Below are 144,179 nucleotides of genomic sequence, written 5' to 3'. Positions count from 1 at the left end.
ATGATCTGGTGCACACTGGCAGATGGTTTAATGGATGGATGGATTTGCAGTTGGATGGAGGATGGACACAAACAGTAGATGATTAAATTGATGGATGGATGGATCACAGTGCACCTACAGAACAATACAGTAAAAGTGTACGTTGTGTTAACTTATCACAAAAACACACGTGAGTCTCAGGGGTCAAACAGCGGCTACATTGGCTGTGTGACGTGTGGTTGTTCTGCACTGACTGGGCTTTTAGCGATGGTTAATGTAACTAAGTACATTTACTCAAGTACGATCCTTAAATTTAAAGTCGAGGCACTTGTTCTTTACTCGCGTCTTTTCTTCTCATGCCACCTTTTTCTTCTATTCCGCTTAATTTCAGAGGGAAATCTGATCTTTTTACTTTGCGACATTAAAGGTGCTCTTTAACAATCTGTACCAACATAGAAAAATAAGACCTTCCCTGCCCCTTTAATGCGGCATTAGTTACTAGTTACTTTTCACATTAAGATTTTTGCACACAAAACACGTGAAAAGCCTTTTAAATATAATGTTGTACTATAAGTGAAACTACTCAACAGTTAATGAGTATACCTGAAACAAGACGTAAGTTAATCAGTTAGTTGCATGGCAGAAAATTAATCAGCAACTATTTTAATAACTCACAAATGTGAGGCTTTGCTGCTTTTCTTTTTTAATTATGTAAATTTGTACAAATTAAACAATCAGTAGTTTAATGGAGAAAATAATCTGCAGATTAATCCAAATGAAAATAATCAGTAGTAGCAGTCCAGAACAAAATAATTCAAGAGTTTTTACTTTAATGCATGAGTCATAATAATTTAATGATACACAAGTATGACAGTATTAGTATTTTACTGCAATAAAGGGCCTGAATACTTCCTCCATCATTGGTTTCTATTTCTTGGGGGCAGAAACCTCTTACTGGTTGAGTTCAAACTTAAGTGAGAGCAGCCAGCAACCACAGATTACATTTTTTCTGACAAATGTGGAGCTTCAGACGGACTGGCATCCTCCCGAACTCTCAACAAGAAAGGAAATAAGCATATTTTCCAAATGGTCAAACTATTCCTTTAATCTGACTTTAAAGGAGACATATTATGCTTATTTACTGGTTTATGATTTTATTTTGGGTCACTATTAGAATAGGTTTACATGCTTTAATGCTCAAAAAGTTTTCTCATACTGTCCAATACACTGGACAGTTGGTTCAAAAGCTCTTTTACATTCACATATGCTAGCTTGGCTTGAGTCTGTTTTCTCTCTGAAACAGTTGTTTGTTTCCCTCCTGTCCCTGTTGAACTTATCCTCAATACCCCCTCTCATAACTGAACAAATGTGATATTACTGGCAACATACCAGCTATTTTCCCCTTGTTTTTCCTCTGAGGAAACAAAGAAGATAATCAGTCAGTCAACACTAATGCCTTTACTGATATAATGTTGTTTGTGTTAATGGGGGCAAAGTGTGTCTGTCTCCAGAGACACACTATGCCCCCATTGACACAAACAACATTATATTAATAAAGGCATTAGTGGTTCAGTGAGTCAGTTTTTAAAAAAAACCAAAATGTATTCCCTTCAGTTTATTCTGCACCTTAAAGTTAATTTGAGGTGAAACAGGAGGTTGGAGACGTTCCTGAGGATTCTCCAGAAAAATCACCAAATCCATCAATGTACTGCAAATAATGTGGAATGGAAATAATATACATCAGTCGGACTAAATATATTTGAATTAAGTAGTGGGGCATAAAACATGATAAAGAGCATGATGTAAACGTCCAGTCAGTCCGGACTCTCACCATCACGTCTCTGTAGTTTTGTTTACTCAGACATTTAATGGATCGAGTAAAAACAGGCACGGAGCCAGTTTGTTCGCTTTAGTGTTTTTGAGATACGAGTTCAGTCTGAGGCCAACATGTGTTCAACATCACACTTCTTTACACTACTGACACAAAACTGAAGCTAATTTGAAATTAACTGCCAGCACACTTCGTTAACTGATTATTTTATAGCTAAACAAACTAAATAAACAAACTATCTGTTTTCATGACTGAATAATCAGAATAAACAAACTGACCTTAAAGAACAACACGATTTCATACTGTTTTACTTTGTTCATATGTGGCGGACCCTGCCTCCTTTCTAGCTTCAAACAGTGTTCTGGGGACCTTATTGTCCTCTAAGTGAAGTTAAATTGGCTGGGACAGTTTTTATTCAGTCTTGTAGATATCCGGATATTCAATCAAATGAATCTATAAAAATGATATTACACAGCGAACCAGTCAAAAGGCCCGGACTGATGCCTTGAATGCTGGGAAACAGTGGCGGCCCTAGCTTGCATGATGCCCTGGGCGAACCTCACCTTCATGCTAACTGGGCAATTTTCATACTCATATTTATTATTTATTAATAACAATACACTGCCCACACTGTCTATAATTACACTGTTTATATTTGTACATAATACAATTCTATTTCTATTTCTTACCTTTTTATTATATTGTTTATTTTTTACTATTATTATTGTTTATTGTTATATTGAACTGTCCTTTGACTGCTGTGAAGCACAAATTTCCTCGTTTGCGGGACTAATAAAGGAATTCTGATTCTGATTCTGAACCCCCTGCTTCACCGCTCCAGCACCAGTAGGAGAGCTGAGGTCCAGAGGTGAAACTATCCCCTCTCCTTCTTCCACAACCTCTGTATATGAGACTTTCTCAGCAGCAGCAGACGCACCTTTACAAAACAGAGGGCCACTCCCCACACGGCAACATGACGTCATTGACTTGACGTGTAAATGAGCAATACAAACACCAGTTGAAATGAATGCAAACAAATCTAAGGCAGCCGGTACGGGTCGGCACCGGGGGCGATCCGCCGAGATAAGCCCAGAGGCGGCTGCTTCAGAGCCGGTTACTGTGGGCGACTGTCCGCTCTCATGCCGCCCCTCCACAGATGCCGCCCTGGGCAGCTGCCCATACTGCCATGAGAAGCCGCCCCTGCTGGGACAGGTGGGTCATCCTGTGACGTGTTATCATGGCGGCTTCGACACGTTTTCAGGCAACAAAAAACAAACAAATCGAGGAACGTGAAATGGACACGAGATAAACACCAGTACAGATTTGATTTGTGAAAAAGAAGACGAGCAGAAGACAAACTCATTTAATATTTAATAACGTGATGTGGCGACACCCGCTTCAAAAAGCGGATTTCATGAGCTGATATTGTTGCTGCAAAGATGGCTATGTGCACCAACTCACCACGAAAGGTAAGTGTAAATCATTTTATGGATTCACTTCAGGCTGTTGCATGTTTCTGACTGTAAACGATGCTGACCGCTTGTTGCTGACGTCTTGATCCTATGCTTGCTGTGTGTTGGATGGTGGGTGGTACACCTGTTGCTGTGGTTCACCTGCAGTCACCGTGCTGCTGTCTCCCTCTGCGGTTTATTTATTTCCACAAGTTAGAATCAAAACGAAAAAATGCATTTGAGATAGGAATTTTAGTGTGCGGTCTGTCTTTTATGTATTATTCCTTTAATTATTTATCATACTGGACTGATACTACTATTATTTTTATTATTATTTTAGGCTTAGAGGTCTGTTGATCTCTGATATGATTAAAATGACTGCAGGATGTTTTTATTTTGGGATGTTGATGCAGCTATACGTTTGCAAGTCACAGCACCTCATGATGAGTGTTAAAAACAAACAAACAAAAAAAAAACCTTGAAAGTAATGTGCAGCCGCTGCAGCGAGAGGGAAAAAGGCTTATTTCTTACTTAAACAATAAGACTGTAATCTAACAGAGATAAACAAAGAACAATTGTAAAACATAAAGTTAAAGTTTGGTTCTATGACATAAAATACATCAGTAAACACCTCATGTTTGAACTATAAAGCATTTACATGTCTTACAAAAGTTGGTTGCTAACAAGTGTCTAAATGAGACTACAGACATCGTCTTCACATTGAGCACAGAGACGCATCTACTCGGTCTTTACTTGGTCTTTACAGGCCGACTTCACAACTCGTAGATCAATATAAGAAATGTGTGTATAGTATAAGGCAGACCTGTTGAACTGGAGGCCCGGGGGCCAAATGTGGCCCTTTTACAGCCTTGTTCTGGCCCTTTAATCATTTTGTTAGATGTCTAATAAGCCCATTCATTAGTTATGTCTGTTGCTAAGCAAAAAAAATATTGTTTTTTCTTAAAAAAGGTTTAACCAAGGCTGTTTAAGCAGAGGGAATACATACAAAAATCAAGCTGACAACCTACGTCTAAGATATAGGGAATGTAAAAGTCCGGCCCTGTCCTTCACTTTTTTCAGATCTGGCCCCTCTACAAAATAAGTTGAATAGTCCTGGTGTAAGTTAATAATGTGATTGAAAGTAATTTAAGTGGCTGTGTTCGTCTTTCCAACATTACAATCTCCTTCTATTTCCTTCTCTTCCCTCCTGCAGTCACACGTCAGTAACAACAATGACACGTTTTCAGTCTTCCTGGCACCAAACTCAGCATATTCATGATCCTGAGCCGCACCGAATCAACTGTATGTGTTAATCAGAGGTTTGGAAAACTATGAAGGTGTTCTCCAGTAAATCCTGGAAACCCTGAAATGAAAAGCTTTGAAATGTAATCATATTGGCCAGTCGACAAACTCGCTAACATTGTGCATAGATTCAGATACACATGTACAGTCTTGCGTTCAACCTACTGTACGTACATGCATACAGTATGAACACATGGCAACACACGTGATTACTCCATGCTTGCTAAAATAGTCACAAAAACAAGCTCTGAATATGCACACACACACTCACACACATGCCTCCTCCCCGCGCTGTACACTTCTGCCGTGCTAATTGAGAAAATCACTCATGTGTGGGGAAATGGCTGAGGTGTTTCTGATCTGTTATCCGTCAGCGCGCTAAGCCGTGAAGCGCTGTCGAACAGTAAAATTCAGCGGCGCTATTTTCCCCGCTCCCATTAGCAGCATGCTGCATTATCCCTAATCACAACCCTGAGATGAATTCAAGAGGCGGTGAATTTAATTAAAAGCTAAAATTAGAGCTCGTCTACCAACTGTGTGTGTGTGTGTGTGTGTGTGTGTGTGTGTGTGTGTGTGTGTGTGTGTGTGTTGATGTGTTGTGTGTGTTGTAAGTGGAGGCCCTTGTTCATCTGATTTTTAACGCGGGAATCTTTCCAGGGAGCCATCAGCTGAAATGCCTGTTTGGAAAAGTGTGTTGAACCTACAGGGAACCGGCTGATCTACAGCCCTCCATCGGAACAGTGGATTGTTATTACGATTATTAAGTTATTTTGATGGTTGGGTGAGCAGCTTACAGCCACACTCTGCCTCCTGTGTGCGGGGAGAAAGTCAGTGTAATGATTACATCAAATACTTTCATATGGAATGACTCACAGGGAATTAAACCCCCAACCTTGGAATTACCAGTCTTTGATAAGCTGGGAATGAGACCCAAAAATCAACTGCCTCACAAAGCGCACTTTTAACATTCATACAGGTGAGTGTCCTTCAGCAAGAAACTGAACTCCTGAAAGGGCAAAGCTGAGCTGTGACTAAAGTCTGATTCTGAGTCGCATTATTAAGTTACTGAAGGGGAAATGAAACAATAGCTGCTAATAATTGTCCTCCGTGTGTGTGTGTTGTACAGCATTATCTCAGCACCTCTCTCAGAGTACTCGGTTAGAAAGCGTCACTAATGTGCTGGCAAAGTCATTACAGTAACAACGCAGTGACTCTGGCTGCCTGCCTCAGTGAATTCACAGTAGATTATGGTAATGAGGAGGTGAATATTGGTGTGGAAGGTCACAGTCACGCTCTGAACAGGATGAACCCACTCATTTTAGGAGTATTTTGAAATGTATTTTGAGTCACATTCAATCAACTAGGTAGATGGGAAATGGAAACCTCGTAAAAACAGTGTTTCTCATAGCCTGAATCCATTCAGTGCAGAGTTTACACGATCAAGAATATTAATAGACTCCTAATAACTTTTACAGCACAGGGTGTACGCATGACAATGCCTATGGTTGGCCAGCCCCCTCTCCTCATTCTTTACAGGTGCAATATATAAGATTTAGCCACCTGTTGTATTCATACTCCCAACTAAAAGGGGCAGCATATCACTAAAGTAACTGATGACAGCTGCCAACTGTATTCTGTTTATACATACATGACTTAAGCTACTGTTAGCTTGTTAGCTCAGTTAGCCATGCAGCTAGCCAGACTTCTGGGGTAGTGTTGGTGTTCATGCCGCTAGCACAAAGAGGTTTTCAGGCCCGGGCTAGGTGGTTAGCATGCTTACTGCAGTTGATATCAATACACGTCAAGACTGTTATTCCTTCATAATATGTTGATAATTTTAGTTCATTTTTGAATGTTTTAAACTAAAAATTTCACATATTTAAAGGTAATGTTATAAGACTAGTGTTGCTTCTGAATAGGGCAGTGTGTGTGTGTGTGTGTGTGTGTGTGTGTGTGTGTGTGTGTGTATGAGCTAATGTGAGAGTGTAAGCTGCAGAAAAGTGACGGTGAATTTGTCAATCTGGCACTAAATGTACAGTATATGTTATATATAGTGACTGGGGTTAGCCCTAGGAAAAATCTCCTCGCTGTGCTTCTGACTATAACCTGGAAGCTGAGCAGGAAAGGCTAACGGTATGTTCACTGTGGCTGCTATCCAACGTTAGCTAAAGTTGTAGAAAGTAGCCTTAAGTAATTCCGTGACTTAGCTGTATGTCATTACGAGTTACCTACGTCTCCAGTGTCTTCTGGAGAAACTTTGGACAAAAGTTTGTATGGACAGAACGACACAGTTACTCTCCCAAAACTGTTCTTGTGTTATGTCCATAAACAGGGTTTGTTCTTGTTACTCCTTGGTTAGCTACTGAACTGGCCTTTTTCTCGTCCATGAAGTTCGGGAGAATCACAGCTGAACCTTACAACATTAATGAATTCGCCTGTGTAGGAACTTTATTTTATTGAAATATGTGCTTTTCCCACAATGACAACAATAAGATCCTTTAGTTTATACCAGATAACAGTGCATTTCATTTGGTCACATGTTGCTATAACTTCTGGGTGAATGCCAGATGGTACGTCAGAGAGTGAGGAAGGAATTTCCAATGAATGGATTTTGTGTCATGCCGCTTCAGTGACTTCAAGTTGCGATAAGCAGCTATGGACAGCCTGTTAACCATGAATTCCCATGAAAGCAGAGGGCAGGTTCACACCACTCAGTGAGGCTTACCCCAGTATGGCTGACCTCTGACCTTTAGGTGTTGATACGCCCAGTGCCCTATGAGAGAATGTAAGTCAGATTTTCAGTCATGTAAGAAGCAGCATAAGCTTAAGTGACAGTTAAAGTTAATACATTAAAATGCTATCTAATTCTAGGGCTGAAGGAGATTCAGAAAAAGGCAATTATTTGTACGGATAATGCGGTTGTGTCATGAGTCATGATTTTGAGTCTGGTTATTTTTGCATTGAATTTTCACAGAAAAAAAATATGAAGATGTGACTCTTGCTGGGGTCTTTACCAAACGAGCATGTTTGCTTATGTATGGAGAACATGATCTGTAGGCCTGGGCATCTCTGTAGACCACAGTGATTCATCTATTATAGTACGGTATGACACATTTGACCAAAAACTTGCATTTGGATATTGCACTTTTTATTTTTTATTTTGATAATATTTCAATTAATTGTTTCAGGCCTATCAGAGTTGTATTTGAATCAATTCAAACTAATTTGTTGTTACTTCTGTAAAAATTGTTTAATGCCATCACTGTGTATTTCATGTCTGTGTGTTAAGTTTTTCACTGAGTTATGACTCTGAGAAGTCATACAGTAACTTGGCAAGACATTTTGTTTATGTGCTGTGGACTGTCGATGTCTGTTACAGGCCATATCTTTCAATTTTGTTGAAACGCTGTCCGGAACAATGGATTGAATTACTGACGAGTACAGTAAATAGTATGAAATTCCTCAGCTCTCCCTGTATTGTCAGAATGGACTTTTGTTCTCACTCTGACACACAACCCTGTCAATCTGGTTTGTAGTTGAGTTTACTAATGAGCCATGAGTTTGGTGTGTAATCTCATTTTAAAGCTTTTTTAAACAATGAAATAGGTCAGATTCTATTTTTAACAGCAATAACTGCTATAACAGTCCTATGAAACTTGAAGGAAGACTGGAGACGATTCGTTTACTGCTGCTGCACGTTGCTTCATGTTAAACATCAGTGGTGACCTGTGCTCTGACTGTGCCTGCCTTATGCCTCTTTGTACAGCTGAACCACAAGCAGGCAAATAAAAGGCTGCAAGCAACAGCCATATAAATCAATAGCAGATTCAATAAGAGACAATAACAGGGACTGAAAAAGACATCAGAAACAAGCAGTGCTGGAAGAAGTATTCAGATCCATGCATTCAAAACGTAAGTATTTTCAGCTTAGTGCACTCAGCAAACCATGCAGGATTTGTTGGTAGCTGTTTGTAAACACACCCTTGTCCCAATTATTTGCTCTAGCCTTAGTATCTTTTTTATTTAATAATTCATATTAACCAAAACTAACCATTGCGCAAAACCCAAAATGCGAGTCTTATTTTAGATTACCTGCATGTACGTGGGAAGTATTTGATAAAAAATATAATAATAGTCTCGCAGCAGAGAAAGAAAGAGAGTGCTCATGTGGATGAGGGAGCTTGGGAATATTAACAGAGGTGTCCACATGATACAAAAACTTTTCACACTCCACACCCTGGTTTATCAGTCAAAACTTATACTGCAGCTGTTAACACTGACAAACAGGCAGATCTGTGTCATATACGCTGGTCTTCTCTCAGAAAAGACTGTATCCTCACCATCCTATCTTTTATAAATGATGTGGCTCTTTATCCCTGGCATTAACATGTGTCTCGACATTTGTCTTGAGTGACCAGTGTTGATTGGGTCTCTTGTCTCCGCTCTATATGGAGATAAACACATACATCGCTGGAACCAATTGACACCAGGTTTTTTACACAAGGAAAATAAATCACTTAATGTATAACATTTGCTGAATTTCCAAGAAGGCCCAAATAATCAAGAATTTGTCGTAGTCAGCATTTCACAAACATTATTATGTTTCTCCGAACTCAACATCTCACAAAATTGAGCCATTTTATAATGGAGTCTGGTGAACTTGTCTCCCTCTTCGTCTCCTTGCTGTTGTTCACTCTGTGGCCGCTGTGGCTGTTTTGATCTACAGTACAGTATGTGGTGTTCACGCTTGCTGTCTGCTGTAGTGCAAAACATTTAAAAAATTGTTGTTAATAACTATTATATATGAGTTATCATGGCCTATCAAATCAATCAATACAACAAACGTACATGAATGTCACGCACTATTTACTATGATGTCACTATAGAGACTGGCCTCTCGGCATCATCAACTGTGACTGAGTTCCAGCGTGTCTGATTACCTGAATGCTTGTCTTTGACCAAAACATGTTATAAAAGCAAAGGCGAATACCGTACAAATGAGTGGCAGCATTGGATCATGTGTGGAGCTTCTGAGACTGGACATCCTGTTCAGGACTTAAAGGAAAGCAGGAGAGTACAGTAACAGATTTGGAGAACAGATGAAAGTGACTTTGTGTCCCCCCCCTCCTGTTGTAGCGTCATCTGTCAATGTGACGTGTTTTCTCTGTGTTCTGACACTAATAGGCTGCATCCTCCTGTTACTGTTTGTTGTGCGTCCTTGGCCTGTGTTTGTGCGTCTGGTGACAGGGAGGACACAATATTGGCCGTGCAGACTCACCCCGTAAAACCTAATTGCCTTTGGCACCAAGCTGGCCTCCCCTAATGAACCATGTGCCTGAGGTTAATTTAATTTGGACAGGAGCTGTACAGCAGGTCACAGCGTTTCTCGCGGGAAAAAAAAAACGGTAGAGGGCAGAAAATGGGGCAAAGATACTCATGAGTGAATTTATGACATCATGAATAATGTATGAGTACATGAATTATATATGAACTTGTTGGGTCGTGAACAGTGCAGAATAAAATCGACCAATAGTCAGAACGTCCCTTGGGATTTCAGACTGAAATTTTACTTTAAAGGAACAATCTGCGATGTAAATGTAAACAGGAGACACACAAACAAATACAGCTCAGCTGTTTATTCATGTTTTCTGATGCTGTTACAGGTTTGCTTTAATGCTAATCACTTAAAATACTTGCCTCTGATTGGCTAATTAATTTCTATTCTACAGCAAATCAGCATGATTTAGATTTAGATTATTTTGGCGAGGCTTTAATTAAGCTTTTCGGATGGATCATATGTAAAATAACAATCCTTTCTCCTTGAAGTAGACAAGGTTTTCATATGGACTGGACATAAACATTTTATGATATACACCTTAGGGATGTCCCAATCAAGTTGTTTTGGCCCCAGTAGAAGTGTGCAAATTTCTGATGAAGGTTAAAATGAGTGAAAAAAAACTGCTTTATAATGAAGTGATGTAGGGTCCTGGCCTACAAGTATTATTCTGTAGATGTAAGAAACATGTTTGTTTGGTACAAGCTGCAACAAATGCCACATCGTCATGATTTTAATAACTTTTTTAGTGAAAAAGGAAAATTGTGATGCAAACATGACCATTCCCACTAATCGTGAATTATATTGCAATTCCAATTTCAGTCCAGTCTGATCCTTAATAGTTCCTATTTACATGTATTACAAGTGCTACAACATGAGGATGAGAGAAAATTTCTAGATAATTTATCCTGAAATGTAAAAATGATTATATAAATAGCAACAGAAGAAATGCTGATTGACATTCAGTGTCTTTCTTGTGGTTACACAGTTTACACATATTATTTTTAAAATTAATAATTATTTATTGATATTTTATATGTAATCTTTCCAGGTTTACTAGCCCAAATGTTTTAGACGAAGCAAAAATGATGATAAAGTATTGTACATCAAACTATATTTCTACCAGATGCACAGCGATTTTCAGCTTCACATGTGACAGTGGATAGACTGATTAAATGTGTTCAGGTCATTCCAAGTCGTGAAGGATAAAATGTGTTTATTCTCGATAGAGATGAAGTGTTACAACAGAACAGTTGTTACATACTTCATGACAGTTGATGATCATGCCTTGCCCCCAAAGCAACGACCCTTTGATGTTTACTGGACCATAAATGTCAGCCTATCTAAGTTTCTGTTAATACTTTATGCAGAGAGGAGAATTGCCTCTCATATGAATTCCTGACAACTCCCCACACCTCAGACGAAGAGGATCTCCCGTCCTCTCACATCCTGATATGTTCTAATCCAAACATTGATTTCTGAATCTAAAACAGTTTAATTTCCACATTAGTTTTTGTTTTCTGTATTTTTTTTGCTTTGCTGTTAGTGGTGGGGGTCATTGTTTTGTTGTTGCGCAGTGTATGTGATATAGATTAAAAAGGGAACTGATGTGTACCCTTTCCATCTTACATTATTCTTTACTAATAAAAAGATTTGATAAGTTCATTTCATTTTATGAACTGAACTGAACTGAACTGAAGATTTGATAAAAGATTTATTAGCATTGGTGCTATGAAAGCTAATATACTAATTTGTATATACTGTATGCAGAGTGAGTAACTGTCAAGTGATTGGATACCACTTTGACACATTGTACCCTGTCCTCTTAGTACGTAAGTGCGATGAAAGGTTTGCTGTTACATAAGATGTTCTGTACTTTTTTCTCTATATTTATTGGGTAGCATAACCCGAGTCTCCCTTGAAACATGTAATACATCTCTAATGTGGGTTAAAAAACCTTGAAGGCTAAATATAAAAATGACTGGAAACATTTACTGTGTTGCACAAAAGGCTGATTCTCAGCCTATAAATCATTTTTAGTTGTTGCTGGAGATAATTTATATTTAATTGCTTTTCATAAAGTCTTAACACGGTCATCCTTCAAACTCATAATGAAAGAAGAGAGAAAGAAGGACTCCTTTTAGCTCCTTTTCTGCAGTTATTCAGGTTTTCAGTCTGCTTTGTAACAGACTTCGCTGTAGGGTTCGACTGTTAGGACTTTCAGATCTTGCCCGCTGGGACTCAGACTACAGCATCACAAGCTCTCCTTTACAAATATTCGATCACAAGGTGTCTTTCCCCGCAAGCCTGCCTGCTGTTTACTCAAAGCGGAGCGTGGACTTGGGAACATGACGGAGGTGCTGATGTCTGCGTTCATGTTAACATGTCTTACAAGATGTCAGACAACTGGCTGCTTGTTAAAACCGCCTCGATGTTCGGCCTCATAACTCGGACAGATGTGGCACCTCTGACCCTTGACCCCAGAAAATAAAAGCAAAAACAGACGCGTAAACATGGCAGCTAATGGCCTTCCTACCCACCTCAGCGTTACCATATGGTAACCAAAAAAACAAACAGTGTCTGAATGGCGTCTGTGTTCTCCGCCGACAGTTGGCCTGGAAGGGAATGACGTTCTCGCAGTGACCCCTCTGGTTGCCTCTGAACCAGATATCACAGGAGATGCTTTGGCTTGATGTGGCGAATCAGCAGACAACACAGTGGGGTGATGACGCAGGCTGTTAAAGAAGCTGATGCTCTATTTGTTGTTTTGGTGTTTCAATTTGATGGTCTCATGTAGATAGGCTGAGCTTCAGTGGGATATGAGACGCAACAGAAAAGAAACAGAGAAAAGAGACAATCTCTTCCTAGAAACCGTGTCCGTGTATAAGAGACCGCATGCTCACGTACTCACTGCATCAGTGCCTTGTCCTTCACATGGACAGATGGATGTTTTTTTGCATCATTGTCTATTGATGTATTTTTACTGATTGTTTGTTTTTTGTTGATATTTGGCACTTTGGCACCATTTTTCCAAATGATGTTAGATACATTTGTATTACATTCTTCTGTTGTTTTGTATCTGTAAGGGAGACAGGGTCCTTCCTATAAGCCTGATGGCTTCTTGACCTCTCCTGACACAACTGTTATTGTTCTCTGGGCTCTGACCTCATCAGTACAAAGTGGTTTCAATGACACTGGGCGGCTGTAGCTCAGGAGGTAGAGCAGGTCGTCCAGTAATCGGAAGGTGGCCGGTTCAAATCCTTGGCTTTCCCGGCTGCATGTCGAGCATCCTTGAGCTCCTGATGAGCAGCTTCCGCCATCAGTGTATGAATGTATGTGTGAATGTGACAAGTGTTGTAAAGTGCTTTGAGTGTCCATTTACATTTCACAGTGAGATCGGAGGTTTTTCCAGAGTAGAATGATTTTAGCAATGTTTTGATTTTTAACATTTTTCAATATCATTTAGATATTGTTATTTGTTATTGGTGTGAGCTGAACCTTTAATAGTTACATTTTTACTCTTCGCCTACGCCTGTGGCTGATCCTTCTGCATTTTAACGAGCAGCAGGTGAGCTCTGTGTGTGTGTGTGTGTGTGTGTGTGTGTGTGTGTGTGTGTGTGTGAGATCGCAGAAAAAGAAATGTACATCTTCTTCCACTCTCGTCCTCCCTGTCACACCTTTACCGTCTCAACTCTCGCTCCTCTCTCCTCCATCCTTTATCTTCCTTCCATCTTTTCATTCGTTTCTCCTTTCAGTGGACGCTGCAGGAATTCTCCTCTCCTAATCAAAAGATTACAGACGTGTATGAACATCCCCCACTGTGCCTCTGAGCACGTGTGTGTGTTGCCGTGTCATTGCATTTGCACGGGTACACTTCGTATGTGAGGGAAGCCTGCCAGGGAGGGTGTGTGTGTGCGCACGTGGGTGGGCGTGAATAGTCTCTGTGGAGATGTAAACCTGCTCGCTGCTCATTGGCTGACAGATGTGGAGGGGGGGCATGGCTTTCTTCGAGGAGCTGTGAGAGGGAACACGAAGACGAGGTTGGAGGGATGTAGAGACGTGGGGGGGGAGACGTACAGTTACAGTAACAGTGAGGAAGAAGCTGAAGAAGCTAGAGAGGGAAGAAAAGGATCTTAAACATGCAAACATGGGTCTGACCTACATCTCTACAGAACATTTACTGAATCTACTGATTGAGGAAAAATGGTGGTGTGATGAAACATTATTTCCAAAATGAGATAATAAAATGTTAAATTTTAGCTGCAATCAGTTTAATCCATCTTTCAGAATCAGCTTCATTGGCCGAGTATGTGTACAAATACATGGAATTAGTTTTTTGTTGCTCTCAATGTAATTTTATTCAACTTGCTTTTGTAAGGTGTCCCTGAGCGCTTTCAAAGTGCCGCTAAATAAAATGTGTTATTACTATTATTAGTACAAGGAGCAATTTTCAGGGAGATACAAATTAGAGGTAGACCGGTTATCACTCTGGCCGATTATCAGGGCCAATATTCAACATTTTTGCACTAATCGGTGTCTGTTTTTATGTGTGTGTCTGATTGCCGATAAAATAAAAAACTTTAAAAATGCAGTGCTTTGGCTCTGATAGGTCTGGTAGGTCAGCCTGCATAGAGGAGAAATTGAAGGGATAACACAAGTTGTAGTAGGCAGACAAAAACTCCACAAGGCAACTGAAAACAAACAAAACAAAGAAAAAAAAGAGAGGAAAATGTGGGAACACGTTCGGAAATACGTTTAGTTGATTAAATTGGAAAATTTCAGGAAATGGTATGTGTAGTCATTTTTGAAGGGCTACAAACCAGCTTTCTATAGTGTTTCTGTTGTGATCTTTGTACAGTGGAAATACAGCGATGGTAAAAAAAGGTAAAAGAGTGAGAGATGGAGGAGGGAGGAAGAAAAGAGAAGAGTCAGAATGAGTGTGTGAAGGAGAAAAGGCAAAGGCTGGACTAGAGGGAGCGAGGAAAATTCGTGTGTGAGAAAGAAAGAGGAGGGGAGGGAACACCAGTGTGTGTGCGTGCGTGCGTGTGTGTGTGTGTGTGAGAGAGAGAGAGAGAGAGAGAGAGAGAGAGAGCAAGCAGCAGGGGGAGGAGAGCAAAGCAGCAGTGGCAGCGCTGCATCATCATTACTGCCACCACAGCAGCGAGGAGAGGCAGTTTACAGGCTGCCTCCCTGATATCTCCCTCTGTCTCTCTCATGCACACACACATTCATGGATGCACACTCGCTCACTTTACACACAGTGGAAGACAGCCGCCGGCCTGAGCCTCACTAGAAGCTTTACAGTGAGGAGATCCTGGTTACACTATCCATCACCTCTGGATGTTTGCCTGCCTGCCTGCGCTCGTCCGTCTCTAGGACTCCTCCTGCTCCAGACGCTGTGGGTGTCTGTCACAGGACCATGGACGAGGCTGCCACTTCAAGATCCGATGCTGCTTGTTTGGACTCTCCTTCTTTTGTTTGCTGAGACAGCTGTAGCTGTCGGCATGGAGGAGTGTTAACATCGAATCTGCTGGGAATTTCGGCATTGTTTTTTCCTCCCTTTTTTCTTTGCTGGCACTCAAAGAGCAGAAGTGGATGCCTGAATTTTTTGGTGGCTGCGTGCCGGAGCAGAGTGCTTACCTCAGGTTTTGCAGTCAAGGGGGGGTATGGTAAACAGCTGCAAGGGGAGGACGGTTTGCACTGCAGCATCAGACTGGCATCTCCTGTTCAGCATTGGGGATCCTTTTTGACTCGAGGTTGCACACATGCACATATTTCACACCCAGCAGCAGCAGCAGCAGCAGCAGCAGCAGCAGTAGTTGTACAGCCTGGCTGCGTTTTGCATACACTGATGAATTACTGCTACTTTAAGACAGGTTCCCTGAGGGAGAAAAGATGCTGATTTAAGAAGAAGAGGAGGCACACTTTTGTTTTTGGATCAGAAGACGCGATGGGCAACTTCATGATTAAGATAGAGACTTGGGTGACAGGATGACCACTGCGTTGAGCTGAAACTGCCCCCGTCCCTCCTCCAGTCCAAACATGAACTCTTCCTCTGATGTGAACCAAAGCGGTTCTCCCCCGTTCTGCCTGCTGGGCACCGTGGGTTACTCCCATAGGCTGGATACCTGTGTGCTAGAGGTGGTCGTCATCCTCTTCCTCACTGTGCTCATTATCGCCGGCAACCTGGTGGTGATCTTCGTATTCCACTGTGCCCCACTGCTGCACCACCACACCACCAGCCACTTCATCCAGACTATGGCCTATGCCGACCTGCTGGTGGGCGTCAGCTGCCTGGTGCCCTCGCTGTCCCTCCTCCACTATCTTCGGGGCCTGAATGAGGAGCTCACCTGCAAGGTGTTTGGCTATATGGTTTCTGTGCTGAAGAGCGTCTCCATGGCCTCGCTGGCGTGCATCAGCGTGGACCGCTACATCGCCATCACGCGCCCGCTGTCGTATGCCACGCTGGTGACGCCATGTCGGCTTAGGGTGTGCATCGTCCTCATCTGGGTTTACTCTGCTTTGATCTTCCTGCCGTCCTTCTTTGGCTGGGGGAAGCCTTGTTACCACGGGGACATATTTCAGTGGTGCGCAGACTCGTGGAAGACCAACCCGGGGTTCAGCACCTTCATTGTGGGGCTGCTCTACGCACCAGCAGCGCTCACCGTCTGCTTCACCTACGGGAGTATATTCAGGATCTGCCGTCAGCACACGAGGGAGATCACCCAGCGCCACGCCCGCTTCAGCTCGCAGACCGAGGGCGATAAAGGTGAACAGCGGTGCGAGGGCTGCCCAGACAAACGCTACGCCATGGTGCTGTTCCGCATCACCAGTGTGTTCTACGTGCTGTGGATGCCGTACATTCTCTACTTCCTCCTGGAGAGCGCTGGGCTGTATCAGCACAAGGTGGCATCCTTCCTCACAACATGGTTGGCAATCAGCAACAGCTTCTGTAACTGTCTCATCTACAGCCTCTCCAACAGCGTCTTCCGGAAAGGTCTAGGCCGTCTCTTTAGCCCGTTGTTTCCTTCCTGTCTCGGCTGCACGGATGCCAAGAAGGCTCCAGCTCCAGTCAGCCCACGACCAGACCCTTGATGCCAAGTATCAGTCCCCATGATGATGATGGACTTGGCTCAGTCACTTTGGCAGCATCGGCCCTCTGTGTGTGCTTTGCTCTCAGCTGCGTAGCATGACACAGGTCTTTTTGGTCCCGCAGTGAAATGTGTTGAGGACCCCCCCCCCCCCGTACGGAGCACAGAAAGGTGCCCGTGCAGATGCCTGTCGGTCGTCTCAAAGGCTGATTTTGTGGAAAAGAAGGCTGTAAAACTCCTTCTGGGTCTTTCTCGAATGCTCCTCAGTGTGATGCTGCTCTTTCAAGTATCGCAAGCTGGCGGCACGGAGTAAAGAAGTTTGATATTGATGAAGAAAGTTGGACTGCGGAGATAAGATTCATGTGCGTCAGTTCAGAGGATTTAACGAACACTCTTGCCTGCTCTGACTTTACAACTCCCAGATGCAAAAAAGGAAAGCACAATGCGACTTGTGTTGTGTGATCCACTGAAATGCAAATAATATTTTAAATCTTTTCAAGCCTGACTGAAAAAATCTGCAAATTGTCTTGGTTATTTCAGGGTAGAATTAGCAAAAAAATGTTAAACACTTGAAACACACTACTGATCTGTGTCCCTCGGGGGAACTCCAGATGCTAACGAGTTCAATGTGTTGTGTGGAAAATAATTTACCGAGAAAATCATCTGATAATCAGCCTGTTTGTGTGTGTGTGTGTGTGTGTGTGTGTGTGTGTGTGTGTGTGTGTGTGTGTGTGTGTGTGAGTTCAAAATGTGTATCGGATGGACTTGAATCTCATTTCCCAGAGAAAAGATTGAGGTTTAGGCTGGAGCTCGTGTGTGTTTTCTTCTCTATTGAAGTTAGGTGTTAGTAGGAAGCTCCAAGTATGTTTACACAGTCTCCGGTTTCACACAGAAATGTTGATTTAAGATTTAGCTTTACTTTCTAAAATGGCTGCTGGCACTTTTCCAGCAGATAGTGTATCCTCATCACAGAGACACTCAGTTTTATTTATTTGGAGAGTTTTATTCTCTGTTTGCATTTCTTCCTCAGGTCGATCAGCAGTTCTTTTTTAAGCCTCTGGGCTGTTTGCCTTTGATCTCAGCCAAAACAGTACATGACTCTTAAATCACAAGCCACGTAGCGACCTTAGATAATCACCTCCTGACTTGTTTTACTGGCGGTGTCTGCATTGATAACGAATCTGCTGTCTGCCAGGATCCATGCGACCTGCAGTGCGAAGACTAACTTCATTGTAATCTGTAACTTTCCTGCTTGTCTCTCTCTGTAGTCCTTCAGCAGATTAGTGCAAAGTGGAAGAGAAGTGCTAACGCCGTGCAAACCTCAGAGAGGAAGAGGGTCAGAGCGCTTTTCTGAGAGCCAGTGACAGCTTGTAGCTTTTTTGCTTCATGTAAATATACTTCAGAATTAAAATATTTAAACAGTGGCTAACTGGACCCATTGGGGGATTTTGGCTGCCCCTGATGTAAAGTATCCTTCGAGGATTACAAATGATTTTGTGGATAAAGTGTGATGTTTTATAAGGTAACTTATTTGTCACAGCCAAGTGGTCTGTCATGCTGCACTCCAGACTGGACCTGTATTTTTTCTACAGTGTCTAAAGAAAGTGTTTCTTTTTATACTGCAGGAAGATAAAAGGCCTTTGGATTTCAGATAGTTTGGTTTTAAAGTCACAATGTAATGGCATTTTTGAGAGCGTCTTGCTCCTAAGTCTGACATGTTAGTAGTTGAAAACGAAGAGGAAACAAAAACAAAAAAAACTGTACAGGATGGTTGTTCAGAAAAATTCATAATAAAACTGTACAGCTGAAACTAGACCACATTTTAAATGAGTTTGTCTGGATTCCTTAGATTCAGTGAAGGGAAATTTTAATGCCGCAGCATACATCAGTATTTTCCGAGGCAGAACAGCATTTTTGTATAAGAACAGAGTTTATATCATACATACCACAGAAATGTGTGAAGTCAGCATGCAAAATATACACTGAACCAATGGAACTGGCCTAAAAAACAAACCATTAAACAGGGAACAATTAATAGGTTATATTAATAAACATGGTGGTATATGAGCCAGAATTAGCCAAAAGGCTAAAGAACTTGATGTCATATTTATTTACTGCACTCTTATCAGCCAAATAAGCATGAAAGCTATATCAATTTTAACAAGCTGCTTTTAGCTAGCTTTAGCTTAAGCTACATTTTTTTCCCCCCTTTTTTATGTGGAAATGCCAAATGACATTTTTGATGAACAGACATTTTTTCATTTCATCATCTGCTTATTTAGACTTGCTTAAAGTTGACTAGCCTAGCTTAGCAGAGTAGCATAACTGCCATCTCAGCCTCTGACTGTCGTGGAATTCACATTATTTATTGTGGTCAAGCTACTTTTAAATCATCCATGTAATGATATTAAATGAAGTATTAAAGTATTATGCCCATTTCAAGGCGACTGTTGTTACTGTATCTGTTTCACAGTTTCCCGGCCGGCCTTTTCTAAAGGGTACCCACACACATTTGGTCATACAGTGTAATACATATGATTTAAAACATAGTCCAGATATACAATTTAGATATAAATTTAGATATATATTCACTTTTAAACATGTGTACTATCACAAGCTATATCACCATAAGGTCCATTTAGTAGCTGATTTGGAGCTTTTGTTTGTATCACGCGATCTTCCTCAGTAGGTGGAGTTCTGTAGTTGTCATTTGCAATTAACATCTACAATTTTTTAATTTTTTAAAAACTCGTTTTTTATTTCATTGTGACTTTAAAAGCAGCTATTGCTAAAGAATGGAGAGGAATTGTTTTACACTTTCCCTCTAGAGACACCACATGTCATCGCAGGGGTTAAGGGTTAGAGCTCAGACTACGGTCAGGGTTTAGACTTTTAACTGTAGGACATTTCCGGTGCATCAGGGGGTACACCAGCTGCTGTCAGGGGGATTGAAAGTCCCACTGACCCTGCTGCCCCCAGTATGTTCTATTTATACAGTATCTGCTATGAAAATGTAATTTCCTGCAAAGTATTGACACGTTTGATCCCTGCTTGATTCGTTGTAAAAGATGCTCCTCCGACAGATTTTAACTGCATGATTCTGGATCAATGTTCCTGTCTCATGATGCTACTGAAAGCAGTTTACTGACTGTACTCTTTGTCTTAGTATCCTTACTACTGTTATGTAACACAGATGGCTTATCATGTTTTTTACGAGGGCCAAGAGTCCCTGGTTGCTACGGAACATTTTAGAAAACAAGAATGACCTGCAGAAAACCTTCTGGCATGTCTTTTGTCTTCACCTGATGCTGCTGACAGGACAAAATGATGCAAATCTTCAAAAAAGTTTTGTAAGAAACTTTAAACAAAAAAAAACATTTGAAATTATACAGTCAGTTTGACCAACAGCTGAGGCATCAAAGATTTCCAGTCACATTTTTTGCAGTTTTGTGTTATTTTCCTCGCCAGCAGAGCGATGCTGCTCAACAAAACATGGGAGTCAGTGCAATACAGCCTGCTGGTGTTTCCTTAAATAACAACAAACCAATAATAGAAGAAGAAAAATCTGAATGAAAGGGCTTTAATCATCTTAACACTAGATGGGCTGTTTGTTATTCAGCAGCATGTGATCTGAGCAAGTTGAAAATCTGCCGCAGATTATTGTAATTACAGAGGTGTAATCATGTGATTAAACTGAGATACTCTGATTAGTGTCTTTTGGATTGATTTGATATCAAAATCCAATTTTTCACAGCACAGTTGGGATGGCCTCTTTGAAAATCGAATCTAATTGCGATGAATTATCACTTCCTTAATTCCTCAACAACAGAACAATCCTTCTTATTCTTGCTGTTATAAGAGCTGGTGTTACTGGCCCTTTATTCTTAACTTTTGATAGTAAATCCAAAAAGCAGCCTAAAGACAACAGGTGCATTACACTGTCTTTGAATGCTGACCTGTGGACAGGTAGACGGTGCTCGTTAAGAGGTGAAATAAGCAAATGCACAGAGTAAAATCAGTCATTTCCTGGATTATAAAATTTCAGACAACATTCATTCTGAATACAAGAATCTACAGTAATTCAGCAGTCCAGAACTGCATTCTGATTACTGTCATGTGTTTTTAAATTGATTGTACAGTGTCAGTTTAAATTAAACTCCCCCAAAAATGTGAAATCTAACATGTCATAAAGTTTGGTAATGTGATGATGGTAATCCCTCCAGCTGTAATGCATTCCTCCGGCTGTCTCCAGTGTGTCCCTCTGCATAGAGTCCTGCTTTATTTGGTTCACATGACTGTTCTGTTTCACATGACGTGACTCTTTGCGTTTGATGCCATTGATTAGACTCACATGAAAGTTATTGATTTGGTGAGAGAACATTGTACAGCATTCTACTTTGACATATCTGAGAGATGTTGTGGTTTATATGGATCTTGCATCAGAAATGCTGTGATGATGTAACCAGGTTTTGATCAATAAGGTTTGATAAAGACCAACACTAATATGTCTCAGATTAAGTGGATTGCTGATTTTTTTTCCGCAGCGGATTGATGATTTGACAATTTTCATACAGAAACAAAAGTCTGAGACAGCCGTCTCTGACTTGGGTTAGCAACAAAAACCAGACTAATAAAATTATTTTTGGGTCAGCTGCTTGTTACGAAAGGTTGAATCATAATTGTGCTTCAAAGATACACTTCCTGATGTGATTATGTGTCCTCAAATATGGCTGGATTGACCTGCTAGGTGGCCCTGGGCAAAACTGAGCTGCAGGGCCCTGTTAACCCCCCTTTTCCTCCCACTCCTCTGTACCATGTGTACAGTTTTTCTTTGCTATACTTCCTGGCCACTGATTTTCAGTGTGGTAAATTGATTCAACACAGTAATTCATGAATATATGTATAAAACAATATGAGCAGTATCAGCTTTAAGTTCTCAAAGTATCAAAAGTGAAAGTAGTCTCTTTGCAGTGCAATGTCCATGTCAGTGTATTACTATTGTATATGATGTTTTTGAATTAATATTACTGCCACATTTATGTGTATGAGTCATTTTACTGCTGTAGGTGTTTATGGTTGAGCTCATATTAACTCCTTTATACACTGATGGATAGTTAAATCTACAGCAATGCATCATAATCTATTAAATCGTCATATGTTTGTGGCGTCACTGTCCTGTGACAATCACATACTGTATTACTAAAGTCAACTTTCACATGCTCAGAAAAACAGCCTTGTGATGGCGTTTTTTTCTCCAGCTGATTCAAGGGTTTTTTAAATAGTTTATTCAGCTTAAGAAGTAGGGGTGTGTCCTTGACGTATAAAGGAACACTTAAGTTTAGCACAAACGTTCACATTCACAATTACAACCTTTGGAGACACGTGGTGTTTCATGGAAACATCTGAAAAGTAACTAAATCTGTGGTGTAACGCCGTAAAAAAATACAGTAAGTAGCTGCCTCTGAAATGTTGTTTACATTATTACATTTAATCTGTGATTTAGTGGCGTATAATACCAAATCAAAAATAGAATCAGCACAAACCATGATATGGATGAAATCCTCTAATGCGCCATGCGTAATTTCATCTTGAGATATTGATATATCATGGTATTGTAAAATTCCTGTAAATTCAATCTATCTCAGCTTCTCCCAAAACAACATATGGCTTAGTGGCTGTTGCAGCGTCACACTGAAACACTTTGTTTTGCAAAGAAAAGTATGCGAGATAATTTCTTGGTTAGGTTTAGAAATTAACATCATGGTTAGGGTTTCAGTCCATACGTTACTTCTGTAACTTTCGTAACTAACGTACCTATGTTGGCTACATATCTTACGTCAGGTTATGTACATGACATTACTTCACTACATCAGTAAGTAAAAATAACTCACCATTGACTGTCGTTTCACACTGAACATGAGCAGCTGTCTTCTTAATTCAAGTCCTCTGCTTGTTTAGTCCGTCCACCCTCCCTGACCTCTTCCCTATTCGGACTTGTTGCTCATTATAGTGCTTCTTCTTACTTCCTCCTTGACAACTGTTATAACTACTACAACCTGTAGAGGGCCCCGCATAACAAAAATGTAAATATCGGTCGTAATGACCCGGTTGCATATTTTTCAAGTCATATGATGGTTTTACTGAGTAGGACGGGCTCTGGAAATTAAGGAACTGTTGATGGATAAAATAACCATCCAATTAGGACGTCATCACATTAAGGCTAAAATCTTAATGACATAAAGGCAACATTGCCACAAAACAGTTCTAATCACTGTATTTGCAACAGTGAAAAAAAGTCAAAATAGTTTCTGACAATTGACTTACTGATTAATCAAAAAATATCGATGTATATCAGCCTAATTTATATTTGTCTGAGCCAGTTTGTCTACTGCACGTCCTCTGAAATGTGTAGAAATCAGGTTTTTTAATTAATTGAAAAACAATGTCAATTAATGTTATGTTTCCCAATCAGGTCCCTTGTTACTTGATATTGGACTGCCTCACAGTGTTGTGACTTGATGTTCTGAGTATGTGATTTTTGCTCTGATTACTTTCTGACCACTTAATGGAAACTGCTTCCTGCGTTTCATTTGGTTTGTTGTCTGGCACAGATGGATCCCACGAAGCTTCTCCTCTCACAGCTTTGATCTGCTGATTCAAAAACATGTTATGTCAAAGTTTATGTTTTTATTTTCCTGTGGGAAAATCATGATGTTGTCAGACTCGGACTGCAGTCAGGAGTTACACAGAGCCTTGATCCCCCGGGGGAAATGCTTTTTCACAGAGGCCAACAGTGCCAAATTTGGACCAGGACTGAGAGCAGTAAGGGGGGTTGAGCTTTAGAAGTGGGTGATATTTCATGTATTTAGCTTGGAACAGTCCAGATCAGCTCTCTTACACCCACACACTATAATTTCCAATGTGTGAGCTGATAAATGTGATGTCTGCTGGCATGAAAGCAAAACTCACTGTTGGATATTCTTGAACTTATTTAAGTTTAAAGCTGTATTCATTACATGGTCTGTATTTTGGGAGTATTGAGCAATGGAAAATCCAGTGGAATAAAACCCAGTTCACTTGTCTGTATTAACCGGAATACATTTTTTTTGTTTCTGATGCATTTTTAAATTAAGGTAATGCAGGTAATGTATCTGTATTCTGCAAGGTTTATAGCTCATGTTGATAATATCTTGTCCTGTAAACCAATCTGGAGTTGTGTTTCAAGATGAGATACAGTATTTTCCAATTTTTCATCCATTGTAGGTTTCGCAGATACGTTATTACTGCTGTAGAAGCTCAAACTAGTGCCATCATGAAGGTGTAATTGTCTGAGTGTTGGTAAATGAACAGAATTTTAACAAACAAGCCAAGAACAGCGAAGAAAGGCAAATTTGTTCTGCAGTTTCGTTTCTCTAAATTAGAACAAGTGGAGCTCAGTTTATCAGGAAAAACTCAGGAAATCGAACGCCAGAAAATCCAAAAAAATTTTTGCTAATCGGTCAATTGTTTCAAGCATTAACATGTACCAAGTAGAAATGTGCAAATATTTAGTGATCAAATCTCCTTGAGTTTGAGGATTTTCTGCTCTTCTTGCTTTATATATTGTAGGGTGCAACTATTTTAGATGCAAATACGTCTAAAAATCTGTCAAGTGCAATTCATATTTTCATTCATTCATTCATTTCAATGTGTTAAGAAATTTTATTAAAATGAATTATTAGTCAATTATGTGCTGGTGCATCTACAGGAAAAAGTTCTGCACACCAGTGAAACCATTGTGAAAAGTTAGTCTGAGCCTTGTTTTATATTGAACATCTTTGGGTTTTAGACTATTGGTTGACAAGAAATGTCAGTCTGGCCTGTGGAAAAAACTGAAACTGGAATAATCTTCTTTTATCAACACACAATGAACCGCTAACTAGTTGAGTGATAGATATAAAACACAATTAAGTAAAGATCCAAAATACTTGTGTAGAATTTCAGTTAGTTTAATTACATACCATTGATTAGATGTGAGGGTAGAATAACAGTGGGTAACAGTAAGGTAACACTGCTACTTGATATGTTAGCTATTTTGCTAATCACATGAGACATAGTTGCGTTAAAATAACAAATACATGAACAATGAGATGACCAGCTCCTAGTGAGCTACATCTGATAAGGCTCAGATCAGAACTCCAGGAGGACCTCCAATAAGACTGCTTATAATTCAATATGTTGCATCAAACCTGGTGTGTTAAAGGAGATTTTTTAATTGTTTACAGTAAAGTTTTGGTTTATTCTAGATGAAGCGATCAAAACAGATATGCTGATCTCTGTGTGATAGAGATACAGTATGATGATTGATGAGTGATTCTGTTTCTCTAATATGGATACAAAAAATGTTTAATTTGCGTAACAACAATTTAATTATTGTTATACTTACCCAGTTGTAGCCATACAGTGTCAGCCTGTTGACTGCAACAACAACCATTGAACGCTCATTGACCCATTTTTCCATCCTTGTTTCGCTCATGCTGCTGTGTTAATAGCACGGATGTGAATGCTGCTCTGTTGTAACAAAATGTGTGGAGCAAAACAGGCAGTCAACTCATCAATCAATCATAGTAGAGTTAATTGATTTTGTGATATTTTAAGGCACAAGAAAGCCTGACTTTCTCTACTTTCTTCCTTCTCCAAAGAAGTAGCCTATATTGCCTACTTTACTAGATTTGCAAATTGTAACTTGTTTACTGTGTAATTTGGTGTGAATGGTGACACAATGTGTTCAAATAGTTGCTGGGCGGTACAGCGTGCTTCAGACACGGAATCAGACATGATGCACTTTAAACACGAAAAAACAGGCTTTTACATCGATGCCGTGACAAACTGCTTTACAAGGAGAGAAACATCCTAATGTTTTGTATTTAATGCTGAATTTACAAGAAGGCACCAAAGATTTAAAATCTGCCGTAGCTGTATCACAAAGTTTGTTAAGCTTCGCCTCATGCGGCAAGTCTTAAAATCACAGAATTTGTTAAGGGAGCCTGGCAATATTGCCGTTACTAGTGATGTAGGTCCACTGGAAAACATGTTTCTTTTAACCTATTTATATCATTAATGTATGAAATACTTATTTTAATCACAAATAATGTATTTTTCAATGTAACAATGGTTGTTTGTAATGTATTATTGACCCCAGCAGATGTATGATTTTATTGCTTTCATGGGACCTCAGACCCTACCTTATAAGAGCTCAGCTCCCACTGGCTCCCACACAAGTCAAACCCTGTATACATCATCTTCACAGTAATTTCTTTCCATTTTGGAAATAAGATGATTCATCAATCCCCTTTACTTTAACCTAATGAATGTTAATATTTGTATTGAATTATTTTCTAAACTTGTGTTGTTGGTATGATATACAAACAACATGGTAGCAGCATTTTTTAAATATCTTGTATGCAGTGTAAGCATGGAAACAAGGTTAAAATAACTGACTGGTAACATTTTATTGCAATGCGGTACTGTGAGTGGCTGCATTGTTGGTGTTTGGGAACTTGAGCGATAAGAAGGTGGAGGTCCTATCTTTAATCAGAGGGAAGGAGGGGGAGTGAAAACAGCCTGTTCATGTAGCTGGTTATTCTTAGAGCCGAGGAAATGAGCCTGGAGCCACGACGACTCACCTGACTGCAATCTCACATGCACACACACACACACACACACCACACACACACACACCACACACACACAGACACACACACACGCAGACGTAGGGAGACCCAGAACGATATAAATGTACAGACATACACCACAGACATAAAGACCACAGTTATGAACTGTACACAGTTCTGAGAAGCAGAAATAATGAGTGTTAACCTTAAGCTCAGTAGGGGGAACCATGTTTACTGGTTCTCTTGGAAGTTTCCATGGTGAAATCAGTCCTCCATCAATTCAAAGATTTGAAGGCATGTAAAAGCTAGCTGAGCAAAGACAACTTTACCTAATTTTCCCATACATCCAGAACCTCTAAAAAGTCAGGGGTGGGAAAAATTCCATTCTCTTAAATATCATGATTATTTTTTATGATCCCTGCATTGATTCTTTGTTTACTGAATCGATTCACTATAACTAGTGCTTAGTCCGTTAGCTATATGCTAACACATAATGGGATTTATTATTAATATCATCTTAACAAACGACCCATCTAACCCATCTAAGTATCCAACATAAAAGGACATGTGCTCATACTTGCAGTCATATACTGTAGAAACAAACTAATAGCGGCTGACTTCACATTGATAATAAAATAGGTCAAAAAATTCAGCCGCAACCAGGTGTAGACATTTCATACTAGGAGAGGGCATCACTTCAGTGTATAACTTTGTGTTTCTTTTTTTTTTTTTTTTTTTAAATATTATTCTTAAGCACTAGCAGGGACAGCTAAAATAGCAGTTTACTTCAAAAAGTATTTTATTGCCCATTTTTATATGCAGTATAGCAATGTTGCTGCTGAAATAAAGCCCAGACTAACTGACATTTGACCTTCATCCTTTTTGAAATGGCTCATGATTTACAGTCTCTAGAAGTGTTTGGTTTAACTTCTTCCCATGGTCTAGAATTAAAAAGGCAAAAAAATTACTGTCGTCGTTTTAGCCAAAGTGGGCAAGGATACCAGAAAATGTATTTTCTTTTACTGCATGAGCAGGAGGAGGAGAGACGTGGGCTAATGACTAAAAACGTTATAACAGTGATTACTGATGGAATATAAAGCTTAAATAAACACTTTTTAAAATAAACATATATCATTTACAGCAGCTTTATGAATTGCAATAGGTATCGAATCGGCACCCAAATATTTTGATAATATCGAACTGGGAGATACACATTTTGTCCCCCCGCCCAACTAGAAACAGGTCCCCACAAGTGATGATTACAAAGGTAGTCCCCATTCCACATATAAACCTAGTTGTGTGTGTGTTTTTGTGAGTGAGTGTGTGTGTGTGGCTTCGGTGAAATGTTTCAAAATACCATGCCATCACATTTCTTGGTAGCACAGCATTCACACAGAGAGAGCCACAAACACATGGACAGAGAGAGAGGGAGAGAGAGAGGGAGAGAGAGAGGGAGAGGGAGAGGGAGAGAGAAGCAGTGTAAACGACAAATGTGCAAATGTTCTCAAATGTGCAGTGTACAGAGATAATAATCTGGAACGTGTATTAATGTAACACTTTGAGTCAGATGTGGACTTTATGTTGATGTAACATATAGTGTCTTTGGGGAAGGATAAGAATCAGTGTCAGTGGGGTCAGCTGCAGTTGTTTTTTATTACTTTACACATGACAGGAAGCTTGCCTAACCTCCGTTAATGAAGCAGTTATTTTAATCCAAACCATGATCTTTTCCTAAACCTAATTGTGCCTAAATCTAATCAAATCAAAAGATCAGATGACAGAAGATTAGTAAAAAGGTGATTGTAAACAGTTTTGGTCTGGCCAATAAGGGCATCACATTTAAAGCTCAAAAAGCTTAGTTTTCGGTGGAGGACTTCTTGCTACACCTCTAACACTGATATTTTCACAGAACTCTGGTTACATACTCTGCTTAAATCCTCTTGTTCAATGCTGTCAAGTTTGTAAGCAGTTATGTGCAGTGGTTAATGTACCTTAGAGTGCCCGCCTCCTGTGCTACGTGTCAAAAGGATGTATTGACGTCCAAACTGAACTGCCATCCTACTTTTTAATGTGTACTGTGGCTTCTCCTTGTAAACAAACACAATTTCATTCAACCAAAATGCATTGCCTGTATCCTTGAGGTCAACCAGATGTGTTGAATACTTTTCCTAAACTACTTGCAAAGGGGATTTTGCTGAAAAATGTGCATTCTTTACCTCAATGTTGACTATATTGTAGTCTTCTTCTTCTTCTCCTTCTATTCCTTTGCTTTGCAAATTGCTGCTTTCTTGGCACGTTATTGCCACCTGTTGATCAATAAGATAGTATGCAATCATAAAGACATTTATCCACTGTGTTACTAGTGGTCAAAAGCTCCATAGGGTACCCTCACCTTTATACCTAATGAGGTTGCGTTTTACTAAATTACATATTTTACATAAAGCATTTTACTTTGAATGAACCATTATTCAATTTGACAAAATCAGAGTTACAGAGTGTGTTCAGTTTGATATATGACTTCTTTAAAGGGAGTTTCTGCATGAAAGGAAAACAACCGCTGCCTTGAAGGAAGGACATCACTTATTTGTATTTTTGCAGTGTAGAGAAAGATATATGCAGATGATCATCTTCATGCACACAAATTTAGAATTCACTTTCTATACTTACTGTATGATGCCTCAGACTGACATTGTCAGAACCCTTAACCCAAACATAACCACTAAACTTAGTCTAAATGCTGTAAAACATTTCTCCACTTTCAGGTCTATGAGTCAACTTGGTCCCCACAAAAGACAGAAGTACAAGCGTGCCCACATACATGTCTTTTTCTTACCTTTTGCAGTATTTGTGTGGTGTACAAAAATAGAAAACATTAATAGCAGCATGATGTAATCTGAGTCCTTGAGTTTATATGAGTGTGTGTGACCGTGATAGCCAGAAATAGGCAATATAAACACTGATGATAATCATGGCCAAGGAACACTGCGCTGTAAAAAATACCCACCACTAAAATTTAATGTAGCTCCTTAACATCCATAAATCATTACCATATAAATACATTCACTAACAACACTGACCAGACTAAAATCACAGTTTGTTTGTACTTTGTACTACACTTTTCTATTGCGGTATACATATTAGTTGTAGGCATTCTGTGTAATTTAATATAATTTGCCTCATAGTACCAGCAGATAAATTAACTTCAGAAGATTGACACTTTGAGCAGTGTATGGTCCGGAGCTCCACAGGTCTGTGGTGGGAACCTCTGATACAGAAAGCTGAAATTCCTCGGCTTCCCTCTGTGTTCATTATCCTCACTTCCTGTCATTCTTCTCCACTCACTCACATACACACTCTGTATGTTTCTCAGTGGTCAAGCATTTTCTTAAAGTAAGGTTGATAATTTTATTACGGTCAGCTGGCAATTTACAGTACTGTCCTCGAAGGAAAGGTTGACAATTTTCCAATTAGATGGCAAACTGTGAAACAGAGAGGTTGTAACACTTTGATTTAAAGTCATGTCAGCATGAACTCAGTAAATAGACCTGAGACATAATAGAATTAATCCCTTTACTGTAGAGGGACTTTCTGAGGTATATTACATTACCGGACAATTTACTCTGACTTAAAGGAATCCACGTAAACACACACACACACACACACACACACACACACACACACACACACACACACACACACACACACACACACACACGTTTACACTGTACTTCTATACCCACAGGACCCACAGCACTGAAACAGTCGAGGCACAGGAATCAACCAAAATTTGTAGCGCTTAACAGGCCTTATTTCTGTCAGTAGTGTTGCCATCAGCTCTTAGAAATGTCCTCAACTGCTGTTAGTCGCTCCCATGTTGTTTTTCTGTGTTTTCTAACTCAGAAAAAAAGAAAAGAAAATGTATTTTGGCCAATTATACATTGCTGCAAACCATGGAATTGTTACATTTGTAGGCTACCTGCAATTTGTTTGTTTGAATATGTTGAAACTTTACCTTTCTTTACATTTCAGCTTTCAATTTAATGTTAAAACATGTTAAAACACGTTAAAACACTGTGGATAAAGTCAACAGGCCCCAGGTTAACAATATCCAGTGGTTTAGCACTTTCAAGTGAAACGCAGTTATGAAAAGTGGTGTCTTGCTTGGCAGCTATCTGTTGTCACACTACCATCATCCCTGCCTCCTCCGGACATAAAAGACAGCTCACATACATGTAATCTGGATGGGATATGAGACATATTGTCAACATGTTGAAGTAGGAAATATTTTCCTTGGTGTCTGGGCGAATCTTATCTTCAACATGTAAAATACAAGTTGGTTCTCATAAAGATAGAACAACATAATTACACACAAACTTATCAGTACCGTCGGAGCAGATTATTGGGCCCAATGTTGCCCCGGACCTAACAGACAAACTGCTGTTATGATTTTAATAAAAACTTCTCTTTTATATGAGAATCTGATTTATTCAACAAGTTTCAAGTGTGCGTGAAATCTGCACCGAATCCTGTCAGAGGGAGTTACAAATCAGGAGAAAGATAATACAAGTGAGGTTTGAATCAAAAAGGCAAAGTGTTATTTTAAAGCAGTTTCCTTGAAGTGCCTTGTTAGCATTCTTCACATTCAGACTGTAGCAGCAGCTGGCTCTGGCCCTCAGTTTAAATGAGGCGTGCTAACAAGCCATTTTAGGAAAAATAAAGGAAGAATGTAGAAACTTTAATGTTAATGTGTCACAAAAAATATTCCAAACATCTGAGTGGTGTTTGATTTGTAGTTTGTATGGAGGCTGTTAACCACGTCACAGCGTCTCTGCTCGAGTGCACATGATTGCAGCTTCAAAGGGCCGAGACACATTGTTTCTCCCTCACTTTGCCCTGACAGCTTTCCAGTCACACAGCTGTTTATTATCAAACACGTATCTCCAACATTTCGCCTATCCAGGAACAAACAAACAATTCTTGGTTCTAGCTTGACGGCGATGCATTTTTCATCGTATCCTCCAGGGTTACAAGAGTTCGTAGAATCTTATCAACTCATGGGAGAGTGTGTTACTGAAACAACAATATGAAAAAACAAGTACAAATATGAGGTTTTTAGCTGGGGGGATGAGATGTGAGAGATGCAGTGAAAGGACACTTTCTTCTACAGATTGAAAAAGCCGGTCATTTGGTTAGTTATGTAACAGTAGTGACATTATGCTGTTTTTCTATTACATCTGCGGGCCTGGCTCTACTGGGTTTGACTCAGTACGGCCGAGATTTGCATTTCCACCACAAATGGGCTACCTGCTTGAAGCTTTGTCTTAAACCAATGACACGTTTGTCTTGATCCCTGCAGTACAATTGAAGAATCGCCGACAACAAAGTGGCTCCACTAACTCAGTTACAAACACATTTAATTTCCTGTATCTTCTTCACAATAAAAGCCTTGCATCATTTAGTCATTTTAAAGCTTTAATTATGAAGCAGCATTACAGGAAATGTTGTGTTTTCACCAGCAGTAACTAAACATGACTCCTGAAACAGCTGAGAGTCAGCACGACCTAACAGTAAAACACAGCTGAAGAGATTCAGTTAGAAGTTGCAAAAGTACTGAGAGCTGAACACACTGACTTTTAAAAACATCTTTCTCTCGGGTTTCCTGCACAGACCTGAGTTGAGTATCAATTTGCTACACATACTTGTTTGAGGGGGAGATGGGTGCTTTTTAGGGATTGGCCGCAGTCGTGAGACGTCACCGCAGCCCGCTTGGAGGCTCAGCTCAGCGCAGTAAAACTGGTGATGGAAAAGCAAATCGGCGCGGCTCGGTTTGACTCTGCGTGTTTCATGATGCGTACGTCATTCGTTGGAATTGCTTGGAGGAGAAATTAAAATCAATGTTGAAAAAATGTGAGAAAATTGCCAGTGGTGGAAGGAGATCTTTCACCAAGTAAACGTACCAATATCACAGGTAAAGAATACTCATTAGAAAGTCAAGTGGTCAGTATTATATTAATGTTAAAGTATTAAGTTCATTTATACATTAAGTATAAAAGTGAAAGTACTCTCAGGCAAAATGGGCTCAGTGTGATAGCCGTGTGATAGTGTATATTACATTGTTGTATTACTGATTCATTAACATTGTAGCATCTTAATGACGTAGCTGGCCGCATTGGATCTATTTTATACATTTAATGTTTAATACTTGGTAGGTTTAATTTACTGTATAACAATGCACTGTATGATATGCTTTTTAAAATCCTAATCTGCAAAGCAACTAGTAGAACACATCCTCATCCTCATAAGTGACTGAATGGTCAATTGGCAGTGATGCTATATGAGTCAGCCTATATGGGAATTTACAGCAATTATTCAACCATATTTCTCAACATTGCAATGAAATAAACCCCTTGATTGTACAGCAAAATAAATTGTAAATGGCACTTTAAAGTATTTTAGTAGACATAAACCCTACATTTCTTAACAGGGCTTGTGAAACATTTGCAGGGATGTGTTGTAGAAAACTGCTTTTGTCTGTTTTGTCTAGTTTCACTCGACTGAAGTCTTATGTTATTTATTATTTTGATATTAAACTTGTGTCACAGTCGACATGATGGACTGTAGGGCTGGGCTTTCATTATGTTCCTCTTGGGATCGGTTGAGTCACGTGTAACGGCTAGTTGTGAAATTCGGTATTGTGCAGTATTTAGCCTCATGTCAAACTAGTTTTACATTTTTGTTTTTCAAATCGGCCCAACTCCCAAAACGACATATATCACTGTTCCCAAAACAACATGACCGTTGCAGTGTACCAGCGACAGCCGTAAAGGGCCTTCATAGTACAGTCGCAGTTTGGTTAGGTTTAGGCAACAAAACTACTTGGTTAATGTTAGACTTACTACTTGGAAAAAATCCACGCTTATCCTTTAAACATAATTAATGTGTCGGCTCACTGCAGCATGGACGCAAGTGCACACAAACTCAATCTGGCCTCAGAACAGCTACATGCGGGAGCCTGATAAACAATTAGTGAGCTGATGGGGTAACAATGTGCCAAGATACAAACACTGCAAATGAATAACCAGCGTAAGAGCCAAAGATGGCTGGGACAACTTCCCTTTAAGGGTTTCTCCACAGTTAATAATGAGAGTCTTTTCATCACTGTTAAACTCACATTCCTCCTGCCAAGCTGGACAAATTAGATAGTTGTGCAGCTTTGGCAGAAGCGGACCACAGCTGTCACGTTAACAAAGCTGTTTTCACTTTGAATTGATTTGAATTAATCCTGTAATAACATTCGACACCATCCAAGTTCACACCACCGTGCTGCTCTGCACTGAAACCACATTAACAACTCCGCTGTTTGTTTTGCTTTTCTGACTTGAGCTGAGAGTGTAATGAGGATATAATGTTGATTTTTGGATGTCGAAACCCTCACTCTTCACAAATATCTGACAACCGAGCATGTTCAACACCTTGGTTTCATTTACAGCAACACTTCATTGTGTTTTCCCCCCTATCATTCAAACACTCAGCTGTCTGTTTGTAGCAGCACCACACATATTGTAAAAATAAACCCATATCCAACTGAAATATTTGGATTTTAATCTTATTATATATTAAAAACATTAACACTTGAATAGCCTCGATCATAACAATTCACGTTGATTATAAAGCACTCAAAGCAACACTTAAGCTGCACCACGTTTCCCTGGTATTGCCTCATTTGTCTTTAGTGTAGCAAAAGCATAACGTTAGTAGAACTGCAGCAGCTTCAGTCCTCCATCATGATGCGTTTAGTCACTGTGTTCAGTGTCAGTCAACTGCATTTTGGCAGAACTTAGTGCAATTGCTGTAATTGTGAAAAGTGGAGGAAAATAGACAAGAAGCTTAAAAATACACAGCACAAATGAAATGTGAAAGTATAGACAGCTGTGTTCATAAAATAGACATGTATTGTATCTGTTCTGTGCATGTAAAACAGATGATGCTGCCTTACTAGACGCTCTGCTTGAGCTAAATGCTAATGCCACCATGCAAAGTCCCACAATGTCAATATTAACATGCTGATTTTAAGCAGATGGGCTTAAAGCTAAAGGCTTAAGATTGTTTTCCATGTTGACCATCTTAGTTCATCATGTAAGTGTATAAATTATGAAGTATTTATTAGCCATGCTAGTCTGTTAGTCGTTCTGTTGGTCAATCCAACCCTCAGATGGATTTACATAGAATTTTTGTACAGACATTCATGTTCCCCAGAGGATGAACCCTAATGAATTTGGTGATCTTTTGACTTTTGAAAGGAGTATATCTCCAGCCTAAGATGGTGAAGATGAAAAGCATTATACCTGCTTGTTAGCATGCTGATGTTAGCATTCAACTCACAACACCCCCAAGTACAGCCTCACAGAGCTGCTGGCATAGCTGTGAATTCGTCTTGTTGAATATATTCATGGAAAACAATAAGAGGAGATGATATTACTAGATTCAGATCCACCCGAGTTTTGATTTTAGCTTGCAATCTTTTTTTGCATCTACATATTTTGTTCATGTATGTTTTGCATTTACAAAATACTGTTTCTCTTACAGAAATAAAATTGTCCCCAGATCATGTTTTTCTTTCCCTTGTGCTGGTGCTTCTGTCATACAGAACGTCCTCTTGTAGACCCCTGAAGGGATGGTCCATGCTTCAAAGTAGGCCTATAGAAATACATAGAAAGTAAAAAGTTCAGGATTGTGCTAACATATTTCAGAGAACTACCCCCATCCCCAGGGTACGTTTTAATTCTCAATGAGATCAGATACAATCAGTGACATTAACCTCTGGAGGTCTTGTGCTTTCTATGATCTGTTGCTGTTGATATTTAAGAATGGTTCATTATTGAAAGTGAAGAAAGAGCCTTTGTGCCTTGTAAAACCGTTATGGTACTCCGAGTGACTACAGTATATATTACCTGAGGCTAGTAGATGTATAACTCACACAGACCGTAGTCTACTACTACAGGCCATTCTGTAGTTAGTAAACAGATGGTAAATTGATGCACAACTAATTCACAGAAAGAAAAGCAGGATATGTGGCGTAGCCCGGCCGTCAAGTGCACATGAGCACATTAAACACACAATAAATCTGCTGCTATCGGTCACTAAAACCCAAACAAAAAAAATGATGTGCAGAGCCAAAACTTCTGGAGGAATAAACACCCAGAGTCACATCGGATGTGGATCATACCAATGTGAGGAGAGCTCAGAGAAAAAAAACAAAACTTTTGGGATTAAAAAGTTTATTGATATTTCTTGGCTTTATTTGTATATGTTTGGTATTGTGGTAATTGAAAAGTAATGGAAAGTAATCAAGTTACATTACTTTAATATTGTGATAACACCATTGCTGTGAAAATCTATATGACACAACTCGGGCACAAATGTTTTAGTGTCATTCACATTTCATTTAGTCACATTCACAGACTTCCTTCCTCACTCTCTCCTGGAAGTTATAGTGACAGGTGATCAAATTGAATGCACTGTTACTGTTGTTTTTAGACATTTAAATGCAGAATATATCTTTAAGTTAAAACCCACAGACTTACTTGTTTTGCTGATACAATCCTCTGTTATCGTTCACAAATAATCATTCACATCCATACTGACAGAAAAAGATTCTGTTTTAACAACTTGAATTAAGATTTTTCAGCATATTTGTCCCTTGAAAATAAATTTAAGCCCAGTGGAAAGTAAAAATGTTTCTTTTTTTGTGGTTTTCAGATTTGCCCAATGCTTCTCATCAAGACAACAAAACACACCTGTTGTTTCTTAAACAACTTCAGGAATAGGAACAGCAGACGTGATGTAAATAGCGAAGTGTGCAATCAGTTAATACCTTTTTTAAACTGCCATGCTTACTTGAAATGGCAACGTGTAGAAATTGGTGATTAAAAATGACCTCAGTTTAAGATCAGAATCAATGATATACCTTTTTTCCCACCAGATTTGTATCTTGGGATCTCATTTTCAGAACACCCTGAACCAAAATCACAGCACAATAATGTTTAACAAACCTGCACAAATCTGAGATTCACAGAAGGATTTAGTGGTAACATGAGGAAGAAAGAGGGGGAACTCACAAGGCATAGAAAAAAGCTTTAAAACACAACATTTCTAATAATTAAAACAAAAATTCAGTTCATTCTCACATCGAGTGCAGAGTATAGAGGATCACGACCTCTTCCCATGACCTCTCCTTTCTCTTTTCCTGGCATCCTAATTTGTTTCCTACCTTCCTTGCTCCCTTCCTCTCCACCTCCTGAATCTATTTTTCAGCAAGGTTTCTCTGCTGCTCACAAACATGCCATCAATAATGGAAACAGCAGCTAATTAATCATTGAAAACAGCAGGAGTGTGATCTGTGGACCACGATGGAGAATTTGCAGTGTGTGTGTGTATGTGTGGTTAAGACACTGAGTGTGTATGAAGGGTGGGGATGGTTGGGTTTGCGTGGGGGGCAGGTAGTCGGCTTTGTTTCCTGCTGCTATAACTGTCACAGCAGCATCTTCCCTCCTCTGTCTGCTGATGGAGGGAGCCTCGCCAGGAGACTCCACAGTAGACCCTCCTCGTAGTTACGCCCCCTACAGGACGGGTCGCGATGCTATTCAGCCGGTCAGTGACTCTTTATTAATTCATTTCAAATCCATTTGGGTTATTATGAAAAATGTAGTGGCAACAGCAGCCTGGTCAGTGGTCCTGTGCTCATAAGTTTGACGCTGTCCCACTTCCCCCACTTGGCCCTACCCCTACATTTTGCGCGTTAACAACTTTTGGGTTGGGTGTCCCGATTCTCGTTGGGATAGAGGGGTAGGGTAAAGTGTGAGGGCTGCATGGCCCTCCACATGGAGGTTTTTCCAGAGGCACTTCAAGCCGAGGTTAATGAGAGCTCTCAAGGTTTCAAGCGTCCATCAGATAAATGGCAGATTACCCTAAAGTGTGTCTGGTTGAAATGTAAACACCATCGTCGTTACCTGATGACGTGTGAGGGGTTTTTCTATTTCGACCATTACTACCATTCGAAAGCGACAGGTGGGAGTAAAACTTGGAAATGGGATTGGGCCTTTGACCTGGAAATGATCTCTAGCAGAGTCTAGATTTAGTCCACTGAATAATGTGTTGCCCGGCTTCGGTCTTCGGTTTCATCGACCATTGCCAAAAAGTTCAGAATGAACTAACTCTCTGGATCATGAAAAGTTAAGTTTAAGATGATGTTGCCAACTCTTTCCTGTGTCTGTATGCTCTGTTAAATGATTCAAATCCAACGGCAAACAAGCGACTAAATCAATGTTCTTTTCCCTTTAGCTCTTTCTCCTCCTTTACCTGAATGATGGATATTTCCATACAGATGACTCATTTTAATTAAAACTGATACCTCTTTGTCTACCAGGGCCCTCTGTTGACTTCAATTCTCTTTTTGTCATTTTTGCGATTAATCTCAGAGAGACAGAGTAAGTGGAGCAGAAGACTGTATAGAGTACATAGAGGCTGCATGAATATTTCAGACAGTTGAAGCCTTCCTGCTGCTGGAGAGGAAACGGTGGTGGAATAGTGTGAAATGTATATTTAATGTGGTTAATTTTGTCTCTGTACACACAGAGACTTTAGACTTTAGCTGTGAGGCTTTGATTCCCCAGTAATGACTCACACGAGCTGTAGCCTTCATATAAAAACCCTGGACAGTTTACCAGCAGTTCTGATCAAAACATGAATGCAGGGTTTATTTTTGAATGCGGTGTTGATGGACTGTCTGGACTGAGCAGGATATAAAGGAAACACTTTTACAGCTTCTAGAAAGTGAAATTATCAAGTATTTCGGTGGATATTTGCTAAATTCTAAAACTCTTTCTGGTTTCCAGCAGAACCAACAAAAGTCACGCTGTTAAACAGTCACACTGTTCGTTTTTGTATTAAATAATTGTTTTTCGAATCACTGCAGACAATATAATAGATACTGTCTTGTTTCCACTCCTGTGGGGATTCTCGGGGGTGGGCAGGATGATTTTGGGCCCGGGTGGATCGATTAGCCTCGGGCTGCTTCACTACAATGCAGCTCAGTGTTGAGGAGAGAGACAGCTGCTCTGTTATCAGTCCGTCTCATGATCTGCAGGTGCAGCAGCAGCAAAACACCAACCAGAACCACATTGAGGCTGCAGCTCTCATGCTGATCTTCACCCTCACATGTGACCTGATCCTCTATGTTGATTACAGTTAGGGCTGCAGCTCTTTGTTATACTGTGTTCATTAATTGATTAATCAGTCTAAACTGGTGGAAAATGCCCATCACAACAGCCCAGAGCTCATAATGACATGTGTAAGTTGTTTGTTTAGCTGCTTAAAACCCGAAGAGATTGAATTTACGATTACATAATGTAAAATAACGACGAAAAATTGTCCTGGAACCAGCTACTTTTTGGACATTTTTGCGAGAAAAAGAACTTGAAACATTTGTTTTTCAAATGTTTTCTCAGTGTCCTTGAATGCATTTATACATTGTCCTTGGCGCAGGTATTAAAAACAATAATAAAAACAAAAAATACAACCAGTTATGTAAAACAGTCAAACCTAAAATCAGTGAAATCTCAAACCACATTTGCAACTAAAGTCGAGACAAAGATTTTTGCATCCCAGAGGCAGATACATTCAGTTTAAATGCATTCAAATTAAAACATGTCACTGTTGCATGGCACTGCTGAAGTCCAATCATCTGTCTCTCTTACAGAACAGATTCCGACTGAGGCTTCACTTTTAAGCGCAATCATAACAACAACTGTTCAAATCACACAAATCTCCTGATGTTTCTCCACCGAAAACACTTCTAAAAGCTCATTTTATTGTTTTTAAAAGTGTCTTTGCCATGACAGATGTTGAAAAAGGGGAAAATGTGACTTTGCTGGATTGTAAAAACTTGATGTTGATGAAGACGCAGCTTTTGTCTACTGCAGATGGTTAAAACACTCAGAGCAGCCTCTCGAGTTCGGCGGTTCACTGCGGCTGTGATCAAAATAAAATAAAAACACCGTGTGATAACGGCCCACATGAAGTCAAATCTTTGGCAGAAACAAGAAGATGTTTTGTTCATTTCAGTGTTCAAGCAGACAAAGCAGCCAGTGTCTCTGCTGCGGCTGATCTCAGGTCAGACTGTCAGAGAGGCTTGCTGCCATCTAGTGGTTTAATTGACCATCTGCTGAAATGATATATGATGTTTCTCCAGTTTTCATTTTTTGTCATACAACTCTTTCATTATCTTTGTTTTCTTTCCCTCTTCCTTCTATCTCTTCCATCTTTATCTACACTCTCTCCTTTCCTTCCATATTGATCTTCCTTTTCCTTCTTTTTCTTTCACGTACCTTCTTTCCCTTCTTCGCTGGCTCTATACTCCATGTTGTATCTCTTTTCTTTCCCGTCTTTCAGTCATTTTGCTCTGCTGCTTTCCCAACTTCCCCTCACACCTCCTTTCATTGTTTCTTCCTCCTGTATTTTCCTCCTTTTTTTGCTTTCCTTCCTCATCTGCCCTCGTATCAGTTTTCTGTATTTTTTGCACTATGCACTTATTTATCCTCATCATTCCCCCTTTCGCTTAAGATTTTGCTTTAACTAGACCTCCAGAAAAATAATAAATACACACCGGGGTGAGAGGGGGTAGAGGAGAAGCGGAGGAGGAGGTAGAGGGAAGACGAATTTGATGCAAATGAGGAAAGGAAATGAGCAGCTACACCTTGGAGATATGAGCTGTCAAGAAAACCCTGAGCTTTGCAGACAAATGCTGAGTGTGCTTAGAGGAAACTCCACCAGCAGAGGACGCTGTGGTCACACTTTAACACCTGATGTCAGTCTGCATTTTCATATGAGGTGTTTGAGGATTTGTTAAAGCTCTAAAGGAAGGATGAGAGGATCAGTTATCTGCAGCGAGAGCTAAAACCTCTGAGCAGCCTCTGTTCTCACCACAGTCCTGATCGTTGTCTCTTATTAGGCCAGAGGGCAAAGTGTCTGACTGTGATATAGACTATCATACCTTATAATTTCTGATATCACCAACCTGTTACTGTACAGCATCAAGTCGTAGTCTCTGCCTTTTAATATGCCTTTTATTTACTAGTGAGTGTTTGTCAATCCAGATGTTTTACACTGACGCTGCAAAGCACGTTAACTTCCACTATTATATTCCTGTTCATGATGAGTTCATCAATGGTTCTTTTGTAACTACTCGGTAATTTATACACCTTATTGTAATGAGTCACTGATATAAGACAACACACTACATGTACACTTCAACGTAAAGACATACTTGTTTTCTATCATGAAAATAAGTCCACAAATGCAGAAGCCTAAAAGCCTTATTTTATTTAAATTTTAGTTAAATGTTGGGAAAACAAAAACAAGTCTGTTCGGTGAAGAGAGAAACAGAAAAATGAGTTTCTCCAACACATGAATGGATATGTGAGGAAAGATCTTTCAGAGAAGAGTTTAAATTAGTACATTATGCTGCCAGTGATGTTGACAAGTATCTGAAATATCAACAGTTGAGATTAAATGTGATTAAATGACAGATCAGTAAACCAATCTTGATAAAAACTGTCGGCCCAAGCCTTAGATATAAGGGGATAACATTGGATCTGCTCACTTTAATAACCAAAAAGAAGTGATTGACAAACAAAAGAAAAAAAAAACATGTTTATTAAAAAGAAGAAAAGGGCAACGTTAAAGGATAATTTCACCCAAAAATGAAAATTCAGTCATAATCTACTCACCCTCATGCTGATGGAAAGTCTGGTGAGATTTCATAGTCCACAAAACATTTCTGGAGCTTCACAGCAAAACAGCGTCGCAGATTTCTCCTAAACATCTAAAGTAGATGAGGTCATGTTTTAAAATGTAAAAAAAGACTGAAAAAAAGACTGAAAATGGCTCCATACAGCTCAAACCCTGTGTTCCAATACCCATACAACCATACAGCCACACTATTTAGTATACCAGAAGAAGAGTTTGTATGTGTCACTATGAAATATGTGAAATGCAGTATGCCAACAGTACCAGGATGTCCTACTACATCTGGTCGCATTTTGCCGTACACAAGCCAGCATACTTTTCTGGCTGTTCTGACCCACAATCCTCTGTGCCACGGAAGATATGTCATGCCGTGTTGCTCGAATATAAACAAAGCCAAAAGAGCTCAAACATTTGACAGCTCATTTAAGTTTAAGTACTACATTTGTTTTGTGACTCGTTTACATCAATATATTAATATACTATCGCTGCACAAAGCTAAGTGGATAAATAACATCTTTGCAAATCAATTTGGGATATCAGGGCCTCCTGAGTTCTTGGCTTATGTTGGACGAGCTGTATGGAGAAATGTTTTTTCAGTAGTTTTTCTTTTTACGTTTTAAAACATCATAAAAACCCATCTGCTGTAATGCTGTTTTGCATTGAAGTTCCGGAAATGTTTTGTAGACTATGAAACAGAAAATTGTCAGTAAAATATCAAAAATTTAAATTAAAGCACATATAATCTTATAAAAACATATTTCTATATATCATAACACAATAAAAACTAATTGAATTGCTTCTTATAATGATCAAGTCAAACCAGCTCAAACTTAAAATATTTTTTTTTAGTAATGCTTTTGCTCCACCTCCACGGTGTGATTGTCCTTCGTCCTCTGACTCGATGTCAGTCGTGTGAGAAGGTGAATAAACTGCAGCTGAAGTGCGTCGACGCTGCATTGCACCATGGTCCTGAGTGCTGATATAAGATGACAAACTGCCATCAGTGAAGGCGGCATGTGCCCATGTTGCGTAATCCAACACCTTCTGGCTCCTCTCTCACCGCTAAAAATACCAGCGGGATCTGGACCTCCATCTGATACCATCCTCGCTGCCTCACAAAACACAAACACAGAACATCCTTACCGCTGATTTCATCTCACGCAGAGGCGTCGTAATGTCTCGGTTATTTCCAAAACATGAGAGAACAACTCTACAAACGGGGGATGAGAGAAGTTCGTTTGTCTGTGATACTCAGACAGGGTCGCCAAAACATTCACTTGATCAAGAAGATGCTGCCTGAGATTTGGAAACAGCTGGAACAGAAGACTTATCTCTCTGCTCTCACAGTTTTTTGTTTCCTTCTGCCCAAGTTTGTTGTGAAGAGATCATGTCGGTTCACATTCCACAGGCTCAGCGAGGTCTGATGCTGCCGAGCTGCGGGGTGTCATCGTGGGTCGGCAGTTCGTCATGTCGTGAAATGCGCTTATTTTCTGTCTTGCTGCAATCTATGTGAGAAGATCATCCGGCTGCTACTGTACACCAAACATGAAGCTACCACCAGCAGGTGAAAAGGTTAGTTTAGCACTGAGACAGGAAACAGGCTAGATTAGCCTAGCTTGGCTCTGTTAAAAGAAAGAGTAAAACAAGAAATCTTTGTTTGGATTGAACAAATCTAATACAACATGTGAATTAGTGAACTTCAGAAGTGCTTGGCCACAGGTTTGAAGATAGGTCTACATAATGCAACATCAAACGTGTGAACGGAGTCTGTAGAGCGCATTTCATTTGCAGTATTGTTACAGTTGCCCCTACACGTGGTGTTAGATGTAACATTTAACTTCTTGTGACTCTAACGTTGCTTGTAGAAACATTTGATGACTGTTTCACGAGTTCACAATTCTCCACAGGTGTTTTTGTACAAATGAAGCAAAAAAGATGTAAGGTTTTAATTTGTGAGTTTAAGAGGTGCTGGTAGGTGTCATGCATGAGTAACGTGATTAAATCACTGAAAAAAAAAAAAAGAAAGACTCAGCCTGAACGAGTCACTGCTGTAGAAGTGAAAGTTTATTTAATAGATGTAAAATATTAAAGTCATAAACCAACAGGGAGAAACATCAACACTTTGACTGATGGAGTGTCTGCTGTGTGGTGAACATTAAACTGGGTGTTAACCTGGACAACAAGTGGTCGTTTTGAGCCAGTGGAAAAGGAAAATGTGTTAAGTGTGTTTGTAGTCTCCTGTGTTGTACTGTACGTGCTGCTGTGCGTGTCATGTAGGACCGAGGTGAGGTTCGGGGAACATCAGTGGGATACTGGACACCAAACAAGCTTCCTGCAGAGTTACAAACTGCCTTCACACACATTTTTTCTCATTAATACCACAGCTTTTCATATACACAGCTGGTATAAATGTCTTGTTTTGGGCTGTTATTTGATTCTCGCAGTGTGTAATCGGACATTTCTCTCACTCTCTTTGTGTTCACTCTGATGCAATTAGCTCCGCGGTAGCAGAGCGTGACTGGAGGAACGCTCGCCCTGATGAAGAAGAGCTTAGGAATAAACACCACACACATTTCTCCGGCTTCTTTCATGCTGCTTCTGTTCCTGTCGCGCAATTTGTTTTAATTTTCCAAGTTTTGCACGACTGTTAAAAATCAGATAAGCACTTCTGGTTTTGTTGCAAGAACTTAACTCATAGACAGAACAGATCAGAAAACTGCCGTAAGTATGGAAGTTCAGAAATGACATTAAGTGATACCAAAAGCGGTGACGAGATTCAGGAGAACGCAAAGGCAGCACAAGTTTTGAGGATGAATGTGAAATGAGACGTATTGTAGAAATGTTAATATGGAAATATGCATGTGTCCTTGCAGAAATGTTCACTGCCAACACTTTCTTCTAGTGAGTCTGCTGGTTAGCACCGCTCTGTAGCATCGCTTCCGTATAGTCATGCTTGTATCCTTTCCTATTTCATCTGCCTCAAACCAGAAGACCAGAAGAGTGAGACAGTGCAGCTGTTCTTGAGTATTGAAATTATTTAAAGGAAACATATTAAGCTCATTTTCAAGTTCATAATTTTATTTTGGGTTACCACTGGAATAGGTTTACATGCTTTAATGCTCAAAAAACACATCTGTTCTCTCATACTGTCCAGTGCTGCAGCACTGTATTCCCCCTCTGTCTGAAACGCTCCTGTCTCTTTAAGGCCCCCCTCCTGAATAGCTACTCCCCTCTGATTGGTCAGCTCACGAACGCCTGACCCAACACCGATAACAACAACAGAGCAGCTGTGCTGAATCAATTCTTACGTGGCAAAATAGCTGCAAGGCATAAATTATGCAAATGTGTGACATGATTACGTAGTGTGATGTCACAAAGTCACGGAATTAAAGGCGGGACTACTGACGAGGTGTTTCAGGAGCAGTGTTATCTTTGGGAGAAAAGAGCTTCTGTTGGTGTGGATTTTGACCACACATGCACAAGAATCAATATAAAACACTGGAGGAAAGGAAAATAATGAAAAAGCGAAATAGGTCTCCTTGAAATTATTTAGAATATTCAGAATTGATATGTATCAACATAGTAACACATTAATATTACAAGTTATTGAGTCAAACCATGAGATGATAAAATATTTCTATGCCGGCAGATATTTTTCCAACATTCGACATTCTTAAATTCAGATAAACTGTCTGCTGAGAAGTTAGTGAGAGCAGATTAAAAACAAAAATGAAATGGACAATGAATTTGTCTTTGTGTCTTCTATTAGATAAATTAAAGCAGAAATTTAAATTATACTTGTCTTTAATGAACTTCCATACAGTCAGACACCAGGATTGTAATTCCACTTTAACCATATAAAGGACTTAGATCTAGGATCTATATTTTTGATATTCTTTGCATCTCAATTTTTGCAACCAAATCTACGGTACAAACAGCATTTAGACCTTATAATATTTTTGAATTAAGTTCTTAAACGAAATTTAAAATAAAGAAAACATACTGTATCTTGCTTTAAACCAACACTCTCGCTCACTAAAGCTTCTGGCCCTGGTTCATCATCTGCAGAAGTAACAGGATTTTGTTTTACATTCAACCAGAGACATCCGTCAACACTAAAACAGTGCAGGATAATACAGAAACATTTAAAATATCCACAGTGGTGTTCCGATTCTCCCAAAGCATCAAGCCGTCTACAGAACAGAAGCTTTGTGGACAGTTTCCTTCCATTTGTTTCTGTGTTTGCGTCACATAATCAGATTAAGTTTGCATTCCTGTGGTTTTTTATGGTTTGAATGTTCCTGAGTTGAGTATTGCTTCAGACACTTGTGCTTTCCAGTCAGGCTGCAGCGAGGAATAATGCACCGAAAACATCATAGCATTGAACTTTATCATCGCCTCGGATCAAATCAATTTTTTCTCAGTGTCAGTGCACTCTTGTCAGCAGCGGCTGCACAGGGTTGTATGCTAACGGGACTGGTGTTGGGGCTCACTTTAGTAAAAGGTTTTTCACATTTTCACAAATCATTTGATGAATGCGCAACATTTTTTCCAGACAGGAATCGGGTGCCAACAACAATTCTAATAATAATAAATAGCAAAAACCTGGAGAATCTTAAAACTATTAAACATTGTACTAACTTGTGAGAAGTTAAAGCTGCAATATGTAAGAATTTTGGTTGTGGAGGAATAACAGTTTCGATGTTATGACTTCTATATATTGTGTTGCAAAGAATGTTAAGCATGCTAACCAGCTAGCCCCATCCCAGACCAGTGCTCGCAGCAGTCCACACTGCTAGCTGCACAGCTAACTGAGCTAACTAGCTAATGGCACCTACATCTGGCAGCAGTTAGCAGTTCCTCTGGTGATATGCTGCCCCTTATTTTATTAAGTATTATTATTAGTATAAAGTCAAAAGGTGGACAATTCTTACACATTACACCTTTAAGCCAAACAGACTGCTCCATGAGCATCTGTTGCTCGATGTATTTTTAGTAAAGAGGGATTCTGTATTTAGTCTGTCTGTATGACTGAAACACGACACTGAGGTTTTCTGTATATATTAGAAAATAAATGAGTATCTACTCCTATACACAATGGCGAAGTCAGAGCACCTTGTCATTTCAACCAAGATATAATTATGATATTGTTGTCTTTCAATGGTAGCTCAGATTAGAATCAGACCATATTCACATGGCGGCCATTTTCCTCTGACATCATGCTCAGGGTGGGAAACTAAAAGGTCTAAAAAGTAAAAAGAGCTTTCAAATTGAAAAGGATCTGCAAAGACAATTTACAGTGAAGCCAGGAGGAACATTGGGTCATATTTTCAAGGTAGGCCTTAAATAGCACATTTAATAACCCATTAGCTAATGTTAGCACTCAAATGTCTTAAACAGGTTTTACAGGGGAATTAAAGTCCACTGATTGACTACTGACATCCAGTTTAAACAGAGATATCAGTCCTTTTAATCTCTCTTTGTGTTCGACCTTCGTGGCCAGTGATTCTGCTCTGTGACAATATTAGATTTTCAGGATTTTTGTTGGATGACTTGTCGGGTAATTAATTGGAATAGCCAAAAAACAGACATTCATAAACAGTTTCTCAATTTATTCTCTATAATATTTACTATAGTGCAATATGTATAGATATTGTGATATAAAATTACATATGTCATGAGAAAGGCTATGAGAGAAGTTATAATATTCCTTGATGAGCATAGAGGATGACGAGACTTTTGGCTTGAGAGCCTTTAAAACAAAGAACTTGTGAGCCCTCGTTACTGGTTAAATATTCTGAAAAACATATTTATGTGTAGAAATTTGTTTTGTTTTTTTTTCCTTTATCGTTCTTTTAATCATCTTGTGACACCTATGATTTGACCTCAGACCCCTTGCCCCTGCCTGCGGGTTGGGATCCATTGATTTAAATCAAAAACCCAATGAATGTGTAACAGCAGGAGGGTTTAAAACAGATACAAACTTCTTTTTAAAGGTGCAGTATGTAGTTTTGGGGAATCATTTTTAATCAGAACAGAAAGATCTTCATTGACTGCATTTTACATCCAAACTAAATAAACAAACTCTTTTCGTTTTTGTGACTGAATAAACTGAATAAACAAACTGACCTTAAAGGACAACACAATTTCATACTGTTTTAAATTTGTTTTAAATTTGGCGGACCCTGCCATCTTTCTAGCTTCAAACAGTGTTCTAGGGACCTTATTTTCCCCTGAGAGCAGCTTGTTGACTCAATTATGGAAAAAAACTTTCCTGAGTTTGTATTATGACCTTATTAATATTGTAAATATTAAAATTCTGAGTTTGAATTTCTTCTCCAAAACTCCATAGTGCCCCTTTAAGATCTGATTAGTTCTTAAAACGTGATATTCATCTTGGTGCTTTGAAATGGAAAATTACTACTTATTCTACTATGTTCAATCATGTTTAAATAGGGATTATATACCATCAACATACCAATACAGTGTTATAGACAGTTTGTAAAATGTATTTAACTCTTAATAATAATCATAGATAGCATATCTGAGAGTGCTTTAAATACAAAGCTACTTCAGTCACTATTTACATTCAGATATATTATAAATATGTTTCTGTATCCATTGTTGGCTTTTACATATTCAAACATATTAACATGTGTATATATATATCTATATATATATATATATTTTCAAAACTCACATACAGCCATATATACAGATAGTAAATATCGTATTCACATACAGTAGGTCACAATGTTGTGAATGTGCCAGTGCTGATGGTCTGTTTGAGTCCTGCAACTTGACTGAAAAACCGTTTCAGACTCCAGTCGAGTTGCTTTGGAACACGTTGAGATTCCCAAAGGCAGAAAAAGTATTGCTTTGTGATTTATTGATGTTTTCTGACTGAGCTGAGTCAAAAAAAAGCCTCGGCTGCGGCCTCCTCTTCACCGAAACACGACCTGGGTGTGACAGAGTGCTGCCCGAGGTGTTTTCTCCTCCATATTGCTTTCAATATTGCTGCTGTGTCTGGTGTGGAGGGAGCGACCAGGGGGAGCGGTGCCGCAGTAATTGAGAGGCGCTGACAGAGTTTAATAAGGGTGAGGGATTAAACAGGAGGTCGAGGCTGTTGCCGAGGCTGCTCTCGGTACATCGGCGGGGTCAGAAAAGATCCTGAGGGCCCAAGTGGATGATAATAGGTGTGGCTATGGTCTGCGGCTGGTAATAGGCACTGTCGATGTACAGGCCGCCTAAGGACAGGAGACACGAGCAACCAGGGTTAACAGGAACAGAAATAATTATTATCACATAATATAGATCTGGTTTCCTTCACTCTGAGGTGATGAGGTGTGAATGGATGTGGGATGCACTTCAACCGTGTGATCACTGAAACTTTGAAGTTGCAAATTCAAAGCAGATGACATACATACATCGTCTCAGGAGGCCTACATTTTCTATCAGCTCCCAGAACTGTTAAAGCTCGGGGGACATAAGCAGATGTAGTGCAGCGGTTCACATTTACTGACCCCTTTACCAAGGACAGCAAAGTAAAAGCTGAATTCTGGGTGTTCAGATTTGCTAAAGAGTTATAACAAACTGCTAATAGCACCTGTCTATATGTGAAACAGCCTGGAGCAGCTTTAACTTAAAGGATCATTTCGGTTTCTTACAACTTACTTTTGGAGTTCTGGCCATCATTTCTATGTAGTGTATGTAGTTTTATAATGATAATAATGGATGGATGTTTTTAGTGACGGATGCTTACAACAGTGTGGATAATAATTTGACTGTTTGCTTTTGTTTTCCAAACGCATCCGGCTCACCTGTTATTTCTGTTACTTGACTTCTTTTTAGTGATGTCGATGCACTCGCAGAGCTAACTATCGTGGTGAGTACAATGTTATTATTATCTATGGATAGAAATAATGTCCAAAGCTTTGAAAGTCGGGTTCAAGTAATAATAAACCAAGTAATCCGTTGAGAGTTTCTCAGTGGACACACCAGGTTAAAGAAGTTATGGATCAGGAATGAAGCTGACTTACTTTTATATGAAACAACTAAGAAAGTTGAAAACAAAAATCACTTTACATGAGTCAGTGCAGGTTGTATAATGGCTATACAAACTTAACTTCATATTCCTCAGGCTATAGGACAACTTAACCAGTGTATAAAAAAGTAATAAGGTGGTCTAATAATGTGAAATACTATTTCATGATAAAATATTTAGGCCCTTTCAGACACAACAGTGTTTGAGCTGCACTTGCTGCTGGGTTTAGCGCACATCTGTCTAGGTGTTCAGGAAAAGGGGGAAAAATGAACAAAACTAAGCTACTACCTGGTAAAACACACCTTATATGCCTACTTGGTTGGAAACATGATTCCACGAGCCTCTACGGTCTGTAAATGTGTTTATTTATGGAGATCAGATGCATACAATGTGTTTTCCCTCCATTTTGCCCTTCGTGCCTGCCTGACTGTCACAACACATGGCTGGAGCTTGCAGAGCATCATGCTGCACAGTGAAAAGCCATCATGGACCAGCAGAAGCCAGTTGAAATAATGGGTTTCAGAGTGCAGTGCTGCCATTGTCGCATTGTGTCTGAAAGGGCCTTTACCTGGATGTGTACATGAAATGTGTATGAATCGTAAATAAAACGTTCACGAAACCACCAGTTACTCAGCTGTTGACAAAAATATTCATTTATTTTAACAGAGTATAACCTACAAACAGGTCAAAATAAAATCTCTCTCTGAAGAAGAAAGTATTTCAACTCAACACAAAATGGCTCAAGTACTCAACAAGTAACTGTAAACTTGGACATTCAATATCCAAACAAAGAGGAAAAATGTTTCTCAGTGCAACCGATTATTGTAAACCTGTTTTTTTTCTCTCTCACAGAAACTTAAAACAGCAACAGAAAACAGAGAGAAATTAAAATACAAAACAGCGATCACATCCATGAGCGGTTCTTTCGACAAAGCAGCTCTCTGATCAATTACATTTTGCCTACATTTTCTATCTGCATACTTTTAGATGCTACTTAGTGTCCTAGAGCTGCTGTTGCTTCAGTTCCTTACACTTGAAGTTGCACTTTGTTTGTTAAGCTCCCCATTGAATATTTAGTAGTCAGTGTATGTTGTTTTAGGTTAATATGTCTTTACTTCCCTACGATGACTGAATTACTTTGCAATGGTGGATGTTGAGTGAGTTCCCATACAGATGATGTTTAGTTCCCTTCACTGTTCATGTCATTATAAGTGCAGGGTGGGTATTTTCTTTTTACTTCTCTAAAGTTTCGTGGGTTACCACATTGTATATTTAGTAGTCGGTGTATGGCAGGTGTTTCTTTATGTCTCAGGAAAGTATGTTTAGTTACTTACAATGGATATTAAATGTTTTGTGTACTGTTGGAGATTTCTTTTGTTCCTTCCAAAAGGTTTTTAACTCCTAACTCTGGATATTTTGTACTTGGTGTTTTTTTTTGTTTTTTTTTAGTTCCCTACAGCGAACATTTAATTGGCCACTGTAGGGAACTAAACAAACAAACAGATCCAACTACAGTACTAATTATCCACTCTAGGAAAAATAAATACTCACTGAAAGTAACAAAACATTTTGTTGGGAACTTAAATCCAACAGAAGCTGTATAAAAAAGGTTGTTTTTTCTCTCATTTTGGTGAATATTCAGTTAATCATGGTGAATATTTAGTTTAGGGAACTTATTGTGTGTGGAACAAAAGACAAAAGTTAGTTCCTATCGGAGGATGTGTGGTTCCTTACTATGACGATGGTTATGGTAGCTGGTGTAATTACACTGCCTTTTTCACAGCTCCCAAAAGCGACTTTATTTTTGCTCTACAGACTCTGTTTTTGTTGATGTTGGGTTATAATAGATTTATTACCTTAGATGAGAAATGTAGTAGGCTGAGTTGGTTTTTTTTAGTCTCTTGAGAAGCCACTTATTGTTTAGAGTTTCCATAAATGACATTTAAAGTTTATTTAGTGTGCTTACTTTGGTGTATGGTTGTGTTTCCTATTTCTTATTTGTTTGTATAATAGCTTTTATTTAGTTCCCTACAGTAGATCTGCAGCTCCCTACAGTGTAATATCTACCTGAACAGTCTAACACACTGCAGTCCACTAAATGCTGACCTCAGTCTTTCATTGCATAACAATTTGATGATCAAAGAGCTTATTTGTCAAACTCTGTGTTCACACACATAGTGAGAAAACTGCCACACAAATTTCTAATAGCCATTTTAATCTTGCTGGTTTCTAGTGTAGCGTAGAGGGAACATGCTGTACAATAACGATGCTGCAGGATTTGAGGCTGACGAGGGACACTGGTCAAAGGTTTGTGGATTCCAGTGTTGGTTTGAAAACTTGTGTTGTGAACAGACAGTCAAAATACGACTTAAACAAGTGATTTCCTAAGAAGTAGCTGAGGTGAGGTGAGGGAGGGTCCTAATAGGGGTAGAGGTGGGTGACGGGGTATGTTGTGGGGACTCTGATGACAGGGACAACTACTGAGGGCATTCTGGAGGGAAAACCTGAGGAAGAGCAAAGAAAAATAAAGAACTCAAATGTTGGGATGAATAAATCAAATGGATGGATTATTGATCAGAGAGAGTGAGTGAAAGTTTACCGTAGGGAGGGAGGGCACCTGCAGGGCTGTAACCATAGGGAGCACCAAAACCTGTGATGGAAATCATACAAAGTGTTATACAGTTTAATCACAAAACAAAACTGCATTAATATATCCTTTTGTTGTTCCTGTTGGTTTCCTACAGAAGTTTACAGGATATCTAAGAAACATGTTGACAGATATCAAGGAGCTTAAATAGCAAGTTCTACCACGGGTGATTATTTTGAGTTGATTTGAACATGAACTTGCACTTACTCAAACACTGCATGTATATGTTATGATGGTCTATCACTGTGTGCTTTTTAATGAAAATCCAAACAGAAATGAAAGATTTCTGAATATCTTTGTAGCAGTAAAATAGATTTAGAGGACTGAGCAGCCTTGGAGAAGCTCTGCACTCTGAATGCTTTCTGTTTATCATTCATAATGCAATATCTTTACATAAATAAACTAATAAATAGATAAAAAGAAGTATTTGAACTTGATTTTGTGGTTGCAGTTAATTATTTCCATTATTTATTGGTTAGCTCATTATTCCTTCAATAATCATTTACTTTATAAAATAACCATGTAAGTTCCCAGAGGCCAAATTGACTTTGTTTGTTTTTTTGGCCTTTTTATGGCTTTATTTGATAGGACAACTTGAGATATGACAGGGAACGGGATTAGAGAGAGGGGGATGACATCAGCAAAGGAGCAAAGGTCTGCAGTGAGGGCACGGCCTCTGTACATGGGGCGCACTCTCTACCAACGGAGCTACTGTGGCAGGTAGTCTGTCATGCAGCTGGACTCACCTGGGGGGATGTACCCATGTGTGGGTGGGGTGCTGATGTATGGAGCTCTGGGGATGACCGGGACTCGTGGAGGTCTGGCAGCGAGGGCCGGGAGGGTCAGCACCGAGGCTACGGGTCGCTTTGGCTACACAAACACACACCCAGCACACATCAGCACTGTGACATGATGCTGTATCACTTCAGACTTATAGGCAACACTTTACTCACAGGAGGGTTGGGCCGTTTCTTCTTGCTGGTCGTAGATTTGGAGCCAGAGAACAGGCTGTTCAGGGCAGCTAGCGCTGCGCTGGCTTTGGCTACTTTCTTATTGGGACCCGTCCCCCGAAAAACCTGCTTGTCCACCTCCACCTGTCACAACACACACAGAGGAGTATGTCTTCTAATAAGGTTTAAAACTAATGTTCCTTTAATGTTTGTAACCAGGTTGTAATTTTTAGAATCAGAGCTAAAACTAACAATTTGTTGATTGACAAAAATATGCCACTGTTTGCCTATTCAAGGCTTCGCACTGGACTCAGGAACTCTCAGGACCATTTATAATTCCAAAATGAAATATTTCACTTCAATGTAGTTAAGCAAAATTAATATGCTGTCCACTCTGTTATCATCATCATAACTGCTAATTTAGAGTCAGGCTGCCTCAGAGTCTCAGCTCAGTATCATCATCTGTTATAACACCTCACAGTGTAACATCAACTACTGTCGCCTGTGATATTCTCTCATCTAATATCTGTCACATGAGGTGGTCAGATTGTTTTAGCATCTGACTTCATGTTAAACCATTTCACAGTACAGCTCTGATGACACGGTGCCGACAGCTGTCTTATTAATATTTTCTAACTCCTTCTTCTTGTACCATTAGTGACTCTGCTCAATGTGTCAGCTGATTTCTGACAGCACAACTTGAAGCTCTGCAGTGTGAAATTCTTCGTTACTCTGGGGACATTTTTGTGAATGAACCTTGCCCACAAACGGAGAAGAACAGGCAGACTTTAATGGCAGTTTTAGAGGCAACAATTGTGCTTAAAATGAACATACACCTGTCATGAGCAGCTGGCATTCATCAGGCTAAAAGGAGCGGTTTACAACAAGTTGATGCAGTTGGCTTCAAACACTCAAAAAAAGGATATGTTTTAGAACAAACCAACAAAACCAAAAACACTGTATTTCTACTCAAACGACAGATTGATCTCACAGTATAGAATTGGTTTCATGTGCAGCTGTCTTTCTGGGATTTTTTCAGATGTGTGAAGATGTTTTGATATGCAGGAAGCACCGAGGTGGCAAACATCAAACACGTTCCCTCTCTCATCAATTCCTAATAAGACCCTCTGAAAGGAAGACAGGAAATCTATGAAATGAAGAAGTGAGGGGGTGTGTGTGTGTGAGTGTGTGTTGTCCTACCTCTATGATGAAGCGTTTGTCGTAGCTGCTGCCGCTCTCTGATATCAGCTCGTATTTGAGGCCGCGGCGTTTCTCATTCAGCTCCATCACTGGGTTTTTACCTCCTGCTGTTAGGATTGGACCTGGAGCTCTGGACTACAGACACAGAGGGAGAGACGCACGTCTTACATTTGTTTTATTTCTAAATGTAATTAAGTGCTCGTGTTTCCTCGAAGTAAGACATGATTTCCTATCAGTCCTTTCACAGCATGTAGATTATTTCAACTGGCAACAGACTTTTTAGGTTTAACTTATCATTGTAAAGTACGGCTGGATTTTTCCTGCAAAAACAAGGGACAAATTATGTACAAAGGAAGGACAACAGGATTAGGCACTGTTGTCCCTGGTTGCTGTCCCCAGGTACGTGGGAACAACTGTAATACCTGTTTTGGCTACAGATTATATAAAATGGCTTCCTTAAATCACTCTAATTTTAGCTTCATCACTCTGGATCCCCGTTTGTTATTTTAATAACCTATAAGGTAGTGGTTATCCTGAAGGCCTGACATGAATCTAAGGAGTCTCCAGGACACTGCAATAAACTGAAATAAAATTGTGCTGCGCACAGTTATGATGGCTATGCTTTGAAAAATACTTTATATTAACAACTGAAAAGATCAATCAGCTCAGGCCTCTCAAAACAACTCAAATAAAATTATCTGAAAAGGGAAAAAAACAAATTGACTGAACTCTGTAATGAGGTTATGTTGTAGCAGAACAGCGACTCTGATTTCCCTCAAACCAAATTCAAATCTAAAAGGGACAGGGCTTTTAAAGTCCCTAAACCCTGGAAGATTAATCACGTTAGTAGTCTGATTCTGTTTTGTATTTTTTACTCTGTTTAACACTTTATGAATTGTTGTGACCAAACATATCATCATGTGAAGGATTAGCTTGGTGCGTGAATGTTGGAGGCTTTCATTTTACTGCCTAAAGAGTATTCAGTGATTCCTGTTGAAAAATGTATTCTCAAGCTGATCAAGGCCTCAGAAAGATGACAACATTAAATTTTACTGGCAGCTGCATTTGTCCAAAGTGCATTCAAACTAGATGTTGTCCACATTCGGGGCATCCCTCTAAAACAACTTGAATAAAACAGAGGCAGATGACTTTTGTTAAAAGATTTTCAACTTGTTTGTTGCAGCTTATTTTTTGGCACATTGACACTTTAACTAGAGATTTTGAAGTGAGGAATCTCCATCACATCACAGGTTGGTGACACTGATATTTCACAAAAGGCCACTGTCCGTCTGTGCACCAGTCTAATCCTCATGTGTACGTGTTAATAATCCCAGTGCTTTCGTGTGTGTGTGTGTGTGTGTGTGCGCTCCCCACCTCCTGTGTGTCTGTGGAGGAGGTGATGGAGGTGGAGCTGGAGCTGGTGGACATCCTGTCGTTCTTGCCTTCGCCATCTGACTTCTCGTCGGCGCTCAGCGAGTCTATGTCTCCGTCGCCGCCAAGCACGAAGCCCAGAGCCTGCAGCGCCTGAGGAGGCAACAACACACACACATTCATATGCTAGTTTTTTTACATGCTATTTCCTCCACATTTAGGCTGACCACCATCTTATTAGATAAGTCGCTTTCTCTAATGCCCTGACAGTCCCTGAAGTCACCACAGGCGGGAAATGAATCACACTTGTATCATCTCTGACTGAGCTGTCCTTGAGCAAGGCACTCAATCACCTAACAGCTGCGGCAGTAAGGCTGCAAAGTGGCCATCAACAACAACAACAACAACACAAAGACTGGCTGTACTGGGCAGCTCTAACGTGTGAATGTGTAACTCAATAAATAAATGTGTGTGACGAAGTGTGAGCAGTCAAACTTAACAAGTTCAGTCAAAGCTTCGTCACAAAAAGAACATTCTCTCTTCACCTCAACTGTTCCTTTGTTTGAGTTAATGGTCAAGTTTTTAAATCATCTGACGCCTGCGAGTACAAAGGGAGTGACCTCTCAAGTCCTGTTTTTAACGCTTTGAGCACTCAGCTGGCTTCTACCTTTTAACAATTACCACTTCCAGGTACACAGCTGGCAGTTGATTTGCGCTGTTGAGATTTCCGTTGTTATATTCAGCCATAACTGTAACATTTAAAGATATAAAGTAAAACACCGTAGTCCGACCTATCTGACGTTTCTGCTGTTCTTATTTAATGTACTGTGTTGCTTTGCCAGCATTTTTAATACCCAACAATGAAGCCTCAGACTAACTTGTAGTTTGGGGTAAACTTATTAGGGAAGGTTTTGTTATTAATGAGATATGAAAGAATCAACAATGCATTTTAGATTAATTAGATGTATAAACTTTGTAAACATCATGAAGAGAACATAGTATAATTTGATGATAGGAATGTCATTAGTTTTGCAGGTATATTTGGTCATATACATATTGGAAGAGTTTACATTTGAACCTGATGATGGTGCTTGTTGAAAAGTTAAGGGATCATTCAAGTTCATAGTCAATTTCACTCAAAATCACAAATGCCAATCTCAACATAGTGCTGCAGGAAAAATCTGAGGATTACTAGAGTTAGAGGGATTCATCCTCTGGGGAACATGAATGTACTGCTTTTCTTGCCAATCCAAAAGCTGCTGAGATATTTCAGAATCTCCGCACTGACCATCAGAAACTGCCTTCTCTAGAGCCGCCAGTGTGGCTAAAAGTCGGTATGCAGATGACAGAACCTGACTTTTGATTCTGCCGATCATGGACACTATTGTCCCACAATGCAATGCAAAAAGAAAATGGAGGAGCTCCACCACCTTTAATGAGTTGTAAATTGTAGAATGGTACTGGCTGCTATCACTTCAAGGAGAGCATGTTGCATTAATTTAGATTTTTTGATGTAACAGTGTGAACTCTGTTGAATACCTTGAGGGCTACTTGCAGCTTGGCGGTTCTCTTGGAGTTCCCAGTGGCCTGATAGGTGGTTCCCTGGATGTCCACAGACATGGTGAAGACCGGAGCGTGCACTGGGCCAGACTGAGACAGCAGGCGGTACTGAAGGCCCGGGTGGATTTGATTCAGACGCATCAGAGCGTTCATGGGGTGGTTTGGATCCGTCATTCTCCAGTCCAGGACTAAAGGAAGAAAGATGTTTTTGTTAGCTTGGTGTTTTTTAAAACTCGAAACCTTTATTATCTTCCGAGTTCACATTCCATTTAGGAACAGGTCAACGGTCCCTCGTCCGCTGAGCAAGGCAGTTAAAACAATCCATCAGAACATAATAAAGACACAATCTGAATGAATTTTGTCCAGTTTGATAAACATGTATGTGAGGAAGTCTTGTCTCAAGTTGATTTTAAAGTGTTCAAATGACAACCTTCATTACCATAAAACTGAACGCAAATAAAATCGAGAAGGACATTTGAAAGAGTCGTCTTGAAGTCATGAATAGAGGTAATTGTTTGGAGTAAGTTAGACAAATGATTCCGGTCTGGTGGTGCTTTAAACTAAAAAGCACATCTCCCAAATTCTTTACAGATTCTTGGCAAGTGTTGAGTGTACAACAACTGTCAGGTATAGTCCTTGAAAACAAACAGGTTTTAATGTCGCCAATTTTTCTGAGCATTCAGAGCATGTGCTGACAAACTGAATTTCAAAGCGAAGAAAACAAAGACATCTCTAACCTGAAAATACATGCTGAGCTCTTGTGCACGGACTCATTCAAAGGTTAATCTCCACCGATAACATAAGAGTAATAAGTAATAAGACGGATTGCTCAGGAGGTCTCCGAAGCCGTTTGATTGGCTGAGTGCTCTTCACTGTTAATAACCAGCTGATGAGACTGAGATGACAGACACTGCCCTTGGTGTTACAATGATGACACAGTCCCAGTCAGAGACCCTTCACACCTCCACACTGACAAGAGATGAGGAGAGCGCTCTGTCTCCCCAGAGCTCCCGAGCAGTAATATCTCGCAGATGAATTGAAAATGAAACCGTGACACTTGGTGACATCTATTATAACAAAACTGCTGACTCCTTAATAAGATGTTTTTTGCCCTCCTGCTTCCAACTTTGTCAAATGTGCTTTTAAGAGACAAAAGATTTCTTTCACTTTGTTCAGTCTTTAAACAGGCTGGAATAACAACAAGACAAACTGAATTAAAATGAGTCATGATGATGACGGACAGTCATAAACTTCAACATTACTGTATTATGCAGAACTACCACTCATTTACTGCACTTGATTTCTGCTTTCAGAGATGCTTTTTCTGATGGAACTCTTAAAGTCATAAGGGTCAGGGGGTTTCAAAGTTAATGGGCATCAGATGTCTTTCTGAAGGTAATTTATATTTTGAGATTAATTCTTCTGCAGGTCTGGGACTGATCAGTCTGATCATTTAAAATGAACTTTCAAATAAAATCAGCGGCTCCAATCAGTAAAAAGAGAGCAGCGTTAAAATATTAGTATAGTATAGTATTGCACTATTATTAACAGTAATGTCAGTAATCTGCAAACAGCATATTAATATTAACTAACCATAACAGCATTTGCATTTTTATACTGAAAGAAACACACTACTTGTCCTGAAGTATATGGACAGTTTCCATAAAGGAGGGGTTTTTCACAAGAGCGATTTTTGTTTCTTTGGAACGGATGCCCTTCAAGTTCTTTGACGGCATCTGGCTCTTGTTTCTATGAAAGTTGAAAGTATGACTATAATGCTGGTTTTCAATAATATCCCATCTTTCTAGAGCTTTTACAGTTAAAGTAAGTGTTTCCAAGTAGTGTTATTGTTGGCACTGCTGTTGCAAAGACAACCAGTTCGTTTTCCATTGTTCTGATAGCAGCAACTACAAACAACACAGGGCAAAACTCGAGTTTTAATCATTCATTTCGCCTATAATTGAGATGTGATAATAAATAGAAACGGTGCCAGGCTGCAAGCCTGACTGGACCTCCATATTTTTGTTTAAGTTGGTCACTGTGTCATGAAAGGCGATTTAAATGACACGACAGACGTCTTAAGATCAATCATTGCTCGCCCTCCTCGACATTTTGAGTGACTTCTAAGAACAAGAATGAAAACCAACAATGGCATCTCAAGCGATGTGTGTGTGTGATTCTGGCTGTCTTGTATTTGGAAAACCTACAAAACGAAAGAAAAAATGACTGTGACCCTCTGTTTCGCAATTCCACCTCACAGCAGCAACAACATTATTCCTCTTTCACTCTGACATGTTTACAACTGAGCGATTGTGCTCCTATGGGTCAACTTTATGAAACAAGTCATGGAAAGCAAAGAAGCATTGGTTGCCATTCACTATGATAAACTACACAGGATAAAACCAGTGATTGTTGCGTTTGACGCCCATTTTTCATTGTCAACACCCTACATCTGTCAGCTCCGGCTATAATGGGGCTAATATCATGTAGACTGGTTTAAAGGAGAAAAATAATTAAGAGCTTTTCTTCTTCGGAAATATTTGAAAGCTTCAGTATTTCAATGGTAAACTTCAGTTACTGATTTTCATCAATGACAGACTTGATGATATTGCGTGAGACTATTATTCAGCGTTATCATTTATCATCACTCTGTATAACAGCATTATGTAAAAAATCTTGTTGTCATGTTAAACAAAATGTTCTGTTTTTTTAAGTTTGAGCAATTTAACAAAAGTCTTTGCCGTAGTTTGAGAACATACAAACTACCATCTTGTCACTGAGAGAATACTTCATGTTGGTGAAGCATACAGCAGCTTTTTGTCCTGCAGTCACTGTGTGTAATGACTGTGAGCTCCTGACAGGCACTTAAGACTGAAGGGTGGTTCAGGATAAATATGGATGGAGATGCTGTGTAACAAGATGAATGTGAAGGTGCTGACGGACAGGTGCTGGGAGGAAGAGAGGGGGAGGTGTTAATGCACTGTGTGTGGTGAGTGTGCATGTCCGTGCATTGACGTGTGTGTGTGTGTGTGTGCGTGGTGGGAGTCAGCAAGATAATTACGTGGCAGCAGCCTGCAGTATTAATCCCTCTCTATCTCTGCCTTCCATCGCCTCCTTTGAACTGGAAGCAGATGAGAGTTGCCGAGGACGATCGTCCCAGTGAGGGCTGATTTAATTACTGTGACGCAGACAGACAGGACGGAGAGACACCGAGGGAGAGTGAGAGTGAGCGAGCACCAGAGAGAGACTAAAGAAGATGGAGGCTGTAGTTGTCAGTCTGGTCACAAGTGAATTTGTTTGTGGTCGGAACGTGAGCTGACCTCGATCTGACCCAAGTTAGAGGTGTACTCTGCAAGTGTGAGCTAAACAGCTCCCGTCAGTCAGGTGTGCTTGAAATCAGCACTGATAGTAGCCGTGCCTCACCCAGACCCAATCTACATTTATCTGTATTTTTGTCGTCAAAATAATTTGTGATTATTTTCGCTAATACAGTATTCTTAATGGGATAAAGAATGATGGTGATGATTATGGGAGGTGAAATGGTGAAGGTCCCACTTGGCAACTCCTGAAGTTGCTCAGTGGTCCACTTCTATCCACACGCATCTTGTATTTTGTCATCCTCATCTTTATGTTGTTTGATTTTGTTGCTCTGTTCTGTACATGTGACATCTATTGCATGTCTGTCTGTAAAAGGGTTTTTTGGGGAGTTTTTCCTGACTAAAGTGAGGGTTTAAAGACAGAGGGTGTATTACACTGTACAGATTGTAAAGCCCCCTGAGACATTGCGATTTGTGATTGTGGGTGATATAAATAAAGCTGACTTGACTAGCAGCTAACCAGGGAGTGATTGGAGGTCTGACCTGGTTTAGCAAACAAGTATATCCCCTCCTTAATATCTGGGCAAACTGGAGCTTCTTCAGGACATTATTGCTACCACAGACACAACCAATGAGTGGGTGCGTTTTGGTGTCAAAAGCAAAGGAATTAAATGGAAACTGAGAGAAGTTCACCAACTCATCCATCGATTCAGACCAGAGCAAACCAATGATAGGTTTGAAAACACCCTTAAGGTTGGTGCTGAGGAGACAGAAAACAAATGTGTTCATCTGAAGCTGTTCTGTTGTTTAGAAACAATGACAAAGTGAAAGTTGTTGACTGTACAAAAAACGTGACAACGAGACTAGAGAAGCAAAATATATCAGCAGAGCAGGCAGGGGTCTGTACACAATGCTGTAGATGTCATGTCACATGTCGACAGCTCCACATGACGACGTGTCAGCCGAGAATTATGACAACATTAAAACAGCAGAGATAAGAAATCAGAATCAACACACTCCCACAGCACAGAGTCAGCACTGATGACATTTACACACTTCACAGAGAGCGGCTGCTGACTAATAACTAACTTTGAACTTTGCTAATGGTTAATAAAGAAATTAAAAAGTGTACAGAGCACCTTAAGGGTCATGGTGGGAATAACTTTTCTGAAGTACTTCTTTAAAGAAAGGATCTGCAGATACTACAGAAAGAAGAGATGATGTGACCCTTGAGATGATGCATTTATTGTTCATTAATGCTTTCAAAGGGCCAAGCTCAGACAGGATACAGCCACTGGCTGAGAGTATAGCTGCAGCTGCTCTGTCTGGCCCTGCTGGGTGGAGCTAGAGATGGTTAATTCTCAGACCACTGTTGCATTTGTGGTTGCATCTTTAATGCTTCTGATATGGCTAGTGTTCTCTCTACTGTAATTATTCCTTACTGCTCCTCTTAACATTAACCAAGAAAGCATCATTAATGGTCTACTTGGTCTACTACATAAGACAATGTCATAATACAGCTCAGCCTTCCTTTATGGGTGAGAAGCAAGGCAAAACTTTTTTATTGGTTATGCAAAACCAGTTAAGAAAACAAATTCTCACTGGGACTCTTCAGGAGCTCAGCAGAAGTAAAGTGACAGAATAGTTGGGGGTGCTGCAGTCCTACTGTCTGCAGGTATGCATTAAACACTCACATTGAAGAAAGCAATGATGGCAAAGCCTCAGATAAGAGAAATCATATCAAAGTATTCCTCTGATTCCTGTAGTCCAATAGTGAGGCATGTTAGTTGTTTCTCGTACACTTACAAACAGTCAGCATGCAGGGCTGCAGAAGTAGCAAAAAACACCGAACTATAGAGGTGAAGCTGGGAAGTGACACGCAAGTATCTCTAACGCATCTCCCCTAAATTGTTGATAATCAGCGGATGATGACTGAACTCTCAGGGCACTCAGAGAGGCAGAGGTGTAGATTTGTGAGGATAAAAGATGCCTACGTGGGCAGGATGGAAGTGAAATGTAATGTTTTTTTGACATTAAGTGACGTGCCATCAATGTTTCAACATCAATAACTGTACTTCAGTGTGCCAAATAAAACATAGTGCTGCTGAAGCAACCCTTAACTGTCTAAAATAACTTTACTTTGCAACAGAGTGCAGCTCCTTCAGCCATCTTTTTACCTGCAATTTACTGAGTTCACAGGGCAGAAACATCACCAGTCACACACCTGCACCTTGTCGCTGATTATATAACAAATAGTAACAAATCTAACACCATTACTTTTACATTGCATTATATTTCTTATATCAATATATAAAAATTCATTATTACTTATATCCTGTTTTTACTGTATTTTTATATCATTGTATGCTACATCATGTATTCTCTTCCATTTCTATTATGCATACTGCTACATACAGTATACTTCACATGATATATTTAAATATATAATTATGTACATTTGACTCATAATTCATGCCATTACCTACATATTCATACCATGTATAGTTCACACAAAATGGCCACTGGAGGTGCACCACTAAAGTCTTACACACTCATTAAGTCTAAATCAGGGGTTTCTTTGGGAAAATGGCACCATTAAAGGTATTATGAATTATCATCATTCTTAGGCACGTTCTGCGGATTTAATAATTTTTGGATGTTTATTTGAGATGGAAGATGAATATAATCATATCCTTGGAGAGTATACGTCACACTAGATCTAAAAATATAATTGTCGAGATTTGATCAGGTTTAATTGAGCTGCTGATTTATTTGTTAAATTGGCAAATTCAGCAGACAGAGTAGAAGATATAATAACTAAATTCCTGTTGTTTTCAAAATAAAAGTGTGGACCTGTCTTGTTTCCATATATCATAATTTATATATTGTATTGCTTTTCTTTTAATGTGGCCTCTTTAATTTCTATAAATTTATCTTAATCTAAATTTCACTCAGATAGTTCTTAATCTGTATCATACTTCCCAAGAAAGTCTTATCTTCCTACATCGCTGTTTCTCCTGCAATATATCTTTTCATACTGACAAGAATCAAAATGGATCAGGATAAACCTCTCTGTAGTGAACTTCATTAACATTAAGACTTCAACACACAGACCTTTTCTAACGGGGAGCAGATTAATTCCTGATAACCTCACTGAATGCTTCTTTCAGCCCCAGCAGCTTCCTTCCCTCCTTTTTTCTCTCACTCGCAGCTATTTGGAAATCTGATAGCTTCACACATTTTCTGCTTCGAGGAAACATTTCACTTAAAAGCCACTGCCGCAACAGCCACAATTTGAACTTCTTTTTTTAACGTGTTTCATGCAGCTAGCTGGGTGATACAGTGAATGACGGCACTTTGAGATACAGTGATGGAGGCTGAGCTGGTGACAATTCAATGCCCTAAACGAGATTCCTATTAGGATCTTGTGCTGATATCAGACATTACTGCAGAATTTCAAATGCAAGCCTACAATGCATCGCATTTAGCCAGGGTCAGGGTACTTTCTCTCCTTTGATACAGAGATTGAAGCGAATACCGTCTGACAGCAGGATGTCATTTTTTAACCTGACAGCCTGTTTTGATCCTTCTCAAACAGGGCGTCCTGATTTTGTAAGATAAGCTCAGCCTCACTGCTCACTTCTTTCAGCTCCATTGACTCACTTTTCCACCTTTTACACAGTCTGTCAGAAAGCACCTTGTGTACAGTTGACTGTTGTTTACAGCTGTCCAGCACACACCAGCACACGCACGCACACACACACACACAGTGAACATCAGAACCTTTTGTCTTTGTCATTAGCTACATCTGAGCGACAAACACCTGAATCAATATCCACTTATCTGCTGTTAAGAGACAAACAATCCTTTCTACTGGGGAGTCGGCCACCACATGAAGTACGTTTGACCAATACAGGTTTTCTGATATTGGCCTGACACCTAATATCTGTGCTTACATGTATTAACTTGCCATTTCCATTTTAAATAATTCACAGAATTCACAGTTTTTAATCTTGTCACAGTGGGGAGGCATCTTTAACAGCATTCAGAGCATCAGTAAATGTTCAAACTGACAGGCTGGACTGGGATAATCTAGTGTCAGCCCAGCCCATAATTACAATTATCTTTACTGATTTTATAGTTGTGATATAATTCAGCATTAGTGGGAATTTTTGCGTCACAATTATTGTTTTTCACCCAAAAAAAACAACAAAATTAAATCATGATGTGACATTTGGTGGCATCTGTACCAAACAAACTGGAGAAGATCATGTGTAGGCCAGGGCATCTCTGCAGAGCTACAGTACATTATAATGCTGTTTTGTCACACATTTTACCTTTATCAATTAATTTTGCAGCCCTACTGAAACAGCTTTGTTATGCCAGTGATGTCTGTCAATTATTAGTGTTATTATTATTATTGCAACAAAAAAACATAGTTTGGAAAACAAAAGCCAAGCGTCCTCAGTTTCAAGAGTTGCAACTGTACTTCAACAATTAAGGCTAAAGTATCCGAAACTAGACCTGACAGAAAAGAGTCTATAGTTCTTAATTTTCTATATTATTTCCATGCAGATTTCTCTCCTGTTTTACAACATACATAATTGAATGTTGGTGCCATTTATTAGTTGTTTTTTTTAATGGGGTCAACTTGGGAGGGGTAGCTGTGATATTATGAGATGTTTTTCTGTTTTGAAAACTAACCATGTCTCTTGCTTGTGAACACATCTTTCATAACTGTAACTCCCCTGAGTTGCTGTTGCCTTGATTTACACATTTCATTTAGCATCTTAACACTGGCCTGACACTCCGGGCCCTTTCTCCAGATGACCAGTCTTGGCCTGCAGACCAACATTACACTGTATCCAACAACTCAGTCCCTTCATTTATTTCACTGTGTCAGCACACTCTGCCATTAAAATGCAGTATTGTTGGGGAAAAAGTTTTGCCACAACACAACATCCAACAACACACAGAATTTATAAATCAAATATGTGCAAGTGCACGTTCATGTTCATGTTCTTCACCATCACCTAATGGAGGATGAAATAACTGCCACTGGGGAATGTAACAATCCATTGATTCAGATTGATATATCGATTCAATGATCGACTACCCAATGTGAGTGAGTTAAAGTTTAAATAAAACGTAGTTTGTTAAAGGTATGGTGTGTAATATGTCGCATATTTAGCAGCATCTAGTGCTGAGGTTCTAGATTGCAACACTCCGTCGCTCACCCCTCCCTTTCCGAAGATGTTGGCAAAGCTCCAGAAGCTCCAGTGGCCCTGACCGACAAGAAACTAATTTACTAAGTATGGACTCGTTTACAACAGAGGAGAGTATTTCTAGTAATTCAAGTAATGAGGTGAAATCACACAGCGACATGTTGTACTTCAGCCCTTTTCAGACAGGATGACAGCGACTTTTCCAAGTATAAATTCTGTATTTTTTTCCTCATCTAAGTTGCCAGACACCCCTTGCTACCACATTAATGTTGTTAGGTCTTGTAACTTTGCTTTGTGGGTTGAAGTTTGGGACATTTCGTTTTTATTTCATAAGTGAAGGATCTGTTTTGTTATAAGACTGTGAACGCCATCAAACCATCACCTCATGTTCTGCACTGCTGGCTTACCCTTACACACAGATGTCGTCTCTCCTCCGATGCAGCTCTGTCACTACCTCTACAATTAACTTCACCAGAACAAACAAAACAAACAGAGTCTCTGCTTCACCGTGACTTGAATTGAGTGATCATTGTGACATAAGAATAATCCAGACTCAACACTGTCACATCAATATTAAACAGAATTGAATTATGGCTGATTCTGCTGTGTCTGCAATCTGATCCAACACCCCTAAACACATTATTGAATGTAAGGCGACTACCTCTCTGCCTTCAATTATCTGTATTCTAACACCTTCACTACTTCTCTGTGGTGTTTCAGAGGTGAGAGGATTCAGATTCAGATCATCTGAGCAAACTGTGATTCTTTGAAACAAGCGAGTCGATGGTCAAAGTCACCTTTCATCCTTTTGATGAAGTCTCTGTCATCTGACCCGACGTCCTCCCGGAGCCTCTTCTGACAGCCGCCTGCAGAGCGGAAACAAACAGAGTGATCACCTGAAACATCACACAGACCGAGAGAGAGGACACGCAGGTCATCCAAACATATCATTATCTATATTCAGACTGTATCTAAACAGAGGAGTTATACAAGCTGCTTTTACAAGAGGATAAGTGGAACACAGCGAGGAGATAAAAAAAATTGGAAACAGACACACGTGGATACACTCAGATGAAAACATAAATTATGCACATAAACACACAGAATAAATGGCATGCAGACAAACACACACACAACTGAACACACACCTTCTAACAGCCTTGGTGAGGGCTTGCTGGTGGGGAGAGGATCCATATTCAAGACCTTGTAAAGCTGTCCAAAGGCTAGGAGCCGTAACGCATGCTGAAAAACACACACACCAGACAGAATAAGGGCACATCACTGTATTGATAAAGCAACAGAAATCTGCACTCAGAGGAGAACTGGCAACAACGATACAATTTATTCTCCGATCAATGCAGTTTAATTATCGAAGAAACTTGTGCGAGTGCTCGGCATTTGTGTAAACCAACTAATTCTGTTGGGAGAAACTTCATGCATTATAGAGGCGAGGAATAAACACTCGGTAGGCACAAACAAAGGAGGAAAAGAAAATGAAAGAAAAATATTCCCAGACAGGCAGGAAGGCAGAAACAGAGAGAGAGAGAGTGAGGGGGGGAGATGAATTTGGATGTCTTCATATTTTTCACCGCTGAGCCCACACTTTCTGCCCGGGGGAAGACTTTGTTGTTCCATGTGCTGTAGCTGTAGCAGTGGCAGCAGTAGTAGCGTTAGCTGCAGCGGTACAGTAGTAGTAGTGTTGGTGTGGGTGTGAGCGGGGAAGAGTGTTCCCACGCTCATTAGGTGGCTAATTAGGCTGCCAGTTCGACAAGCCTCCGCAGCACTGAGGGGCTGCTTATCTGAGGTCAGAGTCCGGGCTTCTGCGGCCATTCAGCTATTTATAGTGCTGACGTGAGCTCGGGGCTTCACCGGGTGGCCGAGGAATCGCTTTAAATAACCCTCCTTCAATCGGTGCAACATGGGGGAGTTTTGCTCATCCAATTTCCTGGAAAAAATGCTGACTTTGGTGCAGTGGGTGGTGTGGAAGCATACCCCGGTGGGATGTTTCATGGTCTCAAAAGTCGTGCGGCTGGGGCTGATTTTCTTTCTGTTCTCGCAGCTAATGATTATGCTCAGTTAGGTAAGCGTCTGCGGCTGGTTTTATAGCAGGAAGACAGGGAGGGAAGTTTTACAGTGCTCTGAGGGGAAGATGTTAAGAAAACACCCATAAAGCAGCAGCTCAAATGAAAGACTTACTATCATGTACGTTGAGTAAAAAGTCTAAAATCAGAACACATCTGAGGTTTTTACAGCATCAATCCACCCTTCAGGGAGAACCTCCGCTTCTAAAATACATTTTGATAGTTTGGACTCTAATGATCCCTCAAAATACTTAAAAATCCCCAACTTGGCTTTAAATTTCAAATCACATAAGAACTCTGAATGTTTCCCACAGAGTGAATTTGTGTTTTAAAAAGTTTCTCTGTTGTTTATTAAAGATCGAGCAGCTTTTTACACAGCAGTTTTCATGTTTTTTTTCCATCTTAGACTTGATCAAATTTAGAGAGACGATCACCTTTGGGACCAGTTAACACCTGGGCGGCTGTGGCCCAGAGGTGAGAGACAACAGCCTGTTAATAGAAGCTTTTAATGTTCATAGTCCTGGAGCAGACAGGATAATGTTGATGGGAAATGCTCCTATCACCCTTAAAAGCTACTGTCAATGTGCCCTTGAGCAAGGCATTAAACCTTTAAATGCTCCAGTGGGAGTAAATGTCAAACAAAAGCATCTTACGCCTCTACTAAAACACACATTATCTTTGAAACTGGTGAAAATAATAAATAAAACAAATAATTATTTCAGATCATTTTAATTTATTCGACTAATCGTACATTTCATAGTGGAATATATTGTACACGGATATCTAAAGCAAAGAACAACAACAAACCAATAGCTTAGTATTTTTTGGCATGAGGAAAGAAAATGTTTTCAGACACTCTTGGGCAGAACAAGGTGTTACATGAACAGCCTTGACAGTATATTGGTGAGAACGGCAACCAATTTTGACCTCACAGGGTCCCCATCAGGGAGCCTGAAACAAAGGTCTTGTTCATGTTTCCAGCAAATAGCCGAACATTTGATGGTTCCAGCCTCACAAATTTAAGAGATCTGCTGATCGTCATGTCTTCCATTATGAGATAACTTAATCTCTTTTGGTTTTGGACTAAACAGAACTACACATTTAAAGACATCTCTTTGGTCTCTATGCAACTGTGACAGCTATTTTTCACCATTTTTTAAAAACGTTTTCAAGCACTAATAATTCATTGATTATGTGAAGCCCCTCCGCCTGTCTTACAGGCTGTCCCTGGCCAACTGCAGAAGCCAACGGGATAGCTTTAATAAATAACTCTTGATGTCAAACAGCTACGAGGAGCTACAGTACTAGTAATGTATTTATTTTTGACTATGTAAGATTAGTAACTGTTATATATCCATGGTGAAACAAATAAATGATCTGATTGTTTTATCATCAGACTACTGAGCAGCTTCTCACCTCAGACTGTGATGCCACTGAATTCACTCTAAGCACCATATAAAATAATTTTTATTTAATGACTTATTCAACCTGGATAAGTCTGAATCTGACCCTGTGACTTCATCAAGAATAACTATATAGAAATAGTCAATCTTCTCACTGATGATGATAAAGGGATCAGTATTAAATTGAAAGTATGATTGTTAGTATGATCTTTGCATGGACTTCTTGTCATTTTCCCTGAGTCTGTTTGTGAGAAAAGAATCTGCAGATAAACTGAAAATGAAACACATCATTAGAAACTGTAGAACACTGTATTATGCCAAACAATGTTGCTCTAAAAGCTAATAGAATTAAGAAAAGCCTGTGGCAGCAGTAGAAGTGGCTGATGGGTAAAGTGAGCTGACCTGTGCGCTGTCGGTGATGGCGTCAGCCTGCTGCGCGCTGAGGTCAGACAGGACGTCTGTGGGTTCCCTCTCACAGGGGTCATGAACTCCTGGACCTCCTGTAAAGAGAAACCGGGTCAGTGTTTTCACACTGTGTTATGACTCAGACAGGAGGGACCTCCACACAACATACACTTTGAACTCAGCTTAACTTCTAAAGACAGGAAAACAAACTCAGAAATGATTTACTGAATACTATTGTGTACGACATGAATGCAGCGGTGACTCATCAATGATTCAGAGGCATTCAGAGAACAACTTGCCATTATAATGCTGAGGGAAACCATTAACAACATTTAAAAAATCTAATCACATCATCACAAAGGCTAACTGGCTGCTCTGCAACGATTGAACGTGGGAGTTGCAGGTTTCCCAGATAAAGGCTTAAAAAAAGAGAAAACGGTGGAGGAAAAATAAATATAAATATAGGAGCATTTTTCTATTTATTTGAGTTGGATTGGAAAGATTTTTCACACGGACTGCTATAGAAAAAAGAAAATCTCAGAAGATTTACTCCAACACCAACTTTTCCTGAATGAACCACAAGTAAAAGTTAAATTAAACCATTATTCATGTTGCCGTGAGATCACTGGGACTCGCTCAAGGAGCCCCTGAGGGAATAAGCACCCCAATTTGGAAACCATTAATGCACTGTAGAGTACTATACGACTGAGTGCAGGTAATACTACACTGTATCATTGTTGACACTCCACACTCTGCTATCCAGTACATGAATGCACTCTGTGTGTGAGGAGGTTGCAGCCAAACACCGGGGTTATCCTCAAACACATTCATTAAAGATTGCTCTAAATGTTTCTCCAGAGAATAAAAGTGCTGCTTCTGTGCCTGTTGGCTCCTTAGTTTATTTGCCTGCTTACTTTAAACCTTGTTTTTAATCCCTGGGCTGATTGCTTTCCTCCTAAATGCTTTTTATTTGTACTCAGGATACATGAGCAGTGCAGAGAGAAAGTGGAATAGAGTCGCCTGGTCTTACCCTCGAGTGTGAGAAGGTTAAATATATGAGATGTTGAATATTGACATAGCAGCAAACAACTATTTGCTCTGTGAAGATATAGTGGAGTAACGGCGTTCTGAAGAGAGAATGAAGTCACACGTACATTTTCAACATGGAGGCCTGGGAAGAAAATGTCTTATATTACAACAAAACAGAACACTACAATATGTTTTTAAAATATTTGATTAAATGATGATGAAATTAAATGATGTGCGCATTTGTTTGGGTCTGAGATGCTGGTGCTCTTGTGTGATATCTCTTAAAAGTGAATGAAACCTTTACCTTCGGCTTTCAGACCTCAGCAGTGACTAACATCTGCTAACACTCCACTTCAGGCATATCATTGATGATGTGTACATGCCGAATCCCTTCAGAAAAGTGCTATTGTAGGGAACAGATTTTATATTAGATGCACTGATAAATATGCCACTAATTACAAACAATGGATCAGTTGGTAAAATTTTCTAGCATGGTTCTCTAAGTGTCCTTGATGTTTTCAATTTCACTGTTAAAATGTAATTTAATTCTGCTGCTCTCTGTGCAGAGAGTGATTACTGGATTTATTCACTATGGTTGACTCTCAACCACTGATGGCTCACATATATTGACTTCTGGCAGAAAGAATTTTTGCATTTACAAGATTAAGACTGTTGAATGTTTGGAAGAGACCATATGCTGCCTACATGAGAACCCTGTTCATCTGCCACAATAATACATTGAAAACTGACTTTCCACATGAGTCAATATTCTGTCACCATACAAACAATCCTCTGATTTTACTTTTAATGCTTATGGTGCATTTTTACCTCACAAGCCCTTGTTAGTAGAGAATACTTCAAAATACATAATTTCCATCCACTACCATTTAAATTCACCATATCAAATTTTATAGTTCAAACTAAAATCAAACTCTTGTGTGTCTTCAGCTTACATCCAGAATCCACAATGCCTCTAATTTGGCCAGACGCTCTTTACCAGCACCTTAAAATAAGAGTCCTTTCATAATCCCACATGACTGGAGAATTGGCACTATCTATTTATTCACAATTTCAATTTTTTTCCTCCTGTATTCAATCAGGAAGGGTTTCCAGGAACTTCCTGATCACATCACACAGTCAAACATTTATACCTGGAAGCTGCTCTGTACAACCACAGTCTGATCTGTTGGCCGCAGCGCAGCTAAGCTGGAGTGGTTGGGGTTAAGGGCCTTGCTTAAGGGCACCTCAGTGATAGTAGTTAGAGAAGGACAAGCACTGCCTTTCACTTTGCCTACCCTCTTTTATCCTGCCAGTCTGGGGGATTGAATCAGAGTGTCACAAGCTCGCTTTTGCAGATTTTCTCAAAATGTTGTTTAATTAAATAAACCTAGGTAAGGACCCTTCGCAACCCTGGTCTGAACACTAAAACACCCTCCCTTTATTTTTTCAAAGACAGGAACCAACACCCATGTCTGCCAGGCACTCTAAAGCTTTTTGATGGTCTCAGTGACTTCCAACAGAGAGCTTGGAATGCCCTCCACCGAGTCCTACAGCTCTGACTTCTCAGCAGTTTCTTGAGTTTTCAACCTGCCCAACATTATTCCCAGTCAAGGCCAGAGGTTTACCTCAAGTGTTGATAAAGGCCTGTGCAAATCCGTGCCTTCTTGAGTCATCTGACTATTTAGCAGAACCTCTTTGTGATATACTGTGCAAATCTGGATGCTGGATTGTTTTTCCTCTGGTTCATCACTGAAGAAGCCCTAACCTGGGATATAATTGGTGCATAATTTTCTTTTAACACAAAAAATGTTAAATTTGATCAGACAACTTGAAGATTTCTACTGGAGTCCATGTTCATCTCTGTTTACATTGTTGTATAAATTCTGTACATGTATGTGCTGCCTCTAGATCTCACTTGGAAATTTGAACTTGGGTTCATAAGCAACATTAAGCCTGGACAATCTGTAGCCTGTAGTTTAGAAGAGAGAGAGAAATTGTATATACATGCAACAAACAGAGCATAGAGGTTGCTGTGAAGGACTGATCCCTGACCTGGCAGGAGAATCCCTGAGGCGATGCACTCCATGACGCGACGCAGGGCCTCACCTGGACCCAGCGGCCGGTTACAGGTGGCTATGGCCTTTTCACAGATGAGCTCCAGAGGCTGCGGAGGGCAGATAGAGAGAGGACACTCAACACAGCATAAACTATATCAATTCGGTTGTGATTTTGGGACGGAGCTGCACATCGTGCACATACACACCAGGTAACAAAAAAGCAATTTAAAGGCCACGGAAATGAACAATAACATTCGTGTCTATCCCTTACTGAACGAGAAATCTTGATTTCACTGTACAACAAGCGATTTTGATTCTGTGGCTGTCACCTACCCATCCTTTGAGAGGCTGCCACACAGGCAGTCTGTTGCACATGTCTCTGAAAATCCTCAAGACGATGACGCAGGACTTGAGATCTGTGACTCTGGCCTGAAGGGACAAAAAGACGAAACCAAGTGACGGCATGAAGAGAATTTCAACAAGACAGCTCTAAAAATATGCATCCATGATGTTTTCGAGGCTCTTCGATATCGGAGCTTCACCCCTCGAGGAGGCATATTCACAACCCCTGAAATGTCAATATGCTGTTAATAACATTGTAAGTGACCGAATTTCATAATTAACTTGATAATGTTCAATTCTGTGACAAACATTTTATATTCTGGCAGAAATTTAAAATTTAATTTAAAGTTAAGTCTCTTAAATTTAATTTTAAGTTTAGTCTCTGAGGGGTATAAACATGCAGTTTGCAAAAGTAAAACTCCATCCAAAATGTTTTTTTGGGGGGAATAAAATACTGGTAACAAGACCAAAATAGGGAATATTTTATTAAAGGCAAGGAAAGCTCTTGAGTAAACACTACGACCTGCAATGTGACGGTCGCATGGCAGACCTAGTGCTACTGAGCTAATCTGCATATTTACCACCAGCTAACCACCGAGTGTGAGCTGTAATCACCTTAGTTATGAGTTTGAAAAAGTTGTTTAAATAGTTTTTATTTAGAAATGTTACAATACATAATTTAATTCAGAACAGTTGGTTGAAAATTATGTTTGTTGTCTTTATACTAGAGCAGTGCTGAGCTGCTGTTCCTTCTTCACTATCTCATATTTCTCAAGAACAGAAGTTGCTTGCTGGGCAACAGACACTAACAAAAGAATAAAAGAGAAATCCTGTGATAATACAAGTGTGATAGAAATACAGTGTTCAATCTGATTAACTAGAATACTTGTATGAATATTAATATAAATAATACCATATCCTATTTTAGAGGGAGGTTTACTTTCTGCAAGACTTTATTTAGTTCATTTCATCAATTTTACATTTGAGCATTTTTGAAAGTCCATTAAATTTAATCATGCTCATATAATCTGTCCTGCATTTGATTTAACAAAAAGTGTAATAGTTTTTTCAGGACACTTGATATCTTGTAAAAATGAAATGTGTGGTGTACGGTACAGTATGAAAAGCATACATGAATGCCCCTCTTCTCCCTTTGTTAGGATCCTTTCCTCTGTATTCAACTGTGAAACCTTTTCTCCAAAAGCATCTCAGACGTTTATTGTAGTTGTATGAATACAGCATGCATTGCCTCGAAGTGGTGAAAATAGTCCTTTCTACAGTGGTATTATATGGTTGACCTCGTGAAAAATGTTTCATTGAACACAACTCTGCATGTCGTGAGATGAATATAAAGGTAACAATACAATCTGATGAAATCTCTGGTTAACAAGGTGCAGTGAATTTTAAAGGTTATTATTCTCATTTTCAGGTTCATACTTATATTTAGGGTGTACTTTAAATTGTTTACATGCTTTAATGTTCAAAAAATATTTTATTTTTACCACACTGTCTATTGCTGCAGCATCTCTATTCTTTATCTAAATGCTTTGTTTTAAGGCCTTCCTCTTTAAGAAAAGCCAAAAAGCCCAGAGTGCTCTGATTGGTCAACTCTCACAGGCCTGAGTAGGCATCGCCCACCATGTTTCCCCATCAGCTCTGCTGGTGTTTTTGCAACCACAGCCATGCTGGGGACAGTGCTGAGGCAGTGGAGGAATAGTCTTGACATAACTAACCATAACAGAAGTCCTGTCGGCTCGTTTAAAGGCAGTTTCTGAGCCGTCTGCATTTCTCTGGATTGAGCGTTTTGATGGTAACACATAAACCTGCTTTATAATAAAAAGAGACAATGGAAATCTCACTTTCTACAATATGGGACCTTTAACAAACCTTCACTCAAGAGGAGAAGTGCTTGAAGACTGAGAGGAGAATAGAAATTACGCTGGAGATCACTGACACTTCAATTTGCGCAGGATGACCGTTCACAGCGATGAAGTTGGTCATTTTATTCAGGTGCTTTCAGTTAAACCTTCCAGACATGGTGGATGGTGGATGAGACCAACGTCACTAATTGTATCTGCAGTTATTACAGATCATTTGAGGTCCGCGGGTGGTATTAGTCCTGAGTAAGTATGATGAAACTAAATCCTCCTTGTACTGCTTCACCTTCAGTCCACAGCGGGGACTTCACTCTGATTTCACTTGGCATTCAGCTCTCTTTCCCTGAGGGAAGCTGCTCACTGCTTCACCTGACCTTGACTCTCGTCTGCCTGCTGCCTACTCAGTAGAAGAACTCTCACTTTGGTCAGAATAGCAGAGTTTCAGCTCATCTGAAACTTAATTTGGTGAAGAATCTCTTCATGACCTTAATAGTTAAATCTCACTCTGTCATACTCTTCCTCTATTAACACTGAAAAAAAAAAATTTCTACTGTATCCATGCTGTCTATTCTTTCCCCAATTTAAACCTTTTTAAAAAAATCTTACTACACACTAACATGCAGTTTTATTTGGCAGAAAAGGCTCTGCTCTTTTAGGGAGCTCTATAAGAATCTGAGCATCTACAAGGATTCTCACGAGACAACCACCGCCCTCCCCCACTTTAATAAACAAACATGAAGTCTTTGTTGAATCAAAAGAAATAAGACTTAGCACAGAAAGGTTTGTAATGGAGCAAGGACCTGTGGCAGCAAATGGTGTTAGTATGATTGTATCAGTATATCGACCAATATGGTTTTATCAGGGCCAATACCGATACTGATTATTAGTAATCAAGGAGACTGATATCCAGTATTCAGAAACTAATATACATTTGCAGTAAGAATACAAATTTCAGTGTCAAAATGTAGAAATAAGCAGTGATAGAATATAACTAATTACAGTGTACGCAAGCACTGTACTTTACTTATTGTACAATTTTGAGTTATTAATTAAGGTACTTGAGTATTTCAATTTTCAGCTACTTTACACTTCCACTCTTCTACATTTATTTGATCATTTTAGTTACTAGTTACTTTGCAGACTCAGATTGTTCATTGTTGATGGGCTGTTACTTGTGATGCTTAACCAATCAGATAGTGTTGTGAGCAAGACATTGTGTGAGACAGCAAAGTGGTGACTTCAGACTAGTGTTGTCAAAAATATCAATATCAGATATTGAATATTTGAAACTGTTTCAATACTAATTTTTCACATACCAGCTGTGCTTTCTCATTCTCTCTTGTTGCCATTAGTGGGTTCACACACACGCCGTGTCTACACAGGCCTGTCTGCTCCCACTCTACTGACTATGGTCAGGAGTAATTTATCTTGCACAATACACTAGCCTTGATATATTTATCTTTGATTAAATGGTAACAAAAATCAATAGTTGTCATGGTATTGTATCAAAGTTAGAAATTCCAGTGTCGTGACAATACTACTAAAGACAGAGAACAGATACTACATCAGAGCCAATTTAGCATATTTTTTAAATTGTTCCATTTTATAGGCAATCAGACACAAAAACCACTGATACTCATAATCGGAAAATGCTGATTATTGGCCCAATAATCAGCCAGGCAGATAATTGGCCTATCCCTAGTTACAAGTGTCAGGTTATAATGTCTGTGCTGTACGCCTGTATGAATTTGATTGGATGTTACTCTCCACACAGCTGTGAACAAGCGAATCATTGTGAAACATACATGAAACAGCTGCTGCTGATCAGCTGACACAAAATCTGCTTCAGTGCCCTGCTTAAACTCAGGCGATTAAATTTGTGTCCTTGTTATATGAGTGAAAAACAGAATCTATGTTTCCTTTAAAACATATTTGCTGTTGCATATTAACTACTCAAATCTACCTTTTAGTGACAGGGCTGAATATTCAGGGTAAGACTGGCTGCCAGAGTGTAAAGACACAGAATGATTGTGTCATCAGCCCAGCTGTTCTCACCTGGAACCATTTGGCATGTCGGAGCGAAGCCAGGGCAGCCTGGCACTTCTGCCTGTCCAGGACATCTTCCTCCTCCTCTTTCTCCTCCTTCTCCTGCCTCTCCTTGTTGTCGTCCTGATCGCCCTGCTCTGGAGAGAGGGACAGGATGAGACAGGACAGACTGAGCGTGACCACGCTGACCTCCCACACTCGCACACAGACACACAGGCAGCAGGGTTGGACGGCTAATTATTAGGCAAACCCACTGATCTGACCGAATGAGCTAGGAGGGGGGAAATTTGAGAGATTCCGTGATTTTCTAGGAGAGGGGGGTTTCTCATGCACAAGGCAGGATTTTTCATAACATTGACAGAAGGAACCGGAGTAGACGTGCGCGCATGCGTCTTGCTGCCCGGCCGGAGTCTCACTCTAGATGCAGATCAGTGGCTGAAGGCGATGGAACACGCCAGATTAGTGTGTTATCAATTACGGCGCAGGACGAAAATGAGAGCATGGCAACGACTCAGGACCAAAAGCCAGATTAAAGATTAAAATAACACTTTGGAACAAGGAAACACTTGGCAGATTGTGAAATACTGGCTCAGGAATGCCTGAGATTGGGGAAAGTCAGGGAACAGTGTAGACACATTAGCTTTTCTACTTGAAGAGAAAAAAAGTCATCCTGGTTTAAAAAGGCAGCTTGCTCTGCAGTTTTCTTGAGCGCCATGCTAGTATTTTCACTCTTGCGGGGTCGGTCAGATGTTTATGTTTGACTGAGACAGTCTCTCTACACCAGGTTCCTGTGGGGAGCACTCCTGCCATGACTGGAGGCCGAGCCATGGGAGAACGACAGCAGAAGAAGAGTGACAGCAGATGACAACGACAACATAAACATCTGAGAGTGAGAACGCCACCCTGGAAAGAAAGTGAAGGCTGTTTGTTCTCGGGAGCAGCTAAGGGGTGCCCACTGTGGGACAGTCAAGCAGACGAACAAAAGGGGGAACAGACTGCAGACCACACTGCAGAGCTCAGGAGTGACGGCTCACAGGTTATCAATGATCTCATCCGGGAGATCTGAGATAATGACTTCTCTGCAATCTGAAACATTATCTTCATTCTTCAGCTTGCCAAGTTGCAAATATTAAATCTTGATAAATGTCCCATCACACTGGAATCAGTCCCATTATGGTTCAAAGTTCTCTCCCAATGAGCAATAGCCAGCAGAGATTAAATCACGGCTATTTTCTACAAAGCTGACAGTAATGCTGACACAGAGCATTATAAAAAGCTCCTGCTCGTAAAGAGGAGGTTACACTGCAGTCTCTAATACCAAATATACGCAGTATTCAAAGTCCAATTTATCCGTCTGTGTGTGATTCATCAGCAGTAATGTGAGCTGAGGAGCGATGTGTGTGGTTTAGCAGTCTGTTGCTGTAGAGACCGTAGTGAAAGCTGAACAGGATGGAAGAGGTGGAAGACAAACTAAGGAGCTGATGAGAGACACAGGGTTTGTCCCGTGTCACTCCTCCTCCAAGACCAAGGACTGAGGACCTTCATGTTCTGCCCCTGGGACTTCTGGGTAATATAATATAATATAATAATATAATATAATGAACCACTCGTTTTTTAATCCAACACTTTAAGGTGCGCCCTCTCAGTTTTGCTTGCTCTGTGTATCTGGAGACCTCAAAAACAAAAGAAAACGGGAACTGAAGTGAAACCCAACAAAAAAAACATTAAATTACTTCCCTCCTAAAGAATACTTTGTGGCGAGAAACCAGTATAGAAGAGGTTCTTCAGTGGCACTAATGCTGCCAGGATTAATGGACTGATGCTATAAAAGGATGCACTCATGAAAATGTAAGGTTACATTTTTCTCTTGAGTTGTCATACCTTGAATTCTGGGGTGGTCTCAACTTCTTAGTAAAAGCATTAAAACTGTGATTACATAATACTGTTCTCTAATTGAAAGCTATGGAGTCTTAAGTGTGCCACAGGAATATATGAATATAGAAATTTGTTAAAATGTTAAATGTTAAATTATGATCAATTATTTAAAAAAACACGAAGTAAAATGATCATTAACTCACCTGAGATGGGGATGGGCTTATTTTTAACGTCACATTACAACCCACTCACAAATGACAAATAAAAGGGATTAATACATGTAAATTGCTACAAATTTTTACAGAGAGCCCCTTTAATGCTTAAGGAAAGTCACATAACAACTTTTATGTACTGTCATTATTGGCAATTCTGTCAATTATTATTTGGGATTGATAGTCTTTAACATGTCACAAAATAGAAAGAAAAATAAAGAAATAAAATATCTAATTTCCAGAAACTAAGACTAACTAAGAAACAAAACGTTTTATGCATCGGTGTCTAACAATCTCCTAAAACTCAAATATTTTGAATTAAGAATGACATAAAACTGAGAACAGTAGCAATTAATCACATTTGAAAAGCATTTTTAATTAAAAATTACTATTTTTTTCCCATTGAACTAATCAACAACTACAATCCAAAGCTTCACCAGATATATCAACATGGTTCAGCAGCTCATTATCCACCCTCTGCTTGTGTAAGTGTAAGATTTCAATGGCAGCTTAAAGGTATGTTATGTCAGGGCTAGAGAATGGTGTTGCCTGTCAGAGGATTCAGTAGATTTACGACACCACAGCCTGATAGGTGACAGGTCAAAACATCACTTATCATTAATATTGGACTTCCCGTAGGAATGCTCACCTATTACACTAGGTGTATTCTGTATAAATGTACATGAATGATAAATGATTGTTGCAGACAAATTTCTCTAATACATGTACTACTTTAATGGACTATGGTCAATAATAATGATGATTGTTTCAGCCTTAATTTGCGCACTTACTTAGATTTGCAGTCTGCTATCACATTCCATCTCATGATTAATTTGTCTCCCGCTTTGACATTTAGTTTCCATATTCTGATTAACTTTCATTTAGAGATGATTCTCTTTGATTTAAACACGCAGAGTGCCACCTACAAATTAAATTAGATTCAATTTACAGCAGTAACAGGACTCAGTCATTAAACACTGAATTATACCAGTGACATACTTAAGACTCCATAGAAATAATAGCTTATGGGGCAAAAATTACATGAATAAGGAATAACATGTAGATTTTATTGTGACTAAAGAAAAATACTCAAGACTTTTTTTGAGCTCTTTTGTAAGGACCTGGAAGTATATATGCATTCATTCACTTTACAGTAATATCTTATTATGATTAAAAAATGCAATCCTTTTCCCTCCCCTGGTATGGAGATGATCTGTGGAAGGTGTTTCCCAGAGGCAGGACATGAAGGAACCATCACTCACAGGTCAAGACCACATACAGATAAGGACAACCCCCACTAAATTCTCCCTGACATCAGCTTAGGGGAATTTTGATTAGTGACCAGGACATGAGATTAATTCAATTAACACCGTTTTTACAACATGAAATTGTGGGATGTCATTCTGAGCCAATAAAAAATCATCAGCCCCCGTAATCAAAGCAAAGAAGCCCAGATCTGGACATGGGCTGCTGGTTAATGTAGTCATTTTGTCTATGTGCTTAGTAGAAGACATGGTCCAGAATTTCATGGTGACCCAGAGAGAAGTCCAGTCAACAGAGGAAGGGGGAAGGGGGGTAGAGGAGCATGTCTGAGGCAGAGAGTGAGTGGGTTGGTTTGATTTGGTTGTCGGGGAAGCCCCTTGTACCCGGGGTTTCCTGCTGCTGGTTGGGGGGGGCGCCTCGTCAGCAGCGGGGCCGCAGAGAAGTGGCAATCCACACAGCGCGCTGACCTGCGGAGCTACGGCAACAAAATCAACAGTCAGTGAGCAGAGGCCAGCTACAGGAGGTACACTCTAAAAACCTGGGGTCATCTAAGAGCCAAAGGAAACCAGTTACGGGTTACTCACCAGAAAAAATATTCCTGAGCGGGTTCCTTGAAAAATGTTCATATGTTAGATGTTGAGTGAAGTAGCATTTCTAGCAACTTCTGGCACTCATGTCATGGGATCAACTGATCAGTGGTGGAAGAAGTATTCAGATCCTTTACTCAAGTATAAGTACTAATTCTACACTAAAGAAATCCTCCACTACAAGTTAAAGTCCTGCATTCAAAACCATAAATCAAAGTAGGTAAGTATTATCAGCAAAATGTAGAACTCATTCTGCGGTTTGAATTAATATTACTGCTGCATTAATGTGTGTGTTACATTTAACTACTGTAGATGTTTAAGGTTGAGCTCATTTTAACTACTTTATATACTGTTAGTGTGATTTACAGCAATGCATCAAATACTGTCAGATCGTCATCTATCCTGTGAGAACCATGTATCTCTAAAAGGTAAACTTTTCATGAGCTCAGAAGTTTTGTAATAGTTTATTTAGCTTAAGAAGTAGGAGAAAACACACAACAGGTCAGAAAAACCCAAATTCAAGTGAAAAGTGCATTACCCTGTGAACTGCAGTGGAGTAGAAATACTCAAGTAAAGTGCAAGTAACTTGAAATTTTCCACCACTGCATCTCATCCATTAACAAGAACAGACTTACCACTCTGTTGATGTTGTTGAACTATAAAACACTTTGTCCGCTCATAATCCAACAATGTTGTTACAGAGTGGCCTTAAATTATCTTTGGCCCAGTATAGTCACAGACATTTAACTAGACAATGTATCCAAGTTACATTTATGTTGTTTAGCATTTTAGCCAGTGAAAGTAACACTAAGCTGCTGATGCTTAGCCTGCCTGTGTTTAAAACAGTCTTGTTACTATAAAAAAAAATGAGAAGAAATAAAGGATTAAATACAAGATTTATTAACCTCGGATCTTTGCCAACCTGGAACTGTAACCAAAATGGAAGCAGAGAGTTCATGAACCCTAAATAAGGGGAGTCCTCGGGGAAACATGTAGGAGAACCCTTAAGGCTGCAATCTTAATAACCTATTTAAATTCTTATGTTTTTAACAAGTGTAGAAAACACTTGTTAGGGTAATCAGCTATGCTCTTGTTTGTGTGTCTACTGGAGAGATAGAGGGACAGTCTGTGTTTATGGGATTTCACACTTAAACAAACCCGCTTGAGCCAAAAAAACACGCTGTCCTTGTTTGTGCTGACAGGATGTTTAACCTGAAGGAAAAATGGTTCTCTCCTTGTTGTGACTGCACTCGACAGCTGTGCTCTAGAGCTGTTTCTCTCCTGTTTGGCAGACTCCATTTTTCTACCTTTCGCGATGACTCGACTCAATCTTTCCCACTGGGAGCGGTACTACAATGACACTCGCTGTTCCATAATGGCAGCGCTTCCCTTCTGACTCGCCTTTCATTCATTTTTAATTTCATTCTAACCCATTTGTGGGAGAAAACAAGCACAGTTGAAGCACTGTTGCTTAACGTCAGCTCTTGACTTACAGAACAGACACTTGACACAATGGAGAGGTAAGTTTCCCATCAATGTTTGGTCAATTTAGGTGATTTTTAACAGCTACTGAGATTAATCGTCTTGTTGATGTAAGGGATTACTTAACTTCACTTTCTTCTGGGATTAATCCTCCAAGATATATCTATTTCTGGCCTACTGGCCACTCTGATGTTTGGATTGCAGTATCCTTTCGCATCAGAAGCAGAATGATACAAGAGGACACCTGAGACAGACCTCTCCTTTTTCGCCAATCCCAACCCATCACATCCCCTGCGGAAATCATCCTGCACCGGCCATCTGCTATTTCCACCACACTTGACCCAGATCCATATCAGCCCTTCTCCTTTTTCCCCTGTTTGCCTCTCAGCTTTCAGCCCTCTCGATGTATCATGCCTCCCAATTTCCCCCAGATTATCTCCCATATCAAGCTCAGGTATCACAGTATTTTTATACCTTTACATTCCAGTATGACCCGCCTCCCTCTTCCTCAACCTCTTCCTCTCTCTCAGCCCTCTGTTGTCATATAAAGGTCAAATAAAAGCAGGGGAAGCATCCTCCCAAACAGGAGGCATAGGATGGGGGTAGGGGAGGGGGGTGGGTCAATACCTTCTTCTGTGGTGCTGTGTTCCTCCCTCATGGCTAAGGAGGAGAGGGTGATCTTCAGCGTGAGTTGGGGGTCTTTGGTGCTGCACACCCGGATGGCTGCCTCAGACACGCACGACTGCACCTCAAATTTGTCCTCCGTCATTGTCTGCAAGGCAGAGCTGCACGATTAATTAAAAATCGAATATCACAGTGGCAATATTGACTCCTGCTGTTTGTAAAGTGCATGTTGCTGCTGTTCTACTTTGTTGGAGGATGTGTTTAGGGCAAAGTCTCTGAACAATGTCTCTGGACACAGAGAATCAAGTGACTTTGTGCCTATACCAGTGTTTAAAATGACAATTTGGCTGATAGCCGATGCAGATGCAAGTTTTTTTGGGTTCACTGACAGGATCATAAAGTTATAATTTTAAGAGCTTCATAGAATCAAATTTACAGAAGGCATGTTTCCCTCTAATGCTGATGTTATTGGTATAGTAATGGTGGTTCCATTATTTGGAAGCTCACAGTATTTGTACAAAATAATAATATTTATGTGCGGAGATAACTGAAGTGAAAACAAAACAATCATAATTTTTGTTAAAGTGGCTAATCAAAAGGCAGAAATGGTTGTGTTTACATGCAGCTTTTCTTCCACATTTCATTCAGAGTTTCCACCCCTGTTCTTATTGCCAGCCAATTCCCAGCACGCCAAACTATCTTGTTTTTCCTCAAGATTCGTGCTCCCTTCAGAGGCATGTATTCAAGTGCATTCTCTCTATCTCGTCTCCGTGAGAAATGACCCCATCCATCACCCCCTCTGCCTGTCAATCTCTCCCAGTTTGGCCCAGGAAATGAGAGCTTCAAATGGTTTCCTCCATTGATGATGAAGCACGCATGGCAGCTATGGCAGGTAATTAACTGAGATGGCGGTACAGGAAGCACATTTAGGCTCTGCGTATGTCAGCTGTGCTTTGTTAGTGAGCAGATGCTTGGAAAGGGTGGGGTGGGAACACTCTGGAAACCAATTTGAAGGGTAGAGATTTTTTGATTAAATTATTTGTGCAACTCTGTGGTTCAGAATTTTGTTTTAAAAACACACACTCTGCTCGGATGCATCATATCTAACTGATATAACAATTCTGTGTTGTAAGAGAGTCCCAATGGTCATACGTTGTGGTGTGAAGATTGCACTGCAGTGTGGGCTTTAAAGATTTCACCGAGACAGAATGGCAGAGATAAATCAAGTGTAGTCTCAGTAGAGAGACAACTTCCTTTTCATGTTATATCCATTTCAAATCATCTCCTCTGTATCCCCTTCTCCCACAGACTAAAAATAACCCTTTCGTCTAGTTAAGGATAAAAAACATTTTCTCCCTGAGAAATTATTTATTTCCCTTCTGTTATACATCATTATTCTGCTTACATTTCTGTTGTTTTCTGTCTATGGTTCAAACTTGTTCTGGAGTTGCAAATGGCTGAATTTTTATTTTTAAATTATTTGAAATATCAATAAACAATATATTTGCTGTAGGTGTCACTGGTATTTTTGCAATGGTTTTCACTTCATTAATCTCATTTATCTAATATTAACGCTGATAATTGTGTGTGTCACATCAAGTGACCGTTTTTTACTCTAAAACTACTGGTATTCAGGAGGAATGGCAGCTGTTAATGACAACAAGCTGACTACGGAGAAACGGACTGAGAAGGACACAGATTTAGACACTTTGTGATATGGAGGTCAATACATTTTTTTAATTCACTTCAGTGAAAAATTCAGAGTAAATGTTATTCCATGTCATTGGTATTCAGCTAGTATGAGCCAAACATCACAACCTTTCCTTTCATTGTGCCTCATGCTCTTTTTTGTAGACGGACTTCAGGAAAAGGTGTGTGACCCTTTGAGTGTCCTTCAGCATTCTTATAAAACTGAATATTCTAAATGCAATAGTGTCAAATAGCTCTTGTTGCACTGCTAAATACTACTCTGTACCATCAAAATGATGCTGAAGCTGTTATTTAAAGGTAAAAATGTTTAATAATGTTGCTTTTGACATTGTGAAATAGGATGTTTTTCTGCATTTTCGTTAATTTCTCAGGGAGTAATGCATTGATCTTAATGAAAAGAATCTGGCATTTTGATGCTGATTCTAGATCTGGTGATCTTAAATTAGGGTTAAGCAGTTATGGATAGTTTAAAATTGTGATATTGTATTGGGCTTGATTGAATTAAAGTGGATTGCTGTCGGATGTATAAGTTTTAGTGAGTGTCATTCCAGTTTATAACAGTTTTTTTTGTTGGCTGTGTAGCCAACCAGTACAAGACAGACCTCAGTAGGAAAACAGGCCTGATTTAATTGTGATTTCTGTGTATTTCAGCTATTTGTATTTTTCTTTCTTTTCCAGTTCTCTCTCAGCAATTGTTCAAATTTCAGATAATCTAAAGCATGGTTGTAGAGTATCTTATTGTCCTTTGCATATCTGAAGGAACTTATATCATTCTGATCCAATTACATTCATTTTGAGAATGCAAAAGCATAAGGACATATATCACTGAAATGTAGTGCTGTTGTGTTGATCTAATCTCAAAGCTCTGTCATTTGTTTCCCCTATCACCCATTACTGACGAAAATACACCCACATATCACAGCTGACAGAAGATGCTTATGCTTATTTTAAAGGTTCCTTTTACCCTCTGGTATTTCTAACTGCATGTAAAAATGTAAAGAAAAAACACTGAACAGTGTGAGTCAACTTAAGTGTTTGCATTAAATGGCATTCTGAACTTATATACTACTGTACATGTTGCATATTAAAATTAAAAACTGTACACAAAATGTTTACCACATGCCTTTACAAGTCTCTGTGCCATTTGTGCTAGTGTTTATTATTATTATTGTTATTAACATTTTTTCATGCTTCACTTCAGGGTGTCAGTATGTTTCTTCTCCAATGTCACCAGACACTCTTTTATCACACATAAAGACCTTCTGGTTGTTCTCTGTGGACAAGTGTTCCCACCCCAAGGTTGTTTCCTCAGCTGTGTTTTCAAGGTTCATTTTGGATGCACCGTGCTGAACACTGCAGTGCTCGAGGTGTGGCTGGAGCATACCTGGATCTGCAGGGGGAGGTTGGCGCTGATGGTGTATAGCAGCAGTTTGGTGGGTTTCTCCCTGCACATCAGCACCAGTTCCAGGTCCATGTCCCCTTTGATCAGCAGGCCTTTGGCCACCAGACCGACACGTGTCACCCCGCACAGCACCGGCGTGCTGTCGGACCTGAGGGCAGATGGATGACAGCCAGTGTCAGAGTCTCTCACAGCCATACAGAAGTGATAGCACACAAACACAGCCTGGTCCTCAGCTCTCACTGCAGTGAAAAGTAGATGGATGTTGGAATGTTTTTTGAAACCTTTTTATTGAGCTGATTCTGGGCATAAATTCACTCATTTTGCTGTCTTGACCTACTCCTACATATCAAGAATAATGTTTATTCTTTTTCTAAACTGGTTGTATTTTATTTGTATGGAATCAGCTTCCTGCTGTATCTCCATATAGAAGCTTTAGTAATACCAAACCTCTGTGTGGATGTTTAGGCCCTGAGCCAAATGTTAAGAATTTACGACTCTTTGTTGAGCTTGTTTAATCATCCAATCATCACACGTATCCGCCCGATGAAGATTTAGAGCAGAACACATATTTTATGAGGGAAACGATCTGGCAGTGTACTGAGGAAACGGCTGAGGGTACAAAAATAAACTGCAACAAGCAATAAATTCTCTTTATCTTGCTCTCTGAGAAACGCCCATTTGGCAGTCAGATGCAACATAGAACTGTATAAAAATATTGTACTTTGATGAAAGCAGGGCTGTTTCAGGACAGAGCTGTATGACTGATAGTTGGGTCAGTGCTTTTAATCATCACCATAAAAACAGTCAATCAAGCCCAAAATAAGAGCAGACACAGTGGGACATACTTTGTTTCAGCAGCATCTTTCTCCTCTGTATTGTCCCCAGCCTCGTCATTGATAGAGGGCTTCCCTGAGGATTTGTTGAGGCCATCCATCCAATCAGAGACTTTCTTGAGGGCTCCCTCTACGGTGGACACCAGTGTCTGGACTGCCTCAAGTTCCTCTGGTGTCGGATAGATGCTGGCGTGCTTGGCCATGACATGGCGGTCATCGTTTGCAAACGATCGGAAGGATCTCTGGGTTCAGACGAGGGGAAAGAGAGACATTATCATTTTTATTTGATGTATATTTTCATCTCAGCTGACACTTATGTCCAGTTAGAATCCCACAGAGTGAGCAGGTGGAGGTTCAGAGCTGAGCTCAAGGACATTCAGAGAGGAAACATGTCCACTGATGGACCAAAATGGGCTTCTGTAGGAACCTGTGGCCTTTACAACTTGGAACCTTTGAGATGGTCCATTTGCCTTATCATAATCATTAGTCAACATAAATGTCATCCAGGGGAAGGTTGTTAATTGTTAAACAGTCAGTGGGCACATACTGACACAAGAAGTGAAAGGAGCCTGATGTGTTTTTATATCTAAGAACCTGAAAAACTTGATGTTACAGTAAAAAAATTAAAAAAAAGTTTAGTTTACCATGTAAACATACAACTGATCTGCTTGACCAGGACTGTGCCAGCATGATTGATGGACCAATAGGACAGCTTAGAGATTACAGGGAATGGGATGAGAGAAAGGGGGGGGGTGACATGCAGCAAAGGGCCACAGGTCGGACTCGAACCCTGGGCCACTGCGGCGAGGACAAAGCCTCTGCACGTGGGTCACGTGCTCTACCAACTGAGCTACCAGGGCGCCTGACATCAGATTTCTTGACATGTTCATTCATCGCATAGGATATAGCATATCTTCTGTTAGCCACATAGGTAGATGTACATGCCAATTTCCTCCACTTACTTTATTTCTACCTTTTGAAGGATGTTTCATATATATCAGCTGCTTAATTTCTACTTTTGTCTGCTTTAAACCAGCAGACACAGTGGCCATGTTTTCAAGGTCAACAATACTGACTGATCAGTAAACTGGTTTGAAGATTAAAAAGAAGGATAATGATGATTGCTATTCATCATCCAACACCATCATCAAAGCAATATTCACTCTGGGTAATCACAGGGAAACTAATCTAAGTTTGTTGACTGTCGACTTCCTGGAGGAAATCCAGAGCAAAATAAATGTCTTTGAACGTGAACACACTGTTTTTAAATTCAACACCTGCTGTTGTTTTCCTCAACTGCCTTCTCAGACATTTGGGTGCAATCGCAGGGGCTTGTTTTCAGTGTCATGAGCACTCGTCACAGTCTGCACGATGACAGCAACACCTGAAGCGACCTGTAATGCTGCCAATCTCTGCGTGGCCTAGATACAGTCTGTCGTTACTTAACATTAACATTTATGACATGTACTTAGGGATAGAGCCCATCTCTCTGAGGGGAGAGGGAAAAAAATGGCTGATGTGCAAAATTAGCTCCCTGCTCGTTTTTACAAGCCTCAGTGCGTCTGTCCGCCGGCCGAGCATCACGACAGGCTTTCAGTCCAAGGTCAAACTGCTATCTCGCTCAATCATCCCATCCTCTTCAACTCCAATCCTCTCTTTCCCCCTTTTTTCATCTCCTCCCTCTCTCGCCGCCTGCAGCGCGTAAGCACACCCTCATTACGGTGAGTTATTTATGATGGTGCTTTAATAATTCATGGCCACAAGTCTCTCGGGCTTGTGCTGGAGTTGCGAGGGTCATTCATCATGACCTAGCTAATCTCTCGCTCAACTGCCAGGGGCATTCGAGGCTGTGTAACGGCAAGTGTGGGCAGCGTCAACAACCATAACACAGAAACATACACACAAACATTAACAAGATCTAAATGAAAGATTAAGTCTTTCACGGCCTCGACACTGATTCTGGATCCCAGCCCAGCCCGGCATCAGGACGGTTCCTTTTATTTGTTACCTACAAGACAGCTGGGAGTTCAGGCTTGCGCCGCAATTAGAAGATAATGACATTCACTGCTTTAATTAATTGCATTGCAAGGTTTCTCGCTGGATGCCATTTACTTAAATCTGACGCACACATCAGAAAAATTCCTCAACATTTTCTTCTCTGTCAGATCACTGGGGAGGATTATGTCTGACACAGACAGGTTTTTCATGGGATGAAACCAGCTTGGTTTACATTATATATGAAGAGTACTGAGCATCTGTGAGGGCATCAGATAACCTGCACAGATAGAGATCCTTCTATGTACCTATAAATAAAATAACAGAAATCAGGGAAGCCATTTGATCAGATTCCCAAATATTCACATGTAGTCTGCAAGCAAAGATAAAACATAATTTTTCTATCATAAACTAATTGCTCCAAATACTTCCCATTGGGGTAATTGCATCCAAGTGTTTTTATGACAACTGTGTTTTTATGATACTTTGATATCCACCTCAGAAGATCATTCAAAAAGCTTTCAAGCTTTACTAAATATTCAATATTTTCTCCAAATGTGTTCAGAAAGCAACCCAAAAATGGAATTTCAGTCATTATCTACTCACTTGGAAAGTCAATAAAGCATTTTCAGGAGTTTCGCAGCAAAACACCTTTGCAGCATTCATTCGGTCAAGCTTGTGCACCCATTTTAGATGGAATGCCCGCTAATGCTTTTAGTTTAGCAGCTACAGTGAAAGTTGTTCTTTATAGCATAAATTTGGCTGTAGTTCTGATCTCTTCAGACTTTTCCTTTCTCTGTGCACCTTAGAAGTCGGTTGAAATGATCAACAGATCTCTACTCTGCTTTTCATCTTTGTTGATTTTCAGGCTGGAAGGCAAAAAAAACTTTATAGGTCAAGGACTTTTGACAAATCTCTTGATGTTAAAATACACAAATACAGAGACTCATCAGACATTAAACTACCTGAGGAAACCTTATGATTTTCTTACCAAGCATAGTATCATAGAAACATCCAATTTTTTACATATTACCAGTTTGAGGTTAAATGTTGTAGTCCATGTTGCTGTAGACATCGCTCCTACTGTTTTGAAACAGTCTCCTTCAGAAAGAGCTTGAAATCAAACTGGGTTTGGATATTTTCAGACCTCGAACTCTGTCAATTTATTCCTCAAAACTTGTCACTCAAATCCATCTAGGATTGTCTGTGGTGTGGTGTGGTGTGCCAAAAATACTCAGGTGTTTCAATATGGTAAAATAAAGGTGTTTCAGCACGCCGTTTGTTAATACAAATAAACAAGCTATTTAGCTGCCAACAACAAACAGTCAAAATCGATGGTTTCAGAAACGAACTACCCAGTTTGTGTAGCCTAATCAGCCAAAACAACATTTTCAACGGTCGGGAATACACCATCTCCAGCAAACGGTCAATCATTTTATGCTACTCTTCTCAGGAAAACATGATTCGCTTCCAGATGTATTTTCACCTCTCCCTAGGTAGTTACTAGCCGCGTCTGCTCCTACCCACAAGGTAGTTTATCTGATGTGAAAACAAATGAACAATCAGGGTAAACAGGTGTATACAGCTATTTAACAACCATTTGAGAACACACCATATATGACTTAGCTTCGAGTATTTTAACGGCTAGAAGCACACAACATAAACAAACAGTACATATGCACAGGAGGCTCACCATGTCCAGGCAGTGAGGGGGTTGTGGGAGGGGTCTAGGTGAGGACCAGGGTCCTGTCACTCGGCCTCTTCATGCAGTCAAACGTCTCTCAGCTGTTGGCCTCTCGGTCAGTCTCACTGTAGGAAGAAAACAGGAGCGAGGGAAAAATGTAAACTTCCAGCTTCAGCGTATTTGTCTTAACCTTGTATTTCTCTATCATACACATAGAACATGCACATGTTTGTACATTTATTTGCCTCAGGGATATAGATTTAACCTTTGTATTTATAATATCTGTTGCTTATAATGTTGGTGATCCAGGATTGAAAGCTTATTCTAAGCTGTGCTGAATAAACATCGGCTAAAAGCTTAAAACGTGGCGTTGCATTATCCAGGCTAAAATGATCCTCCCAAATGTCAGATTTAAAACCATAGAGCTTCATATTTCACAAATATTAATCACAACCATTTCTGACATCTTCTCTCAACATCGGCAAAACTACAGTGAATGTAATACACAAGAAATTAAAAAGTGAAAAAGCGTCTGGAAATATTATATTTTTGCCCACTCAGAGAAGCTGGTCAGCTGAGGTCAGAGATTGGTGCAGACTGCAGACCACACCAAACTGGGAGAACAATCTCTTTATGGAGCTGGCATTGTGCATGGGTATGTTTTCCTGTTGAAACAGGAAAGGAACCAATGTAAACTGTTGACACAAAGTTGGAAACACAATTTTATCTAACATATCACTATGTACTGTTGCATTAAAGTAATATTTACCTTCACTGGGAGGTGCCTAGCTCAAACCATACAAAAAGGGCCAAGGTCAGAGTTATGAAGAATATATTGAATTAAATTAATTCACCTAGTGCTGAAACATTTAATCAATAATATATGGGGGATTTGCTCTGTTTAATATCATTGCAAATTAAATATCTTCTATTTTCAGATTTTTTGTTGAGACGAACCAATTAATCAAATATTAAAAAATAAGTGCATTATGCTACAGTAGCAGTGACGGAAGTAACATGGAGCTTCTAGCCTGCAGCAGAGATGAGGAGTATGCTACAGAGGTCTGGTAAAATCACTTCTCCACACCCCCAGATTTTTTCATTTTCAAACTCTTCAGACACAACTGACGTTGACTCAAGTGATGTCACACAGCTCCCTCTTGGGAGAACTTGGTACTTTCTCTCTGGGTACTTTCCCAGGACCAGTCAACAGACGTGTGTAAAATCTGTGGAGTTCCACTTTAAGCATGGACCAGTTAAGCAGGTTTAACAACTTTATTATTGTTGTCATATTCAGTTTGTTCACCTAACAAACATAATTTTGATTATTTGTGAACACAAAATATTCACAATTATGTTCAACTGTTTATACAGTTTCTCTGTTTTCGCCATTTACAGCATAAATGATCGTCTGACCCGTCATCTACAGGATTTATTTATGCCAAGTAAACTTTCCTCTCGTTGGTAAGCAAATCCCAGTATTAAAGTGGATCTTTTACCATGTGTTACATCAGAGTGCAATCATTCAGCCATATTAATCTGAAGATGACTTCTCATGTTCTCTGTGATGAGTTTTACTGAACAGAAGCTTCACGTTTAATATGGGACATTTCAAAAACTTGCTTTTCATCCTGATTAAAAATAAACCAGCCTTTAAAAAAATACACTGTTTTTATTACAAACCACTTAAATTCTGGTGTTGCTGTGAAATTGTTTCAACATTATCTGGCCGCAGACACACACTAACACATTAATTAAATTACACAGAGTATATTCTCACTATTAAATGCATTAACTGAAGCTGCTTTGCCCACGCGGTCAAATGCTAATGAGATGTGAGCCTGAGCCTGAGCCTGTGGTGAAACCATGTGGTGGTGCTGGTGTTGGTGGAGAGAGCGCGAGCACTGCCGCTGTGTGCCATCCTGGGGGAATCGATGGGGTCGAGCTGAGCGGCAATTCGATTCTCCGTCACCTTGACCTTGTTTTCAATGACAGAGCAGAGCAGGCAGATGGTGGTCACTGCTACAGCTCTGCCTTTATTATCTGTTTTGTTTGCAGAATGGGTTTAAGCATCCAGTCAAATAAACACAGGGTGAAAATGTTTGAAGAGAAATATCAGGAAAAAGGATGTTGATCAATACGATACAACAATTACTGGGCCAGCTGCAGCGATTTCTGCCTTTCAAAGCCCCACGTTCCTGCTTCAGCCCCGTTTTGGAACAAAAACTCCCCAAACAGCGCAACTTCAAAGCATTTACAACTACTCAATAATGGAGGATGTTGCTACGTGTGAGAGACCAGGAACGCAACACATGAATGCTAACAAGCCTTATTCTCACACCGAAAGCAGGGAGAGAAAGGCAGAGCTGTGTTTCTGCCACAATATTCAGTTTGATGATACATCACCTCTTTACGACATATTTCTGCTGCATCTCTGCTCTAAACTGGATCGCACGTCTCTGATCGGAAAATGTGACTTAACTGACTGTTAGAGGAGGAAAAGGACAGAGGAGGGGGACCTATCATTGATTAGTTTGATTTGGTATGTGAACAGCCTGGATACAAAACGATTTAAAAATTCAAAACTCAGACATTGCACTCCTTGCTACCAGATCTTTATAAATTAATCAGATTGTAGGAAGCTGTAGATTTCCTTATTCAACAAGCACACATACTATGATATATGTGAGGGATTTTACTTTTTCCCCATCAAAATATGTCCTGAAGATCCAGTAGAATATGTTAATAGCTGAAAATACAGGCAATGAAATCCTAACGAAGTTAAGATACTCAGAATTTAATTGAAATTTAGTCCAGCTAGCTGTTTTTCACAGGTAAATCACTAAGACTGCACTGACTGACTGAGCTGTGCTGTTTTTTTTTTATGAATTCACTTAATCCTCAGGTTGCATCTCAATCCATACTTTCCTTTTGCACGGCATGCCGACAAAAGACAGACCAGGGACCAGTGTGTAGTGTATACCAGGCCAACAGTGAGGCACAGATTTCTTGCTAACAAGGAACATTTCCTGTACATTTCCTCATGTTTTGAAGTTACCTCCACCTGTCGAAGGGAGTGACTTTCAACTATGTTCAACCCAAACATCTCTGCTTTGACAGTTAGTGAAAGTATGCTCAGCTCTGCCACAGCAGTAGGCTAATGGCAGCATCACAGAGAGGCAGGAGCAGAAGGAAGCCAGGTGACGTTGTTATAGAGCGACAAAGTCGACTAAGAAAGGAGGTCTGGGTGGATGGATAATTTCACAAAACACTGAACAGGATTTATAGGACTGCTTTCAGTTTGTTCCTACCATCAGTCAACCTTTTTTTTTTTTTAACATGAACACAATTCTTATCTTACCTCTCACCATGATGACAAAGCTCCCCTGTCCTTAAAAAACTTACTTATTTTAACCCATGATCCTTCCCTAAATTATAGGAGTTTGACTGATTTATTTTTCAACAGCGATGTTCTGCAAAGGCACAGACAAACGATGCTGTCCTGTTGATGGGAACCTCAGATAAATTTTTTTTTAAAAAAACGCTGAACAATGTCATAGAATTTGAACATGTAAATCAGCCAGCAGATTATGCTTTAACCTAATCAATTTATATTTTTAGCACAGCAAATATACAATGTCCTTTTGACTCATTGATTCATTTTTCACATTAAGACAAACTTAAAAAATAAAACTAAGAGTGTTCTGACTCATTTGGGTTTAGACTCTGTTTGAAGTCATTGGACTTTGACACACCCCAGGACTCTCTCTCTCTCTCTCTCTCTCTGTCTCTCTCTCTCTCTCTCTCTCTCAAATATTTGATTTGATACGTAAAGTGATGAACTTGCATTGGAATATAAAATTCCAAGTCCACTGCTATGTGAAGACAAACAAGACGTGACAGACAGGGAGAGCAGGAGAAAGCTATACAGGACAACTGACATAATTACAGCCGCAGGAGACAGCAGTGAGGACATTGGGTGATGGAGCAGCAATCATTTCAACTAAAATGCCATTAAAAAAACAGTAAATAGTGAAACACATGGCACAAGGACAACAGGACCTACAGGACCATCCATGACTGTGTATACTTGCATACAGTATTCTGCTGCTCTTTTAATATATTCCCCATGTGGGCTCATTTTCTAATAACCTTTCATCTCCCTGAAGAGGGAAGGTGATTAAACAAAGATAATTAAGAATACAGCAATGACTTTTTAAGGACGTTGACGGGGCTGCAGTAGCAGCAGATGGTGAGCTCAGCATGTGACAAAAAGACAATGCTGATGAGAAAAAAAAAACAGGCTAGAGAGTGCGAACACGTAAGCGAGGATGTTTTTTTTCCCTCTGAATAAAAATAGACTTCATACATAACTCTCACAAGTCGCCCTGCCATGCTTTTACAGAAAGAAAAGCCAATACAGTGAACAACATACACACTGGGTCCTTTAAACTCATCTATTCCCTATAAGTCAGGTTTATTTGCATAGCCCTTAATCACACTTGCAGTCTCAAAGGGCTTCACAACGCCCACATTATGAGACAATAAATGAAAACGACACACTGCAGCCTCAGAAGCTCGGTGAGAACAAAAACCCTGTGTGAGCTTTTCATTTTATTTCACCAAACTGTAATTAACATCATTAAACTCCAGTCAAAGACAAATGTTTGCAACAATTAAGCTATGAGAGCAAAATTAGGCTCACTACCATTTAGTGCCATGTTACACATGTAATGCTTTGTTGTACAAGTAGTGTAAATGGGCTTGGTTGGTTATGAAGAACTGGTTATTTTTAACTGCAGAGGTCCAGAGCTGGGCACCGAATCTGCTCTGGGTAGAGGTTCATGTCTCTGTGAGGCAAAGCAGGAAGGGCTTTCAAATGCCCCAAATAACATGAAGCATCCAACTACAGTATCATTTGAAATTAGGGGTGTGACGATATGCTCAGCTCACGAGACAAGACGATACACAATATTGGGTTCGCAAGAACGAGACGAGATTTTGAGAAAACCTCTTAAAAATGTCATTTGATCGAAAGTCACAAAATGCAAAACAATGCAGGTCCAACTTCAAATGTTTTAACTAATAATCGTCTTGTAATGAATGTCACTTCAGTTCTACTTTCTGACTGAGTATGAATTATCTTGTGCAGTAAGAGACACGAACAATATGTACACAGTGTAAAAGGTTTTGTCACAAACTCAACTGACTGGCTCCTCTCCTGTATGGTTTCTCATGAGTCTCTTCAGACCTTATAACTGTGCATGAACTATGTGTGAGCTTGTAACGTCTAAATGAAGCTGTGTGTGACCTTCTAACTGAACTTCTTTTCACAAAATGAAAGTAAAACATTTAAAACAGTATAAATAACAAAAATAAATAAAACAAGTTTTTCTTAGTCTCATTTTTTAAGTGCAAACAATAAGTGAAAAGTTCAAAGTAGTACTCTCTCACTACTTGAAGTGCAAACTGAGACTGACCAAATTTCACTTCAAGCATGATACAGAGCTGAGAGCTGGCTACAACTACACTGCCCAGCCTAAGATATGGTCATGCTCTTTTTCAAGAATATAGGCATGTCTACGTTTTCTGGCAGCAGTTGAGACCTTTGGGCACTAACTATGTCTCCTGCAGTTGAAAAGACACGCTCACTTTGAATGGAGGTAGCAGGGATGGAAAGGTATGCCATCTTTATAGAGGTGTGGGACCACGGTGCGAGTAAAATGCGCACGTGACAGGATGGTGTACGCACGTGACAGGATGGTGTACTTACGTTTGAATTTCTGCCATGGAAAATGGCCTCATATCAGCTGCAATGAAAACGCTGATGTCTTTCGTTATTGCCGTGGCTCTGGCACTTGACTGTGGAAGTTGACGTGCAAAGGCATTTGCGTGGTTGACTCCGTCATGCTGGCTGCTGCTCTGTCTGTAATATTTAGATAGTGCGAGACAGCTTTTCATCTTGATGAGAAATAGCATCCCGTTTTAATATTGTGAGATCTCGTGCTGTACAGTATCTAGTGTAAAATAGCAAATTAAATTTAAAAAAAATGAAAAAATAAAATGTATCTGTAATATTGGGTCCTGTATTTTTCTGTTTCCCTTCTCTCAATTGCAAGGCTCATATTATCTCTCTATGTCCTTCACAAAAACACATTTATTAGCATCATCAACAAAAAAAATCCTACCTGGCCTCTATATTTTCCAGCCACATTTTCAGATGCTCTTTTTGCCACTTTGCCCAGGTGCAGTGAGAGAAAAGCAACCAACCCCGAGGAATCGACACAGGCTTTGCTTCAATTGTGTGATGGCCTGACGATGGCCAACCAGATGATGGTTAATTTCTGTTTGAATCCTAGATGAGTCGTACAATGTATACCCAGCTGTAGGCTTCAGTAGTTCTATATTTGTAACATTTAGTTTTGTGCTTTAACACATCATTATGAAATAAATGTTAATTGCACAATGCTATGGCCATATAATAACAACACCATCAACAATTAGATTGGTGGATTAACCTTGCTTTTACTATGCAGTTTTGTCTGCCACCTGACATGATCTCGCGGGAAAATGAAAGCTGACTCATGATTCAGTCGGACTGACAGCCTTTCAATCTGCTTCTCCATCTCCATTATAAACTAAATGATTTAATAAATACATGTTTTGTCCTGTGTTGTTGGTAGTTGCTAGTCTGAGGAAAAAGGAAATGATACAGCTGTCTTTGCAGCAGTGGCACCAACAATAATACCCCTCAGAAACACTGGTTCTCACTTCACATTAAAGCAGATGAAATTTCACAACCCACATAATAAGGTGAAATAAATGAGTTGAGCTCAAGCAACATTTGAATATGTTATAAGCTTTCGATAAAAAGAAAGTAGGATGTAACATACAATAAAACAGACTCTGTATAGTCCTTTCAATATTCAAGCTTCTTCAGATAAGTCAGTTCTGATTGATATAGCCATACACTGAATTGAAACAAATACCGGCAAGAGAATTGAGGAGGAGCAGTAAACCTGTTGTCAGACAGAAGGCTGTAGGTTGGCAACACAACTGGAGGCTGTAAGGCAGTGTAAGAGATTACCAGTATTGCAGGAGCAACAGCAAGTCTACCAAGATATGAATGATGCTTTCAGATCAACAAACAAAAAGAATAACAGTTTTTGACTGATGCAACAAACGGCTCAACATATAATTTTAAAAAATTCAAACACAAAATTCACTCTGACAGCCTTGATTGTGATGTGGGCAAGACACCAAGGCTTGTTAGTTACATTCACAGTGGGAAGTAAGGCTGTAACACCACCAGAGTCAGAGGTCAGACTGCAGTCTTGCTAAAAATGCAACCACTCATGCCGCTTTAATGCACTCTGGACAAAAACATCCACCAAATGGCTACGCTCTGCCACTCCAAGCCAGCACATCCTCAGGTATTCTCTGCCTAATGCCTCCTCCTGCCTCTCCTGTCGCCAGCCTCCATTTTGAGGAAGGTTAGATGAACCCTGTGAGGGTATTATTCTAGGGCTGTGTTTATTTAGGTCGTTTTCACTGCGGGGGAACTTTTATGAGCAGGCTTTTATGTTCACACAAGACTTCAAATAATGCCCTGTACAATCCTGCTAACTTGCACCAGGCGGGATGAGAAGTAAAAAAAAAGAAGAAAAAAAGGCCTTGTTCCCTCATACAAAGCTTTTTGTGACTAACATTTGATCTGACAACAAAAGGCGATATAGACTCTCATAATAATCCAAGTGCTCGGGATCCCACAGTTTCCAACACTTGGGGCATTTTGCTCCGAAATGGCGCTTTCAAACTTAAAGTACTCCAAACACAAAAACTAATAAAAAACAATATCAGAATAAATTGGCAGGATTATATCAAATCAAAACATGTAAATAGGACAGGAGGTAAGAGGAGATCCGCTCCGTCAGGTAATGCAGAATGACCTTCAGGTAATGAGATCTTCTTTTCCTAAAATGGACACACACTTTTTGGAAATTACTTCATTTATTTGCAGCATGATGCCGCCTCGCCTTACACATTAAGGCTCTACATGGTGATGCGCAGAAATATGAACAGCGGCCTTTGTGAATGTTAACAGTACAGAACTTATTTCATTTTGTGTGCAGATTGCAGAAAATTAGATTCAGGATGTGTCACATTTTCTGCAGAGACAGAATATTATGTGTGCTGCTCAGTGTAGATGAGGGATCATGTGAGGCTATGATCACACAAAAATAGATTTTATTTTGGTTTGAAACATAGTTGAAAAGGTTCATTTGATTAGGTTTGTTGTTGAGGCTCATTATATGTTTGGCAAACAATTTTATCCATAATAACTTACATTTGGTGAGCAATTGGGCACAAGGACACTTTGACTTGAGAAAAGGATGAAGAAGGGATTGAAAAATTGACCTTAAATTTAATGGCTGGACTTCTCTACCACCTGAGCTACAGCTAAATACAAGACAACCTGAGTGAAGAAATGCTTGCTTATTCTCTCAGCACCTGACACTCCTCATCAGTTGGAGCCCATCCAACAAAAAGGTGAGTAAGAGCTATATTAGATTATTTTTAATTCCTACTATATAATTTTTGACTCCTTGGATCTGCATTGAGTCATCAGACTCCAGAAGTGGGTTTCTTTTTTTTGTTTTTTGGACTATTATTCACAAATGTTTAGAAGATGCTAGAACCAACATGCCTGTAGTGTCATCTACTGTGCCTCAATCAAGGTCAGATTTGGCTCATAACTACCAAATCTCCTGCTAGAAACACTCCTCAAACCAATCACTAACCTTTCAAGCATAAAGTGAGAAAAACAATTTGCAAAATCATCAGTGATTATAATGATTGTTGACTGTTGCCCTATTTCATTGTTTCTTAATTGATTGACTGAACATTTAGTAGTCATACTACAGAAGTTTAGTAAATGTCAGAAAACAAGAAAAATGTTGAGCGTCACAATGCAAGGTTTTCTGTATACTACCTTTCAATTCAATTTGTTTTACATGAAACATAAAAAGGCAGAAAACTATCACATTAAGAAATAGGGATGTCCCTATTATAAAAAAAAATGCCCATATCGGGGCCGATATGGGCATTTTTTCACTGATCGGGATCGGCAATTTTGAACGTGGACCCAAGCCCGATTATTTTTACGTCAGCTGTCGTCAACGGAGCACAATTTGTGGCAGAATGCAGTCGTGCTCGTAACGTTAGTCTGGAGAACCTGTGGATAAAATGTCTGCAGTGTGGAAATATTTCAAATTAGAAAGCGAAAGCAGTCCAACGGCAACACGTAACATCTGCAATACGACCATTTCGCGAGCTGGTAACAAAAGAGCTGCATTTAATACTACAAATTTGATACGGCACATAAACAAAAACATGAGTTCACTCAAGCAATACAGGCAAAGGCACCGAAGCAACAAACACTCGTGGATATTTTCAAAAGGAAAGAGAAATATCCTCGAGTCAGCGACATGGCCACAAATATTAAAGAGAAGGTCATTGAATTCATCGCTCTGGATAACCAGCCCACCTCTGTGGTAGAGGATCAGGGTTTAGTTACTGACTTTGTTTACTTGGTTGTTTTTGTTAAAAAAAAAAAAATGAAAACGAATGTTGCAATAGGATATGCAGAATAAGAAAGAGCCATATGAAAGTATTTACTTTGTTTCAACAAAATAAAAAAAGCTATTAAGAACAGCTTGGATGCAGGTGATTTTTTTCTTAATGCAGCTGTATTATCTAGGAAAATACTAGTTAGGGCTAAGTATTGGATCGGGACTTGGTATCGGCAGATACTAAATATTAAATGACTCAGATCGGGATCGGGGTAAAAAAAACCTGATCGGGACATCCCTATGAAGAAACCAAGAACACTGAATAATATTGAGTATTTCATAACTAGCTACTAACATAGTTTATACAGCTCCAAATCACAAGTTTGTCCTTGACGATTTTACAAAGCCATCTCTCCTAATGGCCTTGATAGAAATTTAAAAAAACACAAAACCACTTGTATACCTCCTCCTCTGTTAAAGTTAACTCTAATTAAGCATTTGCAACACATTACATGCAACTGCTGACTGGTTGCGGGGTAAGTAAGCTGGAGATGATACACGAGGCTGTGGTTAAGTATGCACAGACTGTGTTCACATGTGCCCATGAACAACATTTCACCCAAAATGCACACCACTTTCTTTTCTGTATAAAGTACACTGCCAGACTATGTGTGGTTTAGATGAGGTTTCTTTGAGAGTTGAGGTTGGAGGATGTGAAGGCAGGTCAGGAACATACAAACTACTTCTTGTGCACTTAATTTCAAGAGCAATGCGAGTCCTGACCTGCTAACCTGACACAATCTTTCCAGCTTTCTTCTAACGGTTGGTGCTCACACCAGCATTGTAGAACAGCAAGCAGATCATAATGTATTTCGGTGCAGGTACTGTAACCCTTAACATTATTACTCCTCACAGAAGAGCAACATATTTCATCGGCTGCACAAACTCTCTGTGATCTCCTCGCAGAGCCAGAGATGTCTGACTCTGCTGCAGAGCCAATAAACCCGACTACAAACGTTATATAAGTGAGCCACAGCTGGTAGGGGGTGGGCTGCAGAGGAAACAACACAAGGCAACATGGACACAGATGTATCTCAGACAGGAAGGATGGTACTAATAGGGACATGGTTGGGTTTACCTTTAAAAAATACCTTAACAATCTCCCAGCATGCTCTGGTTTTGTAGTCTGATCCTGGGTAGCAGCTTAAGAATGGAGGACATTGCATTAAAATCTGAGCCATCTGAGACAAATTATTTTTTTTACATTATTAGCATGTCAAACAGTATTCAAAAGAAGGGTCAGGGTCAGTTCCACATCAGGAAATAATATGTTGAATTAAATGACAGCCAGAAAAAAGGGTGACTGTTTCAAGAGCTGATAAAATTTTGAATATATGATAAAGGAGATGAAAACGAGCCTAAAAAAGCCTGTATGGATGAGGTGAGTGAAAATAATGTGTGAAAAATAATCAATATAAGTTAATTAACAACCACTTGTCCCTCTAAAGTGTCTTAGATGGCTGACAGAGCTGACATAACTATCTTTGTTAAGACGTGTATCTCAGACTAGGTTCTGCAGATTTCCTACACATTTGTTTTCAGACGAGATGTGAGATCAGATGTAGGTCTCCCGAGAAGTAATAATTGGAGAGCAACGGCTCCTAATATCAGGCACCATCGAGGCTGAAGAGTCCTGACGCCTGCTTGTGTATTTTCACAAACAGAAGTTATAACAGAGCAGATCCACTTTTAACCCTTTAAAACATTGGCTGCTTTTGCTCAGTTCATCTATCTACAAGCTTGTGGCATTGTCTCTATAACTTAGTGTGACATGTACTTTTATTTAATTTTGGATAAACATGTTTTTGTGAAAAAGTTAGAGAGAAGTTTTATACAACTACACATCGTCCCTTTGAGCCCTGTGTTAAGTCTATTTTCAGGGGACAACCCTGCTCCAGAGTAGGATCAGCAGATCCTGGGCTAAAATCAGGGTTAGCCCACTTTGGAGTGCTGGAATGATGATGATGCCGTTGTCCATCGCTCGATGGCTGGCGGTCATCGACAACTGAGCCCTGCACTACCGTAACATCATGAGACTTAAATATACCTAGTCTTTTTTGTGGTTTTGTATACTCAACACAATGACCCGCACAAATGCGGATAACAGCACACACGATGTTGTACACAGTTGTACAAATGAGAAGTGACAGAAGTCGTTCTGGGGAGGATAAAAAAAAGAAAGCTTGAGAGAGAAGTTCAAACTCTGCCTACTGTCACACTTCCACACACCTGACCAGTCACTGTGTAAAGTTGGCATTATGGTCAGTTTAAAAACTTCAGACACATCTGAAAGGTGTGGGAGAGGGGAATTTGGACACTGTTGAAGTGCTGTACTTGAGTGAATGTACTTTAAACTATGCAACTCTTCTTAGGATGTTGGATAGGTGCAGAGTATTGTGTTATCTCTGTTTTACATGTCAACGTGTCATCTTACAACAAACATGTTCGCCGACGATAAGTTGTTTTATCTGCACCATTAAAGTCATGCTGCATGCTGCTGACAACAATCACCTGGTGATCTACTTTGATACGAAAGAAAACGTCTAAATATTATAAATATGAGGCATGATCTGAAGTGATGATCCAGATTTTTCAGTGAATTTATGGACTCTACACTTCAATGTAAGAGTAAGCTGCACAGATTCCATCTCTATATAAGTGATGTCTGTGAGTTCTGATTCAACAGAAGCAGGAAGTGAAATAAGTGTGCAATTTTTGAGGCAAAATGCATCAATCGGGCTTAAACCAGAAGACAGAATTGAACAATTTTAATCTTTCCTGTTTTGGACAGTACAAAAGCCTCCATGTGATAAGAAAAATGGACAGACTGCCAAATCTGAACATAAAGCTTTTGGCTGGTGACTCATGGCTTGTTTCCACCCAGTGAGCGGGCCATGCCAGACCTCTCCACAGACTGGTTAGCATCTGAGCCGAACAATAGTTTTACCAGCAGATTGAGACAGCTATCTGTATGGTCACCTGAAGCCAAGGGTCTCTGGAGGAACCTGCTGCAGAGGTAAAGGTCGGGCGGGCCCTGAAGCGACTTTATAAATCCCGACTGGGTGACGCCCACACAGAGGGATCAGGAAACACAGCTGCTTTGTTATGAAACAGCAGCTTCAGTGGTTTTATTTTTTCAGCAGCGGATTAGTCCTTCATTAATGCATTAATGGATCAGTGCTGCACTGTGGGCCTGAAAACATCCAAGTAAGCACAACACTCTCATCTCTGTGTGCTACTAAAAGCAGCAGCAGCAGTGTATGTGTGTGTCTCAAATCGACAACCGTGTGTGTTTTAGTTGGTTGTTTTTGTGTATTAGGCATGTGCCTTGACTGTTGTTGATTCAAAATAGATCTTCAGTTAGGAAATAAAAATGTAACCTGTTTTTTTTTCAGCTCATAGTCTCTCTCTAAATGACAGCTGTTCCCCACATGTGAAAAACAACTGAGCCAATCAGAGCTTTGAAGGCCAGATTAGGAACGTCTACGTCATCTTCCCGTGCCAGAGCCAGAAAAACGACCACAAAATGGCAGCAGGCACAGATGAGATTGAGACAGCTGTACAGGTTGACGTAAGGCGACTTACATAAAATAACTATCTTTAAATCTGCATATTTATCCCACTGACATGAAAAATTTAATCTGCTCCTATCCACCACTGCCACAGCTTCTGTGCTGTCTGTCACTGGCTACTGATTGCTTTGGGCAAAATAACAACCCCTGCTATTACTGGTGAAAGACTTTACACTGTGTGTCCTAACACTTTAGGGTTATCTGGAAGAAGACTCTTTAATGAGTAATCTGCTTATAAAGTTTGTTTGAGGAATTTGGAAAAAACAAACTCACCGGATGGTAGCACATCCTGTTGGCCACTTTAACCTGTTCTAATCAACGCTTGAATATTAACAATGGATCAAATGACTGTATGTCATGTGAAAGGTGTTGCTTGTAATGCCAAACCATTGAGAAATGGCACAATTTCCACAGTTTTCTTCTACAAAGTCTCTTTTAAATGTCTGTTTGAGTTTTACAGCCCCCAACTTGACTGTTTTGGTTCACTATCATTACACTCATTAACCTATTTTCTAGCTGCAGCAAGCAACCTAAAACAAGCTCTAAAACCAACTGCGCACAACCAGCAAACAGCAGACAGACACAGTTGGGGACTGGCTGGTGAAGAAGGTGGAACATTCAGTGAGTTATCTTGTTCATTTATTTATTGCTCCCCAAGCAAATTTCATGAGTAGATCAGTGACTTGAATCTCCAAGTTCTGAGATTTGACCATGCAGGACAGCTATAAGTCACAACAGTCACACTGAATGAATAAAGTAGACCAAATTGTTGACTCAGTGTGATTATCACTTTTTTGATCAATGTCTCCGTTCAGCAGCTCTGGATTGTTTTGTTTTTTTAAACCGGTGCCTTTCCAGACATTGTAACACTCTATGGAGGTCTAATGTCAAACTAGTCATTCAGTCAGCGAATAAAGGACAAATGCCAAAACTTTTTCAGACAATCTGAAAGGATTCTCTGTGAGGAAACATCCTGTAAAACACTGTGAATGTTAGGATAAGGTCATAAAGTGGAAATGTAACCGCCAGTCTCTGCATCTCCCAGATAAAACCATCTCTGTATCGGCGAAGACTCAAAGGGAGATTTCTGCCAGGAAATTATGAGAAAGAACAGAGAGCTACTGCTCCCTCCGTCAGACCTGCTTTATTATTCTAGTGCACTGAGAGAAGCTTGTCTTGCATTTTTATTGCTTTCTATAACATCTTCTTTATTATCCTTACACTGTTTGTAAAGCACTTTTGGCTCTGCTCTGGAAAGTTTTATGTACAGCAGATTAAGTTAAAATTTCTTTCTTGTAGGTGTGTTTCTGTTTACGAGTGTGTGTCAGTATGACTCTCTGGAGGAAATGACCATTTTTACTGTGGATGTTTGATGACAATAAGAGGGTGTCTATCAACCTGCTTGCTTACAAGGTTTTTCTTTCATTTAGGGTGACATCATGTACACTATGCACACACGCTTTATGAATACAGTTTTGGTTTATTCTAGCCATTTTACAGTACGAAATGTAATTTATGAAATCTGTATCTGAATTCATCTTTATCAAAAATATATTTTAAAAAAGTATGCCAATACATTTTCATATTGTATGGGAATAAACCAAACCACGGCTGAAATACTAGAAAATATTTAGATGTATTTAAAAGCAACATGGCTAAAAAAAATAGTCAGTTATATAAATTTGCATGATCCGTAGTAAATTGGCTAAAACTTGCAAAACCACCAGACTGATCCTTAGAGATAAGTTTATTTATCAGCCATATTACTGTACATCAAACAGAGCAAGAAGCTAATCTACTACAACTACTTGAATATCATACTGTTAAAGATGTTTATTAAAAGCAACTACAGGGAACTTTCATTTTTTGTTGATTCTGGCGGCTACTGAGGACAAAAGCGATATGAGCACCACCACCTCCTGTGGAACAGTTCTTGATCTGGCCAACGTGTGCAGTTGTTTTGCAAACTAGTGAAAAAAACACCTACTTTTCATACAAGTTTTCTCTATTAAAGCAATATTATGTAACATTTTTACCTTAAAATAACAGCTTCAAAATAATTTTGATGGAACATTGTCTTGTAACAGGGTGAACAGTGTCTCTGTCTTAGCCACACCGCCCCCTTATAAGTGGTTTCTGCGCTATGTAACTTCAGTGAGAGGATAGGATCACAGCGTTACATACATGTTTATGGTATGTTTAGAAAAAATACTTGACTGTAATGCAGCCTTTAAAACCAGAAAAAGTGAAACTCTTATGCCATATCACGATATAACGATATCCAAAATCTAAGACGATATATAGAGTCTCAAGCGCTTTACATCACTTGTCACATCCACTCATTCATCCACAGAATCATACATGGCAAAGGCCACCATGCAGGTGCCACCTGCTCATCAGGAGTGATACAGCGCTTCCTATCCAAAGGGTCCCAGGATTTTTTTATGCTCAGCCATTCACACACTGATGGAACAGCCATCGGGAGCAATTTGAGGTTCAGCATCTTGCCCAAGGACACTTTGACGTGCAGTCAGGGGATCCAGGAATTAAACCACCTTCCAATAAGTGGACAACTCAATATATCTCCTGAGCCACAGCCGCCCTTTCTAGGTTTCCAAGGAAATTATTGAGCCTAAGGCTTTAGTACACCGTAACAAACAGCATCAACAACATCAACCAGAAGTCCATTAATTTCTCAGCAACCAGAGAAACAACATCATTGACTGTTAGCTGCTCATAATGTGTTGAGGATCAGCTACAAGATGGAACTGGCAAAAAATAAATAATAACAAATAACAAAAAAAAAGCTGGACTGGCTGTAATACAGCAAACACAGCTGCTTACAATAAGCCTCTGAAACCGACAGTCAGGACATCCCCACAATCGACTCATTAAACAACAACAAACAAGGCAGTCAGGAGACTTTAATGTGTGTGTAGCTGCAGTTCACCTACTGGACCCAATTTCAGCTCCCTGCACTGCTAACAACCAATCAGAACAGAGTGACTCATGAAGCGGGTCACCTGCAGCGTGTGCAAGCAGCAGGCAGTATGTGGATGTGTGTGTGTGTGTGTGTGTGTGTGTGTGTGTCTCAGCCAGGTAATGGAGACATCATATGACTGTGCACGGCTGACCGCTCAGAGCTCTGCCCTGAGCAGCTCACAGGAGATTCAACCTGGACAGGCACTCACAGAACATTGTTACTTACTAAACCTCTCTGCTTCGTCCCATCAGATGTCTACATCTCTATGTTGCTGGAGGATTTTATATTTGAGGAAATGACTGCCCACATCACAGGTTTCTTTTAGATATTCTCCATGATTATTCGCTATTCTTTACAGTAACAATTTGACATTTGGCAAATAATATATTTTTTAAAAAATGTTATTAGGCTTTAAGGCAGTGTAACAAGGCTGAAAAAGCTGAGTGAAAAAAACATTTTTATTCATTATTAGCAGCATACATTTTACAACATATATGCCGATACCAGTATATCTGAGATAGGCCAATATCAGCCAATAATATCGGTTAGGATCAATTTTCTACAGCTGAAAATGATTCGTAACAAGAAATATCATCAAAAGCAGATAATGCACTGACTTTCATGATGGGAACATAATTTTAGACACAAATCTTTATGACTTGTTTCAATCCATCTTAATGTTGAGCCAAGGTAAGAGAAACATAAGATCCAGTGTTTAAAGAGTGTTTGTGCTTGACAGTAAGTTAATACAGAAGGTGTTACAGAAGAAGTGTGAAGATTAACAGATACTTACTATACGAGAAAATCAATAAACAGTGCCCAGTCAGTAGCAATTCAATAGAATTTTTGGAAACCAAACAAAGAGCTATGTTGCTATGACTGCCACTTGTTGACTACTGCTGATGTCACGTTTTCAGTTAATAAAAATCCAGAGATTGACCTCATTGGCTGAACCTTCCTCACATAGGATTCCCGTCTTTTTTTAGTGCAGTCTTACATATGGTATTTGGACATACATGGACAGAATGAAATTTCTTTCCCAGACTTGCCTGGGAGCCCTCTGTAAACTCTGAATAAAGTCCCAGTGTGAGAAGCTAATTATAATATCCAGCAGCGTAGTATTGGGCACCAGTCCAGCCAGCCTTCACAGGCTGAAGCCAAATCACTACATCCATTCACCTCATACAATCCACTGCCAGGCAGAGAGTTAGCACAGCGCTGAGAGTTTTCGCCCCAATGTACCCCAGCAAAACTGCTGCCACAACACCTACGGTATCAAATAAAGGTGTGATCTGCACTTATAAATCCACTCTCCAAGTTTAAAGCAGTCAGGCTCACACAGGAGGGCAGGGAGATGAACCAGCCACCTACACTGTGGTTTTATATTGACTCTAAAATACAGAGCATCGGACTCTTTTTAAGTTAAAAAGTTACTCTTTTTAAATTTAAAGTCTCCAAACGCTATGTGCTGATTGGCATGAGACAAAAATTTTGACATCAACTATACTTTGTGACATTTTTCAAGGGTTTGGCATCAAAATACAAATGTAATAAAACAACTTACTTGTGCTTTATGTGTTCTGCAAAAACCTTTAAAGTCAGTTTTATTTTTGTTTTAAGGAAGTGGTATGGAGAAGATTTTACAAATTCCTTTTTGAGTTAAGAAAGTTTCCCACCACCTCTCTATCCCTTAGAAAACCCTGTCTGGATGAACTGAAAATCCATGGTTGTCAAGCTGAAACCAAAGTATTTTTTCTACTGAGTCTTTTAATTGATGACAGCGGTGTTGCCTCTTATAAGACGAAATTCAGTGTGAGATGCCAAACGCAGCATCCAATAACATAAAACAAAGACACATTTTTTTAGTCAAGCTATCGTCCAAAAACCTCAGCTTTCTTGGCTCCCAAAATCCTCTCAGTTGACACACAATGGAGTTATTACGAAACACAAACCAGGCAGCTTAATAAGTCATGAATCAACTCTCTCAGTCTAATTTAACTGCCACTACATATTAAAGCTACTAATTTTCTTTTAAAAATGATCTCTGGGAGTTTCAGCCTTTACTCAGCCGTTGACAGCGAAGACAGAAAAAAGATCAGTCAGGAGACAAGAAGAGGATGACATGAAACAAAGAACTCCTGTCAGACTGAAACACCAGTCTTTGTACAAATTTTAAAGACACAATCAAAGTCAATCAATAATGGTGACCCCATTCTTGACATACATATCTAACCAATAAGACCAACATTCAAGGTATTCACTTCATTAAAATTCTACCAGTGGTTTTCATGCAGCTTCCAGCACATCAACATTTGACAAAGCACCGGATGATTTACAATTTTAGATATTCTTTCACTCTCCAATATCCTGTTTAACTAGCAATGAGATTACATTAAGGAAGTAAAGATTGCATTTCATTGTGTCTTTAAAGAGCAACTCCTCGCTGGATTTTAGAAGGAAGAAAAACATAGCGATGCAATTAACACATCCACACCCGCAGCTTTTCCTCCCTGCAAAGTCTAGTGTGAAGTTACTCTTTAAAGCCACATCCACACAAAGCTGGGAAAATCTGAAAAAGAAGCTTTTCTCACAATTTGGCCTTCTGTCGAGAATGAACTGACATTTTCTGTGACCAGAATTTGGAGCCTTTGGATAACAGTCTCCAGAGTTGATAATCTGCAATATATTAACATTATATACAGTTATCGTGATATGAGACTATGCAGTATGCATATGTATAAAATATCTCATTGTGTTAATATTTTGTCAAAGTACCAATAGTCATCCCAACAATATTATCACAATGTCAATATTAAGGGTATTTGGTCTCAGTAGAGTCTAAACATGTTGTCAAACAGCACAGTGGGACACACTGTGCTGTTTGACAACTAAGCGATGAGAAGAAAAATAAATGTAACTGTTTTGCTATTGTTTAGTGTTCAGTACTGACTAAGATCTTTACAAAGCTGACCTAAAAAGGCTGGTGCGTTTTGTTTTGACATGTGAAGAGCATTTTCAGATTTAGCCAGCTGAGCCACCAGGACAGCCCGACACATAGCCTGAGTAAACCCCCCTCAGTGTTGGAGCCTAAATACACCATGAACAAACAAAGAAAAATGAGCTTTTATCTCCTCAGCTGAGCCCTGGGAGCTTTTTGCGGGTCATGATGCAGTTCCCGGACTCCAGTGAGCTCAGGTAAAGCTGCTGGTGAGTCTCGTCTGAAGCAGCACAGTCCACTAATGGCTTTCATTAGTGCAGCTCTGGATGCACAGCATTCATCCTGGACTGCACTTCATCGCTCTCACAGCTCACGTACCACTATCAATTGTAAAACATGAGGTCCTTGAACCATCCTATCACCACACATCCTCTCCTCCTGACCTGCAGTACTTTAACCTGCCCAGACGACCTCAGAGTTGATTTTCTTTAAATCTCTATTTATTTAAGCGTTTCTAGTTTCTCCAGACTTATCCTAGATTTGAAGATTTGATTGTGTTGTTCAGTGACAAGTAATATTGGTAGTGTGGCTCTCAACAAGGCTGCGTCACAGAAGAATGAGACAAATCTCAAATCTCCAACTTCTTTTTACTTATTGGCCTGTCTATACACCATCTGTATAAAGCTGATATTGGCCAATATGTCACCCGCTCATATATTGGCTAGACTCTAATTACAAAGTAAAATGACATATTCTGCGATAAAAGATGTTATCCATCTCCACCACACCTACGTCAAACCTTTCTCATGGCCTCCATATACTGAGAGTGGAAAAGCCTGTGAAACAGATTTAGGACCACAGAGAGAAACTAAAACTCTCCACTAACATCAGGCTCACCTTTTCGTTAGCTTTGCTGCTCTTTCATCCACTGTGATCCCACTAGCTACTCAGCAGTAAGAGAAACTCTGTTTTTTCCTGTTTAAAATCAGTCATAAATGGTAATAATCCAAAAATTATGCGTAGAAGAAAATTCATTGTAGTTTTCTTCTGTCGTCATGTAGTTATGTTCAGTAATTGCTGGCAGCAGACAACATGATACTAAATAAAAGGCCAAATTTGAATCCATATATCAGTCTAACCCAAAATCCATTTTTAATGCTTATCCAGACTTGTGAGACTTGTGTACGAGCTCTGTCCTTCACCTGGTGGATCTCGCTGAATGTGCCAGCACAGAAGAGGATGTGAAGACCGTCCTTTCATGTTGCCAGAGCAGAAACGCCTGCGTGAATATTTCAGTCCCTGTGAAATTGCTGGCAAAGCTGCTCTGCTTCTCTGTGTGTCTTTTTCAGCACGCCTCAAACAAGCAGCGCTCGTCCTCCACGAGCTGAGCGGCACTTAAAGATATGCGCGGAAGATCTTAAAGGGAGTGACGCCGCCTGGCGCGGGGATTCACTACTGGGCTGACAACAATCAGGTGGGCCTGTTCGTCCCGAGCGACATGACAACTACAGCGTCAGAATGAGGCTCAGGAAAACAGCACTGAATCACACTGAGCTGTTACTGAACTGAGCTCACGTTTAACATGAGATGACTTGGCGAGACGTAAACATTAGGTTAAAAATCACCATAAGGTAACAGAAATTTAAACATTCCTCTATTTACATCACATTTAAGGATGTTTAAAATTACAGCGTGTCGTCTTCCTGCCTGCAGATACTCAGCAAGAGTTGCTGCTATTACTTCCAGTTTGGTTGAAAATAGCTGAAGAAGTCTTTTCTATTCAGCGCCTACTGCAGCATTCTTTTTCAGAAATTTTATACAGTTTGAATGTTTCATTGATCTTTGAACATTTATTTTACTAGCCAGTTTTACTGAACAGTAAACATATTACAACTGAACGTGACTTGATCCTCGACTTACTAAACTGATCAGGAAGACCCTCATAAAACTCTAAAACTTATCAGACTACAGTATGTCTCAGTGTGGGTGCAAAGTCAGCACAGACCTGAGCTGCAACTAAATGGACTACTATGTCCTCATCTATTATTAAAACGAAGCATTAGGAGTGTAGAAACTGTGACTGGTTCATCTGTTTCTACTGCTGATTTATCGGCTTTATATTATAAATCAATCAATGTTAAACGTGTAATGTGAAAGACTTAAAGTGAACGTCACCCCTTTCACACTGGACAAAAAACCCACTTACACCCACTAACATCTAGCTTTCGTCTTTAAAGGAAAATGGTGACAGAGCATTCATTCCTGGGTCGAATGACTCTGCAGTAGTCATGGGTATTCATTGACTGGATGCTGCAATTTTCAACCCTTATGTGTGATGCTATAAGACTTTAAATGTGAATTTAAACATATAAATAGTTTCCCATCTGCCTCCATTCAAGCAATGCTTAAACATAGTTCAGCTGGCGATGAGTTTAAAAGAGAGGCTGAAGTAAAGATATTTTAAAAATAAACACTGTAGCATTGTCACTGGCCGTAATACTGCTTTCCACCTCTTCCTGTTTTCCGGCACATTCTTTTAACACAAGGAAAAAAAAAGCTATTACAGAAAGGCAAACTCCTCTGCTGAAAATGGTAAAGTTTTAGAAGTTTAAGTAGTAAGCGCACATACACACCAGCTTTGGTATCAAAATGGTATAAGTCACAGAATCATCTCTAACTCTGCAGTTCCTCTCAGACAAACATTTTAGCATCTTTCAGCTCTTTGTTTTGGATTTTACAGCCCACAACTTTACCGTTTGGTTCAGTCTCATCGCTTTAATCAGTTGTTTCCAGCAGCAGTCAATCTGGTGAACATAGTGGGGCATGTAGCTGCTAAGGAGCCAGACATGTTTTCCGAGAATTGGAAGGAGAGTGACTATTGGATGTACATTCATAAGGAAGGCACCAACATGAGTCTAAATGAATAATGATGTTGCTCTGTATCTGCTTATCATGTAAATAACTGTTTAGGTTTGGTATATTGACTCATAATATGTCAGTTTTGTGTCTACAGCTTCTTGTGCTGACCCCAAGTGGCAATAAATCTCTTAATGCTTTTTTAAGAATTGAAAAGGAAACATGAGCTTGGCATCATTCAGACAAAGATCAGTAGTGTGTCAAGAAACAGTCTTCTTATTCTTTCCAATTAGGGCACTGCGTTGATGAAGCAGGTATGCCAAAATTATGTAGAGGACTCAAGCAAAAAACATTAATTAAGTAAACATCCTTTTATCCAGCTCCACTGATTTGCATCAAAAAAGACAGTCAGTAGTAGAGGATTGAAAGCTTTGGGAGGAATTTACAGTGTGTTCTGTGGTCACAGCCTGGATATAAGTGATCCCTCAACATGTCTTAAAAGTAAATGTAACATGTGAGCTGATGGCCCTGTGATAGAAGTCCATGAGGGGTTTTGTAAACGAGTCCCAGTTCTGGCAGAAGCAGACAACTGGCAGCTACTGCATTTCAGACATCCTGAATCATGTGCTGCAGGGTTCCTGTTTTCAGAGCACATCAAACAGCTCAGGAGAAGAGACGTCCTCAGGGATTCTCATAAAAAAACAAACAAAAAAAGAAACACTGTGTCCCGGATGATGAGGTATGTATTTCAGCTGGGCAAAGTCAGAGAGATGGCTGGTCCAGATTGGATTCCTTCTCTTCTCTCATCATCAGGGCTCTAAAATGAAGCTACTTTCTGAGGCTTATACTGGCGGATGAGTTGAGCTCTCCGGCTCTTTAGGTGAGTGAAATAAGAGACGATGGAGCTGATGGCAGCAGGAACCGCTCTGCTCAGGTTTCACTGCTTTACCTCGTCAGACCTGTTCAGTTACACTGCCGAGGTGTAGCTTCTGCAGTCGAGCCAACACATGAGAGGGAAGCAGAGTTTGATGCTCAGTCTTGGCAGCAGGATGAGTAAACAATATGCTGATGTACGTACCACTAAATATTAATAATATCAATTCATAATTCATGTGGTTGCAGTGTTACCTGGGGTCGGTATTGTGCAGTTATGGCGTCAACTGCTGATGATGTTGAATACATACATAAAAATGTAATTTTTTTGTCTTAAAACAGGTCAATAAAACAGTTATTACTTTAAAGATGGCCAAAAGACATGCAGAAAGTAAAGGCATTTTACTCAGATTTATGTGGATAGATTTGAGATTCCCAGATTTAAAGATAAAAAGTCTCAGTTTGAATTAGAGAAGCCCAAATAAACAGATACTGAGCTATCATTCTTGGAACATTTACTGTATATAAATGAAATTCAACTATTAGCTTAGCTGCTCAATTATGTTAAATCTGTGAATTCTTGTTTTTTTTTAATTTCACAATAATTCAGCACAAAAGACAACAAAAATATCTATCCTGATACATTATCAGTGACAGAGTGACTGTACAGTTTTTTCCCTTTTTTTCCTTCCTTCCTTTCCCTCCCTCCTCCCTCTTTTTTGTATCCACATCCCTACCCTCCCCGTATTTCCCAAAGAAAAAAAAAAGAAAAAAGAAAGACTAAAAAAAACAGACTACAAACACATCAGGAGAAAATGAAAATAAATAAAAGGTAAAAAGGCAGCAACACATATTCACTGATATCAGTGGAGTATTTGCACATATATGTACATACATGCCCATACATACACACATGCATGCCCATAGGCCCTACATGTACACATACCTATACCTATACATCCCCATATATACAGGTTACACATATACATACATATTTACAAATCTGTGAATACTGAGTCACTAAAAGAGGCTGACAGTCAAAAAGCGTTTTTTTATAATAACATAAAACAAAGAAAAAAAATCAACAAATCCTCACAGCTGAGAAGCCGTAACAGGAAAAAGTAAACACTTAAACAGCTAATTTCTATCTTGAGACTACTCGACCTCAACTTGACCAGCAAATCCTTTCAGCTTTAGTAGCAACAGTTTGTGTTTGTCCGTTTGCTGTCTGAACATGACAATGCCCTGTGCACACAGCTAGCTTCAAAAATAAATAGTTTTCCCCGTTTGGTGTGGAAGAACTTGACTGGCCTGCACAGAGAATTGAGCTAAAACCACTCTTAAAGAGCCTCTTAAGGTCAAGAATTTCATCAGTATGGTTACTATGGACGATATACTTTCCTATGAGCCTCTGCTGTAAATGTGTTTTCTGGGTTGCTTCTTGCTGAAAAGCAAGAAAATATATGGAAAACCCCAGAATAAATGTTTTTCATCATGGAAATTGAAGAGTATCTACAGGGAATATCAAACACCCTGAGATATTCACTTAGTGGAGATAGCCCTGCCATGAATACGCTGTGATACTGCTGAGAGGGCGAATCAAAAGGACGGCATCACAGCCATCACTGCGTGGACTGCAGAGCCAGAAGTGATCCACAGCAGCCGGGGCTTTATTCAAAAAGCAAATGTGACGGTGCTCCAGAGAAGCTCATCACAACAGACATGTTGGAAGGCGATCAAGCAGAGGGTGTGAAACTGTGGAGCTTCAACAAGATGCTTTCTGACGTTGCAGCTCTGATCAGTCACCAAATTTCTTGGTAATGCTGAGATATTTCAATACAAAATACAATGTCAACCTCAAAGGTTGACCTAGGTAGTATCTATGAGTGAAGACAATTTGATGCAGATCAATCTTGATCTAGAAGATAAAAATATGTTTTATTTGATATTGGATTAGGCTTGATTGAATTAAAGGGCACTGTTAGGCCTTGGCGGATGCATTGCACTGAGTTGATTATGATATTGTGTCTATTTTATTTCAATTGACAAACTATGGAGTTGGCACACAGCAGTCAGTGGGTAAAAATCTGGGCCTCTTCCAAAAAAGTTGAACTGTTTTCAGGCCGAAAAACTTTTAGGTGCATTTAATAAATCCAGAGTTGTAACAATGAAGCTGATCCAACTCTACATTGAAAAATGGCCTTAGATCTAACTTTAATAGTCTAATCGATACTGGAGAGAGGAATTCAAACCGATCGTGGGCCTCGTTTTGTACCGCATGCAGGATATAGATCACATCGAGGTGATTAAAGTAAGCTTTCATTGTCCACCTGTCATTTGTTTCACCTCTCACAGCTGGCAAACATCTGTTGTCCCATGACTTGAAATGATTAATCAATAATTAGAAATCCCACTGAGTCATTTTCTGTCAACTGACATTTAGATTAATCCAGTGATTGTTCAGCCAGCTGGACATCACATAGTAAAATGTAATATTTCATTGGTATCAATAATGACATGTTGTATTTTTAAGTGCTTTGTTTGTGTACTCTTTTAGCCTGCCTCATTAACATACATCATTCAAATCAACAGTTGAGGCTCTCCAGTTTTAAACCTTGTTTTTTCAGTACAAAAAAGGCTGCTGGGAGCTGCCTGGACACACTGGTCCTGAGGATTTACTGTTAAGAAAACATTTGTGTATTCCTTACACACGGCACAGGACAACTCTAATAGAAAACAAAATGTCAGACTCACACTTGAGCTTCTTTTACAAGAGTAGGGTGCATCCTCGTCAACACTTTAAGCTGCAGCCGGTCCCGAGGCGCCCACGGATGACCATTAGGCTCGAGTTACCGTTTCTATTTACATTCCTCCGTCTCAAAGGAGCCACCTGCTCCGGCCGGTGCTCACTGTGCTTACCAAGCACACCGGGCCTGAAATCTGAACTGGCGTTGTGGTGCACAGGGGGGTGTTTATCAGGTGCAGGCAAATGTGGGAAACGCAGATACAGAAGCAGCGTCAATAGACAGCAAGAACAGAGCTGCCTTTTGTTCTCTTTCACATTTAGCTGCTGGTCTTCTACAGAGCAGTTTACGTTACATCACAGGAGCAGGTGGGGGTTAGACAGTGTTGGTGAAACTTAAGCAGGGCGCACATTCATGTTACGGGACAGTCTCTTCAACCATCTTGCCTTTCTGCCAACCAACCAACCCCATCAAGCTGTAAAACCTGAGGAGGAGACCTAGTGTAAACAGCTACGACCCCAGATCTGCTTTCAGTTTATCCTCACTTAACTCCGACTGTCGTGTAAACACCACCATAAATTTGACTTAGCAAGGCAATACAGCAATATGATTTTGACATGGTGATCAGGTCTTGGTATTACCTGAATATCACTTTCACTTTTAGAGCTAATAAATACCCTCATTACAGACCTCTAAATAATTTCTTACGTGTGAACAACTTTAAATAGCAAGAGAAAAGTGAACCCCAAAATGACATCGAGTGTGTATGAGGTTGACGCAGCTGCAGAAGCTGTTGGACTCACAAAAAAAGAAACTCTTTACAGTTCATTGACAGGTTTTGTGTCGACTGAGAATGACGTCAGTGGGAACAATCACTGGGCAAAATAACCGAACCAGCACCCCCACCCAAAACGAAAACAAGTCAATGTCAGCATGATGCCTGAAGTGAAATGAAATTCAAATTCAGACTGATTACCAGGCTTCCAACATGATATCTGAGTTGTGCAAACAATTTGAGAATAACTTTGTTTTCCTGTTTCCTCTCTTTGAGGACTATGAACATGTTTTCTATAACATCCTGTTTTCATTTTACAAAAAAGCCCAAATTCTCATGTGAAACATACGAACACAAGCAGAACTTTGTCTACAGTCTATAGAAGCCAGCTTTTGGTACTTGACAGTAGAGCTGACCGATACTAATACTGATATTAGGGAGTAAAAAATTCTGCTATAGAGAGCAGTAGCCACACCTCTTCCAGTGGACCCCATGGGACCTTATTTCAGAAAAACTTTGAATGGTAGTGGAAAGAGAAAGACAATTTTTTTTGATCTCTCTTGAATTGTGCCATGAACTACACAAAAAAATATTTTTTTAAAAGATAATTTCTCCAGTCAAGAAACTCTCAGTTTGTCATAATTTAGGTACAATATAATCTAGTTTTGTGTTAAACCACTCAGTGAAACTACATCGCCTCCACACGTTACCAACACCAACATGGCTGCCAACTCCGCACAGAAAGGGCACTAAAAAAGGTGAAAATCACAATTAAACTGTCCATATTGACAAGTGCAGTTATATGAAGGGGAAGTTTGTTAGTTCTGCAAGCAAGCTAATATACAGGACCAGCTCTACAATGTTTAAGTTACGGGTTTCGGTGGCAGTTCAACGAGACAACGACAGTATCACGACTGTTGGGTGTGTCGTCTTTATCATTACGTATTGTCATTTACGTCTTATATTTCATAAATTTTTTGACAAACTGTGAATTTCTCAATTCAGATGGCATCAAACATTATTTGTCTTTCTCCATTCACTACCATAGAAAGTTTTTTCTGAAATAAGGTTCCATGGAGCAATCTGGAAGAGGCGTGACTTTGGCTCTCTATCGATATATTGACCAATAAACAAACGTCTTTTGTAATGACCCCTTAAATGTTGTGATCAGACGCGGGATATTTTATATCACTGCACTGAAACAGTAAACTTCACTTGGATTTCAATGATCAGAAATCACCCCAAGTCTCTTTTTCTGCATTATGATTTATAAAAGCCAAAGTTTAGCATCGGCACACATCAGACAATGGATATGCCGATACCCGATATATCTGTGGTATGCCAATATCGGCCAGCTGATATGCCGGTCCGGCTCTACTTGACAGTTTTGATACTTTCAAGTCACATTTCAGTCAGCCCCAAAAAAAGTGCTGAGTTTCGATACCATGAGAGAACAACTCCACAACCCTGTAGTTCAAGCTGCGGCCGGTGCAGGTGAAACTCTCACTACCCAAGTCTATCACCTCCTCCTGATTTGGCTAAAACGGCCAATGTAAACAGCCAGAAGGATGAGATTGAGACCGTTCATTCACCATCAGATGGTTTAATAATAACTTGAGTAGTGCAATGCAGCAATGTTATTCTGATATCATAATGAGAAACTAGAAAACACCAGAGATTTAAGAAATGGTTCCTTTCCTCCTGTTTCTGGTCTTAAAAGGAAAGGTAAAGATTTTTCCAAAACGATGTTAATACAATACAATAGGTCCAATTGTGAACAGTGAAATAGTTACTTTCACTGCAGCCATTCCTTCTGTCCATACAAGCTGTGAAGAGATCCCTTCTTAGTGTGAATACAATCGAGAAGGTGGGGACAATAGACGCAGTCCCTTCTGTGCAAAACTCCATTCAAAAACTGACACATTTGATAAAAGATACTCAGACAATTCAAGAGGAGAACATTACACAACGGGCCATGTGAATATGGCATTAAGAGAGACTTCAAACAATTTGGACAAATCCTTGACACTTAAATTTAAGCTCATCGAACAAATAATAAATTACACCAACAGAGGTATTGTATTATTTCTCCTCTCACACATTTCTGGCTTGTCTTATCAAAACACGATCAAATACCATCAAACTATACGAGTCATTTTGGAAAGTGCACTTATAGTTGATCCAACTTGCAAGCCTTAGTGGGGACCTACGACCTGTTATGTGATAGATCATCCAGTGTGCAGGTGCATGTTGGCCTACCTGTGTTTCTGAATTAACACATACAAACAGGTGCTGTTTAGCCATTGGTGAGCTTGAATTCAAGACAACGGGAACTTAATTTTAGGCTACCTGTAACAGCAGCTACTGTCTGCGGGGGAAAAGACAGATTATTTTGTCTTTTAGCGGGAACAAAACATGAAGTATATTTACGCCACGTTCAGGACGGTCAGCGTTGCTCCACAGTCGGTGGTCGGCCGGAGGGAAACTTGCCGTTGCTCCGGCCACCTCGTTAACAAACGACGACTTAAGTACAATTCACACGTTTAATACTCAGACGGTCCTGAAGCTTCAGCAGGAGGGAGGCTGAAGTTAACCGAGCCGTGCGGGACAGCAGCAGGGCAGCAGCAGCCCGCTCACCCCTCCACTTCCTCCGCACCGAAAACTGTCACAAAAAGCGGACACTCACCTCCAGCGACAGTCCGCTCACCACCGGGAGGAGGACGGGAGAGGAGAAAGCTCGGCGGTCAGCGTGTCCAAAGCCTCCGAAAACACTTTGTTGGTGTTGTCTGTGGTTCCCGTAACAGAAATTAAGTCCAGTTCTGGTGTCACTTTGTATCCGGACAGCAGCTCACAACGTGGAGTGGAAGCCGGCGGCGACGGAAGCGGTAACAACAACAACAGCGGCGGCGGCAGCGACGGTCTCCGGCCAGCCTCCTGTCAGCGCTCAGCGCGAGGGGGAGCGGAGGCTGCGGCCGCGCATGCGCCCACCACCTGCTACTGCGAAACAAAGATCGTCTAATTGACAAGATGGTCCCCTCAGCAACGAAGAGGGTCAAAGATTTTAGGGAGATGGCAGCTCAGAACCGAAATTTTCTATGTGGTATGTGAAATTTCATGTAATACTTATGGGAAAACAGTAGATTTAAGGTGGGTCAGAGGGATATTAAGATGAGCAGTTTAAAGGTGCACTATGTAGTTTTGAGGAAGACATTTTAATCAGAAGGGAAAGATCTTCACAAACTGACCTTAAAGGACAACACAATTAACAAATATTGTTTATATTTGGCGGACCCTTACGGAAGCCCTAATGGGCCATGCATTCATACATTTTATTTCCTCCGTTTTCCCGTGATAACGAGTTAATTTCATTTGTTTTCTCGAGATCTCGAGTTATTATCTCGAAATAACAACTGCCGTTTTCCCGAGATAACGGGATAATTTTCTTGAGATCTCGAGATAACGAAACTTTGTTTTCCCGAGATAACGATATAATTAATTCAAGATCTCGAGATAACAGGATCATTTTCTCGAGATCTCGAGATAACGAGACTTTGTTTTCCCGAGATAACGATATAATTAATTCAAGATCTCGAGATAATGACTGTGATATGATAGGCCTGAGATTATGGAAATGCCTGGGACCTCGTAGCTGGTCAGCTATGTAGTTAATGACGACATCAGGCTCACTTAGATTGCCCCGCCGATATAGCTGAAGCCTTGCTAACAAATGTGTATATTATCTGTAATAGCAAGGCATAATGCTATTTCAGCCTGTGTCAGGCCTTGATTGAAAAGATATGTGACGCGGTGATCGATATGCTCCTGCTCCTCTGACATTGATACACTGAATGATGTTTCCTGCAATGATTTAATATACTACACTATCGTTTTGTTTTCTCAAGATCTCGAATTAATTATATCGTTATCTCGGGAAAACAAAGTTTCGTTATCTCGAGAAAATTATCCCGTTATCTCGGGAAAATGGCAGTTGTTATTTCGAGATAATAACTTGAGATCTCGAGAAAACAAATGAAATTAACTCGTTATCACGGGAAAACAGAGGAAATAAAATGTATGAATGCATGCTCCTTTAGGGCTTCCGTAGACCCTGCCACCTTTCTAGCTTCAAACATTTTCCTATGAGAATAGCTTGTTTATTCACTTATGGAAAAAAGAAGAATATTTCTGAGTTCGGATTACCTGATATTGCAAATATTTAAATTTCATCTCCAAAACAACATAGTGCCGTGGACTGGTACTGATTTTGAGTCGTTCAGTACCGGGCTGCAAAAACCAAGTAGGAACTAAGGGGGTGATATAATCGCCATTTATGTGCGCCCACCCCCCAGGCCACCAGAAAAATTACAGCTCATGTCTGGTTCGTGTTGTCAAAAAGGTTGGGAACCCCTGCAATGAATAAACAAAGCAATTCAGTATGCACAAGTGCAAACAGTCTATCATAAGTGATCAGAGTTGCTGATTGATCAATTATTTGTTTGGTCAATAAAATGTCAGATAATAGTGAAAAGTACATACCACAGCCTACGTTGATACATTCAGCTAGTTGTTTTCTTCAACAGCATGACTGTTAAAACCCAAATAAACTGGTATTTAACCGATTCTCATTTGAGAATCTGGAGCCAGTGACTTTTTAAGTGTTATTTTTACATTTAAAACATGAGATGGGAGTTTCCTGCAGATGTGGCAGTGCAAGTGGAGGTATTTTTGAAAAATACACACTTCTCGTGACAAACACAAACATCATAACTTTAATGTGGCTGCATCATGAAAGCCAGCAAATCTGAGCCGGAGATGAATGGATATTTATCTCTAACTATTTTTACTCTGTTTACAAGCTTTCCCCTTCAGCTGATGTCTGATGTGTAAATGCCTGCAGCAAACTGAAGGCAGCAGACAGATATGCGTGTTGCATCTGTAGCCTCTAATTTGAACACTGCTGTGCCATTACCCTGTGTGCTTGCACTCTGTTTACTTTGAATTACGTGCAGCCAAAACCAGACTGCTGCGGAACAACCACTCAAACCTCTGTGGCTCCTCAAACACACATAAATCACAAGGTTGAGACGGTTGACACAAAATTTACAGTAGCCTGAAAGAGAGTCACTGCTATTTTGTGTGAATCACTGTGATACAAAATTAGACATTATTCACAGAGATCGTTAACGTGTATCAAACTAAAAGCCTACTTTGAAAGCCACGTCATCCGTCTTTGGTGTCATACTGTTTCTGCCTGGTCACATGTTGACACTCTGAATCTCCACGTCACTGTGTTCTCCATGTTCACTTGGTGGAGTTTTTTTCACCATGCACCACTGTAATTGCACAGCAGATTAAAGTTTGAATGGAAAATTATATTTATATACTTGCAGCATGTGATTAGGTTTAGCCTTGCAGAAAACACTTTGGTGAAAGTCAAGGAAAGTTTTGATTTTAAAGTCAGATATTGAAAAATTAAGAATGTCTAAAAAAAAAACAACTATCAACTCAACCTCAACCAAGAGCTTTGAGTGCCTAAACAGACCCATAAAAACACTGATGACTCTTGCAACAAAAACATTCTTGAAATGAAAACGACAAAGAATGAAAAATGTTACTTTTCTTTCAAAATGTATCTGTAGTTGCCAATGAAAAGTATATAAGGGTATTTTTAGTAATCAGTTTCATTTCCACTTTACGTGTACAAGGACGTCTCATTTTGTTCACAATGCACATGTCTATATGAACACAGCTAGCATGTGTGCTTGGATACACCCTGATTGACCTTATAGACCCTGTGCAATAATATAAATATAGCCCATGCCATAAGATGTACCATGAAGGTTTCAGAGTCAGTATGTACAGTCAGCATGTACAGTACTGTCAGTATCCTGTTACTCAGGAGTGCTTCTTGTGTAACATACAGTATATTAGCCTGCTTTAAGTACCCTGCTAACTACAATTTTAATATCTGCTTCTTTATACTTCTACTAAACTACATTTCAGAGGGAATATTGTACTTTTTACTTCACTTACTTTAAGCGTACTATTGATTTTAAGGCTTAAAGATGGAGTGTGGGACTTTTACATACAAGTGAACGTCTTTTGCATTCAAGCCGTCAAGAGAGAACTTTTTGTTGCTCCACATAAAAAACCTTATCAGCATTCAGAGGAAGGACTTAAGCTTAAAAAAAGTAAGCGGTTAACATCACTTTGTAGATCAAACTACCCAGAGGTATATATAAATACATTTCTACACTGTGATTTTATTACTTGATCTGAGTACTTCTTCCACCAGGAATCGATTTTTTAAAAAAAAAGGAATTAAAGGAATTAATTAAAAATCATGTATAATTGAAATAGAAATCCACAGTCTTAATCTAACAGTTTACCTCAAAGACTGCATTCTGGAGCTCAAATGTAATGTTCACCCTGATTTTCACTGTACTGCAGTAATCTGAAAACAGGTAGACGAAGATAGCGTTCACTTCTCCTGCTGTGTGCTGTGATTTGAAGCTTATTTGAATACAAGAAAAGAACAGCAGGATTTGTGTGAAAATTCACAGCCAAGGTGTGAAGATTGTTGAAGTTTCATTTTCACAGAAACACAACTCTTCTGTGTCTTTGTTGATTAGATTCTGCTAAATGAAAAAACATGTGTTTGTGGAAAAAAATAAAACTAGTTCAGAACAAAAAAGAAATTGGCAACAGACAAGTTTTCTGCTTCAACGTATCATTTAGATATAATTGTTCATTGCACGTTGTAATGGATACAGAAAAAAGAAACAGCTGTCAGCTTCACTTTCACTATTTCTATTTCAGTTTATCTTCCACTGGGCATGGTTTACTGGTGATCCTTTTCTTTTTTTGAAAAAAAATCTATCATGGACTAATCAATAGAATAAACTCACATTTAGTGCTGTGTCATTGTTATTTGTGACTCTGAGTAAAACAGAAACGATCCAGTTGTCTTTGCAATAGCAGCACCAACAATAATACCACATACTGTGGAAAACCCTGAGATGTAGTTGAAAATTCCTCAAATATATAAACATTTTTCCATGTCAATAATGAACTCTCTTCTGCTGTTGTTGATTAAATATACAGTAGCTGACACACCTAACCCAGCGCAGTTTATCAGGTAATGTGAAGGATTTACAGATCCAGTTTTAAACCTCCTGAACTGCTCACAGACTCATCGAGGCCGCTCCAATAATATCAAGCATGTTTGATATTTATGATTTAAAATCTGGATGATAACATCAGTACCTTCCCAGCCACCACAACAACCAACGAGAGAGGCAACCCAGAGAAGCTGACATTCTAGCCCCTGAGGCTAACGTTAGCTAGCATGCTGCTGTTGAGAGAATAAAATCACACCTCTAATTCTCACTCAAGAGCAGAAAACCTGTGTTGACCCCGTCTCCAGACTCGTTCAGCCTTCTGCTTTCGTTTTTTTTCTCTCACTGCAATGTGTCTCACTAATCTCCATTTTGTTTATGTCTGCTTCCCCATGAGATCACGCGAGAGGGATCACGTGTGAGCCCAGCTTCAGTCTGCAGAGTCATGAAGCCAGACTGCTGAAGCAAACACCCTGCTGCGTCATAGGGGGCTGCTTGCTGTTTATTCAAAATGTATAAATATTTAATGTGTCCAAATTGCACCAAATTCAACACTGCACTTCCTTTGGTCCTCAACAACAAACCTGCCATATGTTAAGTAGGTCAGATGAACGGTTTTCAAGATATGTGAATAGGTACTCAAATCAACTTAGGTAAAATACTCTGATACAGCAATAGCTCATGGTCTTACACCATTACTAGGCTAGTTTCATTTTGCATTATTAATCTGAATCTGTAAGTAACTTGTAACGAGAGCTATCAAAAAAATTAGCGCAATAAAAAGTCAGAATGTGGAGAGGAATCATCCGTAAAGTAATATCATATGCAAATACTTAAGCAAAGTACAAGTACCTTAAAAATGTCTTACTTTAGTAAATGTATTTGGGTCTATTTAGGAGGAGAAAGTTACGCTTCCTTGCTGCCATGAGTGGTGTTTTCGGTTCCAAGAATCAGCAGCAGAGTGACACCTCTTGTTTTTTTTCTCCACTCCTCTCAGTTGCAAAAAAACAGGAAAGCTGTCCCCCAGCAGGCAGAAAGGCAATTCAGGTAACACTAAGTACGCCTGCTGGTGAGTCACGGCCACCGTGAGGATTAATGCACTAAGAAGTGCATCATATGCAACATCACACGTTAATCAAATGAGCAGAACAGCGGTTTCTTCAGATTAGTTCATGTCAAAAATTACAGTAATTGCAGCAATTTACACGCTCATTGGCTTTTAGTGTTAATTAACACCCTGGTGAATAATGGCACACAATTTCAGCTATAAATTGCACTTGAGTCGGGCCTGATGAAGATGATGTGTGACAGCTGATGTGTGTACATCTTCATTATTATCTCTCTCAGTGGCGGACACAGGCTGTCTGAGGGGCAGGGGCTAAAAAAAAGGTAAAATGGGCACCAAGAGGGTTGTGATGAAGCATATACAGCACTGCATCGCATTTACTGCAATGGAAGGGCCCCACAGGGGGCACTTTATCACGTTTCTCTACCACAGGGCCTCCAACAGGGCATTTTGTTGTGTTTTTGTTTTTCAAACATTAAGGAACACACGCTTACTTTCTCTCTTTTCTACTCTCCTTTTTCGAACTTTCTGTTTTTCTCACATTCACACTGAACGCTGGCTTCCTCTTGTTTCACACACACACACACACACACACACACACACACACACACACCGCTGACGCTCTCCATCTGGTATGTGCTTAACGCCACAGACGTCAGGTCCCCGACGTCTATCTATAACGCCATGCATCACCAGCCGTCTCAGCCATTCAAGCAGCGAGGAAGACGACTCTTATCTGTCATGTTGCACCACTCTGTGGCTCTGCGTGCTCAAGTAACCCTGTTTAGATGGAGCAACACACTGGCTGTTGTTCTGCTGCATCAGCAAAGTGCTGGGTTACAGGGGTGAGTGTGTGTGTGTGTGTGTGTGTGAGAGAGAGAGAGAGAGAGAGAGAGCTCTATCTACGTCACTGAGCAGCAGGTGGACTGGAGAGGGAGAGAGCCTCCCTCCTCTCTGCAGCAGCCCTCCAGCCTGTTTTCATACAAACACAAACAGAAGTTTTGGAGGTTTTCACACTTGGTATCTCTTGTTCACTCTCATTGCAATCATGTGGATATATGGATGCTTTTTAATGACAAAAATATTGAGCAATCAGCTTCATACTTAGACTGGGTAAAAGAATGGCAACAAAATGGCCGTAGAGTCCGTCTTTTCTTATTAGGCAGTGGTGGATTGTAACTAAGTACAGTTACTGAACTACTTTACTTGTACTTTACATGAGTCTTTTCTTTTCATGTCACTTTCTACTTCTACTCTGTTACATTTAAGAGGGATATATTGTCATTTTTACTCCACTACATTTACAAATTATGATTTTTGCATAAAAAACATATGAAGAGCTGATGAAATGTTTTGTCATAACTTTATCTACCCAATATTTATACAAGTTGACTGACTGATTATACGATTGATCAATTGACAGAAATTAATTGACAACTATTTTGATAATTGTCATTTTTCATGTCTAAACATTGAATGATTTAGCTTCTCAAATGTAAAAGTTTGCTGCTTGTGACAGCATTTTTTAGAAACCAAAAAAATCAGTCGATCAATCACGAAAATAATCAGAAAACTGGCGGCACTTTGAAGGCTTTGGACGTGTTGGCTTCGTGGGCTAAGCAATAACAATCTTGAAGTAGTAGTTCACTCAATAAACTCATTAACCTAGATCTTAATAAATGATACGCCATAATAAACGCTCGCAGATAGAGGATTAGTGTCTTTTTACCATGGAAAATGCCAGTTCCAGTTAAATGACAGGACACATGACAGTCCAAGAGACTTAACTTAACCTTAAACCAAGTATTCACTCTAAAATGTAATTATTTATATTAGGGGGACTTGCATTTGATCCCCATAAGGAAGGTGGGTCCTCACAATGTGACTGTCTAAACACATGTATGTTCCCACATTGTGAGTAAGAGATACAAACAGCTGAGCCTCTCTCTTGTTTGACATGTGAGATGATCAGAATGAGTCAGAGGCTGTTGACTGTCTCATCACTCTGTGTAGCTGAAGTGGTGAAACACTGTAGAAATTTGCTTCAGGGGAGCATTCGCATGTTCAGGCCCAGAGTATTTTAATTGCAGAATTTAATCAATTTTGAGCTGTCCCACTATGAAATTAAATGGTTTCACCCCATAATCTGGTTCTCAGGGGCATTTTGTGGTGGTTATTAATCATGTGCAGTACTAAAGTTTGGTTTAACTTCTGTCCTGTTGCTGAATGCTGATTGCAGACCTTCCAGGGGTCTCTGTCCTCAGTCAATCCATGTAAAAGCTGTCCACTGGAGTTGTGCTGCAATATTTTGTTTTCCTGTACATGTAAGCTCATTTTTGTTTGTGTTTTAAATCAGATTTACCTGAAGGTCTACTTTGTTCGCAGTACATTAATTCAGTTATAATGTACCGATGTTAAAAGGCTGCATGTAGCCATTAGGCATGTGCACTGAATTATCATCTGTGGTTGCCATATGCAACTTGTCTGTTATATCTCCTCACTGATCTATGGATCTATTCCACATAGAAACTCTACATACAAGACAGTGTTTGTGGCTATCTTGTTTTTAAGGTGCAATATGTAAGAATTTTAGTTCAAAACATTCAAAAATGAAGTAAAATTATCAACAGAATATGAAGAAATAATAGTTTTGATGTTACGTCAAAGACATCTATGTATCGTGTTGCAGAGATATCTACTAAAGTTAGCATGCTAACCAGCTAGCTCTGGGCCTGCAAACCTCTTTCATCCCAGTGGTGTAAACACCAACTCTCTGGCTAACTGAGCTAACAAGCTTACAGTAGCTACCGTCATAAATAAAATACAGTTAGCAGCAGTTAGCCACTCTGGTGATATGCTGCCCCCTATTTGCTTGGAGTTTGATTTTGTTAACAGGTGGCCAGTTGTTATTCATATTGCACCTTTAAGGTGCTAAAATGAGAATGGGTTGATAGGATAAAACAAGTGAGATCGAATCATTCATCAGTAGCTCTATGCTGCAATAAAAACAAGATCACAGGGGACCGTAGCCTTCAAATGAGACTGTGGAGGCCTGTGCAGTTTCTGATACACATTGTAAAACACAGCACGCCAGTCTGCATCAGTGTCTGTTGGCAAACATGGGCTCCACTCTGCAGCGAGGTGAGAGACATAACAACAGTATCAGCTTGGACATACAGTCGGCTACAGGAGGGATAATGGATCTGCTGCAAAACACACAACACACATAATTACACAGTACTTAAATGTACTGTATATGTCGGATTTAATGAGAGATCAGACCTGTGAATGGTCTCATGTTGAATGTGTTGCTCTTGTGGACAATTTAACTAGAAGAGTTGCCACACATAAATATGAGATGCACATTATTTATTATAGTAAGTTTCAGCTCGCGCTCAGGCTCCATGGAGCTTATGACCGACGCTGGAGCAGACCCTGGCAGCAAGGTGTCTGAGCAATGTATTTTATCAACAATCAGATTTGAAAAAAAAACACACACAAAAAAAACTGATTCAGATATTCAGAAAAATGCAGAATATTGGATCTGATAATTGGCCAGGCCATAATCAGTAAATAACACAAGCGATCAAGTGCAACAACAAACTCAGATTTGACTCAATCACAGTGTGCCACCTTTTTTGACTTTGTATAGTTTATTTTACCATGGAGGAGACTGAGACACAACAAAACTAGGATGGGCACATGTTGCTTGGATTGCCATAACTACATTCCAGAAGGGGTTCAAACTAATGGTGGTACCTCATTTTGCTTTCATGACCAGGACTGTTGATTGACAGTTAGACAGTCAAATCGCTCCATGTGCAAGCCCAACTTAATGGAGCGATTTGTAGGATTGTTGATCGTTGAGTCTCTTTACCAGGTCGTCATATGCTCATGCTTTTGGTTGGTAGGTCGGGCCAGCCAGCATCCCAAAGCATCCGTATTTGACTAGTTAGGAATGAGACTTACCAATCGACTGTTTTACACATTGCTCCTTTAAACAGCATACAGGACATGTCATTGATAGTGTTAATGGTGTTTATATTGTTGGACCTGTTCAATAATTGTACAACTCGTCCCAACAAGTGTTACCACAGCACCGACACTCACAGTTGATTGAGACTCAGCTTGATATCTGCTGCCTCGTATGTCTCTGCACTGGTTTCCCCACTCAAATGGAGCTCAGCCACTGAGAATCCATGTGTCGTTGAAGCTGTGATAAAGCTGCTTTAAGAGCTCTGTGTTGAACCTTGTGTTATTCTGAGGTGTAGCCCTGCGGCCCGGCGCGGTTAAACGCTGCTGAATCACGCCTCAACGCTTCCTCAATAAGAACTAAATGGTTTTATACAATGTTGAGCAATTTGTGGCTGATCAAGTGAGGCCAGCTTTATTAAATGACTTTACCGAGGAGCTTGAATAGCCTGTGTCTTTATTTGATACATGAGTGAGTCATTACGCAACGGCAGGGCATGTCTCACTCACACACACACACACACACACACACACACACACACACACACACACACACACACACACACACTTTGGTAAAGTGCAACTGAGTTTAGAGATGGAAAACAAACAAAAGAGCCAGTTATAATGGCTTTTTAATCCTGATAATTCAAATGTAAATTAGCAATTAGCATTTTGTCTTCATTTGATGGGCACAAAGAATCAGGACAGGATTTTCATTCAGTCGCAAAGTGCAAAAATGTTATTTTCCCACTGCTGCCCTCTGCTACCCTCTCACAAGAGTAATGATTCAGTTTTATTTGTTCCTCGAAACTCGTTGTTTACTCATTTGCATTGTTTATCATTCATAATTACCCACCTTTGACTCCACCAGAGATGATTAGTGCAGATGCCTAATGAGTCAGTGACTAACGTGGGATTACAGGTATAATTCTGTCACAGTCTCAGCTGACTTTTAGTGTGACTCACTGTTAACATTGTGAATCTCATGTTCAGTCACATGAGCTGCAGTGAAAACACCTCTGATGTATTCACACCTCCTTTTATATCTCCTCACTCAAACATCACGTTGAACTTCCATGTATTCTTCTTTTTGAATCGCTGCTCTCTGCTAACAAAGCCAAAAAAACTTTTCTTTTTATATTTCTGTTTGTGTACGGCTCAAACAAACCAGAAACAGAGTCTTAATTAGAAAAAGCTTTATTGGTGTTAGTGTGTGCATTCCAGGCTGTGTGCCACTGTTTCTGTTTCATGTCTTTACTGCTAATCACCTCCTGGCTCCAGCTTTATTACCAGCGTACACATTTACATTGATCTTCTCATCTTACTCTCAGCAAGAAAGCAAATCCGTAGGCCTGTATGTCCTGAACTAACGAGTACAGAAAAGGAAAAAAACCTCTTTTCCAATTTCGGCCTAATTTTGAATTCTTTTCGTACACTTCAGTTTGCCTTTGTCTTGCATTTTCTGTTTGTTCGATGTTGTTGATTCAACAGTCTGCATGATCTCTAGACTCCCATCACAAAATGTTATAACCCTGATCTTACGCTCATTATTGTAACCGAAAGTTGGAGAAAATTTTGGTACACGAGTTGCCGGGCTGACGTCTTATGAGGCTGAAACACGGCGGAAGAACGTAAACATTGGGTTACATGACGGTTTCTTTTGCTCTGCCTTATCACTCAAATACTGGAAACAGCTGTCAAAGTGTTTCAATGCGATAACATGCAAAACATCCCACATTACGGACACACCATGAACACGCCATGAACACACACAATCAGAAGAACGACTTCTGAACTCGGGAAGTGAGACCGCTATCACTAATCAACGCACAGTTAGCATTATGTGTTTCATTTTTTCAGTCATGGCTCATTTGTGAAAATCTTGTTCCATGCCATAAAGCTGATTAAAGCTGAATCTAAAGATGATTGATAAATCATTTGCACCAACAGCAGTTCACAAAAATGTCACCACGTTTATCTGAATCACATCAGGGAATCTAATGAAGATAAAATGATTCAGTAGTGAGAAGCCGTCGGGTGTAACACCACCAATTTGTTGATCTGTATCATTTTGTTTTGCCTGACTTGCGGTTGAGATAAAACATTTCATCACAGAAGCTCCGAGTAGGACAAAATAAAATCTTGGTTCCCTGCTGTACCTTTTTTATCCTCGTTTCTGCTCACATAAAAAAAGAAGATGTTACCAGCACTGACATTACCTCCCTGCTCTGCCTGTCCCTTTCACACCTTCCCTTCCACTGCTGCACAAATGTTCGCACACTCTCACTTCTCTCTTTGTCGGAGTCACCTTCAGCCCCGCTGTTAATCACTCCTTTCACCTGAGGGAAGCTCCTCTGTTTCTCCTCGCCGCAGATCCGCTCATCGCCTCCATCTGCCCTTCACCTCCACCGCTGAATTACAATCAAGGGATCAGGACAGAAAAAGAAAAAAAAACAGCCCGACACAGCAGTGAAATAAATCAACAAGCCGTGTGTGTGTGTGTGTGTGAGTGTGCGTGTGTGTGTATTAAGGTGTGAAGGGATAGGTGGACACATGCCGGTCTTCTAGGCTCTGGCTGTGCTATTAATATTTCATGATTGATGAGAAGCAACATTGACATTTGCCGTTCACATGTACAGAATGACATTTTGGTGGCATAATAATGATAGTAATATTATTATTATTATTATGTAATCTAAACTTATTCAGGCACACTTTCTAAATGATATTAAAGTCAGCCAAAATACAGCTTGAAGCATCCTTCTTTGCTTTGTCTGGCAAAATTGTAGGTCTCCGTTTCTGGCAGTGGAAGGATACTTACAGTCCTGTTGTGTGCTCCAAACATAATTGACCGTTAGCAGGTGGGAAACCAGTGAGGGATCATGTCCTTCTGGTTGCCTCAGGGATTGGATCAATTGGAGATAACATGGAGGTCAAACACATTATTGGCTCTTGATGAAACTTCACACTGGAAGGTAAAAAGAAGAACTTGGTGCAGTGCTTTCATCAGATAGAAATGGCAACATAGGACAATTCTGCGAGAGCCCAGATTATATTACTGTATATCCTGGGCTAATTTCTGCGCATTGTTATCATATGGTATAAAATGAAGGAAAAATTATAGCTACAGATCTGGCTAGTTCGTCAAACTGTACAACCACAGCTAAGCAAACAGGCTAATGCCTCAGTTTAAGTGTAATGCCATGCCATGCATCGTTAGAAAGCTAAGCTAAGGTTTGTGATTCTATTCATGCCAACCAATTCAAGATAAAACCACATCAGCAAGGTATAATCAACAAACAAACAAGCTAATTAACAAGCATGTACAAACCAACTCACCATTCACGTGTCTGGGTGTTTCAGTAGTGCTTCAAACTCTGTCTTTGAAGGCTTTGAGGCTGCCAAAAAATGAGTAGGTGTTTTTAAGTAAAGACAGCCTGGCCTGATAAAGGTGCAACATAAAAAGTTAGGGGATCAACAAAGTTTCAACAAAGCATTCATCCTCTGGGGACCATGAATGTCTGGAATTTAATGTTCAATGTTTTGCAGCTTAGACCAAAGAAGTGGACTGACAGACATCGTAAGAGTGCTACAAAATGACTAAAAACTCAACATGAAATACAAATGGTCTTTCTGGATGAATCTGGACTCGTCATTGTCAGATCCATTTTCTCTCTTTTATCCCCTCAGTTATTTTGGGTATAAAACATCACATACAGATGCCAAATCACAGTATGTCTGTCTCTTGGAGCTGTGAACATGTGGAGCAGTTTTTATCTCTATCTCAAACTCAAGTCGACTCTGTAATCCACCAAAACTCGAGATGATGATGACACCTTTATATTTGGATGGGAGCGGTGTCAGAACACATTTACACTCTGACTTGGAGCAGACTGGATGTGTGGGTGTTCTGCCTAATAAAGAACAGCACACTGCATGGACCCACATGTTGTTTTCACACTTTAATTATCCAGAATAGGTGGAGCGCGAACACCGCTTTACAGCAACACGCAACTTCACACACACAGTCACACTGGGAGAACAACCACAGCCCTAAGGATTTGTTTAGGAAGGAGAAAGCTTAATTATGCCCACATTTTCTCAGTTTTTGGGACACAAACCTGTAACCAGTCTCTCCAATCACTCTGCTGTTTTCCTTTTTGTTTCTATTTGACTTGTATATCATATTTAAACCCGCCATGTTTGTAACACTTCATAAGTATTTAAAATAGTGATCATAGTATGAATTTCTTCTATGATTTGTTATAGTTACATGTTACCCTTTTCACATTTGGGACACAGAATGTTTTTTTATAATAAGAGGAAATTTTCTGAGGCATGATTTCAATGCAAAGTAGGAACGCAGCCTTGGTTAATCAGCAGGTGATAAATAACTGAATATTAAATTATGCCCAAAGCTCTGCTTTTGACACAAACAAACTGTGTTGGGCATAGTTCATTAATTACATGAAGTTTAAACTAAGTCCTGTGCAGGCAGAGCTTTGCTCCAACACTCTCATTAAACTTTAGTACGCTGCAAATATACACAAAAACAATGGAAAGGTTAAATTCATCCACAATAGTTGGACAACATTTTTATAAGTTCCATAAATTCAAAGTTGAAGGGATTAATATAACTTATTTTTATATTCATCAATGGTTCCACACTATTCCAGTGATCTACGGGTGGCCCTAATCCAAGAAACACAGCAATGCTCCAGCAAAGTCAGGGTAGAAGACGACTGCAAACTAGTTAACACTATGCACTAAACAGCAGCACCAATGCTAATATGGTCAGCAACTTGGCATCAGGTAAACACTGTCCATCAACTTTAACTATGGTTGAGCACCAAGCATCAATTACGTAAACACAGAGTCCACCTCCTCTCGTCCAGCTGTAGTCCTGCGCTCTGTCGGCTCAGAACACAGTCCGCCCGTCGAGTGCAACAGCTTGATACGGGATGTTGTGGTAGAGACAGGTCTCTGTAAAGATGTGGGCACAACAGTCCTGCAAAAAATCACACAAAATGCCAATTTCTGCATGACGTTGCTTTAATTTTTCTGCTGTTCGGACAACAAAACTATTAAAGAGATTTGTATTTGTTGCTGATGAGTATATTTCAGCAGGGAGAAGGCTTTGAAACAACAGCATTTAGATCAATTTTTAGGGAGATAACATTTATTTTTAATTTTTTAATTTATTTAATTTATTTAACATGCTTTAGCTTTAGTGGATTAGCATGCTAAAATACTTATCTTAAGGATTTATAATGTTTATCAGGTTCAGGAAGCATGTTTGATAAACGAAAAATACATGAGGCTGACAGGAAAGTCATTAGTTTTGAAGATCATCAACCAAAGTTTTGGACAAATTGATATTTTTGACCTTTCTTTGAAAGTTAAACATTTCAGCAAATCTCTTTTCCCATCTTCTCAAATGTGAGAATTTGCTGCTTTTCACTATTAAAGTTTTTTGTAGCCGGAATAATTGTAGCTTTTGGACTATTGGCCATGCAAAGCAAACATGGGAAGATATAATCTCGGGTTCTGAGATTTTTTAATTAATGTTTTTCAATATTTTGGGACGTTTCATGGATTAAAAAAATAATGAATTGCAAAAGCAATCTTAGTAACCATAATTATAATTATTTGTTCCATGGCTACAAAAGACATCTCCCATTTTTAAAGAACAAATCACATTTTCATTCAGTCACACAGGCTGGTCTTGAGTTCAAGGCATTAACCCTGTAAAGCTTGTGTGACTGCTCATTATGAGATGAAGTGTGAATGCTGCTTTTCATGTGTTTATAGTGAGTCTGGACTCGGGTGCTGATGTGTTTTCCTCTCTTTTCTGGCAGCCTGCAGCCAACAGCCCGAGGCCAGAGGAAGAAAGACCACATGAAGTCCTGAATTAGATGGAGCCGTAAATATTTGATGAGCTGCTGTGTGTTTCCAGCAGCTTAACGGGCGTCCAAGGTCAGAAGAATCTGCAGTCTGACACACGCACACACACACAGAAGCACAAACACAGGGAAAAACATGTGCGCAACCATGTATACTGACGGTAGACATGCTCGCATAAAGAAAAATGTGGACACAAACATGAACACACATGCTTCTATACACCACAATTTCATACTGTTTTCTGTTTATATGTGGCGGACCCTGCCATATTTCTAGCTTCAAACAGTGTTCTGGGGACCTTATTTTTCTCTGAGAACAGCTTGTTTATTCAGTTATGAAAAAAATAAATATTTCTGAGTTTGCATTATTACTTCAATGTTGTAAATAATAAAATTCTGAGTTTATTTTCTTCTCCAAAACAACATAGCTCCCCTTTAAAAATGTTCTCCCTTTCCACATTCCAAAAATGTCCTCAGTTTTTCCAAGTAGTTTTGGGACAATTAATTCATATCTTGCACTGCAGCTTCACTTTTCATTCTCTGTCTGCTCTATTTCAGGATGTTTTTGTCTTGTATTTTATTTGACTCTTTTTAAATCCCATGCATGTCTTTTTATATGTTTTCCTATATTGCTTTTTATACCTCTAAAGTCTCACAAAAAACTTGTCTTGCCTAACAAAAATGTACTCACTCGCCTCATACCCAAAATGTCCCTGCTTTCTCAAAACGTGCTTGTTTTTTTGTTTTTTTTAAAGTCTTCATTTTCCATCTTCTGAAAATGTCCTCACTTATCCAAAAAATGTCCTATTCTCCATTTCCAACAACTGCCCTCACTTTCTACCTATATGTAGTAATATAAGGACAAGAAAACACACATACAAAAACCTGAACATAACACACATTCAAACACCCTTACCTTGCCAACAGTGGACTCTGTACACTCACCAAGTGTGGACCTCTGTTTCTGGTCACATTGAAAAACAAATATAGAATAGAACATTTACTTTTAAGGTATTTTCCCATAGTATTACTGTGAATGTTGTGTTTTTTTTAAAACAAATTGCACACACACACACACACACACACACACACACACACACACACACACACACACACACACACATATGCTGCAGATTCTTGGTTTTATCAACTGTATGAAAAGCACCTGATCAATTCATTGATGCATGTTGTGCTCTCATAGATCATTAATGCATTGTCGATATTTAACTCATTTATAATTAAAAGCTGCCCAGAGAGCTCTGAAGGTTCAGAGAAAAATAGCAGCACACGAAACATCCTCGCCTCCGTCTCTCTGCTCCTGGCGTCAGTCCATCTGTGCTGATTTATACGTGTCGCTGCCACTCACATCCATCTGCTGCATGTTTGCTGAGATGTGAGACAGCTAATGGACGCAAGTCTGTTTGCTTGGAAGTATTACAGTCAGAACAGGGATCCACCTTTAAAGATACATTATTTTGCGACTAGGGGGAAGATAGCAAAAAACTAGCTGACGCACACTCTGAACTGTGACGGGGCATCATGCATCAAATCCACAATGCCTGACTTTTCATAAAACAAACTAATGTTATTTAATCCATCAAACTCAGAACCAAAACAGGCAGAAACAGCTGATAACGAGCGCGTGGTCATGCCGTTATCTGCATAAAATATAGACAGAGCTTTCTGGTCTGAAAAGTGAGGTCAACATAGAAGTGTCCTGCGTTCTTTCTAATGCACAGCAGGGGGCGACTCCACTGGTTTCAAAGAAGTCCAAATGTATGTACTTGAACATGAGCCCACTCCTACCAGTGGGTGAAGTCATGGTGGGTTCACACTTGGTTCAGCTGGTCTTAATAGAGTTTCCTGTTTATGTCGTCCCAGACCATGATCACCGTGTGTGGTGACTGAAGGAAGTGAGGAGAAGTAGTATAAAGAGTGAAAGAGTGAAAAGTCAGTAAAAGAAGGAAGTCAAGGATGGATGGTTGGGTCAAACAAGCACAGGACTTTAATTCAGGAGGCCGCTGTCAGTGTCCAGAGTGAAACCAGAGGTCATTGTTGAGTTCTTCTAACTTATTAACATAGTGAAGTTACAATACATCACGTAAATTACTTCGTAGGTAAGTTTGTAACAGAAGTTACAGAAGCAACATTGTGTTTCAAACTCAAACCACAACCACAAACAACAAAGCACCATCTTTGGGTTCACTATCTAGTTCTCGATGCTCCAGACATTAGCATTTAGCTCAAAAAGCGAGAATCACAGAGCTGCCAGCATGCCCGTGGACTGTAAGGGCCCTATTTAGAAGGTCTGTAGCGCATGGTCTAAAGCACAAAGTGCTAGTGCCTTTAGGGCGTCTCCAAGTCCATTTTGCTAGTTAAATGGCAGATAATCTGGGTGCAAAGTGCGGCACACGGCACAAAGAGGTGGTGCTTAGACTCTGAATTAGTCATAGGTGTGCCAGGGCCTGGCGCATATTAAACAGTAGCACTCGTCTTCGCTGAGGGAAAAGGATGTGATCCTCGCTGCTGGACCCTCTGCCCCGCCGTTTCACAATCATCTGTCCAATCAACAACTCTGCTTGGCTGCATGTGAAAAAATAAACTGATATTATGAGGAGGACCATGAGGGCTGCTGCGTCCGTCTGTGTGTGTGTGTCATTCTCAGTCCGTGGATCAGGCAGGACAGGTCATAAATGGTAGCATCCTGTTCAATAATAGGTGTGATGAGAGGAGAGAAATACGTCCTTAATGAGGAAAATATTAATGACATTACCTGCAGCGATCCTCCAGCAGTAGAAACAATAAGTGTATCTCTACATTAACACGAGGAACAGCTGATAAAGCATAAGGTAGAGCTCTAAGTCTTCTTACATTTCTGTCTCTGAGCATATTAAAAATGAGATACTACAGGTTCATAAGTGAGCTTTGGGAGTGTTTGTAGGGGCATATTGAACTTTTGACAGAGCCAGGCTACACATTTCCCCATGCTTTCATTTTTTATGATGGATGCACACAGTCCTTAATCAGGAACTGTGCCTTTAAACGAGCCGTCAGGACCTCCTTAAGGTTGTGATGTCACCAATGTACAGTCAGCCACGCCCACAGGACAGCGATGGTTACAAAAACACCAACAGAGCTGATGCACAAACACGGTGGTTGGAGCCTACTCAGACCTGTGAGAGCTGACCAATCAGAGTAGGTCTTAAAGAGACAGAGGGTGAATAGACGTGCTGCAGCAATAGATAGTATGAGAAAATGTGTTTTTTGCACATTAGAGGATGTAACATTTTCACACCCAAAATAAAAGTATGAAAAAATTATAATATGGGACCTGTGAGATATGTGGTGAGACAATAATCATCTCCTCCTGAAGAAAACAACCTATTCTTACTCATGTCAAAAAACATTTTGGATTCAGGATAGTATATGCGCCTCACACAATATGACTGATCAGCTATCTACAGCATTTGCTCCTTCGTATCACACCAAATGAGATTATATGCTGCAGAGAAATCTAATGCAGCACTCACTTGCGCACCCTCATTTGTCTTTAAACAAGTAGAGAAACCTTTTAGTGAGGCGTGAATCAGCCCAGCGGTGGAATAAAGTGCAGACATACACATTGTCTCCGATGAACAGGGGAGGGAAGACTCGCTTATCCTCTGTAGCCTACTTCTGGGTGATAAGTCTTCTATTTTGGGCGGTCGTTAAGACAGGTAGCATCACCAGGGAATTACCTGAAAGCCTCAGAGCGGTGATAAATCACAGCCGTAGAGATGTGTTCAGCAAACGAAGCACAGAGGGAGAGGGGATGAAATTAGCAGCAGAACATGTCTCTTCCAGGCTCCAGAAGGTAAAAACAAAGACAGCATATAAAACAGGTCTCGAGGAAAGCAGCAAACATGGGCACGGATCACAGTCAGATGAAAATAGTGGCAAACTGTTCACAGAGCAGGATGGTTACCCATCCTCTCCCCATGTGACTTTTAAAAACACGGCCTGCACTGCGGCGTTTGTTAACAGTAAACAGTCCTGGTTGTTTGGCAGGAAAAACACCACAGCATTCATCAGTCAGAGGGAAATGTCTGAGACGGTGACAGCGTAAACGGAGGATCATCAATATTTCAGTGTGTGTGATATCAAAAAGGAGGCCAGTGGCTTTAAGCTGTTATTTCTGTGTCGTTGCTCACAATGAGATCTCTGCCGTTCATTAACGCTGCAGGGTAAGTGTGTGACAAAGCTGACTGACACTGCGCTAGGTTTGAATCACAGGCTCGGCTACATGGACAGTATTAAAAACATACTTGCAACTAACTTGCTAGATTTGAAGAAAGAAAAGGCTAAATGATATCTTGTTCAAACCAAAGTTACGGACATATATTCAAATCAAGCATTCGTACGGCACCGAACCGTATGTTACAGCAAACTTATCAAGGAGGCAAAGATCTTTGGTTGCATGAATGTCAGGCACTGATACATCACAGATACATGTATCGTGCAGGATCGTCATGTTCAAAACAGACTGTAGTTTTAATGCATTTGATTGATTGATTGAAATCTTTATTTCGAACATGTAAAGTCCACCGGTTGGATTAATATTCTAGCAGCAGTGTTTTATACAGTGATCCTGGGTAGAGCAGACAAAAGGTAATGAAAGGGCAGAGAGTGGATCAGGATGGAATCAGGCCATGAATAATGCTCTTTTCACTACGTAATCCTCTGTGATTGATCACGATCTGATCCTGTATCTCACTCAGAGTCACTTTACCCAACTGCCACAGCAAAAGTGACAACGTGTGTTTAATTAATGTGCAGTGATTTAGCTTTTACTCACTTGATTGTGGTGAAAAAAACAAAAAAAAGCATAATAAATTAGCGGGTTTACAGCTCAGCGGGCCAGATGGTGCCGTTAGTTGAGGGACACATTTTAATTTGATCAACCAGATGTCCTCATATTCTTCATGTTTATTTGTGGTAAAAGAGACCTTGACAGCATCATGTCAGATGTCATGTTTCTTCACTGGCAGATGGTTCAGACTAGAAAGTCCTCCAGCGATCACAAAATACTTTCAGGGATGCTTCCAAGTTTAAAGAAGACTGAGACAGATTTTGAGACGTTGATGTCCTCTCTGATGGTTTCAGCTCTCCAGCAGAGAAAATTCTTTTCATGGTCCTGTTTTGATTCACTACTGCTAAAATTAGGTTCGACTGACATTTGAGTTGTTTTCCCATTGATTCAGACTATTATTATCGCTTCTGCTTCTTATTAAATCGCAGATGTGATTGTTTTCTCTCATGTTATGAATGAAAACCAAAGAAATAAAAACACCTTAATTTACTTTTTAACTACATTATTTATCCTGAATATGAATATTATATGTTTTCATGCACTCATTGAATGCATGCTGTTTGACTTATCTTTCCTTTAGTTGGATTTGTATTAGCTGCTCCTGGGCTGCTATGACAACAGGAAATGTATAAAACTTTACAGTACAACACAGTATTGATATTTCTGCACTAAGAATCTCTGCAGACATATTTGAGGGTAAGACACAACAAGAAATAATTGTATTCATCCTGAATGAATTCCTTTTGAATTAATCAGGGCTCTGCAACATTTGAATCATAATCTGATGATCAGTCATGATGAAATATGATCAAACCAGTGAAGTTTTTTTTCTCTCTCTTATTTAGTCTTGAATATTTTGAATAAGTTTTTCAGGGGCTTTACGAAAGAAACACCCAAAGCCTATAATCTTTCCTCACTCCCATCTTTATTCCTGTTGCTCTACCTCTTCTGGTGGTGGAAAGTAACTGAGTCCTTACTTAAGTATTTACTTAAATGCAATTTTGAGGTACAACTTCATTTGAGTATACAGTATAACTTAAACCGCCAATAGGCAACTTTTTTGCTTTAATGTAATGTATGTATGAATTAAATGTTGATCGCATAATTTAATGGCTATAAAAAAGTGACACCACTGGAGTCCAGTCAGTCTGTTTCCACTTTAAGTTACTTGTTACTTTGCAGATTCAGATTAATACGAATAGAAAGAATAGAAAATCTAAACAACAAATACATTATGATGTCATATTATGGATAAAGATAGCACTTTATTCATCCCCAGGGCTGAATATAACAAGTTTCAACATTAAAGTGATGCTTATACATGAACGCATCAGTAACTAGAATGGCATTAGAGTGCATCCCTCGGCCAAGGCCCAACAGTCTCCTTTAACTGATCAAGCCTACAGTCCATTATCAAATAAACCACATTTACATTTGCCATATTCAGATATTTATTTGGAGCCACATCAAATTGTACTCACTCATAGATACCAGCCACCTAAATATGCCCAATGTTTCAAATCAAGAGCCACACATTATTCCCTGAGAAATTAACGAAAATGTGGAGAATGTCAACAGAAGTTGTTTTTTTTTTAATTCCTGGATCTGTCACTTTATCTGGATCTGCACCAAATGCGGTCCATTCTGGGCCGAGACTTATCCTCCATCCAAGTTTTGTTGAAATCCGTTCGTGAGTTTTTGTGTTATCCTGCTGACAAACCAACCAACCAACAAACAGACACGGGCAAAAACATCACCTCCATGGCTGAGGTAATTATAATAAACTCTTACTTAAGGTTAAAGTCCCAATATCCTGCAGGAATCCTCATTGAATGTGTTGGTTGAAACCCATCATCCTTCTGGACTGTTTGAAACAGTAACAGTGAGCTAAATGCTTGAAGTGCCTAAATGTAAGAGTTACTGTATGCTGACTGCAGGTTTGGCTTGCAGCAGCGAGACCAGCAGGTGAAGTGACCCGAGCCCTGGCCTGCTGGTCCAGGATCAGATACCGATCACGTCCCAGCAGAGAGAGAACGATTTTCTCCTCCAGCAAACTGAACTGACTCATAATGGAAACAGGATTATCTCACCACGCACGCTCTTCTTTTTAAAATTTGTTTGAGGACAAATGAGATTTGATGAGTCAGTAGCAAATTAAATGACATGTTAAAAAGATTTTCATTTGCAGAGACTAATCTCATTTAACAAAACATCTGACTAGAGAGAAAACTGCTCCTGGTTCAATACGTCTGCTTTCACATGTTAATGTGGGCGAGCTGCCACACAGCGTTTTCACTTTGATTTTACAAGACAGTGTGTGTGTTTTTCCACAGCTCTGTAAATCCCAAATCTGAAAATCTGACTCCAAAGCTACATGTTTTTATTCTCTTATTCTGCTGCTTTTTATTCCTGCTGATCCCTCTTCTTTATTCCACCAAAAGCTGCATTTCATGTTTCCTATTCTCTCCGTGCAGCTTTTACTCTGAGAATGAAATGAACCAATGCATATTGTACTGCATGTGTTCATTTCTGTCAATCCTCTCATCTAGTCTCCAGCAGGGTCAGGGTCAAGACAACATTTGAAGTACTTAAATTCAAGTATTGCATCAACAGAATCAGTCATATATGGAAAACACATCCTGCTTTGTAAATTAAAAACAAATCAATAGATTTTTTAGGGTGTTCTGAATTTATTTTCTGTATGTGAATTATTATTTTTTCTGACTGTACATAAAACAAACAAAACAAAACAGTTAAGAGCTAATCGGATATTATTTAAAGGGGCAATATGTAAGAATTTTGGTTGAAAATTCACTCAAAGTTCAACAGAATGTGAAGAAATAGCAGTTTTGATATTATGATGTCTTTGTCTTGTGTTGCAGAGATGTCTACTGAAGTTAGCATGCTAACCAACTAACCCCATCCCATCCAAGTACAAAAATCCTACTAGTGGTACGAATGCTATCGCTCCCCTGGTTCCCGAGTTCTCAGTCTGCACTGCTAGCTGCACGGCTATCTGAGCTAACTAGCAAACTGCAGCTACAGTAAGCAGCAGTTAGCACTTATTCTGTTGATGTGCTGCCCCCTATCTGTTTTTAAAATGAATTTGACACCGATGCCAAGACTTACATATTGCACCTTTAATGGAACAATATACAATGTAATTACAGAGTGGGCCTTTTTCTTCTTAACTTGTAAAATGTTGAAATAACTTCATTTGCACTTGTAGCATTTTGGTTCCCTGAGCTTCAATCCAAAATCTGAGGTGAAAACAGTGCCAGGTGTGAGCTCTGAGGTCTGTTCTTCCATTAAAGTACAAGAGTCTTCAAACCCACAGCTGTGAAGTATTTTCACAGTGTGGTATTAGTAATAATATTTAACAAAGGCATCTGAATACTTCTTCCATTCATCACTGGAAACAGACATAAAAAATGTGCACAGATTCTTCACACAATATGATCTGCTATCTCAGAAATGTCAGCTTTTGGACTCAGCAGCCTTGGAAAAACACAGCAGGAATATTTGACATTTTTGGTGAAAGGATGGAAAGTTTGAGATTTTTCTCAGAAGAATCACGAGACAAAGGTACAAACCTCACACAAGGTTAATAATATGATGTGGAGTTCAAAGTCTCCGTACTACTCTAACTGAGCTTGAGCACAGGTTTTTGCCTCTACTACATGTGAATAATAGATATTGTGAACTGTCACCACTGACATGCTCGCTCACCTCACTCTGCTCTATTAGGACTTCTGCTGCCACCTAGTGTCCAAAACCAGAGCGGCAGGCAGGAAACAGCAAATTATTCAAATCTTTAAAAAAAAAAACAAAGAAAAATATGAATATACATTTAGATGAACTGTGATGGAACATAACTAAGTGCATTTACTCAAGCACAGTATTGTACTTAAGTGCAATTTTGAGGTACTTGTACTTTGCTTGAGTATTTTTATTTAATGCTACTTTATACTGTACTTGAACTCCACTACATTTCAGAGGAAAGTATCACACTTTTAACCCTTTTAACATTTATTGAAAAACACTTGTTGCTATAGTTAGTTTGCTGAGTTAGATTATCAATACAAAATACAAGAGAAACACATGGAATGTACTGATTTTATTTTAACAAAATATTTCTATGCTGCTACTTTTACTTGAGTTAAAGATCTGAGTGCTTTTTCTGCAGATTTCCAAAAAAAACCCCACTGACTTGTACAACATAAAATGACT

The 144,179-nt window shown here is 39.7% G+C and overlaps 2 protein-coding genes across 3 annotated transcripts; one reads left to right on the top strand and one right to left on the bottom strand.

Moving 5' to 3' along the window:
* The first annotated feature begins 15,940 nt into the window (after positions 1 to 15,940).
* Positions 15,941 to 16,993, top strand: LOC140996701 (probable G-protein coupled receptor 21). Its single transcript, XM_073467170.1, has one exon. The coding sequence runs from the start codon at positions 15,941 to 15,943 to the stop codon at positions 16,991 to 16,993; it is 1,053 nt and encodes a 350-aa protein (XP_073323271.1).
* A 31,088-nt stretch (positions 16,994 to 48,081) lies between these two features.
* Positions 48,082 to 119,938, bottom strand: LOC140996005 (spermatid perinuclear RNA-binding protein-like). Of its 2 annotated transcripts, XM_073466204.1 has the most exons (19): positions 119,728 to 119,938; positions 91,226 to 91,333; positions 90,678 to 90,793; positions 87,002 to 87,231; positions 86,139 to 86,304; positions 83,048 to 83,192; positions 77,011 to 77,138; positions 73,070 to 73,165; positions 72,732 to 72,843; positions 69,648 to 69,745; positions 66,910 to 67,003; positions 66,559 to 66,627; positions 57,199 to 57,407; positions 55,663 to 55,812; positions 54,289 to 54,423; positions 53,092 to 53,232; positions 52,885 to 53,008; positions 52,091 to 52,141; positions 48,082 to 48,694 (listed from the first exon to the last, which is right to left on the bottom strand). In XM_073466204.1, exons 3-19 carry the CDS (start codon positions 90,678 to 90,680, stop codon positions 48,606 to 48,608), a joined length of 2,040 nt encoding a protein of 679 aa, XP_073322305.1. In that variant the 5' UTR covers positions 90,681 to 90,793; positions 91,226 to 91,333; positions 119,728 to 119,938; the 3' UTR covers positions 48,082 to 48,605. The 2 variants fall into 2 exon arrangements, with proteins under 2 accessions (XP_073322305.1, XP_073322306.1); XM_073466205.1 differs by lacking the exons at positions 48,082 to 48,694; positions 91,226 to 91,333 and adding an exon at positions 50,129 to 51,995.
* Between the last annotated feature and the right edge of the window lie 24,241 nt (positions 119,939 to 144,179).

The sequence above is a fragment of the Pagrus major genome, chromosome 5 (genome assembly GCF_040436345.1).
Source record: "Pagrus major chromosome 5, Pma_NU_1.0".
Taxonomy (NCBI): domain Eukaryota; kingdom Metazoa; phylum Chordata; class Actinopteri; order Spariformes; family Sparidae; genus Pagrus; species Pagrus major.
The sequence above is the reverse complement of the archived record's forward strand: the minus strand, read 5'-3'. Positions and strand labels throughout refer to the sequence as shown.

Coding starts and splice junctions, on each gene's coding strand:
- LOC140996005 (XM_073466204.1), bottom strand. Junction 72,844..73,069: donor GGCAGCCTCTCAAAGGATGG/GTAGGTGACAGC, acceptor TGCCCTCCGCAG/CCTCTGGAGCTCATCTGTGA. Junction 53,009..53,091: donor AGAAACGGCCCAACCCTCCT/GTGAGTAAAGTG, acceptor GTGTTTGTGTAG/CCAAAGCGACCCGTAGCCTC.
- LOC140996701 (XM_073467170.1), top strand. CDS start 15,941: ATGAACTCTTCCTCTGATGTGAACCAAAGCGGTTCTCCCCCGTTCTGC.